A 144179-nucleotide genomic window follows, 5' to 3' on the forward strand; every position below is an offset into this window, starting at 1 on the left:
CGTTGCCGCAATGACATTTAAAAATAAAGACTTCGATTTTTTAGCATAATCCAGTTTATCCCATGGTAACAGCTGGCCGTGGATTTCACTGCCTCTGTCTACCATGGATTCTGCAGAAAATAATCTCTCTGTCAGACGCAGTTTTTTTTTCGGGGGGGGGGAGGGGGGATTCTAGGTATTTACGATAAGATGAGACCATAACTTTTTTATAGCATAGCTTATCCGGAACTAGCATATTTTGCCAAATCTAATTACTGGCTATACAAGCTACTTTCAAATAAAACATCTTACCTTCGCTGCATGATGTACAGTTTGCACACGTCACCCCATTGCAGATAACTGGGAAATAAAAATGTAGGGAATAAATTTTAATAAATCAATTTACTGACTTACGAAATCGTATGATGTTTTACACGTTTGATTTCAGTCTTCTAAAAAGCTAATCTTTGGGGTGGGTGTTCACAATTTGTCCTGACCATAGTTTTAGGGGCACAAATTTGCAAAGGGTTTCCACAAACTTGACACACGGCTGTACACAGAAATGAGGTAATTCAATTTCTTGGAGTTTATTCAAATTCGAATTACAGTTTCTCTTACATTTAATACTTCACGCTATTGTTTAATAGATTTCTCATACATAATAATATACACATGTATGTACGAATTCCTTTCTCTTGTTTAAGCCTTCGCCACCGGAGGTGAATGCGCATGCATTATGTTTTCGAGTTGTCCTGATAATAGGAGGACAATCCGATTAGATATTGAGGTAATTAATAGGTCAGAAGGTCAAAGGTCAAAATATTTCCCCCTTTTTGTGTCACTCTTTCGAAATGTTTGCAATTTTTCTAAAATTCAGGTTGAAAATTAGTCACACTTTATTTCCAGTCCCAATTTAAAGATAAAGTTGAGTTCTGGTCATGCGATTGCAAAGTGAAAGAAACGTAGTGGAATTGATCAGAAAAGGTTGATCATCTAGCATAAGTATTGGTGTGTACTGCAATGTTCTGTAATCATCATACTGATAAGGAATTTGGCCCAGTCTTGGTAAAGTTACAAGCACTGTACACAAAAAGATAACTATACACGCACACGTGGCATAAAAATCCGTCCCGATTTGTATGTTACCTGTCATATTTAGAATATTGAGGCATTTGAAGAGCCATGCTTTTCAGGGAACATTTTTTATTTGATGTTCTTCCACACTTGCATAATACAATGATAACGCTCACAACTTATTTTTCACCGCTTCCCGGAACTCAACCTTCTCTTTAAACCCGGGATTTGATGCCCACTGATCAGGCGCAGAAAGGGAGATGGTCAAGGGATATAATTTATGAAGCCATCCTGCGTCTCATTTATGTTTATCATGCATTCAGCGTGTGTATTTAATTTCTCACAATATCTCTTCATATATTGGGACAAGCTGTATCAAGATTATATGCATGTTATTAAAATGTATTTAGGGAATACCGGAGGGAATATCTACCAATGTATAAATCAAAACTTGACAGAAAATCACAATGTGATGTAAGAAATATTTTAAAGCGCGTTAGGATTATGCTGTATACCTTCTTTACCAATGCACTCTACCACATTTTGGTAGCCATGTGTGTGTTATACTCACGAGTTACACCAGAAACCGTTGTATCGTAGGGAATTCCGTTTGCGTCCAAGATTTGGATCTCAAATGCATTCAGAGTGGAACCCACGGAGCTCTCAAACACAGCAGTGAAATGAACTACCAGAGAACCATTGGAGAATCCTGTTACATTCACCATGATTTGGCAAGCAGTGCCGTTCCCTAAATCGGCTGTAGCATTGCAGTAACCGCCAGCGATCTGTGAGTGAGAAGGAAATAATTGTCAATAATAGAAATCGCCCCTACAGAAAATGTTGAGGTACATCTAGTTCACAAAACATGATGATGATGATGATGATGGTGATGGTGATTTATGATAGTTAGGCACATTGATCTGGCATTTTGACAAAAGGCATCTATATAGTGTGCTTCCATAGTACATTTACCATTGAAATGACTTGCTTCCCTAATAAGGCTGAGGCAGTCAAGTGATTTTTTGAAACTTACACTGGTTCATACAATTGGAACGTATACATCAATCTTTTCTCCAACACCTAATTTTTGTATTGTTCATATGAAACAAACGGATGAATTGATTTATGCATGTAGCAATAAATAGTTATCGCATGCACAAAAATAACTGTGAATCATGACCAGGATGAACCGTGTAAAACTTGCTTTGATTAGTGAATTTGAAATGCATGTTATTATGCGTTTTAATTGGAGGACACTATTCTTTCGGTTGTAAGGGCAATTGCAATTGTAAAAACGAGCTTGTTTTTTTTTAAATTAAAAAATCATGAGACTGTTTCACAGTTTTAGTAATTTGAAGCCCTGTAGCTTTAAAACGTTTTTTTTTCCTCCTGTGACAAGCATCTTCTGATCCAACCTAGGCAGATAACTGAAGCCTGCGTTGTAGGTTAACGCGCCCCTTCCCCGTTTCATAGACGCAGTCTATGTTACAGTGGAAAACACTCCGTTAAAGCCCCATTGTACTACTTGTAGCTACTTGCTCCCTCTATATAGAAAACAACGCATAAGCGGTACCTGTTGGTCCCCCATGATCCTCTTTTTCTTATCTTCATTGAGAGCTGAGTTGATGAGAAAACCACCTGTCAGTGACCACCCTAATTCCTCTAATCCCTCCTGGCCGAACTAGTGCATAGGAGCTTTAAATGGAAGCTCCGTGTAAAAGAGAGTCATTGCTATTCGTATTAGAGTAGGAGGAACCCCTGCGCAGTGGCAGATCCAGGGGGGGGTGGGGGACATGTAAAAACACGTAAATTTTACCTTTTTTTTTAGAAAGGCCCCTTTCCCTAGCGCTCAAGGGGGGGATGCGGTTTTTCACATTTTTGAGGCCCCCCCCCAAAAAAAAAAAAAAAAGTGCTCACTACCCCCCCCCCCTACCCCCCTACCCCCCCCCCCTACCCCCCCCCCCCCCACTGAGCGAATTATCGGCTAGCTGTTTCGCCGCTAATATTTTATCACAAATTGGGCCCCCTCCCCTGACGCCGGCTGGATCAGCCCCTGCCCCTGTGTAGTGGTCCATCTGCACACCCCCAAACAGTTATACTGGGAGGAGAGACCCGAGGGTAATAGTGACTAAGCTCACCTTTTCAACTTCCAGCTAGATGACGCTGAACACTTGATAATGATAGTAATATTAATAGATAAATAGATAAATACATAAATAAATTGGTTCATTGATATGAAAGGTGGAATAAAAAAAAATAGGTAAGCTGCTCACCCTTTCTTCCCACAGTTCAGCGTGTTCCATGAACTCAGGTGTAGAAGTGTCACCCAATGCACTTGTATATTCTACCCCACTGACTTTGATCGCGGCACTTACTGAGCTCAACTCTGTATCAAGATAATTATTAAAAAATACATGATTATGTTTCCGCTAAACAATATAGCAGTTACTAAATAAAATTAAAGATGAAATATGTTTTTCTGGTCTGATTGTTTAGTTGAAATTGTTTAAGCTTTGGAATAATGTCAGAATTTTCGTCCTTCCATAAGAATTGCAGAGAGACATAGATTAGGACATCTGAAATCATGGATTGTATACACTTAATAATCATAAACTCATAATCATTACCTATCTGTCGGATAGACTACAGCTGGACGCATAGTTCCCGGAACGCCGAAGGCGGCGCTATTCATCGAACACTCTAACGGAACACTATAAATGCTTTCATTAGGAAAGGACCTGTTGTGAATAAAGAGCTCCAGTTTTGTATGATCACGTTTACCCCTTTTCGCTTTAAATACATGGATACAACACTAAACAGTTTTAATAACATATGACTTCCTTGAAATTAAATGACTCGCAGGTAATTAGGAGAAGTTATCTGTTTTTTGTCAAGTTGTCTGATTTGATGACGTCATTGGCGATTTATAAGCCATCAATAAGCCATTGGCTAGAAAAGTCATTGGCGATTTTTTGGCGATTTATAAGCCAAATAATACTTCTCTCACGCATTATTCAATAACGATTTTCACCGTAGGAAACCACAGAACGCCATCGCATGTTTACCCGCCGGCGTATTTGTGTGTCGCTGTCGGATGTTGCCTCTATTCAAGTCGTCGAAATAACCTCTGCGACGCATTAGCGGTACGGAAGAAAAAAAATACGCTACCCGCCGGACACCAAAATTTGTCAAGCATGTCTGCAGAGTAACCTGGTGTGTTTGTAAGTGAACTGAAGTTATTTTATTTTATTGTTTTTAATCTCACGCACATACAGTACAACATGCAACATGTTCATTATATACCGGTATGAATTAAAATTAATGATGAAATAAAATTGTGTTTGTGACACTGCACCACTCGCACTGCTAAACCACCCTGTGTGTAGATCTAGTGAAACTTAGACTAGCAGCACACAACCCATACTAAAAAAAAGTCTTAAAAATATGATTATTGTAAAAATCTCATTCATAAATTATGTGTCTTTCATTATTATCTTGGCTGTTTGGTTATTTGTTATTCACAAGAGCGCTCAAATCTTCAATCCTGAGCACATTCTTGCAAGGCCCTAGTCTAAGTAACAAGTTAAACACTCCTACTCCTAGACCTAGTGCCAATGACGTGAAACACGACAGTCTTTGACCTCATACTCATAGGTGACAATAGCGCATATACGGGGTGGTGCATTTGAGGAAAGTCGGCACCCGCGGTAACACACAAATGCACACAATGATAACGACAAGGCTTGCCGGCGGTGTGAGTTGTCTTGTGATTTCATGATTTTTGTTTCCTTTTAATTAAAAACTTTTTTGAGTAAAATTAGTTATTTATTATTGCAGTTTATATATCACAAATTTATATCTCTGAGGTATAAATTTTGATTAAATTCTTGTCAATTTTGTACAATGATGCTTGAAAGTCTGACTACTCTGGCGGTTTTTCTCCACGTTATTGAGGTCCTAATTCCCCCTAGAGTGCCTTTAAATACGGAATTGTAAAAACCATGCCAATAACCTAGATGGCCTCACAAAAATATGCTCAATATTAAAGATTTGAGTGCTCTGGTGAAAAAAAAAAAACATAACAGCCGAGATTATAATGAAAGACAGATAATTACATTGTCATTCATTCATGATCTTTTTTGGTTACAATAATCATATTTTTAAGATTTTTTTTTAATATGGGTGTACATGTTGGTCAGCCAATCCCATCGCAATTTCGCAGATGTTGGCGAAACAGCTTCTATAAAACGCAGACTCCAACAACACAACAGTGGCCATGGTTCAAACTTTACAAATAACCCCCAACTGCTACCCTGGATGTGCTTGGTGCTAGTATACCGATTCCCTGGCAGTGGTCATGACGAGGCCAACATAGATGCCAGGAAACATTTTGAGAACCTCTGGCATGCCCTGAATGCAAACGACCACCTACCAGATACTCAAAAAATCTACACCAATGGAAAAATTGTCTTCAACCGGATGCGTACGAGATACCCAAGCCTTGTATGGGAAAACCTAGGTGACGCGTAGCTACGTTTACTTCGTGTAAGTACTTACAATGCTTATGTACACATTTCCAAATATCCAATAATTTCAAATTTGAAGTCACTAGGTGAGAGGATGCATTTCCTTTAGGCAATGCGTCCTCTCACCTCCAAAAAACCAGGAACATGGTCATCCCCATCCTTCCAATTTTCATATTGTCCAAAATAAACATTACCTCATTGTGGGTCCTTTTTAAGTACATCATAGCAAGTTTCACTCTACCTAAAAGTCCACTACAACATTCTTCAAAAATAGCTGACAAACTCAAGCGCAATCGGCCACAAGCCCTTGTACAAACATACCACTCATCCCTCGTCTAGTACCAAGTCCCTACTTATATCTACAACTGTGCACGACTAATGTGAAATGCTCATTCACAGCATACATTGGCATTTAACACATATCTCTGCTCCAGCTTCTTAAAAAACAAAACAGCACCTATGACCACCAAAGAAAGGGGATTTCTCATTGGCATAGGCCTATATTAAACACATTTCCCAATAGATATATTATTACCTTTAAACTTTCTATCAATATCAGGATGGACCCTCACTATAAATGCAATTCAACTGTCTTCACTTTTGGCTAAATAATCCATCTCATGAAATTTCATAGCCACTTAAATGCCCACACAAATCAGAATTACTGTGCCATAATTGAGCAACAACCTGTCCTGCAACCAAGATGCAAACTAATGCGGTATACTCAGTGGCGTACCTGGGGTACTCCGTCAGGGGGGGGGGGGGCAAGCGACCGAAACAAACAAAAAAGGCGATGCTAATTTTCACTTCTGGCGAGCGAGCGAGCAAAAAAAATCTTTAAGTGACGTTTGGTTTATAAACTGGTGTTGTTGCAAGTTGGGGGTGGGAACATTCACTTGTTAGCGACTTCAATTTCATTTTTTTGCAAACGAGTGTAGCGAGCAAGAAAAAATTCACTTCTTTTTTAATAATTGCCACTTAAACTTGGTTCATGCAGGGCGCGGGAACAATATTGTGTTTAGGGTGATTTTATACCCATTTTAAGCTAGCGAGCGAAAATACATCTTTCTCTCAATGAATTGCTATATAAAATTTGTTTCATTGTTGCAGGTAGGGGGCGGGCACAATCGTGTTTAAGGCAATGTCAATCCCATTTTGGCGGGCAGGCAACCCCCTACATTTATCTTTTTAATGATATTGTAGCAGGTTAGTGGTGGGCACATAATTCCACGAGCTAGCAAGTGTAGCGAGCGAAAATAAAAATCACTTTTCTTTTATAGGGAGAATATGGTACATAAAACTTGAGTTCATTGTTCCATGTCAGGGATGTGATTATTAAAAGCGGTGTTATTTCTATTTTGGCGAGCGAGCGTAGCGAGCGAGCAAAAAAAAATCACTTCTCTTTTATAGGGAAAATATGATATATAAACTTGGGTTCATTGTTCCATGTCAGGGACGTGATTATTAAAAGCGGTGTTATTTCTATTTGGCGAGCGAGCGTAGCGAGCGAGCACAATTTTTGTAATGATAAATGGTTCATAAATTTCAGATTTTTTTGTTGCAGGGCAGGGCTTACACAATCATGTCTAAGGTGATGTTAATTCCGTTTTGGCGAGCACGAGCACACCAAAACTTCTTTGAATAACGTTTGGTACATAATTATTAACTGGTTGTTGCAGGTTGGGGCGGGCACGTTAGCGGTGTCAATTCCATTTTGGCGAGCGAGCATAGCGAGCAAGCAAAGAAAATAAATTCCCTTTTAATAGAAATTAATAAATAAACTTGTTTTTATTGGTGCAGGTTAGGATGGACGCAATCGCGTTTAACGCGATTCAATTCCTTTTTGGCGAGAGGTCGAAAAAACTCTTCCATTTTTAATGATATTGTTGCAGGTCAAGGGTGGGCACAATTGTTTCCAAAGCAATGTCTATTCATTTTATTCGCGAGCGAGTGTAGCGAGCGAGAAAAATGAATTAGTCTCTTTTAGTAACATTTGGTACATATGTTGTGTGTTATTGTTGCCATGGTTGCAGGTCGGGGCCCGTCGGGGCAGGCCAAATTGTATTCTAGGCAATACTAATCCTTTTCTTTTTTCAGGGGGACGAGCAAGTGAAAACATTTAATAAAAAATAGGCTAGCAAGCAGTTCGCGCCAGCGAAGAGTTTCAAATTTGTTATATCACTTATATTTTCCTATTTTCATTTGTTTTAATTTTTCAGGGTCGTATGCGGAATATTTTTCTGGTGGGGGAGGGGGAAAGATGCGTTAAAAGTTTTCGAAGAATCTCAAAAGCAAAAGGAGTGAAGGGAGTTCGAGCGACCGAACTGGTCATGAGGGTACTTTTGCATTTTCAAAAGTAGAATTGAAGGATTTGGTATAGGCCTACACTACATTTTCAGGAAAAAAACTGTACGTTTTCAAAATATCTGGGGTCAACTGCCCCCCCCCCCCCCTGGTGCGTACGGCCATGGTATTTTTTTTTTAAATTTCCCCATTTTTATTCCTTTCCTTTTCTTTTCCCTTTGTCTTCCTTTTCTCTTCTTCTTCCTTTTTTCTTTCCTTTTTTTAAATTTTTTTTCTCTTTCTTTCCTTTTTTCTTCCGTTTTCCTTTTTTCTTTTTCTTTCCTTTTCCTTTCTTTTCTTTTCTTTCCCCTTTTTCCTTTTTTCCCCTGGAGCCCGTCAGGGGGGGGGGGGGCACTCTGCCCCCTGCCCCCCCCCCCATAGGTACGCCAGTGGGTATACTCAAAGCACTTCGTAGGAAACTTGAACACATATCTTCTTATCAGCCCACCAATCTACTTCTCTGCTATACCAATACCCAACCCTAGTTCCGACAGCTCTGGATTGGAAAGAAATGGAACTAAAATGACACTGTGAAACTTTGACAGGTAAAAGAATGTCACTTCCTATTGATTAATTCTCCAAGTATCCATGACAATAATAGTAATGTTGAATGTACAGTGGGCCTTCAAGTTGGAGAAAAGGTCGGTCGATTGTGAATCATAATGAATCAGTGGCATGACTGGCCTTCAACTGTTGTCGCCCTTTTCTCTCACTGGAAGACTATAAATACCATGTGATTTCAATGTTCATATGACCATTCATGAAGTCAATCAATTAGTTACAATATACATTTTGAAATATCCATATCTAATCCTATCGCAATTGTTTTTCAAAATCCACTAATAGTCGATAGTTTGGTGGTAATAATTTATACATTGCAATATGGCCTTAAAAATGTTTTCCCCCAAATTACGCAACCTGGCATAAATTGTTACCATGAAATGCAGATATGCATGGAACATCATGTTTGCAACATGAAATTTGGTCGCTGCCTCATATTTTCAAACAGTTCACATTGTTTTCTAGAGGAGTAGTGGTCTAGTGGATATATGTCAACGGATTGTGTATCACAATGGTTCACGGTTTGAGTCCACCGCGGCTGTTATGTAATTTGGCAAGACATTAGTCTGCATTTGCCACTCTGTTTTAAATGGATACCCGATAGGATGCGAACGTTAAAAGTACTATGTCCCATTTGCAGCCCAAAAAATGAAAAGGTTAAATTCCAACGGCATTTGAAAGATGATACTTATTTAGAACTTCCCTAAAAAAGGTGGGGCTTGAAAATGTCTTCAAGTGGGAAATTAACGACTATTAGTTGTCAAATCGACTTAGGAGCTATAGAGCCAATAAGTAATAATCTTAATTTTCAGACCATCGTACCGAATGATTATACGTTTTATGCTGCGCAAAGATTCAATCAGTTTAATTTTGGCCATCACAAGAAGTGGGTTATTGATGTAGACAAATGCTAATGTACCCTTTACAGCTCATTTATGTATGTTATTACCAAAGAAGAAAAAAGCCAGCCAGTCACTCAATAGTGTCTGACGGTGAAGTCTAGCAAGTAAACGGGTTTCCTTGCATAATTTGAATATAAGGACACTGCTAAAGTTTCAATTTCACAGATAGGACATACATGATATATTCATAATTCCTGCAAAGTTCTACAGAATTTGAGGTTGGCTGCAAAATGGACATAGGCATATGCACTTGGTCTTTATTCAAATGCAAAGATTATTGAGAAGAAAAAAAAACAAATCCAATTTCCAATTCTTTCATTAGAATCGACAATTTTGTTAGCAGTACCAGTAAAATCTTAATATATCTTACCCGGTGCGTCATCGCATGTAGCTCCAGTAAACCCCGCTGTGCATGTACATGTACTGTCGGCCGCACAGGTACCATCGTTCATACAGTCGCCGTCTGCAGTACAGTCTAATGAAGGAGAGAAATTACCCTTACTTTAATAACAAATCTTACATTCATCGTTATCGACCAAACCGCTCCAAAATCTTCGAATTTAAAAGTGTGTAGACTTTTTCAACTTCTTAATGAAAACTCGAAAGGGGGGGGGTGATTGATGGAACGTATGACATTACAATGATGATCGTGACATTTATATTGAAACGTCCTACTTTGTTACTCTTTAGCTTAAAAATAGACTGCAATAAAGTTATACATATTATTATTATTATCATGTGCATTGTATGTATACATTGTGATCACTAGTTGGCTACGTCGTTTAAGTTTGTTCTTTAATACACCACAGACCTATTTTGTTTGTATCCTTGTGTCATTATCTATGTATAATGTATAATAATTGTATTCACAAGTTCTGCATTGCTTTTTATTCTTTTACGTTTATTCATACTCTCATACCCCGAGAGGGGTTAAAAAAATCAATTAAATACCACGATTGTACAATTCTAAAATTAAGAGGACATTGATGTATGTTCTTTCATTCTGATGGTTATCGCATATTTTCTATCACAAATAAATACGAGTTAAAGTGACAATAGATGTCATTGCTGTATGTTTCTTTATTCTTAGGATTATTGCCTATTTTCTATCACAAGTAAATACGGTTTTATATATGGCTAGTAACAGGTGTCTTCTAAAGACATATCAGATAAAAAAACAAACAAGTGTATGTTTTATTTAAAGCAAAAAGATAACTTTCGGTAATGTTTTCAGAGCATTAATTTAAAGTAAGACGATGTGGAAATTTTAAAGTCGTTGGGAGCGAGTGTTGGTGGATTTACTCCTGAAAATGAATCCTTATTCAGATATAAGGAGAAGTGAAAAGATGAAGGAGACATAAAGTAATGAACCACACAGACATTTCAAAGAAAAATTTGCATTAATAATGTTTCCCAACTTAATTTCTCTGCGTGAATTATTAGATCCCAGCCCTAAGTTGTTGCTTTATTTGCGCATTGTTACCATATGCACTTGGTCTTTATTAAAATATAAAGATTATCGAGAAGAAAAAAACATATTCCATTTCCGTCAATTTTGTTAGCAGTACCAGTAAATTCTTAATATATCTTACCCGGTGCGCCATCGCATGTAGCTCCAGTAAACCCCGCTGTGCATGTACATGTACCGTCGGTCGCACAGGTACCATCGTTCATACAGTCGCCGTCTGCAGTACAGTCTAAAGAAGGAGAGAAATTACCCTTATTTTAATTACAAATCTCACATTCATCTTTATCGACCGAACCGCTACAAAATCTTCGAATTTAAGAATGGGGTAATTAGAATTGTAAACCTAGAAAGTTTGTAGACTTTTTCAACTTCTTAATGAAAACTCGGAAGGGGCGGGGGGGGGGGGATTGGCGGAACGTTAGTTCATTACAATGACGATTGTTACATTTATAGTGAAACATCCTACTTTGTTACTCTTTAGCTTGTAAATGGACTGCAATAAAGTTATACATTTTATTATTATCATTATGTGCATTGTATGTATACATTGATATCACTAGTTGGCTACGTCGTTGTTCTTTAATACACCACATACCTATTTTGTTTGTATCTTTGTGTCATTATCTATGTATAATGTATAAGAATTGTATTTACAAGTTCTGCATTGCTATTTATGCTCTTATGTTTGTTTATACTCTCATACCCCGAGAGGGGTTAAAAGAATCAATAAAATACCACGATTGTACAATTCTAAAATTAAGAGGTCATTGATGTATGATCTTTCATTCTAATGATTATCGCATATTTTCTATCACAAATAAATACGAGTTAAAGTGACAATAGATGTCATTGATGTATGTTCCATTTATTCTGAGAATTATCGCCTATTTTCTATCACAAATAAATACGATTTTATATATGGCTTGTAACAGGTGTCTTCTGAAGAGATATCAGATAAAAAAACAAGTGTACGTTTCATTTGAAGCAAAAAGATAACCTCCGGTAATGTTTTCAGAGCATTGATTTAAAGTAACACGATATGGAAATGTCCCAGTCGTTGTGAGCGAGTGTTGTTGGGATTACTCCTCAAAAATGAATCCTTATTCAGATATAAGGAGAAGTGGGAAGATGAATAGGACGAAAAGTAATGAACCACACAGACATTTCAAAGAATAGTTTGCATTAATAATGTTTTCCAACTTAATATCTCTGCATGAATTATTAGATCCCAGCCCTAAATTGTTGCTTTATTTGCGCCTCGAAACCATATGCACTTGGTCTTATTAAAATGCAAAGATTATTGAGAAGAAAAAACGAATTCGATTTCCAATTCTCTAATTAGAACCGACAATTTTGTTAGCAGTACCAGAAAAAACTTAATATATCTTACCCAGTGCGTCATCGCATGTAGCTCCAGTAAATCCCGCTGTGCATGTACATGTACTGTCGGCGGCACAGGTACCATCATTCATACAGTCGCCGTCTGCAGTACAGTCTAATGAAGGAGAAAAATTACCCTTACTTTAATTACAAATCTTACATTCATCGTTATCGACCGAACCGCTCCAAAATCTTCGAATTTAAGAATGGGGTAATTAGAATTGTAAATCTAGAAAGTGTGTAGACTTTTTCAACTTCTTAATGAAAACTCGGAAAGGGGGGGGATTGGTAAAACGTGAGTAAATTACCGCTCCGAAATCTTCGAATTTAACCCTTTGACTGCTGAATTATCTAATTCCCATAGGCTTAACACAGGGACCCCCAGGTTCCAGTAGGCAATGGGTTAAGAATGGGGTAATTAGAATTGTAAATCTAGAAAGTGTGTAGACTTTTTCAACTTCTTAATGAACACCTGAAAGGGGGGGGGATTGGTGGAACGTATGAAGTTACAATGACGATGGTGACATTTATAGTGAAACATCCTACTTTGTTACTCTTTAGCTTGAAAATAGACTGCAATAAGTTATACATTTTATTATTATCACTATGTGCATTGTACGTATACATTGTTATCATCAGTTGGCTACTTCGTTTAAGTTTGTTCTTTAATACACCACAGACCTATTTTGTTTGTATCCTTGTGTCATTATCTATGTATAATGTATAATAATTGTATTCACAAGTTCTGCATTGCTTTTTATTCTTTTACGTTTATTCATACTCTCATACCCCGAGAGGGGTTTAAAAAATCAATTAAATACCACGATTGTACAATTCTAAAATTAAGAGGTCATTGATGTATGTTCTTTCATTCTGATGGTTATCGCATATTTTCTATCACAAAAAAATTCGAGTTAAAGTGACAATAGATGTCATTGCTGTATGTTTCTTAATTCTTAGGATTATTGCCTATTTTCTTTCACAAGTAAATACGGTTTTATATATGGCTAGTAACAGGTGTCTTCTAAAGACATATCAGATAAAAAAACAAGTGTATGTTTTATTTAAGGCAAAAAGATAACTTCCGGTAATGTTTTCAGAGCATTAATTTAAAGTAAGACGATGTGGAAATTTTAAAGTCGTTGGGAGCGAGTGTTGGTGGATTTACTCCTGAAAATGAATCCTTATTCAGATATAAGGAGAAGTGAAAAGATGAAGGAGACATAAAGTAATGAACCACACAGACATTTCAAAGAAAAATTTGCATTAATAATGTTTCCCAACTTAATTTCTCTGCGTGAATTATTAGATCCCAGCCCTAAGTTGTTGCTTTATTTGCGCATTGTTACCATATGCACTTGGTCTTTATTAAAATATAAAGATTATCGAGAAGAAAAAAACATATTCCATTTCCGTCAATTTTGTTAGCAGTACCAGTAAATTCTTAATATATCTTACCCGGTGCGCCATCGCATGTAGCTCCAGTAAACCCCGCTGTGCATGTACATGTACCGTCGGTCGCACAGGTACCATCGTTCATACAGTCGCCGTCTGCAGTACAGTCTAAAGAAAGAGAGAAATTACCCTTATTTTAATTACAAATCTCACATTCATCTTTATCGACCGAACCGCTACAAAATCTTCGAATTTAAGAATGGGGTAATTAGAATTGTAAACCTAGAAAGTTTGTAGACTTTTTCAACTTCTTAATGAAAACTCGGAAGGGGCGGGGGGGGGATTGGCGGAACGTTAGTTCATTACAATGACGATTGTTACATTTATAGTGAAACATCCTACTTTGTTACTCATTAGCTTGTAAATGGACTGCAATAAAGTTATACATTTTATTATTATCATTATGTGCATTGTATGTATACATTGATATCACTAGTTGGCTACGTCGTTGTTCTTTAATACACCACAGACCTATTTTGTTTGTATCTTTGTGTCATTATCTATGTATAATGTATAAGAATTGTATTTACAAGTTCTGCATTGCTATTTATGCTCTTATGTTTGTTTATACTCTCATACCCCGAGAGGGGTTAAAAGAATCAATAAAATACCACGATTGTACAATTCTAAAATTAAGAGGTCATTGATGTATGATCTTTCATTCTAATGATTATCGCATATTTTCTATCACAAATAAATACGAGTTAAAGTGACAATAGTTGTCATTGATGTATGTTCCATTTATTCTGAGAATTATCGCCTATTTTCTATCACAAATAAATACGATTTTGTATATGGCTTGTAACAGGTGTCTTCTGAAGAGATATCAGATAAAAAAAAACAAGTGTATGTTTCATTTGAAGCAAAAAGATAACCTCCGGTAATGTTTTCAGAGCATTGATTTAAAGTAACACGATATGGAAATGTTCCAGTCGTTGTGAGCGAGTGTTGTTGGGATTACTCCTCAAAAATGAATCCTTATTCAGATATAAGGAGAAGTGAAAAGTTGAATAGGACGAAAAGTAATGAACCACACAGACATTTCAAAGAATAGTTTGCATAAATAATGTTTTTCAACTTAATTTCTCTGCGTGAATCATTAGATCCCAGCCCTAACTTGTTGCTTCATTTGCGCCTCGAAACCGTATGCACTTGGTCTTTATTAAAATGCAAAGATTATCGAAAAGAAAAAACGAATTCGATTTCCAATTCTCTAATTAGAATCGACAATTCTGTTAGCAGTACAAGTAAAATCTTAATATATCTAACCCGGTGCGTCATCGCATGTATCTCCAGTAAACCCCGCTGTGCATGTACATGTACCGTTGGCCGCACAGGTACCATTGTTCATACAGTCGCCGTCTGCAGTACAGTCTAATGAATTAGAGAAATTTCCCTTACTTCAATTACAAATCTTACATTCATCGTTATCGACCGAACCGCTTCAAAATCTTCGAATTCAAGAAAGGGGTAATTAGAATTGTAAACCTAGAAAGTTTGTAGACTTTTTCAACTTCTTAATGAAAACTCAAAAGGGGCGGGGGGGGATTGGCGGAACGTGAGTTCATTACAATGACGATCGTTACATTTATAGTGAAACATCCTACTTTGTTACTCTTTAGCTTGTAAATGGACTGCAATAAAGTTATACATTTTATTATTATAATTATGTGCATTGTATGTATACATTGATATCACTAGTTGGCTACGTAGTTGTTCTTTAATACACCTCAGACTTTTTTTGTTTGTATCTTTGTGTCATTATCTATGTATAATGTATAAAAATTGTATTTACAAGTTCTGCATTGCTATTTATGCTCTTATGTTTGTTTATACTCTCATACCCCGAGAGGGATTAAAGAATCAATAAAATACCACAATTGTACAATTCTAAAATTAAGAGGTCATTGATGTATTTTCTTTCATTCTAATGATTATCGCATATTTTCTATCACAAATAAATACGAGTTAAAGTGACAATAGATGTCATTGATGTATGTTCCTTTATTCTGAGGATTATCGCCTATTTTCTATCACAAATAAATACGATTTTATATATGGCTAGTAACAGGTGTCTTCTGAAGAGATATCAGATAAAAAACAAGTGTATGTTTCATTTGAAGCAAAAAGATAACTTCTGGTAATGTTTTCAGAACATTAATTTAAAGTAAGACGATGTGGATATCATTCATTTCATTTGTTCATTTATTTTCATCTTCATATAAAAACAATAGATCATTAGAATAATATACATTATATAAAAATTACATGCAATCTTACAAGTTAACAGTATCAAAAGACACCACAATTTGCTAGACGAAAAATAGAAAAGGGGAACTAGAATAAAGCCAAAGGGCCCTGTAAAAAAAGATCCGTAAAAGGATAAATTATCATTTGGTTTTTTCAACTTATTCTGTTACTTAAAGACTTGTAAACAAATTAAAAACAAACAGTGATTTAAAAAAAAAAAAAAAAAGCCAGAGGAACAGCAAAGTCTAAAATATGGGTATGTTTTATGTCAGTATTTGGACAAATAATCACAGTCGTTGTGAGCGAGTGTTGTTGGGATTACTCCTGAAAATGAATCCTTATTCAGATATAACGAGGAGTGGAAAGATGAATAGGACGAAAAGTAATGAACCACACAGACATTTCAAAGAATAGTTTGCATTAATAATGTTTTCCAACTTAATTTCTCTGCGTGAATTATGAGATCCCAGCCCTACGCTGTTGCTTCATTTGCGCCTTGTAACCATATGCACTTGGTCTTTATTAAAATGCAAAGAGTATTGAGAAGAAAAAGCATATTCCATTTTCAATTCTCGAATTAGAATCGAAATTTTTGTTAACAGTACCAGTAAAATCTTGATATATTACCCTGTGCGTCATCGCATGTAGCTCCAGTAAACCCCGCTGTGCATGTACATGTACCGTCGGTCGCACAGGTACCACCGTTCATACAGTCGCCGTCTGCAGTACAGTCTAATGAAGGAGAGAAATTACCCTTACTTTAATAACAAATCTTACATTCATCGTTATCGACCGAACCGCTTCAAAATCTTCAAATTTAAGAATGGGGTAATTAGAATTGTAAATCTAGAAAGTGTGTAGACTTTTTCAACTTCTTAATGAACACTCGAAAGGGGGGGGGGATTGGTGGAACGTATGACTTTACAATGACGATGGTGACATTTATAGTGAAACATCCTACTTTGTTACTCTTTAGCTTGAAAATAGACTGCAATAAAGTTATACATTTTTTTATTATTACTATGTGCATTGTACGTATACATTGTGATCATCAGTTGGCTACTTCGTTTAAGTTTGTTCTTTAATACACCACAGACCTATTTTGTTTGTATCCTTGTGTCATTATCTATGTATAATGTATAATAATTGTATTCACGAGTTCTGCATTGCTATTTATTCTTTTACGTTTATTCATACTCTCATACCCCGAGAGGGGTTAAAAGAATCAATAAAATACCACGATTGTACAATTCTAAAATTAAGAGGTCATTGATGTATGTTCTTTCATTCTGATGGTTATCGCATATTTTCTATCACAAATAAAAACGATTTTATATATGGCTAGTAACAGATGTCTTCTAAAGAGATATCAGATAAAAAAAAAAAACAAGTGTATGTTTTATTTGAAGCAAAAAGATAACTTCTGGTAATGTTTTCAGAACATTAATTTAAAGTAAGACGATGTGGATATCATTCATTTCATTTGTTCATTTATTTTCATCTTCATATAAAAACAATAGATTATTAGTATAATATACATTATATAAAAATTACATGCAATCTTACAAGTTAACAGAAGACACTTTCAAAAAGAAACTTAAAACCCAACTCTTTCCATCTTGAATCTATAATGTACATTTTGAGTAGCTAAAAAAAAATTCGTTCATAATATCTTAATTACTATTCCTTGTTTAATTGTTATGATTTGTATGTTTCTTTTCTGTTGTATAGCGCTCTGATCAGTTTGTCTGTAGTAGCGCTCAACAAGAATCAATTATTATTATTATTATTAGAAACCATCCTTTGATAATAACCTTCGCAGAAATAATGACGGTGTTGAAGCAAAATTAGGCATATGGGCTCAAATTAAAATGCGCGGGAATTTTCGAAACTTTTTTAAATTGACATTTCCACTCGACCATGACACATTTCCCCATTCAGGCTCTTTATGGAGGCTTTTCTGACATAACATGAAGTCATGTATGCAGACTGGATAGGAAGTCTTGTAGTTCAGTCATTGATGATATTTTAAAGGGACTCGGTAACATTCTTCAGATGAAACAAAATGGTGCTAGTGTGGTGACGTCAATACAGTGCCTTAAAATAGCTTCACACGTAGCAGTCCACTATGTCGACGTGCAAATCTAAAAGTCTCTAATGCAGAGACACCATCACAAAAGCCTTGACTGGCGAAGTCATACAAAACACACACGTCTCAGTCATTAAAGAAATAACCCAGACCCAATAAGACATAAGTTACACAGAACGACAGCAACACACAGAGCAAAACCTCCGTCGTACAAAACGTCACAACAAGATAGGTTGGACTTATGAAATCAAACAATAACAAAACAAAACAAAACAAAACAAAACGCACACTTTGTAAATAGTTCTTGTTGTGTATCATAATGTAATTGATAAGACGAAAAGATGAGATCAGAGTGATATGTTGTGATTTGATAATTATGCTCAATATTGTTTGGTAATCTGTATATTGGAAAATCGCTTCGACTGATATTTTGCTCAGTGGGGAGGAAGGACGGGGGCGGAGGGAGGGGGGGTAGTGACAACTTATTATTACATTTTTATTTGTTCCCGCATATGGGAAAATCGCGTCGACCAATATTTCGCTTGGTTGGTTGGGGGAGGGGTTAAAGGAGCATTTATTATTTTTCATGCAGCACAACCCCTCCCCAACCCTTGAGCAAAAAAAAAAATTAAAAAAGTGAGGTGGGTTTAACCCCCCTCCCCCCCCCCCCCCAACTATGTGTCCGCGACTAATGTAGAGCCCCAGACTCAGTGTTATTGGAGACTTACAGTTTTCGACATTCTTCTATTGATTGACACTGTAGCTTGATTCACACTTTTGTTATTTTGGAAGATAGAATGATTCTTAGAGCAAAGTTTGTTCGTCAGTTCCTCGCTTTGAATCAACTAATAAAGGTCAATGAACTAAAATTATCATTGTGACTTTTCATTGGTGATCGAATGGAGATGCGAAGCCTGAGTTGAAAGGTAGGAGGTTTGAAGAAATCTTACCTCCGCCACAGGTTAAATTAGCTGGACAGGTGCACGTACCCGACTCACAAGTCTTTCCGTTCTCGCAACCCGCGTCAACGGTACAGGTGACTGTAAAGAACCAATGACAATTGTGAACAAGTATGAGATGGTCTGTATTTAAGTTCTTTTATTGACAATAAAAACGACTAAAAAGAACCTGAATACGATGATGATGGTGATAATCCTAAAGATAACTGTATTGATAACGACTGTGATGATGATGAATTACGACGACTTCAATGTCATTATACTAATTTTATACTATTCAGTTCTTAGTTTCAAACCGAGTCGCTATCCCGTTTTTATTCTAGATATGAACATAACTTCAGGACAAAGTAAAAAGGGTCTACTGTCGTCATTGACATTCATTAAGCAGTTTCGGACTATTTGAGGCGATAAGTGTACCAAGTTTCAAAGGGATAGACCTTGACGTTTTTACACGTATAACCTTTTGTGTGTAAATAAATTACTAAAGGTCCAAAACATTCAAAAGCATGCGGAAACAATCCTTTGATAATTAACTTTGCAGAAAACAAAACAAAACAAAACACACAATTTGTAAATAGTTCTTGTTGTGTATCATAATGTAATTGATAAGACGAAAAGATGAGATCAGAGTAATATGTTGTGATTTGATAATTATGCTCAATATTGTTTGGTAATCTGTATATTGGAAAATCGCTTCGACTGATATTTTGCTCAGTGGGGAGGAAGGACGGGGGCGGAGGAGAGGGGGGGGGGGGTAGTGACAACTTATTATTACATTTTTGTTTGTTCCCGCATATGGGAAAATCGCGTCGACCAATATTTCGCTTGGTTGGGGGGGGGAGGGGTTAAAGGAGCTTTAATTCTTTTGTTTATGCAGCACAACCCCTCCCCAACCCTTGAGCAAAAAATAAATAAAAAGTGAGGTGGGTTTAACCCCCCCCCCCCCCCCCCAACCATGTGTTCGCGACTAATGTAGAGCCCCAGACTCAGTGTTATTGGAGACTTACAGTTTTCGACATTCTTTTATTGATTGACCCTGTAGCTTGATTCACACTTTTGTTATTTTGGAAGATAGAATGATTCTTAGAGCAAAGTTTGTTCGTCAGTTCCTCGCTTTGAATCAACTAATAAAGGTCAATGCACTAAAATTAACATTGTGACTTTTCATCGGGGATCGAATGGAAATGCGAAGCCTGAGGTGAAGGTAGGAGGTTTAAAGATATCTTACCTCCGTCACAGGTTGAACCAGCTGGACAGGTGCATGTACCCGACTCACAAGTCTCTTCGTATCGGCAACCCGCGTTATCGGTACAGTTGACTGTAAAGAACCAATGGCAATTGTCAACAAGTATGAGATGGTCTGTATTTAAGTTCTTTTAATGACAATACAAACGACTGAAAAGAACCTGAACACGATGATGATGGTGATAATCATAAAGATTACTGTATTGATAACGACTGTGATGATGATAAATTACGACGACTACAATGTCATTATACCAATTTTATACTATTCAGTTCTAAGTTTCAAACCGAGTCGCTGTCCCGTTTTTGTTTTAGATATGAACATAACTTCAGGACAAAGTAAAAACGGTCTACTATCGTCATTGACATTCATTGAGCAGTTTCGGACTATTTGAGGCGATAAGTGTACCAAGTTTCAAAGGGATAGACCTTAACGTTTTTACATGTATAACCTATTGTGTGTAATTAAATTACTAAAGGTCCAAAACATTCAAAAGCATGCGGAAACAATCCTTTGATAATTAACTTTGCAGAAAACAAAACAAAAAAAAACACACAATTTGTAAATAGTTCTTGTTGTGTATCATAATGTAATTGATATAAGACGAAAAGATGAGATCAGAGTAATATGTTGTGATTTGATAATTATGCTCAATATTGTTTGGTAATCTGTATATTGGAAAATCGCTTCGACTGATATTTTGCTCAGTGGGGAGGAAGGACGGGGGCGGAGGAGAGGGGGGGGGGTAGTGACAACTTATTATTACATTTTTTATTTGTTCCCGCATATGGGAAAATCGCGTCGACCAATATTTCGCTTGGTTGGTTGGGGGAGGGGTTAAAGGAGCATTTATTTTTTTTCATGCAGCACAACCCTCCCCAACCCTTGAGCAAAAAAATTAAAAGTGAGTGGGTGGGTTTAACCCCCCCCCCCCCCCAACCATGTGTTCGCGACTGATGTAGAGCCCTAGACTCGGTGTTATTGGAGACTTACAGTTTTCGACATTCTTTTATTGATTGACACTGTAGCTTGATTCACACTTTTGTTATTTTGGAAGATAGAATGATTCTTAGAGCAAAGTTCGTCAGTTCCTCGCTTTGAATCAACTAATAAAGGTCAATGCACTAAAATTAACATTGTGACTTTTCATCGGGGATCGAATGGAAATGCGAAGCCTGAGTTGAAAGGTAGGAGGTTTAAAGAAATCTTACCTCCGTCACAGGTTAAATTAGCTGGACAGGTGCATGTACCCGACTCACAAGTCTTTCCGTTCTCGCAACCCGCGTCAACGGTACAGGTGACTGTAAAGAACCAATGACAATTGTGAACAAGTATGATGAGATGGTCTGTATTTAAGTTCTTTTAATGACAATACAAACGACTGAAAAGAACCTGAACACGATGATGATGGTGATAATCATAAAGATTACTGTATTGATAACGACTGTGATGATGATAAATTACGACGACTACAATGTCATTATACCAATTTTATACTATTCAGTTCTAAGTTTCAAACCGAGTCGCTGTCCCGTTTTTGTTTTAGATATGAACATAACTTCAGGACAAAGTAAAAACGGTCTACTATCGTCATTGACATTCATTGAGCAGTTTCGGACTATTTGAGGCGATAAGTGTACCAAGTTTCAAAGGGATAGACCTTAACGTTTTTACATGTATAACCTATTGTGTGTAATTAAATTACTAAAGGTCCAAAACATTCAAAAGCATGCGGAAACAATCCTTTGATAATTAACTTTGCAGAAAACAAAACAAAACAAAACACACAATTTGTAAATAGTTCTTGTTGTGTATCATAATGTAATTGATATAAGACGAAAAGATGAGATCAGAGTAATATGTTGTGATTTGATAATTATGCTCAATATTGTTTGGTAATCTGTATATTGGAAAATCGCTTCGACTGATATTTTGCTCAGTGGGGAGGAAGGACGGGGGCGGAGGAGAGGGGGGGGGGGGTAGTGACAACTTATTATTACATTTTTTATTTGTTCCCGCATATGGGAAAATCGCGTCGACCAATATTTCGCTTGGTTGGTTGGGGGAGGGGTTAAAGGAGCATTTATTTTTTTTCATGCAGCACAACCCCTCCCCAACCCTTGAGCAAAAAAAAAATTAAAAAGGTGAGGTGGGTTTAACCCCCCCCCCCCCCAACCATGTGTTCGCGACTGATGTAGAGCCCTAGACTCGGTGTTATTGGAGACTTACAGTTTTCGACATTCTTTTATTGATTGACACTGTAGCTTGATTCACACTTTTGTTATTTTGGAAGATAGAATGATTCTTAGAGCAAAGTTCGTCAGTTCCTCGCTTTGAATCAACTAATAAAGGTCAATGCACTAAAATTAACATTGTGACTTTTCATCGGGGATCGAATGGAAATGCGAAGCCTGAGTTGAAAGGTAGGAGGTTTAAAGAAATCTTACCTCCGTCACAGGTTAAATTAGCTGGACAGGTGCATGTACCCGACTCACAAGTCTTTCCGTTCTCGCAACCCGCGTCAACGGTACAGGTGACTGTAAAGAACCAATGACAATTGTGAACAAGTATGATGAGATGGTCTGTATTTAAGTTCTTTTAATGACAATACAAACGACTGAAAAGAACCTGAACACGATGATGATGGTGATAATCATAAAGATTACTGTATTGATAACGACTGTGATGATGATAAATTACGACGACTACAATGTCATTATACCAATTTTATACTATTCAGTTCTAAGTTTCAAACCGAGTCGCTGTCCCGTTTTTGTTTTAGATATGAACATAACTTCAGGACAAAGTAAAAACGGTCTACTATCGTCATTGACATTCATTAAGCAGTTTCGGACTATTTGAGGCGATAAGTGTACCAAGTTTCAAAGGGATAGACCTTGACGTTTTTACATGTATAACCTTTTGTGTGTAATTAAATTACTAAAGGTCCAAAACATTCAAAAGCATGCGGAAACAATCCTTTGATAATTAACTTTGCAGAAAACAAAACAAAACAAAACACACAATTTGTAAATAGTTCTTGTTGTATATCATAATGTAATTGATAAGACGAAAAGATGAGATCAGAGTAATAAGTTGTGATTTGATAATTATGCTCAATATTGTTTGGTAATCTGTATATTGGAAAATCGCTTCGACTGATATTTTGCTCAGTGGGGAGGAAGGACGGGGGCGGAGGAGAGGGGGGGGGGGGGGTAGTGACAACTTATTATTACATTTTTATTTCTTCCCGCATATCGGAAAATCGCGTCGACCAATATTTCGCTTGGTTGGGGGGGGGGGGGGGGGTTAAAGGAGCTTTAATTCTTTTGTTTATGCAGCACAACCCCTCCCCAACCCTTGAGCAAAAAAAAAATAAAAAGTGAGGTGGGTTTAACCCCCCCCCCCCCCCCCCCCCCCAACCATGTGTTCGCGACTGATGTAGAGCCCCAGACTCGGTGTTATTGGAGACTTACAGTTTTCGACATTCTTTTATTGATTGACACTGTAGCTTGATTCACACTTTTGTTATTTAGGAAGATAGAATGATTCTTAGAGCAAAGTTTGTTCGTCAGTTCCTCGCTTTGAATCAACTAATAAAGGTCAATGCACTAAAATTAACATTGTGACTTTTCATCGGGGATCGAATGGAAATGCGAAGCCTGAGTTGAAAGGTAGGAGGTTTAAAGAAATCTTACCTCCGTCACAGGTTAAATTAGCTGGACAGGTGCATGTACCCGACTCACAAGTCTCTTCGTATCGGCAACCCGCGTTATCGGTACAGTTGACTGTAAAGAACCAATGGCAATTGTGAACAAGTATGAGATGGTCTGTATTTAAGTTCTTTTCTTGACAATAAAAACGACTAAAAGGAACCTGAATACGATGATGATGGTGATAATCCTAAAGATAACTGTATTGATAACGACTGTGATGATGATGAATTACGACGACTTCAATGTCATTATACTAATTTTATACTATTCAGTTCTTAGTTTCAAACCGAGTCGCTATCCCGTTTTTATTCTAGATATGAACATAACTTCAGGACAAAGTAAAAAGGGTCTACTGTCGTCATTGACATTCATTAAGCAGTTTCGGACTATTTGAGGCGATAAGTGTACCAAGTTTCAAAGGGATAGACCTTGACGTTTTTACACGTATAACCTTTTGTGTGTAAATGAATTACTAAAGGTCCAAAACATTCAAAAGCATGCGGAAACAATCCTTTGATAATTAACTTTGCAGAAAACAAAACAAAACAAAACACACAATTTGTAAATAGTTCTTGTTGTGTATCATAATGTAATTGATAAGACGAAAAGATGAGATCAGAGTAATATGTTGTGATTTGATAATTATGCTCAATATTGTTTGGTAATCTGTATATTGGAAAATCGCTTCGACTGATATTTTGCTCAGTGGGGAGGAAGGACGGGGGCGGAGGAGAGGGGGGGGGGGGGGTAGTGACAACTTATTATTACATTTTTATTTGTTCCCGCATATGGGAAAATCGCGTCGACCAATATTTCGCTTGGTTGGTTGGGGGAGGGGTTAAAGGAGCATTTATTATTTTTCATGCAGCACAACCCCTCCCCAACCCTTGAGCAAAAAAAAAATTAAAAAAGTGAGGTGGGTTTAACCCCCCTCCCCCCCCCCCCCCCCCCCCCCCCCCCCCCAACTATGTGTCCGCGACTAATGTAGAGCCCCAGACTCAGTGTTATTGGAGACTTACAGTTTTCGACATTCTTCTATTGATTGACACTGTAGCTTGATTCACACTTTTGTTATTTTGGAAGATAGAATGATTCTTAGAGCAAAGTTTGTTCGTCAGTTCCTCGCTTTGAATCAACTAATAAAGGTCAATGAACTAAAATTATCATTGTGACTTTTCATTGGTGATCGAATGGAGATGCGAAGCCTGAGTTGAAAGGTAGGAGGTTTGAAGAAATCTTACCTCCGCCACAGGTTAAATTAGCTGGACAGGTGCACGTACCCGACTCACAAGTCTTTCCGTTCTCGCAACCCGCGTCAACGGTACAGGTGACTGTAAAGAACCAATGACAATTGTGAACAAGTATGAGATGGTCTGTATTTAAGTTCTTTTATTGACAATAAAAACGACTAAAAAGAACCTGAATACGATGATGATGGTGATAATCCTAAAGATAACTGTATTGATAACGACTGTGATGATGATGAATTACGACGACTTCAATGTCATTATACTAATTTTATACTATTCAGTTCTTAGTTTCAAACCGAGTCGCTATCCCGTTTTTATTCTAGATATGAACATAACTTCAGGACAAAGTAAAAAGGGTCTACTGTCGTCATTGACATTCATTAAGCAGTTTCGGACTATTTGAGGCGATAAGTGTACCAAGTTTCAAAGGGATAGACCTTGACGTTTTTACACGTATAACCTTTTGTGTGTAAATAAATTACTAAAGGTCCAAAACATTCAAAAGCATGCGGAAACAATCCTTTGATAATTAACTTTGCAGAAAACAAAACAAAACAAAACACACAATTTGTAAATAGTTCTTGTTGTGTATCATAATGTAATTGATAAGACGAAAAGATGAGATCAGAGTAATATGTTGTGATTTGATAATTATGCTCAATATTGTTTGGTAATCTGTATATTGGAAAATCGCTTCGACTGATATTTTGCTCAGTGGGGAGGAAGGACGGGGCGAGGGAGAGGGGGGGGGGGGGTAGTGACAACTTATTATTACATTTTTTGTTTGTTCCCGCATATGGGAAAATCGCGTCGACCAATATTTCGCTTGGTTGGGGGGGGAGGGGTTAAAGGAGCTTTAATTCTTTTGTTTATGCAGCACAACCCTCCCCCACCCTTGAGCAAAAAATAAATAAAAAGGTGAGGTGGGTTTAACCCCCCCCCCCCCCCAACCATGTGTTCGCGACTAATGTAGAGCCCCAGACTCAGTGTTATTGGAGACTTACAGTTTTCGACATTCTTTTATTGATTGACCCTGTAGCTTGATTCACACTTTTGTTATTTTGGAAGATAGAATGATTCTTAGAGCAAAGTTTGTTCGTCAGTTCCTCGCTTTGAATCAACTAATAAAGGTCAATGCACTAAAATTAACATTGTGACTTTTCATCGGGGATCGAATGGAAATGCGAAGCCTGAGGTGAAAGGTAGGAGGTTTAAAGATATCTTACCTCCGTCACAGGTTGAACCAGCTGGACAGGTGCATGTACCCGACTCACAAGTCTCTTCGTATCGGCAACCCGCGTTATCGGTACAGTTGACTGTAAAGAACCAATGGCAATTGTCAACAAGTATGAGATGGTCTGTATTTAAGTTCTTTTAATGACAATACAAACGACTGAAAAGAACCTGAACACGATGATGATGGTGATAATCATAAAGATTACTGTATTGATAACGACTGTGATGATGATAAATTACGACGACTACAATGTCATTATACCAATTTTATACTATTCAGTTCTAAGTTTCAAACCGAGTCGCTGTCCCGTTTTTGTTTTAGATATGAACATAACTTCAGGACAAAGTAAAAACGGTCTACTATCGTCATTGACATTCATTGAGCAGTTTCGGACTATTTGAGGCGATAAGTGTACCAAGTTTCAAAGGGATAGACCTTAACGTTTTTACATGTATAACCTATTGTGTGTAATTAAATTACTAAAGGTCCAAAACATTCAAAAGCATGCGGAAACAATCCTTTGATAATTAACTTTGCAGAAAACAAAACAAAACAAAACACACAATTTGTAAATAGTTCTTGTTGTGTATCATAATGTAATTGATATAAGACGAAAAGATGAGATCAGAGTAATATGTTGTGATTTGATAATTATGCTCAATATTGTTTGGTAATCTGTATATTGGAAAATCGCTTCGACTGATATTTTGCTCAGTGGGGAGGAAGGACGGGGGCGGAGGAGAGGGGGGGGGGGGGGGTAGTGACAACTTATTATTACATTTTTATTTGTTCCCGCATATGGGAAAATCGCGTCGACCAATATTTCGCTTGGTTGGTTGGGGGAGGGGTTAAAGGAGCATTTTTTTTTTTTCATGCAGCACAACCCCTCCCCAACCCTTGAGCAAAAAAAAATTAAAAAGGTGAGGTGGGTTTAAACCCCCCCCCCCCCCCCCCCAACCATGTGTTCGCGACTGATGTAGAGCCCTAGACTCGGTGTTATTGGAGACTTACAGTTTTCGACATTCTTTTATTGATTGACACTGTAGCTTGATTCACACTTTTGTTATTTTGGAAGATAGAATGATTCTTAGAGCAAAGTTCGTCAGTCCTCCTCGCTTTGAATCAACTAATAAAGGTCAATGCACTAAAATTAACATTGTGACTTTTCATCGGGGATCGAATGGAAATGCGAAGCCTGAGTTGAAAGGTAGGAGGTTTAAAGAAATCTTACCTCCGTCACAGGTTGAACCAGCTGGACAGGTGCATGTACCCGACTCACAAGTCTCTTCGTATCGGCAACCCGCGTTATCGGTACAGTTGACTGTAAAGAACCAATGGCAATTGTCAACAAGTATGAGATGGTCTGTATTTAAGTTCTTTTAATGACAATACAAACGACTGAAAAGAACCTGAACACGATGATGATGGTGATAATCATAAAGATTACTGTATTGATAACGACTGTGATGATGATAAATTACGACGACTACAATGTCATTATACCAATTTTATACTATTCAGTTCTAAGTTTCAAACCGAGTCGCTGTCCCGTTTTTGTTTTAGATATGAACATAACTTCAGGACAAAGTAAAAACGGTCTACTATCGTCATTGACATTCATTGAGCAGTTTCGGACTATTTGAGGCGATAAGTGTACCAAGTTTCAAAGGGATTGACCTTGACGTTTTTACATGTATAACCTTTTGTGTGTAATTAAATTACTAAAGGTCCAAAACATTCAAAAGCATGCGAAAACAATCCTTTGATAATTAACTTTGCAGAAAACAAAACAAAACAAAACACACAATTTGTAAATAGTTCTTGTTGTATATCATAATGTAATTGATAAGACGAAAAGATGAGATCAGAGTAATATGTTGTGATTTGATAATTATGCTCAATATTGTTTGGTAATCTGTATATTGGAAAATCGCTTCGACTGATATTTTGCTCAGTGGGGAGGAAGGACGGGGGCGGAGGAGAGGGGGGGGGGGTAGTGACAACTTATTATTACATTTTTTATTTGTTCCCGCATATGGGAAAATCGCGTCGACCAATATTTCGCTTGGTTGGTTGGGGGAGGGGTTAAAGGAGCATTTATTTTTTTTCATGCAGCACAACCCCTCCCCAACCCTTGAGCAAAAAAAAAATTAAAAGGTGAGGTGGGTTTAACCCCCCCCCCCCCCCACCCATGTGTTCGCGACTGATGTAGAGCCCCAGACTCGGTGTTATTGGAGACTTACAGTTTTCGACATTCTTTTATTGATTGACACTGTAGCTTGATTCACACTTTTGTTATTTTGGAAGATAGAATGATTCTTAGAGCAAAGTTCGTCAGTTCCTCGCTTTGAATCAACTAATAAAGGTCAATGCACTAAAATTAACATTGTGACTTTTCATCGGGGATCGAATGGAAATGCGAAGCCTGAGTTGAAAGGTAGGAGGTTTAAAGAAATCTTACCTCCGTCACAGGTTAAATTAGCTGGACAGGTGCATGTACCCGACTCACAAGTCTTTCCGTTCTCGCAACCCGCGTCAACGGTACAGGTGACTGTAAAGAACCAATGACAATTGTGAACAAGTATGATGAGATGGTCTGTATTTAAGTTCTTTTAATGACAATACAAACGACTGAAAAGAACCTGAACACGATGATGATGGTGATAATCATAAAGATTACTGTATTGATAACGACTGTGATGATGATAAATTACGACGACTACAATGTCATTATACCAATTTTATACTATTCAGTTCTAAGTTTCAAACCGAGTCGCTGTCCCGTTTTTGTTTTAGATATGAACATAACTTCAGGACAAAGTAAAAACGGTCTACTATCGTCATTGACATTCATTAAGCAGTTTCGGACTATTTGAGGCGATAAGTGTACCAAGTTTCAAAGGGATAGACCTTGACGTTTTTACATGTATAACCTTTTGTGTGTAATTAAATTACTAAAGGTCCAAAACATTCAAAAGCATGCGGAAACAATCCTTTGATAATTAACTTTGCAGAAAACAAAACAAAACAAAACACACAATTTGTAAATAGTTCTTGTTGTATATCATAATGTAATTGATAAGACGAAAAGATGAGATCAGAGTAATAAGTTGTGATTTGATAATTATGCTCAATATTGTTTGGTAATCTGTATATTGGAAAATCGCTTCGACTGATATTTTGCTCAGTGGGGAGGAAGGACGGGGGCGGAGGAGAGGGGGGGGGGGGGGTAGTGACAACTTATTATTACATTTTTATTTCTTCCCGCATATGGGAAAATCGCGTCGACCAATATTTCGCTTGGTTGGGGGGGGGAGGGGTTAAAGGAGCTTTAATTCTTTTGTTTATGCAGCACAACCCCTCCCCAACCCTTGAGCAAAAAATAAATAAAAAGGTGAGGTGGGTTTAACCCCCCCCCCCCCCCCCAACCATGTGTTCGCGACTAATGTAGAGCCCCAGACTCAGTGTTATTGGAGACTTACAGTTTTCGACATTCTTTTATTGATTGACCCTGTAGCTTGATTCACACTTTTGTTATTTTGGAAGATAGAATGATTCTTAGAGCAAAGTTTGTTCGTCAGTTCCTCGCTTTGAATCAACTAATAAAGGTCAATGCACTAAAATTAACATTGTGACTTTTCATCGGGGATCGAATGGAAATGCGAAGCCTGAGGTGAAAGGTAGGAGGTTTAAAGATATCTTACCTCCGTCACAGGTTGAACCAGCTGGACAGGTGCATGTACCCGACTCACAAGTCTCTTCGTATCGGCAACCCGCGTTATCGGTACAGTTGACTGTAAAGAACCAATGGCAATTGTGAACAAGTATGAGATGGTCTGTATTTAAGTTCTTTTATTTACAATAAAAACGACTAAAAAGAACCTGAACACGATGATGATTGTGATAATCTTAAAGATAACTGTATTGATAACGACTGTGATGATGATGAATTACGACGACTACAATGTCATTTTTACTAATTTTATACTATTCAGTTCTAAGTTTCAAACCGAGTCGCTGTCACGTTTTTTTTCTAGATATGAACATAACTTCAGGACAAAGTAAAAACGGTCTACTATCGTCATTGACATTCATTAAGCAGTTCCGGACTATTTGAGGCGATAAGTGTACCAAGTTTCAAAGGGATAGACCTTAACGTTTTTACATGTATAACCTATTGTGTGTAATTAAATTACTAAAGGTCCAAAACATTCAAAAGCATGCGGAAACAATCCTTTGATAATTAACTTTGCAGAAAACAAAACAAAACAAACACACAATTTGTAAATAGTTCTTGTTGTGTATCATAATGTAATTGATATAAGACGAAAAGATGAGATCAGAGTAATATGTTGTGATTTGATAATTATGCTCAATATTGTTTGGTAATCTGTATATTGGAAAATCGCTTCGACTGATATTTTGCTCAGTGGGGAGGAAGGACGGGGGCGGAGGGAGGGGGGGGGGGTAGTGATAACTTATTATTACATTTTTGTTTGTTCCCGCATATGGGAAAATCGCGTCGACCAATATTTCGCTTGGTTGGTTGGGGGAGGGGTTAAAGGAGCATTTATTATTTTTCATGCAGCACAACCCCTCCCCAACCCTTGAGCAAAAAAAAAAATTAAAAAAGTGAGGTGGGTTTAACCCCCCCCCCCCCCCCCCCCCAAACCATGTGTTCGCGACTGATGTAGAGCCCCAGACTCAGTGTTATTAGAGACTTACAGTTTTCGACATTCTTCTATTGATTGACATTGTAGCTTGATTCACACTTTTGTTATTTTGGAAGATAGAATGATTCTTAGGGCAAAGTTTGTTCGTCAGTTCCTCGCTTTGAATCAACTAATAAAGGTCAATGCACTAAAATTAACATTGTGACTTTTCATTGGTGATCGAATGGAGATGCGAAGCCTGAGTTGAAAGGTAGGAGGTTTGAAGAAATCTTACCTCCGCCACAGGTTAAATTAGCTGGACAGGTGCACGTACCCGACTCACAAGTCTTTCCGTTCTCGCAACCCGCGTCAACGGTACAGGTGACTGTAAAGAACCAATGACAATTGTGAACAAGTATGAGATGGTCTGTATTTAAGTTCTTTTATTGACAATAAAAACGACTAAAAAGAACCTGAACACGATGATGATGGTGATAATCTTAAATATAACTGTATTGATAACGACTGTGATGATGATGAATTACGACAACTACAATGTCATTATACCAATTTTATACTATTCAGTTCTTAGTTTCAAACCGAGTCGCTATCCCGTTTTTATTCTAGATATGAACATAACTTCAGGACAAAGTAAAAACGGTCTACTATCGTCATTGACATTCATTAAGCAGTTTCGGACTATTTGAGGCGATAAGTGTACCAAGTTTCAAAGGGATAGACCTTAACGTTTTTACATGTATAACCTATTGTGTGTAATTAAATTACTAAAGGTCCAAAACATTCAAAAGCATGCGGAAACAATCCTTTGATAATTAACTTTGCAGAAAACAAAACAAAACAAAACACACAATTTTGTAAATAGTTCTTGTTGTGTATCATAATGTAATTGATATAAGACGAAAAGATGAGATCAGAGTAATATGTTGTGATTTGATAATTATGCTCAATATTGTTTGGTAATCTGTATATTGGAAAATCGCTTCGACTGATATTTTGCTCAGTGGGGAGGAAGGACGGGGGCGGAGGGAGGGGGGGGGGGTAGTGACAACTTATTATTACATTTTTATTTGTTCCCGCATATGGGGAAAATCGCGTCGACCAATATTTCGCTGGTTGGGGGGGGGGGGGGGGGGAGTTGTTAAAGGAGCTTTAATTCTTTTGTTTATGCAGCACAACCCCTCCCCAACCCTTGAGCAAAAAAAAATAAAAAGTGAGGTGGGTTTAACCCCCCCCCCCCCCCCCCAACCATGTGTTTGCGACTGATGTAGAGCCCCAGACTCGGTGTTATTGGAGACTTACAGTTTTCGACATTCTTTTATTGATTGACACTGTAGCTTGATTCACACTTTTGTTATTTTGGAAGAAAGAATGATTCTTAGAGCAAAGTTTGTTTGTCAGTTCCTCGCTTTGAATCAACTAATAAAGGTCAATGAACTAAAATTAACATTGTGACTTTTCATCGGGGATCGAATGGAAATGCGAAGCCTGAGTTGAAAGGTAGGAGGTTTAAAGAAATCTTACCTCCGTCACAGGTTAAATTAGCTGGACAGGTGCATGTACCCGACTCACAAGTCTCTTCGTATCGGCAACCCGCGTTATCGGTACAGTTGACTGTAAAGAACCAATGGCAATTGTGAACAAGTATGAGATGGTCTGTATTTAAGTTCTTTTATTTACAATAAAAACGACTAAAAAGAACCTGAACACGATGATGATTGTGATAATCTTAAAGATAACTGTATTGATAACGACTGTGATGATGATGAATTACGACGACTACAATGTCATTTTTACTAATTTTATACTATTCAGTTCTAAGTTTCAAACCGAGTCGCTGTCACGTTTTTTTCTAGATATGAACATAACTTCAGGACAAAGTAAAAACGGTCTACTATCGTCATTGACATTCATTAAGCAGTTTCGGACTATTTGAGGCGATAAGTGTACCAAGTTTCAAAGGGATAGACCTTAACGTTTTTACATGTATAACCTATTGTGTGTAATTAAATTACTAAAGGTCCAAAACATTCAAAAGCATGCGGAAACAATCCTTTGATAATTAACTTTGCAGAAAACAAAACAAAACAAAACACACAATTTGTAAATAGTTCTTGTTGTGTATCATAATGTAATTGATATAAGACGAAAAGATGAGATCAGAGTAATATGTTGTGATTTGATAATTATGCTCAATATTGTTTGGTAATCTGTATATTGGAAAATCGCTTCGACTGATATTTTGCTCAGTGGGGAGGAAGGACGGGGGCGGAGGGAGGGGGGGGTAGTGACAACTTATTATTACATTTTTGTTTGTTCCCGCATATGGGAAAATCGCGTCGACCAATATTTCGCTTGGTTGGTTGGGGGAGGGGTTAAAGGAGCATTTATTATTTTTCATGCAGCACAACCCCTCCCCAACCCTTGAGCAAAAAAAATAATAAAAAAGTGAGGTGGGTTTAACCCCCCCCCCCCCCCCAACCATGTGTTCGCGACTGATGTAGAGCCCCAGACTCAGTGTTATTAGAGACTTACAGTTTTCGACATTCTTCTATTGATTGACATTGTAGCTTGATTCACACTTTTGTTATTTTGGAAGATAGAATGATTCTTAGGGCAAAGTTTGTTCGTCAGTTCCTCGCTTTGAATCAACTAATAAAGGTCAATGCACTAAAATTAACATTGTGACTTTTCATTGGTGATCGAATGGAGATGCGAAGCCTGAGTTGAAAGGTAGGAGGTTTGAAGAAATCTTACCTCCGCCACAGGTTAAATTAGCTGGACAGGTGCACGTACCCGACTCACAAGTCTCTTCGTATCGGCAACCCGCGTTATCGGTACAGTTGACTGTAAAGAACCAATGACAATTGTGAACAAGTATGAGATGGTCTGTATTTAAGTTCTTTTATTGACAATAAAAACGACTAAAAAGAACCTGAACACGATGATGATGGTGATAATCTTAAATATAACTGTATTGATAACGACTGTGATGATGATGAATTACGACAACTACAATGTCATTATACCAATTTTATACTATTCAGTTCTTAGTTTCAAACCGAGTCGCTATCCCGTTTTTATTCTAGATATGAACATAACTTCAGGACAAAGTAAAAACGGTCTACTATCGTCATTGACATTCATTAAGCAGTTTCGGACTATTTGAGGCGATAAGTGTACCAAGTTTCAAAGGGATAGACCTTGACGTTTTTACATGTATAACCTTTTGTGTGTAATTAAATTACTAAAGGTCCAAAACATTCAAAAGCATGCGGAAACAATCCTTTATTAATTAACTTTGCAGAAAACAAAACAAAACAAAACACACACATTTGTAAATAGTTCTTGTTGTGTATCATAATGTAATTGATATAAGACGAAAAGATGAGATCAGAGTAATATGTTGTGATTTGATAATTATGCTCAATATTGTTTGGTAATCTGTATATTGGAAATCGCTTCGACTGATATTTTGCTCAGTGGGGAGGAAGGACGGGGGCGGAGGAGAAGGGGGGGGGGGTAGTGACAACTTATTATTACATTTTGTTTGTTCCCGCATATGGGAAAATCGCGTCGACCAATATTTCGCTTGGTTGGTTGGGGGAGGGGTTAAAGGAGCATTTATTATTTTTCATGCAGCACAACCCCTCCCCAACCCTTGAGCAAAAAAAAAATTAAAAAGTGAGGTGGGTTTAACACAATTTGTAAATAGTTCTTGTTGTATATCATAATGTAATTGATAAGACGAAAAGATGAGATCAGAGTAATATGTTGTGATTTGATAATTATGCTCAATATTGTTTGGTAATCTGTATATTGGAAAATCGCCTCGACTGATATTTTGCTCAGTGGGGAGGAAGGACGGGGGCGGAGGAGAGGGGGGGGGGGGTAGTGACAACTTATTATTACATTTTTATTTGTTCCCGCATATGGGAGAATCGCGTCGACCAATATTTCGCTTTGTTGGGGGGGGAGGGGTTAAAGGAGCTTTAATTCTTTTGTTTATGCAGCACAACCCCTCCCCAACCCATGAGCAAAAAAATAAATAAAAAGTGAGGTGAGTTTAACCCCCCCCCCCCCAACCATGTGTTCGCGACTGATGTAGAGCCCCAGACTCAGTGTTATTGGAGACTTACAGTTTTCGACATTCTTTTATTGATTGACACTGTAGCTTGATTCACACTTTTGTTATTTTGGAAAATAGAATGATTCATAGAGCAAAGTTTGTTCGTCAGTTCCTCGCTTTGAATCAACTAATAAAGGTCAATGAACTAAAATTAACATTTTGACTTTTCATCGGGGATCGAATGGAATGGAAATGCGAAGCCTGAGTTGAAAGGTAGGAGGTTTGAAGAAATCTTACCTCCGTCACAGGTTAAATTAGCTGGACAGGTGCATGTACCCGACTCACAAGTCTCTTCGTATCGGCAGCCCGCGTTATCGGTACAGTTGACTGTAAAGAACCAATGGCAATTGTGAACAAGTATGAGATGGTCTGTATTTAAGTTCTTTTATTGACAATAAAAACGACTAAAAAGAACCTGAATACGATGATGATGGTGATAATCCTAAAGATAACTGTATTGATAACGACTGTGATGATGATGAATTACGACAACTACAATGTCATTTTTACTAATTTTATACTATTCAGTTCTAAGTTTCAAACCGAGTCGCTGTCCCGTTTTTTTCTAGATATGAACATAACTTCAGGACAAAGTAAAAGCGGTCTACCTTAGTCATTGACATTCACCGAGCAGTTTCGGACTATTTGAGGCGATAAGTGTACCAAGATTCAAAGGGATAGACCGTGCCGTTTTTACATGTATAACATTTTGTGTGTAATTGAATTACTTAAAGTCCAAAATATTCAAAAGCATTTGGAAAACATCCTTTAATAATTACCTTTACAGAAATAATGACGGTTTTGAAGCAAAATAAGGCGTATGATGGCTCTAAACAAGACGCGTGTGACCACTTATTTTTTATTTTTTTGTTTACCTCCGCAAATGGAAAAATCGCTCAGATATTTTCACTTTGTAAACAGTTCTTGTTGTGTATCATAATGTTATTGATAATAGGAAAAGATTACATCAGAGTAATAAGTTGTGATTTATAATTATGATCAATATTGTTTGTTATTCTTTACTAATTGTACATTAAAAACAATGAAATGCATATGTGACTTGAAATGATTTAAGCATCAACTTTATAGGGCCTGATATCTCAGTGCTTCTATTCAGCGTGGTGCATTGCTAGAATTTCAACGTCCTTGTTCTTTGATCCTGATATATCTTTTAGTTGTTTGATCTTTTTATGATCTATAAATTACATACCTAATGGTTAAGGATTGTCTTTGCGGGATATGCCAAAAGTCTGTTCAGGTAAATCAAAAAGGTCTATTATGCACACAGTGTAGAAAATTGGTGCATAAATCATGCGCTCATGTGTCTGACGCATCATATAATGATCCCTCTGAAGTATTCATAGCGTGGATCTGCACATTCTGGCCCGATTCACAAAGGAAGTTTGACGACAGACCGAGGTTTATGTACGTCATATGACGCGTTTTGACGCATTTTTTACAAACCTAGTTTGTAAAAACGCGTCGAAACGCGTCATATGACGCACGAAAACCAAGGTTTGTCGACAAACCTCCTTTGTGAATTTGGGCCGTTGTGTTTTGAAACAGTTACCCTTTTATCACAATCATCCATCATAATTGGAGAGAAGTAAACGACCGTAGAAACGGGATAGGCATTTTAATAAAAACAAGTAATCAGTCCTGTTGAATATACTCTAAATTATGTGATAAAGGTGTCAAATTTGTTCATTTGAACATCGTTAGCTTATTGAAGCATTTTGATGAAATTGGGTCTATATTATGCAATAATGATATTCACGTTTTAGCTCTAAATGAGACCGGCTTGATAATTCATTTGCAGATAGTGAAATAAGTATACCTCATTACAATGTAATTAGAAATGATAGAGACAGAATAGGTGGAGGAGTTGGCATATACATAAATGACAATGTTACATTTGAAAAGTTAATAGTGCCTAGTTCAGTAGATCAACTTGAAGTTATTTGCATTCTGATTCGTTTAAAGCATACTTACAAAGCCTTTTATTTTTATAAATTGGTATCGACCGCCAAGTAAAACACATCTACTGGAGTCCTATGAAGAATTGTTGTTATATTTAGGAGGATTTTATACTCTTTTTTGATGAATGCTTCGAGTAATTATTATGTAAACGTACATTGTACATTGTAAAGCGCTTTGAGAGTGCCTTCGGTCCTGAAATGCGCTATAAAAGAACGAACTATTATTATTATTATTATTATATATTAATAATATTAATCGGCGATGTTAATTATAACATTGCCAAGCTCCCACTTACTTGCGATACTCGTAAATATTCACAAATTGATATATATGGTTTGTGTCAAATTAATAAATCTGTTTACACTCGAGTAACGCCTGAGTGCTCATCATTAATTGATCACATGTTAACAACTTGCCCAGACAAAGTAAGCTCTTTTGGTGTCTTACACAATGGTTTGAGTGATCATTATATGATTTACTTAGTCTGGAAAGCTCAGGTCAATCATGATGATTCTTTTGTAAATTATGTAATATTTAGACAATCTCATCAGGTAGACTTTGAAAAGTTGAATGCCGATCTTAGATCGCAGAAATGGAATGAGGTAGAAGAAGGTATTGACCTCAATAACGCTGTAAACAAATGGGAAGTAGTCTTTTTAGACACAATAGACAAATACATGCCGTTGAAGAAGAAAAGGGTACGCAAAAACACTCCCCTAGGTTGAATGAATGTATATTTAAGCTCATGAAAGATCATGATAAAATGAAAGGTAAAGCAAAGACGAAAAAACAAAACGTTTACTGGAAACAATACAAACACTTGAGAAATAAAGTAATGTTTGAAATAAGGAGAGTAAAGAAAAAATATTTCGTTGAAAAACTAGATGCTTGTACGGATAGAGCGAAATATTGGAGAGTATTAAAAACACTAATTCCCAATACGAAATCAGCTACTTATTTTTCCTTCCCTATCGATGAATGTAAAAGAGTAGCAAATGATTTAACGAACATTTTGTCGATGTTGGAAAACAATTCGATAGCAGTAAGGGTCACGTAATAAATGTATCGGTTACGAAGAGTTTGAAAGTACAGAAGCCATTGTGAGCAAAGAAAACATCTTTTCTGTTCCTGTGATTAAACAGTCAGATGTTCTGAAAGAAATCTATCGATTAAAGAATAAGATATCAGTTGGGGTTGATGAAATAGATTCTTACATGCTGAAAGCCTGTGCACTGGAAATTGTGAAACCTCTCACATATTTAATTATAGGTCATTGTCTGAAGGTAGAGTCCCTTCCAGATGGAAGGTGGCTAAGGTCATCCCCCTACATAAAAAGGGTAATAAAGCTTTAGCTAATAATTACAGACCGATATCTTTATTAACGTGTTTGTCCAAAATTTTAGAAAACATTGAACAAAAACACTCAATTCGATTTTTGGAAAAAACAACATTTTAACCAAAGATCAATCGGGATTCAGGCCGAATGGCTTCAATTAGTTGAGAAGGGTTTATAATTATACAGGAGCCCTTTATGTCGATCTGCGAAAAGCATTAGATTTGGTCGATCACAGAATTCTCTTGAGAAAATTGTCTGATTTTGGTATAAAAGGTATAATGCATAAGTGGTTTTATTAATATTTGGTTAACCGTCAAATGTTTACTTCGATTAAAATGTTTCTTCCAATGAATTGATATTAACGTATGGTGTCCCTCAAGGCTCCAAACTTGGCCCAATTTTATTTCTAATATACAACAATGATTTAGCTAATGCTTTTCATTATTACCATCTACATTTATATGCAGATGACACAGTTATTTATTTCTCAAATGTAAACCCTATTGTTGTACAGTCTGTTCTTAATAATGAATTAATTTCTCTATCTGATTGGATGTGCCATAACAAACTTTATATAAATTGTGAAAAAACAGTATCTATGTTAATGGGAACGAAGTCAATGCTTCATAAACATCAAACATTAAACTTAAAACTAGGTGGTAATGTTATTAATCAGGTTCAGAACATGAAATACCTAAGAATGAATATAGACTCTGAATTAAAATGGGACTTATATTTATGTGAAGTAATTAGCAAAGTAGTAGCCAAAGATTTTTTGGTTTTGTTTTGTGCCTCTAATGAGGTGTTTATTTACATTCAAACATCAAAATAAAGTTGTGAGAACAAAATAATACAATTGACGCATAATGTTATCAATAGAGATCACATATTTTTTATCAACTATACAATATTTTGCTACTTTTCATCTAAAGTGCTTGTAACAGTTTCTTTGACAAACTCTGATCTGGCTTTTTAAGCTCCTGATTTACAACAATTCTGTTTTTGATTTCTCTTTCAAATACGTATCTTAGTTTGAAACGGTTTTCATTAAATCAATACTTATTCCAGGTGACTAACATTTTGTATATACACCAGAATGCGATCGTTGTTACAACGTCTATCTCTCTGTCAATATTAATCTTAAGTAAACAGGAGATATCCATGACAAAATCAATATTAAAAGTGTACTTCACAACATGTTTGATATAATCAAAGAAATTCTTATTCTGTTCACAGTCGATAAACACATGCACTATGTCCTCTATGACATGACACTTGGGACAGTATCTGTCGTCTGCTAATCCCCATTTGTAAAGATTATTTCCAACAGGTAGTATGTTGTACAGCAATTTAAAATTGAACTCCCTTAAGCGATGTTCCCTTGTATATGTTAAATTCCTTTTGAACACGAAGACCAGTCAACAGTTCTTTGTACTATATTTTCCCAAAAAAGACAGCACCTGTTGTTGTTGAATATATGTTTAAAAGATATCAGGTTGTAGAAACGTTTGCTGCTTATGTCACTGATAGGTAAGGACACTCTTCCAAATTTAAAATAAGAAATTCCAAGAGGGTGAATATAATATACTGGTTCAGTTTCTTCCTTGGTAAGATCACTGAACCATATATTTGGGATAGCTTTCTTCAATTTATCAATTTAGTATAATCGAATAAACAAAGATGGTAAACTTTTTGGGAAGGCTGAGACACATTTTAAATGAATCTTTTCTCTAATGTATCAATCAATTTATTAATTAATAGTCATTCCTCATTTTGATTATGGTGACATTATATGGCAAGCCTTCCAAAAAAAAATATCTGGACCAACTTCAAAAACTTCAAAATAGGGCTGGTAGGATAATCATTAAGATAAACCCACATAATCCTACTTAAACATTTCAGATTCACGATCTCTTAAAATGGGAATCCCTAAAAACCAGATGTAAAAAGCACATGTTCATAATGCTGTATAAGATTTTCCACAATTTAAGTTTAGATTACGCCTACTTTTCATGCAACAACGTCCAGCCCGTAATACACAAAAATCCGGCTAGTATTGATTTTACACACAGGAAGGATAGGGGTGCTTTCAAAGGAAGGGAACATACATCCGCGTACCCTAAATAACACTGAGTGGGGGCCGAACTTGTAATGCAAAATTATTTAGTTACAGGAAATGAAAAACGAACCTACTTGAAAGCAATGCTTTTTAGGTGCAGATTAAGTTTCATGTTAAGTTTCATGTTCGGTTAAGTTCCATGTTTTTCCTTCTTACCCCCTCTCTCTCTCTCTCTCTCCTTTTCATTTCTCCTTCTATCTTCTTTTTCTTTTTCTTCTTTTCTCCCTTTTCTTTCTCGTTGTTTTCTTTTCGTTTTTTCCCTTTTTTGAGGCCGCCACAAAACTGGGGAAGGACCGCAGCTGATTCGCCTTTCCCCGGTCCGCCAGCATTGATTTATGCATATATATATATACATCCAATCCAAAACGTTGCCGACCTGTTACTCTTGGTAGCGATACAATTCATGTTTGCCCTTCTTCTTCTCTTTTACCTTCTTTTCTCTTTCTTACTCCTTTGTTCTTCTGTCGCTCTTCCCTTTTTTAGGCCGCCAAACGCTGTGGATTGATTGATGACGCTCTTTATAGTTGTAATAAAATTGTATACACTACAAAGAGACCAAGAAATCAAAGTATTCTTACCTGCTGCACTGGTCCCTTCGAATCCTGCTGACCAAGGTTGATAATCAAGGGAAGAATCCCCAAAATAGAAAAAGAAAGAAATAAGTGTTGGTGTGGTCAATGAATATGAATGTAAATTGCCACATTAGATCTCTTATCTCTCTTGTTACGTATTACTCCCCGACCCCCAAAAAACAACAAGTGTCTTGAAGGTCAAATCAAGTGAATAATGATATATTGTTAAAGTGACTCAGTAACATTGTTAAAGGTTGATTAACAAATTTGCGTAATTTTTGTATGAAATGTTACTTATTATCTTCCTTCTACTGCACTGACCCTCTAGCATGCGAAAAGTCCTGAAAAATTCTTAAACCACGAAGATATTAGTGGTTTTCTAGGAAGGCGTCACTGTGCAACACCCTCTTACAGTGATTTACAGTAAATTCTTCCAACCGTTTTCCATGAAAATAAGACACAAGCAAAACAAATCTTTCAACACTTAAATGTATGAAATGGTTTAATCATAGAGCCAATTCATTGCTTTGTGACGATTTACATTCACCTAAAATGTAATTAAATTGTAGTTCCATAGTTGGGAGAATTAGGGTTTTGATCAGATTAGTTTTTCCCGATTTTAATCGTTAATAATGGTCTGTTTTCACTCAAGCTTTCAGATTATCTTTAATTGTACATCTAGCATTGAAGTCACTGCCTTAGCACCATTTTCGCTCATCTTTACAATGTTACCAAGTTCCTTTAAGTTACTTAAGTTCAATTATTCCTTACTAAGACCTTTGTAAAATTCCATCATTATCAGATATGTATTTCTTATTAGATGTCTTTATTGTTGTGTTGGGATCGGTGTATTGAGTTATTGGAAAATTGAGAGGTACATAAAATAAAGAGATGCTGAGACTTTCTTTGAAGTGTAATATGCAAGAGTATATTTTATTATAACTCTAAAAACGATGAGTCACATAGTCCGGATTCACAAGTATATTTACAAGATATAGAGCAAAGTATAGGTACTAGCTTGGTGATGGTCTGAACTCTTCTCCTCCCAGAAAGCCAGAACATCTCATATTTATGCAGACGGATACAAGTAATATGAGGGTAGGTCACATTGTGTCAAAGGGACAAAGACAAGTTCATTCTTAGTCATTTAGCTAACACATGTAATCTGTTCTGGGAAAGGGTCTTATCAAACAAAGTGGGCTTTGGTTATTGGGAGAAAGACAGGAAGTCTTTTGTTTTGGAGGTTTGGGGGCTCTTTAAAGATGTATACAATTTGGTGTTTTTTTGGCTGGAATAAGTTACTAAACAAATGTCTTAGAAGGAGGTCTGGTATTTCGCAGGGTGGGTCTTATCTGTATTGGGACATACTGAGTGATATTACATATTATTACTGAGGGGTGTAAATTTGTAATACCTGTACATAACATCCCCTTTCTTTGGAAAATAAGGCTCTTCTCCCTCTTTTCAAAACCAGTAGAGGAAGAAAAAGGGGGACATCTTAAAATTATACACATATTAATTAATTAATGAAAGGTGAAAACTGATAAGCGAAACATGTGATCATTGTTCCATCCTCTCTTACTCTCCCTCTCTCTCAAACACATAAATGTACAACATAGTAAATATTTGATATCGAAACCTATTCATATTATGGCTATCATAACAAAGGTAAAATAGCTTCATGTACATACTAATAATCCTAAACGATTAAACAAGCATAGCATATAGCAAAACTTATTTGTGATTCAATACCGAATCCATCCTTACATGCTAGTGCAGACTAATCACAATAAGCAACTGTAACATTATACAATATTATTGTGCAGACTTATGCACATAAAAACAACTTCCAACTTTTAAATTATAAATTGTGCAGACTTATGCACATGAACATAAACAATCAAGTTAAATAACCATTATAAAGTTATTAAAGCCAAAACGTTTTCAAAATGTAAACGTGTGTCACTTATCACATGACTCAATCCCTAAAGGAATATACGAGTCTAATCAAACAATAAATCGTCAAATATGTACACTGTGGTATAGAAATATACGAACAATTCTGTCGATGCAAATCTAACATCTTAACAACATGATTATAAATGAGAAAGCAAACGGGTGCGCTCTAGGCATTGAAAGTAATTCTGTGTTTAAACAGACAATATAATGTACTTCGTATGAAGCATGAACACAGAATTCAAGTGACTAACATTCCTAACCCATTACAGAGTTCTTTCCATAATCATAAAACAACTTAAAGAATAATAAATGATGAACAAATAATTTCAAACTTGTTGAATATCATATAACAAGTGTACATTCAATCCTTGTTAAACCATGAAAATGATGATATAATACGTTATATAACTTCTCTCTTGAACGAGCTAGTGCGTTCAACTTGTGTAAAATTCAACAAGAATTTAACATTCAATAACAATTGTCATACTAATCTTTACTACAAAGTGCCTGTAGACTTATATAGGGAAACTTTGATTCAAATTTACAGTGATTCGTACAAACTATGATGCTTCTAGACTTATAAAAGCATACGAAACAATATATATTTTCGAGGGCATACACAATTGATATAGAGGTAACTGTCTACAAAATAAGACTTATAAAATCTTCCTGGGCTGCCTGTAATCTGTATTCTTCTGTTTGTTAGTATGTCATTAATTAAGTTTTCTGTGCCTTTATACAAATTGACATTCCACCAAAAACGCACTTGCTTGGTGGTGTTACTACCAGTGTCAAATGATGTCAATATTTGTAGATTCCCAGCTTTGAAACGGCCTCTATGAAGGGTCATGTTCTGGTCATTGGGGGCAGTCAATAAGTAGGTCAATTTGTCTTTCTAGGTCTGTTCGTGTTAAGGGTCTGCAGGCGCGGATCAAGGATTTTCCAATAGGGGGGGGGGGACCGGAAATTCAAAAGTTGCGCAGACCGTTTTTTTCAACTCACCACACACCGGGGAGGGGGGGGGGGCTATAGCCTCTTGCCCGAAAAAAATGTAATTTTCTGGCTTCAAAATGCGGCTAGTGAGCGAAGTGAGCGAGCAATTTGTATAAGTGTTATTTATTACCAAAATAAACTAGAAAAGATATCAAAAAATCTTATTCGGGCGGCTCGCTGTCCCTCTCCCCCCCCCCCCCCATTACGCGCGAAGCGCAGAAGCTTTGATGTTTCATGAAATTATTAAAGAAAGAAGAGGATTCGTTGTACCATTCTCGACACTTAATCCTTGTCTGAATTCAGTTCCTCTCCCCTCCCGCGCGAAGCGAGGAAGCTTTGACCTTCATTAATTATTAGAGAAAGAAGACGATTTGTTGTACCATTCTCGACTCGTATTCCTTGTCTAAATTCAGCTTCCCTCTCCCGCGCGTAGCGCGGAAGCTTTTACCTTTCATAGTTTGATGAAATTATTAGAGAAAGAAGATGATTCGTTGTTCCATTCCGGACTCTTAATCCTTCTTTGAATTCAGTTCTCCCCCCCCCCCCTCCCGCGCGAAGCGCGGAAGCTTTGACCTTAATAAATTATTAGAGAAAAAAGACGATTTGTTGTACCATTCTCGACTCGTATTCCTTGTCTGAATTCAGCTTCCCTCTCCCGCGCGTAGCGCGGAAGCTTTGACTTTTCATAGTTTGATGAAGTTAATAGAGAAAGAAGATGATCGTTGTTCCATGCTGGACTCTTAATCCTTCTTTGAATTTCGTTCCACCCCCCCCCCCCTCTCGCGCGAAGCGCGGAAGCTTTGACCTTTCATAGTTTAATGAAATTATTAGAGAAAGAAGATGATTCGTTGCTTCATTCTGGACTCTTAATCCTTCTCTGAATTTAATTCCCCCCCCCCCTCCCGCGCAAAGCGCGGAAGCTTTAGCCTTTCATAGTTTAATGAAATTATTAGAGAAAGAAGATGATTCGTTGTTCCATTCTCGACTCATAATCCTTGTCTGAATTCAGTGTTTCCCTCACCGAGCGAAGCGCGGAACGCGGCTTTGAAATTTCATTCAATTATGAGAGAAAGAAGACGATTCGTTGTACCGTTCTCTACTTGTCAGAATTTTCAAAAATGTTTCTTAGTCTGCTCCTTTTTCGCGTCCTCTTACTGCCCCTACCGCCCCTGGTTACGCGCCTGCTTTACAGGGAAAATGAAACAATCATGGTTGTGATAGCACACAATTTGGTTAGTAGAAATAAAAGAAAAATAAAAGATCTATTAAACCAACCATGGATAAATCATGGTCGGGAAAATTAATATCATAGTTTTGTGTTATCGGGTGAGGTGCTATGTTGAATGCTGAAATTTTGTATAGGTTAGAAAATCCCTAAGCCTAATATGTACGTTCTTTCCGCTATATTTCTTTCTAGCTATATTTAAGAATTTTCTGGGGGACGTGGCCCCCTATCAGGCCCAGGATTGCCGCCCCTGTCCATGATTACTACCAACATGAGTTCAAATACAAGCACAAGCGAGTTGGTATGAGCTGAATCCAAATAAGGGGCAAAATAATAATAAATTTTAAATTTTACTGTTGAGTATATAGCTTTTATTTAAAAACATCCAAATTAATGTGCCCTTTTCAAATTTCTCACTAAAGAGTGATGACCTTTGTAGCGCAGGGGCTGTTTTTAAAGTTTAACTTTTAATCCGCGGCTCGAGATTTTATGCGGCCAGCCCGGCCCCCTCTATTCAATAACGTTTGCCAAGCCTTCTGGAATGACCCCAAATCTTCCGATTACAGTTTTCCCTTATTCGTCGTTACTGTCATTTAGAGCCTTTCCTTGTCCTACCCCTTTCTCACCGACTTTTCTCTCCCCCCCCCCCACCCACTCAGTGTTATCTAGGGTACGCGCATGAATGTTCCCTCTCCTTGAAAGCACCCCTCTATCTCCGGTGTGTAAAGTCAGTACGGGCCGGATTTTTGTGTATTACGGGCCGGACTTTTTTGCGTGAAAAGTAACCCTTTATCAGGGATTTTGGGAACACAAAATCGGTCCCTCCGAGGGATGGAAGGGGGGGGGGTTCTTTTTTTTCTTTTCCCTTTTTTAAAATCTCTCTCTCTGTTTCTTTTCTCTTCTCCTTTTTTTCTTCTCTTCCCCTTTCTTTTTTTCTCTTCTTTTCTTCCTCTTTTTTCCTTCCTTTTTTTTTGCGCCGCCAATAGGGGGGGGGGCCGCGGCCGTTTCGCCCCCCCCCCCTGGATCCGCCACTGGGTCTGGGGGCAGCTATCCAATTGTTGTCTGTCAGTGCATGCAAAAAGTCTGAATCATGGATCGGGTCTGATAGTTGGGAACACATAACCTGCTCAACATCAATCACAGGGAGTTTCTCATCATTTTCATTGATGAAGTTTACTGATGGTTTCTCAGTGTTTTGTCTCCCCTGCTCTGTGTTTTTTCCCTAGAGCCTCTTTGAGCTTCTGTATGTGCGTTATGTGATTCCTATCATCGGACGCTTTCATGAAGCACGACTTCGATCTGTTGAAGCTAAACACACCTCGCAGAATTTCTCCCTTTAGTGTGGCCAAAATGTAATGGGTCCTATCTAGAACATCATGTATTACTAATGTGCCGACCCACTCAGCTGCAATCTTCTTAGAATTAGCTGTCAAAGAAGAAGAGGTGGGCTTATACAAATATACTAATTGGCCTCTAAAATAAATGGGTGTCTTCCCCAATTTGTTTGCAATTTCAACATTCTGCTTATCTTGCTGTTTTCTCTGTAAAGAGAGCATTGTCCTGGAAATCTGATCAAATTTCTTTTTCAAATGGTCTACATATTATTTGTATGATTGGGAAAGGCCAGACATGGGATTGAAGGACAAAGTTGTTAAATATGGGGGCTTTCTATCAAATACGAGCTGGTAGGGGCTGTGGTCACCGACGTGTTGGGAGGAAAAGGAATTGTAAGCGTAGGTTGTAGTAGATCTAACCCAATCGGTTCCAAATTGATTCAAGTTTATTTTGAGAAAACTTGAAAGGGTTCGGATGTGCCGCTCAACTTGTAGACTCCCATGATTTTCTACACTAATGACCTTGCAGTCAATGTCCAATGCTGAACACAAAGTAGTCAGTAGTTTGCCTGTCAGTGAAGATGCTGCGTCAGTCACTAGACATGATGGTGGTCCAAAAATGCAAACTACTTTTTGGATTAAAGCTTCGCAAATTGTCTCTGCATCGAGCGTCTTCAGTGGCGCGCAGATAACAAAGCGAGTTATCTCATCGCATATCACCATCAAAATATGTCTAAATCCAGTCCCAGATGTCGGCATAGTCTTCAAGTCAAGTTTAATACGGTCAAATGGTCAGTACGAGTCTGGTACTGGTGTGTGAAATGGTCTAGTCTTGTCGGGCTTACCGCGAAACTGCTGACAACGCAAACAAGCTTTAACATAATTGTTAATTCGCTCAAACATATTGGGCATATAGAAGTTGCGTCGTATTGTCAGGTAAGTTCGTTGGGTCCCTTGGTGGTTACTAAGTAGGTTGTCATGGTATTGGGAGATGATAATGTCTGTCAGTGTTTGTGGTATTGCAAGTTGAAGTCGAAAGTCGTCATTCTTGTCAAAGAAGAGCCTAAAAAGAACGCCATCACAAAGAATATATTCCTCTGCCTTCAATCGTATAGCCTTAGCTGCCTTTTTGTCACTTGGCAGAATTTCATGGGCTAGAAAATCATACACAGGCTTGAAGAATGGTGATGTTTGTTGTTCTGTTTTAAGTTCTCTCATGTCAATGGGGAGGTTGTAATCTCTGATTATTTTCCTCTTGAATATGTCCGTAATCCTATCAAGTTCATGTTGTTTGGGGATATGTCCTGCTATTATATTGTTTACCTTGGTGGTCAGTGGCTTAGGCGGTGTGTATAGATCAGGTGGTACATCTCTGTGGTGGTCATTAGTATGTCTGTCTACAAGTCCAGGCTCTTGAGGTGGCCCTGAAGGGACATCGCGAAAAGACTAAATCGTGAAAAATATGCGATAAAATTCACGATATCGTGAATTTTATCGCATATTTTTCACGAAGAAATTCACGAAATTGACGATATCGTGAACTTTATCGTGAACTTTTCACGATGAAATTGACGATATCGTGAATTTTATCGTGAAAAGTTCACGATATAAGGTTCACGATATCGTCAATTTTATCGTGTACTCTATCGTGTACTCTGTGTACTCTATCGTGCACTCTCCTGACGGGCGCTTCGTAAACAAAACCAGCCCTAGCTGGGGGAGACAGAGAGAAGGAAAAAAGGGAAAGGGAAAGAGAAGATAAAAGGAAAGAAAGAATAATAAGAAGAAAAGAGGGAAACGGGGGGGGCGAAGGGCTCTTGCCTCCTCCTCACTCCCCCCCCCCCCCCGCCAAAAAATAAATAAGGAGAGAGAGAAGGGAAAGGGAAAGGGCAAGAAAATATAAAAGGAAAGAAAGAAGAGGAAGAAGGAAAGAGGGAAACGGGGGAAGGGCGAAAGGCTCTTACCTCCCCCCCCCCCCCCCCGCCAAAAAAATAAATGAGAGAGAGAGAGAGAGAGAGAGAAGGGAAAGGGAAAGAAAGAAGAGGAATAAGAGGGAAACAGGGGAAGGGCGAAGGGCTCTTGCCTCCTCCCCCCCCCCCCGCCAAAAATAAATAAGAGAGAGAAGGGAAAGGGAAAGAAAATATAAAAGGAAAGAAAGAAGAGGAATAAGAAGGAAAGAGGGAAACGGGGGAAGGGCGAAAGGCTCTTACCTCCCCCCCCCCCCCCCCCCCCCCGCCAAAAAAATAAATAAGAGAGAGAGAGAGAGAGAGAGAGAAGGGAAAGGGAAAGAAAGAAGAAGAAAAGAGGGAAACGGGGCGAAGGGCTTGCATCCCCCCGCCCAAAAAATAAATAAGAGAGAGAGAGAGAAGGGAAAGGGAAAGAGAATAAAAAAGGAAAGGAAGAAGAATAAGAAGAAAAGAGGGGCTCTTGCCTCCTCCCCCCCCCCCCTCTCCCGCGCCAACAAATAAATAGGAGAGAGAGAGAGAGAGAGAAGGGAAAGGGAAAGGGAAAGAAAATATAAAAGGAAAGAAAGAAGAAGAAGACGGAAAGAGGGAAACGGGGGAAGGGCGAAAGGCTCTTACCTCCCCCTCCCCCCTCCCGCCATAAAGGGAAAGAGAAGGGAGAGGGAAAGAAAATATAAAAGGAAAGAAAGAAGAGGAAAAAGAATAAGAAAAGAGGGAAACAGGGGCGAAGGGCTCTTGCCTCCTTTCTTTTCTTTCTTTTCCTTTCTTTCCTATTCTCCCTCTTTTTCGTTTTTCTCTTTCTTTCTTCTCTTTCCCTTTCCTTCTCTCTCTCTCTCTTATTTATTTTTTTGGCGGGGGGCGGGGGGACGAGGCAAAAGCCCTTTGCCCCCGTTTCCCTCTTTTCTTCTTCTTCCTCTTCTTTCTTTCCTTTTATCTTCTCTTTCCCTTTCCCTTTCCCTTCTCTCTCTCTCTGATTTATTTTTTGGCGGGGGGGGGAGGGGGGGCAAGAGTCCTTCGCCCTTCCCCCGTTTTCCTCTTTTCTTCTTCTTCCTCTTCTTTCTTTCCTTTTATCTTCTCTTTCCCTTTCCCTTTCCCTTCTCTCTCTCTCTCTGATTTATTTTTTGGCGGGGAGGGGGGGGGGAGTGAGGAGGAGGCAAGAGCCCTTCGCCCCCCCCCCCGTTTCCCTCTTTTCTTCTTATTATTCTTTCTTTCCTTTTATCTTCTCTTTCCCTTTCCCTTTTTTCCTTCTCTCTGTCTCCCCCAGCTAGGGCTGGTTTTGTTTACGAAGCGCCCGTCAGGAGAGTACACGATAGAGTACACCATAGAGTACACGATAAATTTGACGATATCGTGAACTTTTCACGATATCGTCAATTTCATCGTGAAAAGTTCACGATAAAGTTCACGATATCGTCAATTTCGTGAATTTCTTCGTGAAAAATATGCGATAAAATTCACGATATCGTGAATTTTATCGCATATTTTTCACGATTTAGTCTATTCGCGATGTCCCTTCAGGGCCACCATACTTGAGGAGTGGTGGAAAAAAGGGGGTAGCATATATTGGCACCAAGATTAACGGCGATATGAATATTCATTATTCCCTACGTCACAGACGTGCGGCGTGCGTACTCTGTCATATATATACACATGTACTAGTACACGAGTACGTTCGTAAGCATTAGGACATGTACATTGCTCCGGAATGAAGAGAATCATTATAAAGGACGAATAACTCCGTGAAGCCAAGTACAAGCAGGAAATTGAGTATAGCAAACGTTCCTCGGAGCGGCTATACACTCCCTAATCTAGCTAGTTTTGTAATGATATAGTTTATCTAGAAAAATGGACATTTAGTACTGTTTAGTTGTTCAATAACATCACTCAGTTTGATTTAATTCGAGATATATATCATTAATAAAACAGTATAAAGGCTGTATGAGTCTCGAACGAACCATCGATCGCCACTAATCTTGGTGCCAACACCGTTAAACCATGCTCCAAATTTAGTAATACGTTTTGTGTGTCTACAAAGACCCGGGGTATGATTATTGTGGAGAACGGAAGATTCATATTGTTAAGTTGTTCCATAACATCACTCAGTTTGATTTAATTCGAGATATATCTCATTAATAAAACAGTATAAAGGCTGTATGAGTCTCGAACGAACCATCGCCACTAATCTTGGTGCCAACACCGTTAAACCATGCTCCAAATTTAGTAATACATTTTGTGTGTCTATAAGACCCGGGGTTGGATTATTTAGGAGAACGGAAGATTGATATTGTTAAGTTGTTCCATAACATCACTCAGTTTGATTTAATTCGAGATATATCTCATTAATAAAACAGTATAAAGGCTGTATGAGTCTCGAACGAACCATCGCCACTAATCTTGGTGCCAACACCGTTAAACCATGCTCCAAATTTAGTAATACATTTTGTGTGTCTACAAAGACCCGGGGTTGGATTATTTAGGAGAACGGAAGATTGATATTGTTAAGTTGTTCCATAACATCTCTCAATTTGATTTAATTCGAGATATATCTCATTAATAAAAAAAAGTATAAAGGCTGTATGAGTCTCGAACGAACCATCGCCACTAATCTTGGTGCCAACACCGTTAAACCATGCTCCAAATTTAGTAATACATTTTGTGTGTCTACAAAGACCCGGGTTGGATTATTTAGGAGAACGGAAGATTGATATTGTTAAGTTGTTCCATAACATCTCTCAATTTGATTTAATTCGAGATATATCTCATTAATAAAACAATAAAAAGGCTGTATGAGTCTCGAACGACCTATCGCCAATAATCTTGGTGCCAACACCGTTAAACCATGCTCCAAATTTAGTAATACATTGTGTGTGTCTACAAAGACCCGGGGTTGGATTATTTAGGAGAACGGAAGATTGATATTGTTAAGTTGTTCCATAACATCTCTCAATTTGATTTAATTCGAGATATATCTCATTAATAAAACAATATAATGGCTGTATGAGTCTCGAACGACCTATCGCCACTAATCTTGGTGCCAACACCGTTAAACCATGCTCCAAATTTAGTAATACATTTTGTGTGTCTACAAAGACCCGGGGTTGGATTATTTAGGAGAACGGAAGATTGATATTGTTAAGTTGTTCCATAACATCACTCAGTTTGATTTAATTCGAGATATATCTCATTAATAAAACAGTATAAAGGCTGTATGAGTCTCGAACGAACCATCGCCACTAATCTTGGTGCCAACACCGTTAAACCATGCTCCAAATTTAGTAATACATTTTGTGTGTCTATAAGACCCGGGGTTGGATTATTTAGGAGAACGGAAGATTGATATTGTTAAGTTGTTCCATAACATCACTCAGTTTGATTTAATTCGAGATATATCTCATTAATAAAACAGTATAAAGGCTGTATGAGTCTCGAACGAACCATCGCCACTAATCTTGGTGCCAACACCGTTAAACCATGCTCCAAATTTAGTAATACATTTTGTGTGTCTACAAAGACCCGGGGTTGGATTATTTAGGAGAACGGAAGATTGATATTGTTAAGTTGTTCCATAACATCTCTCAATTTGATTTAATTCGAGATATATCTCATTAATAAAACAGTATAAAGGCTGTATGAGTCTCGAACGAACCATCGCCACTAATCTTGGTGCCAACACCGTTAAACCATGCTCCAAATTTAGTAATACATTTTGTGTGTCTACAAAGACCCGGGGTTGGATTATTTAGGAGAACGGAAGATTGATATTGTTAAGTTGTTCCATAACATCACTAAGTTTGATTTAATTCGAGATCTATCTCATTAATAAAACAGTATAAAGGCTGTATGAGTCTCGAACGAACCATCGCCACTAATCTTGGTGCCAACACCGTTAAACCATGCTCCAAATTTAGTAATACATTTTGTGTGTCTACAAAGACCCGGGGTTGGATTATTTAGGAGAACGGAAGATTGATATTGTTAAGTTGTTCCATAACATCACTCAGTTTGATTTAATTCGAGATATATCTCATTAATAAAACAGTATAAAGGCTGTATGAGTCTCGAACGAACCATCGCCACTAATCTTGGTGCCAACACCGTTAAACCATGCTCCAAATTTAGTAATACATTTTGTGTGTCTACAAAGACCCGGGGTTGGATTATTTAGGAGAACGGAAGATTGATATTGTTAAGTTGTTCCATAACATCTCTCAATTTGATTTAATTCGAGATATATCTCATTAATAAAACAGTATAAAGGCTGTATGAGTCTCGAACGAACCATCGCCACTAATCTTGGTGCCAACACCGTTAAACCATGCTCCAAATTTAGTAATACATTTTGTGTGTCTACAAAGACCCGGGGTTGGATTATTTAGGAGAACGGAAGATTGATATTGTTAAGTTGTTCCATAACATCTCTCAATTTGATTTAATTCGAGATAATTATATCTCATTAATAAAAAAAAATATAAATGCTGTATGAGTCTCGAACGAACCATCGCCACTAATCTTGGTGCCAACACCGTTAAACCATGCTCCAAATTTAGTAATACATTTTGTGTGTCTACAAAGACCCGGGGTTGGATTATTTAGGAGAACGGAAGATTGATATTGTTAAGTTGTTCCATAACTTCTCTCAATTTGATTTAATTCGAGATATATCTCATTAATAAAACAATATAAAGGCTGTATGAGTCTCGAACGACCTATCGCCACTAATCTTGGTGCCAACACCGTTAAACCATGCTCCAAATTTAGTAATACATTTTGTGTGTCTACAAAGACCCGGGTTGGATTATTTAGGAGAACGGAAGATTGATATTGTTAAGTTGTTCCATAACATCACTCAGTTTGATTTAATTCGAGATATATCTCATTAATAAAACAGTATAAAGGCTGTATGAGTCTCGAACGAACCATCGCCACTAATCTTGGTGCCAACACCGTTAAACCATGCTCCAAATTTAGTAATACATTTTGTGTGTCTACAAAGACCCGGGGTTGGATTATTTAGGAGAACGGAAGATTGATATTGTTAAGTTGTTCCATAACATCTCTCAATTTGATTTAATTCGAGATAATTATATCTCATTAATAAAAAACAGTATAAAGGCTGTATGAGTCTCGAACGAACCATCGCCACTAATCTTGGTGCCAACACCGTTAAACCATGCTCCAAATTTAGTAATACATTTTGTGTGTCTACAAAGACCCGGGGTTGGATTATTTAGGAGAACGGAAGATTGATATTGTTAAGTTGTTCCATAACATCTCTCAATTTGATTTAATTCGAGATATATCTCATTAATAAAACAATATAATGGCTGTATGAGTCTCGAACGACCTATCGCCACTAATCTTGGTGCCAACACCGTTAAACCATGCTCCAAATTTAGTAATACATTTTGTGTGTCTACAAAGACCCGGGGTTGGATTATTTAGGAGAACGGAAGATTGATATTGTTAAGTTGTTCCATAACATCACTCAGTTTGATTTAATTCGAGATATATCTCATTAATAAAACAGTATAAAGGCTGTATGAGTCTCGAACGAACCATCGCCACTAATCTTGGTGCCAACACCGTTAAACCATGCTCCAAATTTAGTAATACATTTTGTGTGTCTATAAGACCCGGGGTTGGATTATTTAGGAGAACGGAAGATTGATATTGTTAAGTTGTTCCATAACATCACTCAGTTTGATTTAATTCGAGATATATCTCATTAATAAAACAGTATAAAGGCTGTATGAGTCTCGAACGAACCATCGCCACTAATCTTGGTGCCAACACCGTTAAACCATGCTCCAAATTTAGTAATACATTTTGTGTGTCTACAAAGACCCGGGGTTGGATTATTTAGGAGAACGGAAGATTGATATTGTTAAGTTGTTCCATAACATCTCTCAATTTGATTTAATTCGAGATATATCTCATTAATAAAAAAAAGTATAAAGGCTGTATGAGTCTCGAACGAACCATCGCCACTAATCTTGGTGCCAACACCGTTAAACCATGCTCCAAATTTAGTAATACATTTTGTGTGTCTACAAAGACCCGGGGTTGGATTATTTAGGAGAACGGAAGATTGATATTGTTAAGTTGTTCCATAACATCTCTCAATTTGATTTAATTCGAGATATATCTCATTAATAAAACAATATAAAGGCTGTATGAGTCTCGAACGACCTATCGCCAATAATCTTGGTGCCAACACCGTTAAACCATGCTCCAAATTTAGTAATACATTGTGTGTGTCTACAAAGACCCGGGGTTGGATTATTTAGGAGAACGGAAGATTGATATTGTTAAGTTGTTCCATAACATCTCTCAATTTGATTTAATTCGAGATATATCTCATTAATAAAACAATATAATGGCTGTATGAGTCTCGAACGACCTATCGCCACTAATCTTGGTGCCAACACCGTTAAACCATGCTCCAAATTTAGTAATACATTTTGTGTGTCTACAAAGACCCGGGGTTGGATTATTTAGGAGAACGGAAGATTGATATTGTTAAGTTGTTCCATAACATCACTCAGTTTGATTTAATTCGAGATATATCTCATTAATAAAACAGTATAAAGGCTGTATGAGTCTCGAACGAACCATCGCCACTAATCTTGGTGCCAACACCGTTAAACCATGCTCCAAATTTAGTAATACATTTTGTGTGTCTATAAGACCCGGGGTTGGATTATTTAGGAGAACGGAAGATTGATATTGTTAAGTTGTTCCATAACATCACTCAGTTTGATTTAATTCGAGATATATCTCATTAATAAAACAGTATAAAGGCTGTATGAGTCTCGAACGAACCATCGCCACTAATCTTGGTGCCAACACCGTTAAACCATGCTCCAAATTTAGTAATACATTTTGTGTGTCTACAAAGACCCGGGGTTGGATTATTTAGGAGAACGGAAGATTGATATTGTTAAGTTGTTCCATAACATCTCTCAATTTGATTTAATTCGAGATATATCTCATTAATAAAACAAAGTATAAAGGCTGTATGAGTCTCGAACGAACCATCGCCACTAATCTTGGTGCCAACACCGTTAAACCATGCTCCAAATTTAGTAATACATTTTGTGTGTCTACAAAGACCGGGGTTGGATTATTTAGGAGAACGGAAGATTGATATTGTTAAGTTGTTCCATAACATCTCTCAATTTGATTTAATTCGAGATATATCTCATTAATAAAACAATATAAAGGCTGTATGAGTCTCGAACGACCTATCGCCAATAATCTTGGTGCCAACACCGTTAAACCATGCTCCAAATTTAGTAATACATTGTGTGTGTCTACAAAGACCCGGGGTTGGATTATTTAGGAGAACGGAAGATTGATATTGTTAAATTGTTCCATAACATCACTCAGTTTGATTTAATTCGAGATATATCTCATTAATAAAACAGTATAAAGGCTGTATGAGTCTCGAACGAACCATCGCCACTAATCTTGGTGCCAACACCGTTAAACCATGCTCCAAATTTAGTAATACATTTTGTGTGTCTACAAAGACCCGGGGTTGGATTATTTAGGAGAACGGAAGATTGATATTGTTAAGTTGTTCCATAACATCTCTCAATTTGATTTAATTCGAGATATATCTCATTAATAAAAAAAAAATATAAAGGCTGTATGAGTCTCGAACGAACCATCGCCACTAATCTTGGTGCCAACACCGTTAAACCATGCATGCTCCAAATTAAGTAATACATTTTGTGTGTCTACAAAGACCCGGGGTTGGATTATTTAGGAGAACGGAAGATTGATATTGTTAAGTTGTTCCATAACATCTCTCAATTTGATTTAATTCGAGATATATCTCATTAATAAAACAATATAAAGGCTGTATGAGTCTCGAACGACCTATCGCCACTAATCTTGGTGCCAACACCGTTAAACCATGCTCCAAATTTAGTAATACATTTTGTGTGTCTACAAAGACCCGGGGTTGGATTATTTAGGAGAACGGAAGATTGATATTGTTAAGTTGTTCCATAACATCACTCAGTTTGATTTAATTCGAGATATATCTCATTAATAAAACAGTATAAAGGCTGTATGAGTCTCGAACGAACCATCGCCACTAATCTTGGTGCCAACACCGTTAAACCATGCTCCAAATTTAGTAATACATTTTGTGTGTCTACAAAGACCCGGGGTTGGATTATTTAGGAGAACGGAAGATTGATATTGTTAAGTTGTTCCATAACATCACTCAGTTTGATTTAATTCGAGATATATCTCATTAATAAAACAGTATAAAGGCTGTATGAGTCTCGAACGAACCATCGCCACTAATCTTGGTGCCAACACCGTTAAACCATGCTCCAAATTTAGTAATACATTTTGTGTGTCTACAAAGACCCGGGGTTGGATTATTTAGGAGAACGGAAGATTGATATTGTTAAGTTGTTCCATAACATCTCTCAATTTGATTTAATTCGAGATATATCTCATTAATAAAAAAAAGTATAAAGGCTGTATGAGTCTCGAACGAACCATCGCCACTAATCTTGGTGCCAACACCGTTAAACCATGCTCCAAATTTAGTAATACATTTTGTGTGTCTACAAAGACCCAGGGTTGGATTATTTAGGAGAACGGAAGATTGATATTGTTAAGTTGTTCCATAACATCACTCAGTTTGATAACATCGAGATATATCTCATTAATAAAACAATATAAAGGCTGTATAGTCTCAACCGAACCTACACCATTAAACTTGGTGCCAACACTGGCGTAATGATGGGGGGGGGCTGTTGCCCCCTAATAAAATTCAAATGTGGTTTATTTTTTAATATTATAAAACTAATTTACAAATGTCGTGAAATGGCATGGTATTTCCCTGAGCTTCCGGAGGCTCTGCCCCCTGGACCCCACCAAGGGCCCTAAGACGGGCCCATGGTTGCTCATCTGACCGTAAATAAATGTCTAAAAATCCTGAGCCTCCGGGGGCTCCGCCTCTTCTGGACCTCACCAAGGGCACTAAGCCAGCCCCTGGATGCTCATCTGATCGTTATTTAATGTCTAAAAACCCCTTAGATTCTGGGGCTGCACCCCCTCTACCCAATTCCAATGAGTGACGTGCATGCCAGCTTCACAAATAAGGTATCAAAATATGTTCATCCGAACGTAATTAAATGCCTAAAACCACTGAGCTTTTGGGGGCTCTGCCCCCGGACCCTACAAGGGGGCCCTAAGGCGGACCACTGGATGCTCATCTACACCCCTTGACTCCCGCCGAGTCTTTGCCCCTGGACCCTACACCAATTTACGTTCCACTTGCTTCGCTCGCTTCCCCCCAACTGATCGTTAATACATTAGACCCCCCCCCCCCCCACACTTTGAAAAACGTTCCGCGGGGCCTGCTTGTAAATGTAAGAGCAGGTTTGATGCGGATTTTTTTTCTGCACACCCCCCCCCAACGTTTTTGCTCATTACGCCACTGCTCCATCGTCCCTCGCATTTTGCCCCCCCCCCCCCCCCCGGGTCATTAAAAGAAATCGCCGCCCCTGGTGCCAACACCATTAAGCCATGCACCAAATTTAGTAATGCATTTTGTGTGTCTATAAAGACCGAGGCTTCCCAGGATCATTTAGGAGAATGGAAGATTGATATTGCTAAGTTGTTCCATAACATCACTCACTTTGATTTGATTCGAGATATATCTCATTAATAAAACAGTATGAAAGCTATATAGTCTCAAACGAACCTACACCATTAAAGCCCCACTGTCCTACTTGTAGCTACTTGCTCCCTCTATATAGTAAACTTCCCAAAACGGTGCCTGTTTGTTCCCCATAATCCTCTATTTCTCATGTTAGTTGACATCTGAGTAATGTTAATGCGATAGCCACCTGTCAGTGACTTCGCTGTGTGGTCTAATTCCTTCTGGCCCAGTAGTATTGACGGTCTTTAAACTTGGTGCCAACACCATTAAGCTATGCACCAAATTTAGTAATACCTTATGTGTATTTATAAAGACCGAGGTTTCCCAGGTTTATTTAGGAAAATGAACTTTAAATACTGGTAAGTTGTTCGATCACAAGTCATCATTCAGTTTGTTACCACTGTACATAATATATCTCATTAATAAAACAGTAGAATGGCTATACACCATTAAACTTGGTGCCAACACCATTAAACCATGCACCAAATTTAGTAATACATATTATTTGTATCTATAAAGACCGAGGTTTTCCCGGGTTTATTTAGGAGAATGGAAGATTGATTTTGTTAAGTTGTTCGATAAAATCACTCAGTTTGATTGGATTGCGCATTATATCTCTTATGAAATGGTGTAAAAGTCTCTAAAGAGAAAAAAATAAAGAGAGAAAGAGAGAGAGAGAGAGAAGGAAAAGATGGGAAAGGGAAAGAGAAAGAAAGGGAAAGAAAGAAGATGTTGCTTCCCCCTCCCCCCTCCAAGCAAAACAAAAAGAGAGAAGAAGGAAAGGGAAAGAAAAAGGGAAAAGAGGAGATAACGGAAATGAAAACAAGAGGAAGAAGAAAAGAAAAGAAGGGAAATATCAGTTACTATTTTCCCGCCAACATGTTGTGGATCGGGGGGGGGGGAAGGCCCTTGCCTCCCCCCCCCCCCCCCGCTAAAAAAAGAGAGAAAAAAGGGGGAAGGGAAAGGGAGAGCTAAAAGGGAACAAAAAAAGAGGAAGAAGAAAAGAAAAGGGTGTAAAGAAGGAGAGATCAGTTGCGATTAATCCCGCCAATAACGTGTGGATCGGGGGCCGGAAGGCCCTTGCCTACCCCACCCCCAGCAAACTTAAAAGAGAGAGAAGGAAGGGAAGGGAAAGGGAAAAAGGAGAGAAAGGGAAAGGTAAAAAGAATAATAAGTACAGGCGCGCCGGAAGCAGTTTGGGATTGGGGGGGCAAACATTCCAGGGGGCTCACTTTCCAGGGGCAGTGACGTAATGAGAAAAAAAGTTCGGAAGGGGGGGTGGGGGCAGACGAAAAATCTGCATCACCACCAGTCTTACACGTTACATGCAGGTCCCGCGGAACGTTTTTCAAAGTGGAGTATTATCGATCAGGTAGAGGGTAAATCGGGTAAATCGGTGTGGGGTCCAGGGCATGAGCCTCGGCAGGGGGTCAAGGGGCTGAGCCCCCGGAAGCTCAGGGGTTTTAGGTATTTAATTACGGTTAGATGAGCATCCAGGGGCCCTCTGTAAGGCAATTGACGTGTTCCAAGGGGGGGAGGGGGAGAGCCCCCAGAAGCTCAGAGGTTTTAGGTATTTAATAACGGTCAGATGAGCATCCAGGGGCCCGCCTTAGGGCCCTTGGTGGGGTCCAGGGGGCAGAGCCCCCGGAAGCTCAGGTGTTTAAGGTATTTAATTATGGTCAGATGAGCATCCAGGGGCCCGCCTTAGGGCCCTTGGTGGGGTCCAGGGGGCAGAGCCCCCGGAAGCACAGGGGTTTTAGGTATTTAATAACGGTCAAATGAGCATCCAGGGGCCCGCCTTAGGGCCCTTGGTGGGGTCCAGAGGGCAGAGCCCCCGAAAGCTCAGGGGTTTTAGGTATTTAATTAGGGTCAGATGAGCATCCAGGGGCCCGCCTTAGGGCCCTTGGTGGGGTCCAGGGGGCAAAGCCCCGGAAGCTCAGGGGTTTGAGGTATTATTTTTTTTCTCCGTCTTTCTTTCTTTTTTTCTTTAACATATTTTTTTTTAAAGGAGGGGGGGGGGGGTCGAGCCCAGCCACTTTGCAGACCATGACCTAAAGGCTTCTAAATAAGCGTATTTCGCCCGACTGTAATGTGGGAATTTCTTAATTTCCAACAAACGCATAAAAAGGTATGACTTACCAAAAAAATGGAGAAAAAATGCCAGAAAATCATGTCACAACATCAACATTTGTAAATCACTCGTTTCGAATAAGAAATACATTACCCCCCCCCCCCCCCCATCAGTACGCCAGCGTTCAGGGGCTCATGTCTTCTCACCCCTATAACAAAAAAACGGACACGCTTTCCCATTCTCGCACAATATGTCCACGATATGCGCGTATCGCTATTATAGAGACCTCCATTTAAAATACCGTATAGGTGGCATGCGCAATGTTTATGAAATTTAATTCCTGTGAACTTTCCTTTTTCTTTGATTGGAATTGTATATGTGATTTAATTCAGGTTTTTTATTATTGTTACGTTCTTTCGGATTAAAAATACAAACCATGTTTACTCCTTTACTGTTATTTATTTTTTTTTTTTTGGAGGGGGGGGGCGTTTTTGGGGGCAAAAATGCGTTTTGCCCCCCCCCCCCCACTTTTTTGATTGGGGGGGGCAACTGCCCCCCCTACCCCCCCCCCCCCCCACTTCCGGCGCCTATGAGAAGAAAGGTAGGGACATCAGTTGCGATTTTTTCCGCCAACGAGGTGTGGATCAGGAGAACGAAAGGCCCTTGCACCCCCCCCCCCCCCACCCGAACAAACAGAGAGAGAGGAGGAAAGGGAAAGAGGAGAGAAAGGGAAATAAATTAAAGAGGAAGAAGAAAAGAAAATGGGGAAAAGAAGGTAAGATTAGTTGCGATATTTATCGCTTCTTCTATCATCATTAGGAAGTTTTGGCAACCGGCGACGGGGGCCTTCTACAACGCTTCTACATCTCAGAGCGAAAATTTCCGCGTAGCGTCCAAACCTACGACGGTATTCAGCCTGATTAGCGTCGTTTGTCAAGCTATTACGGAGTGGCGAGCTCATTTAAATACCCCGTAGTCAGCATTTGGGTGGGGGTGTGGTTCCACCCCCCCCCCCCCTCATACCGGTGATTTACAAATGTTGCTGAATTGACATAATTTTCCGAGATTTTTCTCACTTTTTAGTAAATTGTACTTTTTTATGCGTTTCTTGGAAAATGACAAATTCCTAAAATTAGCGTCAGGCGAGAAATCTGCTTATTTAGAGGCTTACATGTCAGGGCCCGCGGAACCGCGGGGCTCGGGGGCCTCAAGCTTCCCCTCCCACTTTTTTTGAAAAGTATATCAAAGAGAAATAGAAAGAAAGAGAGAAAGAAAGAAAGAATAGTGACCTGCCAGTGTCACAAAATATTTGATCCTGGGGCCTCACAGTTACATTCATAGTTCAGTGGCAAAGCAATGGCCTCGTATCTGTGAGGCCCCAGGATCAAAACCGTGTCGATGTGCTATATTAGTGCCCTTTTGTTGTGGGGCATTAATCTTCTTTACTGTCATTTATGACTTAAGGGCGTAGGTCCCCTAGTTGATAAGCATAGTAGCATACACATGCTTTAGCAGTCCCGCAAAACAAACACTGGCAAATTATTGTTCAATAAAATCTGAGAATGTATACTATTATCTAGATAATAGATAGAATAAATCATTGTCAAAATAATTCCATAAATTGGGGTAAAAAAAAAATATTCCAACTATATGAGCGACAGTGTATCAAAATATGCTCATCTGACCGTAATTAAATGCCTAAAACCCCTAAGCTTTCGGAGGCTCCCCCCCCCCTTGACCCCACCTAGGGCTCAAAGACGGGCCCCTAGATGCTCATCTGACGGTAATTTAATGCCTAATACGCCTGAGCTTCTGGCCCGGTCCCCCGGAGGGACCGCATGCGTGTTCCCAAAATCACCGGCTCGTAACAAAGAAAAAGATCTACCCGTATTGACTTTACACACCGGACTTATGCTGGCTGGGGGGGGGGGTGCTGGGAACACGCATATGCGTACCCTAAAAAACACTGACTGGGGGCCGGGGCTTCTGGTGGCTCCGCCCCCTGGACCCCACGCCAATTAATATCATGCCTGTGTCACAAATAAGCTATCAAAATATCTTCATTTGACCTTATTTAAATGCCTAAAACCAGGGGCAGATCTACGGGGGGGGGGGGGTTAGGGGGTTTAACCCCCCCCCCCCCCCCCTCCTTAGAATGCCAAGTGAAAATGTGAGTATGCATAGAAAAACGCCACATTTTGAGAAGATACTCATCTGGTAACTTAACCAATCACAAGTCATGATAACGTTATCATGCACTGTATTTTATGGTCTCCATTGTGTGAGTATATAGAGGCCAGAAAAACATCACTAATGCTATGGTCACATTACCCAAAAGTAGCCTGCTCGGCGGCCGAGCGGCGAGTTTTTAACCAATTCTGCCGGCGGCTGCCCGGCCACCGAGCGGCGGCCGCCCAGGCACCGCTCGTTTTTAGGGCATCGCTCGGTCGCCGCTGAAGTTTTAGCGCGGAGTTAAAATTTGGGCGGCGCCTGCTCACTTTTCACTCGCCGCCCAAAATACGCTCGGTGCCTGGGCGGTCGCCGCCCGGGCACCTACCTAATCGCTGGGCGATGCCTAATTCCAGCAGCGACCGAGCAGGCTACTGATCGGTCGGTCGCTGTTCTGATTTGTGACCATAGCTTTACGGGGGTAAAAAATAGCACCAAAAAATAATCGCGTCACCGTCATTGGGTCAACAAAAAAATTGCCTCGCCGCTACGCGGCTCTATGACGACGCTCTGTATTGTCATTGGGTCAACAACAAAAAAACAAAAAAAATCGCCGCTTCTCGGCTCGTGGACGATGCTCAGCATCGTCATTTGGTCAACCCCCTCCCCTTAGCAAAACGCTAGATTCGACCCTGAAAACCCCCGAGCTTCCGGAGGCTCCGCCCCCCCCCCCAACCACAACAGGGGGCCTAAGGCGGGCCACTGAATGCTTATCTGACCGTTATAATATGCCTAAAATCCCTGAGTTTCGGGGGCTCAGCCCCCCTGGACCCCACGCCAATTAGTGACCTGCCAGTGTCATGAGTAAGGTATCAAAATATGCTCATCTGACCATAATTAAATGCCGAAACCCCCTGAGCTTTCGGGGGCTCCGCCCCTTGACTCCCCCCCCCCCCCCCGCCGGGCCTTTTCACCTAGACCACACACCAACTTACGCTACGCTCTATCTCATCATGAATACTTCAGCCTCCCCCATCCACTTTGAAAAACGTTCAGCGGGGCCTGCATGTAAGAATGGGGTGATGCGGATTTGTTGTCTGTCCCAAACGTTTTCGCTCATTACGCCAATGCTGGTCACCATTACGTACCAGTATTTGGTACGCATAATTTCAAATGTGCCCCCCCCCCCCGCCCCTAAGAAATCCTGGATCCGCGCCTGCATGCACGCACGGTCAGGCACTAGTGTAGGAAAACTTCAAATGTAAATCAGTTATACGGTATGATAAAATAACTTTTCTGTGGCCTTACGAAAAAGTATTTATTTAGTCAGGCCTAAATTGAGTTGCAAAACAATTATTGTGTTAAAAGGAAAAAACAAATTTGATGACATTCTAAATTCTCCAATTACCAATACAATTGGAGAGTGAGTACTCGTTTTTGTTTTTGTTCAAAACTTACTCAATAAAAACAGTGGCCCGGATACTTCAGCCTCTCGCCAAACGTTACTTTGTATGAGAGGGTGGAGTATCTGCCTTTACAACTTTAACATGCTTGTTCCAAAGAACCTGCTATTTGTAAAAGTGACATAGTAAACAACTTTTCATTCTGGTTCTGAAGAGTATAAAACACAACTTGTAATCATAATTATTACAGGTCAATAAAGTCTACTTTTTGAAACTTGATACGGAGCCCGACATCTTTATCATATCACGTGCGACAATGACTTGTTTTCACACATAAAATATTTAGGCTGATCCTATAAAAAAAAATGGTTATTAATTGTATTATAAATGAATATTGATTGTATTGAAAATGATTATTGATTTACATTTTCTGGCCATCTCAGGTACATAACTATTTGATATGATCGCGGAGTATTAATGAACTCTTGCAGCTCCTGCAAGAGCCGACGTATGTTGATAACGATTCACAAAACTCAGTCTTTAGGGCGAGTTTCGAGGAGGTTAGCGTACATGACCATGATGACACCCACAACAATTAACCTTATTCATTACCCAACAAAACACGAAGAAAGAGCTCCTCGACACCATTGGTGTAAACATCCATTTTCTTTCGGAATTTAGAGACTTTAACCATTATAATACTCTGTATGGACTTTAAAATCTCTTAATGTTCTTCCGGCGGAAGAGGGATATGAATTTGCACCCCTCCCTCCCCCCCCCCCCCCCACGAGACCAAGCACCAGATATGCCACTGATGAACAAGGCGTACTGATGGGGGGGGCAATATTGATACCAGTGAATGTTGCTGAAATGACATAATTTTCCGGGATATTTCCTCGCTTTTTAGTAACTTATACTTTTTTATGGGTTTGTTGGAAAATTACAAATTCCCAAATTTTACAGTCAAACAAGAAATATGCTTTTCTTAAGGCCAACATGGAGGGGGCCGTGGAACGGTGTTATCAAGACCCCCCCCCCCGCCCCCACATGCTTTTTTGAAAGAGTATATAAAAAGAGGTATGGAAAGAAAGGGAGAAAGAAAAAAATAGTGACCTACCAATGCCACAAATTAATGAGGTATCAAAATATGCTCATCTAAACCGTGATTAAATACCTAAAACCCCCTGAGCTTCCGGCGGCTCTGCCCCCTGGGCCCCACCTAGGGCCTTAAGGCAGGCCCCTATATGCTCATCTGACCGTAATTAAATGCCTAAAACCCCTGAGTCTACGGGAGCTCCGCCCCCTCGGCCCAACCAGGGGCCCTACGCTGCCCTGTGGATGCTCATCTGACAATAATTTAATGCCTCAAACCCCTGAGCTTCTGGGGGGCTCCGCCCGCTCTACCCTACGCCAAATAGTGTGATGTCAGTGTCACAAAATAAGGTGTCAAAAGGTATAGCCTTTATATATTGTTTTATTGATGAGATATATCTCGAATCAAATCAAACTGAGTGATGTAATGGGACAACTTAACAATATCAATCTTCCGTTCTCCTAAATAATCCAAACCCGGGTCTTTGTACACTCAAAAAAAAAAAGTGCTAAATTTAGCACTTAAAGATTCAATTTTAGCACTTTTTAGGAGCTCGCATAGTGACTGCACTCGAAGTGCTGAGTTAGCACTTGCACCCGGGCTACTTTGCTAGCACCCAAAGGAGCTGACTGTTGTGCACTTAAAGTGCCAAGTTTTGCTCTCTTTTGGGTGCTAGCAGAATAGCCCTTGTGCAAGTGCTAACTCATGCGTTGTTTGACATGCCCCATCTACATTTGGTATGTGGTCAAGGTGGATGTCCTTCGTCATTTACCACTTTCAACTCTTACAGGAAACATTTATTAAACCAACATCCACAAGAAGAACCTGAACCTGAAGTTGTACAGGGTATGGAGGGTCTAGTTGATGCTGATTTTGGTGTTGCTGTTGGTGAAGTGCATAATCCTGCAGCAGATGATGCATTTGATGATGATGATGATAGGATAGGCCTACTACAAGAACAAGATGGAGCAATGCATAATGACAGTACAAGACACTATGAATATGACAGACAATGAAAGCGGACAAAATATACAGTTCCTTAGGTAGACAAAGGAACGTCCCTTCACTGCTATTATGTAAAAATGTGTAGAACAGGTGTCACATGCATATTCACCTGTTCTACACATTTTACATAATAGCAGTCAAGGGATGTTCCTTTGTCTACCTGAGGAACTGTATATTTTGTCCGCTTTCATTGTCTGTCATGTTCATAGTGAGACCAGCTGCATTTTTCATTGGTTCTCTTTTATCAAACACCAACATGACCCATGCTATGACAAACAGAGTGTTATCTGCTGCAACAGCTTTGAATACTGATGTTGTTGACAGTTTAAGGAGCAAAGTTATTCAGACTTTTGAGGCCTTGGGTATTGACCTGGAGAATGAAGAATGTAAGAATCTCTTAGCTGAATTTGATTCAAAAACAAATATTCACAAGGTAACAGCTATTATACTAACCGACCAATCAGATCAGGTTATGCAGTCAGCACTCGATGTTAAGTGCTGCATATTGTTATAGCACTCGTTTTCTGCACTCAAATATTCAGCACGTTTCGGTTTCCTTGTTAAAGTTAACCCGTCAAGTGCTGATTTTGGCACTTCAAGTGCAGAATCTCACTCAGCACCCAACATTTAGCACCTCAGTTTTTTGCGTGTAGACACACAAAATGTATTACTAAATTTGGAGCATGGTTTAACGGTGTTGGCACCAAGATTAGTGGCGATGGTTCGTTCGAGACTCATACAGCCTTTATACTGTTTTATTAATGAGATATATCTCGAATTAAATCAAATTGAGAGATGTTATGGAACAACTTAACAATATCAATCTTCCGTTCTCCAAAATAATCCTACCCCGGGTCTTTGTAGACACACAAAATGTATTACTAAATTTGGAGCATGGTTTAACGGTGTTGGCACCAAGATTAGTGGCGATGGTTCGTTCGAGACTCATACAGCCTTTATACTGTTTTATTAATGAGATATATCTCGAATTAAATCAAACTGAGTGATGTTATGGAACAACTTAACAATATCAATCTTCCGTTCTCCTAAATAATCCAACCCCGGGTCTTTGTAGACACACAAAATGTATTACTAAATTTGGAGCATGGTTTAACGGTGTTGGCACCAAGATTAGTGGCGATGGTTCGTTCGAGACTCATACAGCCTTTATACTGTTTTATTAATGAGATATATCTCGAATTAAATCAAACTGAGTGATGTTATGGAACAACTTAACAATATGAATCTTCCGTTCTCCAAAATAATCCTACCCCGGGTCTTTGTAGACACACAAAACGTATTACTAAATTTGGAGCATGGTTTAACGGTGTTGGCACCAAGATTAGTGGCGATGGTTCGTTCGAGACTCATACAGCCTTTATACTGTTTTATTAATGAGATATATCTCGAATTAAATCAAATTGAGAGATGTTATGGAACAACTTAACAATATCAATCTTCCGTTCTCCTAAATAATCCAACCCCGGGTCTTTGTAGACACACAAAATGTATTACTAAATTTGGAGCATGGTTTAACGGTGTTGGCACCAAGATTAGTGGCGATGGTTCGTTCGAGACTCATACAGCCTTTATACTGTTTTATTAATGAGATATATCTCGAATTAAATCAAACTGAGTGATGTTATGGAACAACTTAACAATATGAATCTTCCGTTCTCCAAAATAATCCTACCCCGGGTCTTTGTAGACACACAAAACGTATTACTAAATTTGGAGCATGGTTTAACGGTGTTGGCACCAAGATTAGTGGCGATGGTTCGTTCGAGACTCATACAGCCTTTATACTGTTTTATTAATGAGATATATCTCGAATTAAATCAAATTGAGAGATGTTATGGAACAACTTAACAATATCAATCTTCCGTTCTCCTAAATAATCCAACCCCGGGTCTTTGTAGACACACAAAATGTATTACTAAATTTGGAGCATGGTTTAACGGTGTTGGCACCAAGATTAGTGGCGATGGTTCGTTCGAGACTCATACAGCCTTTATACTGTTTTATTAATGAGATATATCTCGAATTAAATCAAACTGAGTGATGTTATGGAACAACTTAACAATATGAATCTTCCGTTCTCCAAAATAATCCTACCCCGGGTCTTTGTAGACACACAAAACGTATTACTAAATTTGGAGCATGGTTTAACGGTGTTGGCACCAAGATTAGTGGCGATCGATGGTTCGTTCGAGACTCATACAGCCTTTATACTGTTTTATTAATGAGATATATCTCGAATTAAATCAAACTGAGTGATGTTATGGAACAACTTAACAATATCAATCTTCCGTTCTCCTAAATAATCCAACCCCGGGTCTTTGTAGACACACAAAATGTATTACTAAATTTGGAGCATGGTTTAACGGTGTTGGCACCAAGATTAGTGGCGATGGTTCGTTCGAGACTCATACAGCCTTTATACTGTTTTATTAATGAGATATATCTCGAATTAAATCAAACTGAGTGATGTTATGGAACAACTTAACAATATGAATCTTCCGTTCTCCAAAATAATCCTACCCCGGGTCTTTGTAGACACACAAAACGTATTACTAAATTTGGAGCATGGTTTAACGGTGTTGGCACCAAGATTAGTGGCGATGGTTCGTTCGAGACTCATACAGCCTTTATACTGTTTTATTAATGAGATATATCTCGAATTAAATCAAATTGAGAGATGTTATGGAACAACTTAACAATATCAATCTTCCGTTCTCCTAAATAATCAAACCCCGGGTCTTTGTAGACACACAAAATGTATTACTAAATTTGGAGCATGGTTTAACGGTGTTGGCACCAAGATTAGTGGCGATGGTTCGTTCGAGACTCATACAGCCTTTATACTGTTTTATTAATGAGATATATCTCGAATTAAATCAAACTGAGTGATGTTATGGAACAACTTAACAATATGAATCTTCCGTTCTCCAAAATAATCCTACCCCGGGTCTTTGTAGACACACAAAACGTATTACTAAATTTGGAGCATGGTTTAACGGTGTTGGCACCAAGATTAGTGGCGATCGATGGTTCGTTCGAGACTCATACAGCCTTTATACTGTTTTATTAATGATATATATCTCGAATTAAATCAAACTGAGTGATGTTATTGAACAACTAAACAGTACTAAATGTCCATTTTTCTAGATAAACTATCATTACAAAACTAGCTAGATTAGGGAGTGTATAGCCGCTCCGAGGAACGTTTGCTATTCTCAATTTCCTGCTTGTACTTGGCTTCACGGAGTAATTCGTCCTTTATAATGATTCTCTTCATTCCGGAGCAATGTACATGTAAATGCTTACGAACGTACTCGTGTACTAGTACATGTGTATATGACAGAGTACGCACGCCGCACGTCTGTGACGTAGGGAATAATGAATATTCATATCGCCGTTAATCTTGGTGCCAATATATGCTACCAGGGGGCATAATTCTAGAATGAGTACATGTACTGTCTTGGTCACGCGCTGGTGCCTGCCTGAGGGGCGTGGCAAGTCGTGATGTCTGTCCAACTGGTTGGTCGTGGGGGGGGGGGGGTGTAGTAGGTCTGTCAGGGGGTGTTGGGCTAGCTGGCCTGTGTGTTTACACTAGTTTCTGTTGTAATGGGGCTCTGAGATTTGTTGGGGAAATTTCAGGAACAGTTATTCCCATCTTTTTGGCATAGGCCCGTGTTATTCTCCTATCCATGGGTTGGACTGGGTTAAGGGTGTACATAATTATGAACAAATTCACTCTCGTCAAATAAGCAGCATGAAATGGGGACAACCCTATCAATCTCATCATGGTCGACAGAAGGGGCTCGAGAAAGAAAATCTGCCAGAACGAGTTCAGTACCCTTTTTGTATCCAATTTGAAAGGAGTATTCAGATAATTTCAAAATCAATTTTTGCAGTCGTGTTGTGCACGGTGCATCTTTTGACTTCAAAATCTGAACAATTGAACTATGATCAACGAATGCATTAATTAAACTCACATCCTTTATAAAAGCAAATGCTGAAAGTAACTTGGCGAAGAAATTTCACATAATCACTCAAAATGGGCAAATTATACATGTCCGGATAGCGTAGACCAATATGAAGACACACATTCTGCTCTAAAGTCTTGTAAATATAAATGAAACGCGGTAAGAAGCTTTTTCCAAGAACCTTCTCAGAACTACAATTCCTGGCTTGAACATTTTGTTCGCGCAGTAGGCCGATTGTGACGTCCCTGGTTGGGCACGATCGCAATTCTAGGCCTAAAGCTCGCCTCTCGCACAGCTCGCGTGCGGTATTTTGCATAGCTATACGTATACATTATCCAGACTTTTCATGCTTCTTATACCAGGCGCGGATCCAGGATTTCTTAGGGGAGGGGGCCCAACTTTTTTTTTTTTTTTGCTCCCGAAAATTTGAAATTCGCGCCGGCCGAAAAGTCGCTCAGTGGGGGGGGGGGGGGGGGGGGGGGTACAGAGCACAATTTTTTTTTTTTTTTTTTTTTTTTTTGCTCCCGAAAATTTGAAAAACGCGCCGGCCAAAAATTCGCTCAGTGGGGGGGGGGGGGGGGGGGGGGGGGGGGGGGGGGGGGGGGGGGGGTAGTGAGCACATTTTTTTTTTTTGGATCCTCAAAAAAATTTCAATTTGCACCCCCCCCTTGAGCGCCAGGGGGGGGCCCAACCCCCAAAAATCGTAAAAATCACGTGATTTTACATGATTTTTTTCTCAAGGGGGGGGCCCGGGCCCCCCGGGCCCCCCCCCCCCCCTGGATCCGCCACTGTCTTATACTGACCAGGAAGTGGAATAACAATCTCTAGAAATCATGTAATTACATATAATATTAAGCAAATGTATGAAATATAATACGAGGGGTGAATCGTGCAATTCGATTTGTCCAAATACCCTTCCGTTCTGTGTAATTTGCTGAGATGTTTTGTATTTGTTCGGTCATCATGCCTTGGCGTGATAGTGATTGCTGTTGATCATATAAGGAGACCATGATGAGTGAATCGCGAGCGTCCTTTTGCATTTGTATGATGTCCTGCAGCAGCAGTTCTATTTATGAATGGTGCATATTTGTAATTGATTTTCGCCAAATATAATCTCACATCTAATCATTTTTGTTTTATTATCCGTGAAATTTGCCAAAAAGCCCCACACATCCCGAAAAATTAGAAAGTGTCTCGCCCAGTCATGACAGATCGATCGCCAGTTGAGCGGGGCCGGGGGAGCTGAGCGGCAGCTGGCAGCTCAGCCAGCTCGCGCTAATATGCTATCACTTGACCTGCACCAGCATCGACGCAGTCTTCTCCGAATTGTTCTCTTTCTTCCATCTCTCCTATATCCCCATCATCATCATCATCATCACTATCATTACCAGTACCACTGTTGTGGAGCTGCAGTGCTCATCAACTTCGAATTCTAAATCGAGTAAACCCTCTTCTTCGAGTTCGGACATTTTGATCAGATATTGAGCGTTCGAGTGGCGTTTGTATACGTATCATGCATGCAGGCGAGAGATGTGTGAGAGCATGTGCCCAACCTCCTACGTCACAAATCGTACGTCACGATAGCGGGCCGATCAAGGGCGGAATAATCGGGTAGTAATTTTACCACTTTTAAAAGCAGATAAGTCAAATCTGTAACAATTTTTGAAAACTAAATATGAACCATTAGAAAGATTGTAACATTAACTTTGCAATGATACCAACATTATTAAGGTCACACTGTATCTCTGACATGCATCGGACAATACTTTCGAGTAATAATCCATAATACGTTCCTGTCCATTAATAAGTTGAGTCAAGTAAGAGCCGGTAGCAGTCCGAGAAGTGTCACTGTATAATGAGAATCGTCCTGTACTTTGGGGCATGTGTAAGACTGGAGGGTTGGTCATTAGCTCTTTAACTTTGTTACAGGCAGTCTCGTGTTTGTCAACCCAGACGAATTTGTTTTTCTTTCTAGTCAGTTGGTGTAGTGGTTTGAGACCAGATTGTATGTCGGGGAAAAATCCTGCAACATAGTTCACTGCTTCCACTAGTCTCCTAACTTGTCTGGGGGTCTTCGGTTTGGGCATGCCATGGATAGCAGCACACCTGTCACGGAGGGGTTGAAAACATGCATTTCCCTCCTTATTGACAGTGATTCGGTGGCCCATATAATCGACATCAGTGCGGAAGAGCTTGCACTTTTTCGGGCTGACTTTAAGTCCATTGTCAGAGAGGGCCTTTAATACATCTATCAAGTGGGATCGATGGGATGTCTTGTCTTGGCTGAATAGTTATAATGTCGTCATGGTGAGCTATGCAAAATTGCCTAGAATTGGGGATCGAACCCAAAATGTCATCAATTTTCGCTTGAAAGATAGCGGGTGAAACGTTTAAGCCTTGTGCCAAACGTTTATAAAAGTTATGTTTCCCACCATGGTATAATGCAATGCCTGTATACTTTTGAGCTGACTTGGATAGGGGGATGCAATGAAAAGCTGATTTCAAATCAATCACACTAAGGACCTTAGTGTTTGCATTTCCAATTCGTTTAAGGGTTTTCGAAAGTAGGGGGACAGGATGATTAATTCGTTTAACTCTAGAATTGAGATACCGAAAATCAGTAACAACTCTCTGTTCGGAGGTGTTCTTTTTGGAAAGAAGGAAGACAGGTGAGGTGTATGATTGATGTCCTACTTCTAAAATTCCCAATTTGACGAGTTTGGTTAGTTCGTATTCTATCCTAGCCTTGTCAGTCTCAGTTGCAGTGCAAAGTAAGATCGAATGAAAAATGGTGCGTCGTTAGTCAGTTCAATGTCTACTTCGAAATTCGGGCAACTAGATAGTTCGCCATATAGAGAAAATGCATCTCTATTTTCCATCAGAACACGAACGATTTCCTGTTTTTCATTTTGAGACAGAATACTCCCATTTAAGTCAATATGTTTCCGTATTATCTCGTCTTCTGTCATATCAACGATGGGGTCTCTAGAGTCAAGGTGGGGGTATTTCCTTAAGTTATCAAGTCTAGTTCTGTTGCCATGGGGGCTGTCTACTTGAGTTTGAGATACATTCAAATTACTTGTAGAGTTCAATGTCATGTGAATGTCGCTTACTGGTAAGTCATGGGCCACATTTATGAGAGTACTAGTGTCCAGAAAGGCGATTGGTCTACCTTTTGTCAAATGGACTGGCTTGTCTGTAGAATTGGTCACTAGTAGTTGGGTCCTCCCTTTAATCAACTATCATGGTAGATGGGCAGTGTCGGGCTAAGTAATTATTCGCAGTCAATACAACATCAGATTTGCGTAGGTGGGGCGGGGTCTTGCCGTGTATGGTCACAAATCTGGAAGTACCTGGGTCAATAATCACTTTGTTAGAGGGAGCAAATGAAATCTTTGTTGTATTCATGTTCGTGTGTACCTTGACTGTATATTCAACAATGATGTGTAATCGTTTATGACCTAGCATCGTTTTTCCATTCATGAATGAACCTGCATTCAATCAGCAGATGTATGAGATTTATTGTATTATTACCAACGCTCCTCCTCCTCCTCCTCCTCCTCCTTCTCTCCCCTTTCCTTTTCTTTTCTGCAAGTCACTCTTTTTTATTTTTATTTTTATTGTTGTATCTAAGTTGAGGGCTGCCGGCACGTCAAGCTACTTTGCTTATTTCTGTAGCCCTCCTACATCTAATGTATGTTAATTATGCATTCAATGTATATGTTTAAATTCAATATATTTGTTTAATATCGTTTATTATCTGTATAAAATTATATACACTTAAAATATTGTATCAAGCCATATTATGTTCATGAAAATATATGATGAAAAAAAAGAAAAAAGATGCAGAAACCAATAAATCAAATCAAATCAAATCAATTAATCCTAAATATATTATCTCTAAAGTGGAGGGCACCATTCAAATCAGAAAGTGTATTGCTACCTAAAAGCATATCAATTCCCACCAGATTTTCAGACATTCCCGCCAAACATGTCCTGGAAAGTAGCAGTAGTTGCATATCATTCGTGGTCGTGGTCGTTGGTTATATGTTTTTTCACGGCGGTATGGGCTCTTACCGCGTCGGTCTGAATTTAAATCACGATTTCGATCATGACTCCGGTCCTGTCGGTTTTGTTGGTAGTGGTCGCGGTGGGTTTGATCGGCACTCGCGCTACGGCTTGTGCGAGCAGGTGTGGATGGTCGTCGATGTGGAGTTCGTCCACGGTCAGTTTCATTGTCCGTTGCCTTGGACGTTTTAAGGGCATTAAGTTGTTGCCTAAGGTCATCAATGTAAGTTTGGGTAGAAAAGGTCAATTCTTTTGTCTGTCGGGTAGTGTCTTGGCGCAAATCAAGAAATAGCTGCGCTTTGGCTGCTATGTCGTCCGCAGAAAGGTCAGGGGCTGAGGCAGACATTAAAATCGCAGCTCGGCAGTCGTCTGGTATAGAATCAAGTAGTCGATGTTTTATTTGGGTTTCCCCGTAGTCAATGTATGTGGCTGTAAGTCTGAGTCATTGGAGGTATGCTTCTGCGCTTTCTCCGTCGGTCATCGTCATCGTGTTAAAATCACGGACGTGGCTGTACGAGGATTTAGCAGGGCTAAATCTCCTCACAAAAGCGTCCTTTAGGTCAGTATAGGTAGAAAAAGTCAGGCCGTCGATCCAGAGTCAGGCCTGTCCTTGTAAAGTTCGTCGGAATTTCCTAAGAATTGTCGGGAATTGGTCTGGGTCAGTAGAGTCGACGTCGTGTGCGTCGAGGTAGTCATCAAAGGTTAAAAAGTGTGCGGCCGAGTCATCCCTATTTAGCCGGTCACCGGTAAACCGGGACGGGAGAAAGTCAGTCGATCGGAGGGTTGTATGTCGTGGCATGGTTGTGCCATTATTGGGTGGAGTCGATGTCGTGGTAGTTTGATCGTTAGTTAAAGGCATGGTCAGTTGGTATAGTATTACGATTAAGTTAGGTGTAGCAAAAACAAATTCAATACAAATACTATCTATGAAGCTATTTCTCAAAGATAGAATTAATAATAGCACAATTTCATAACAATCGTCAAATTGTATACTGGTAGCAAAAGCATAAATTAATGGAGCATTAAATCAAGTCACTATTATTTCAATCTCTCAATCTCACTCATAGTCTGGAACAATGAAAAAGTGTTTCACTTACCCAACTATAGTAATCTGTCTGGTGTGTTAAACATTTAAAACAGCGGTGCATGCATTAATTAAGTATGAAGAAGAAGGAAGAAGAAAAAAAACAGGATAAGTCGAAAGTTCAGGTTCCAAAGTTAGAGTTATTGATCAAAAATTTCTGGGTGTAGTGAAGTCACAGTGAGGCGTCGATGTCCTCATCATAGTGCTTGGCGTTGTTCTTGTTCGTCGATGTCGTTCCTGGTTCGTCTAACGTTGTGCTGTAGCTATTGGTGCATTTGAGTAGTCATCTATTGTCGGCAAGAGTCCAATTCGTCGTCGATGTCATCAGTACTTTGTGTTGCTGGTTGAGCTTCATAAGGGCTAATAGCGATCTGGTTGAAGTCATCTTCATCGTAAGTTTGTTGTCCTTGTCGTAGTCATGTACTTTAATTCCGATGTCGATCGTTGTCGTTGGTCGAGTTCGTAATTTGTCTGTGTTTGATGTCGTTTTCCAAGAGATGTGGATTAAAAAACTCTGCCAGTTTGTGTGTAAAAAAACTGTAAATGTTCAGTCGCTGGTTCTCCTCGATCTCATAGTGTATCGAAGAAAAAATTTAAATTAAAGCCGGGTTCTCCACCATGTTGTGTTGGGATCGGTGTATTGAGTTATTGGAATATTGAGAGGTACATAAAATAAAGAGATGCTGAGACTTTCTTTGAAGTGTAATATGCAAGAGTATATTTCATTATAACTCTAAAAACGATGAGTCACATAGTCCGGATTCACAAGTATATTTACAAGATATAAAGCAGACAAAGTATAGGTACTAGCTTGGTGATGGTCTAAACTCTTCTCCTCCCAGAAAGCCAGAACATCTCATATTTATCCAGAAGGATACAAGTAATATGAGGGTTACATTGTGTCAAAGGGACAAAGACAAGTTCATTCTCACAGTCATTTAGCTAACACATGTAATCTGTTCTGGGAAAGGGTCTTAGGCCATTAAAAAATATATACAGTTTTAGCGTCCCCGCCCGCTTCCTTTTTGGGGGCCGCCTCCTATTTTTTTTTTTTTTTTTTGATTTTTGATTTTTCTCTTCTTTTTTTAAAGAAAAAAACCTGAAAAACACTGCTAAAATGGATCTATTTCTGATTTGAAAAAAAAAAAAAAAATGTTGGTCGCCATCTTGAAAAATAGCCCGAATGTCAGGGAAAATGTACCGAGCGACCATTTTGAGCATCCATTTTGAAAGAAAGAAAAAAAAAAAGGGCCTCCTCCTTCCTATTTTTCATAAAACAGGACGCTAAACATTTTTCTTTTTAATTTGGCCTTATCAAACAAAGGAGGCTTTGGTTATTGGGAGAAAGACAGGAAGTCTTTTGTTTTGGAGGTTTTGGGGCACTTTAAAGATGTATACAATTTGGGGTTTATTTGGCTGGAATAAGTTATTAAACAAATGTCTTGGAAGGAGGTCTGGTATTTCGCAGGGTGGGTCTTATCTGTATTGGGCTATACTGAGTGATATTACATATTATTACTGAGGGGGTATAGATTTGTAATACCTTTACATAACATTATGTTAAGCACTGTATAAAAATAGTAAATAAATGAACTTAAACTTCTTCTTTTTTTCCCTTCTTTTTAAAACTTTTTATGGCCTGCGAATCTACCTCACACCCCTCCAGTTGAATTTCTACGCTACAGCATTTTGCTCTGTTTCCTTCAAGTAATAATAATAATATTCCGTTTTATATAGCGCCCAATACATCGATACAACGATGTGCCTAAAGCGCTTTACAGATATATTATTACCCCGGTCATCGGATTCAAGCTTACCCGCACACAATGTATGCTCATTTTCCACTCCCTGGGTAGCTTTCCAGCCAGTCGCCATTTTACAAGCGCACACTTGCTCATCCAACCAAATGAACTTTCGCATCCTACCGGGTACCCATTTAACACCTGAGGTGGAAAGTAGCAAGAGCAGGTCAATATCTTGCCAAAGTGCCGTGTCGGGATTCGAACCTTCGACCTTCGCATCTGCAGTCAAGCGCCTTAAACCACTCGACCACGAAACTTAAAAGTATAAAATTTGAAGTTATTTAAGAGACAGACCTTGCTCTATTAAAAAAAATCATGATTTAGAAATGGATAGGTTCATCAACTATTCTACAACTTATGTTCAACCATTCGGCGTATTTGGAAACTATTCTGTTCTAATTCCTCAACTACTCTTTCCGTTACATGCCGTACATGATTGTTATTTTCTTCATGCCACAAAGTTCAACATACATGCAATCATTCTACAAGATATTATGCTTGATGAATGAACTTGAATTATGTTATGTTATTTTACCATTACATGCCGTACATGATTGTTATTTTCTTCATGCCACAAAGTTCAACATATACATGCAATCATTCTATTAGTTATTATGCCTGATGGATGAACTTGAATTATGTTTTGTTATTTTACCGTTACTTCTTAAATCTATTCACATGTAACACCAGTGGACGTGGAGAACCTCATGACAGAATGGAAATTCTTTTATGTAATCATCAGGCGTCCGCTGGTGGCATTTTCACTGTGTTGTAACTCGTAATGTTATATGCTCTGTGTTGTCACTTCTATTTTGTTTATACATGTACCTGGAAATCAAATAAATAAAACAATACTCTTCTTACTATTCTGAAAGGAACGAATGTCTGAAAATGCCTGTCTGTCCTATTCGCAATCTATTTGCAACTAAAGTGGGATATATCTCAGTTACACCCGTGAGACCGATCCTAGACCGAACCAACGACAAACCAAAATTACTTGACTCCGAATGACTAAGAACCAGTTGGTTCGCACTCTCTTTGGCGGTGTGACCGAGATATAAGAGTGCGGTCAGATTTCTTCTTAAAACTTCTAACCGTTTGTGCTATGTAGGGCCCTGTTTTCGAAGATGTTGGGCCCTTTTTACAATTGTTTACTGTTTCAACTAAATTGTCATTATACGGCGCTACAGCGTGAGTCAAAAAAAGTTTACACCTAGAAAATAGCTTTATTATTTTAAAAATCCATCTATGAACAGTGAATTATTATACATCTAATGAAATAGTGTTTTAACCCATATAGTATGGTATGGGTACACGCTTGAAAGACCAGGATACATTGTTTAAGAGAGTGCAAAAATCAACTTGCGCTAAACGGCTCATGTGATGTTTGAATAAAACAATTTGGATTCTTTGGCCGGGTATTTGCAGATCCAAATAACATCCCTAACAAAATTAATCATGCCACACATATCAAATATCAAAGAACATGTGTGCGCGTGTGTGTGTATGTGTGACTTTGCTTCTGCGAAAAGCATGTGCAATGTATCTCATTTGATACATTCAATTCATTCTCTCACTTTAATACTTTGCGCAAGTCGATTTTTGCACTCTCGCAAACAATGCCTCCTGTTCATCCAAGCGTGAACACATACCACACAAAAATGATACCAGATGATTCGGGATATAACACTCTTTCGAAACATGTATGATAACCTTTCGTTAAAAGCTGACTTTTAATATAAATTACAATTTTCTGAGTGTAACATTAATAGACTCACACGGTATACAAGTTCTCATATTTGAAATTGAGTTGGTCGATAACTGTTTTTGATTTGTGGTTGTGAAACGGGAACCAATCTTATTATCTCAATTGAATTCAATTCAAGGTTTTTTTTAAATATCTTCGCAGCCGTAAAAGGCTGAATTGCGATACAATTCACAGATAAAAACATGCAAAATTACGAAAATATACATATCAATTGCAATGAACATAGTTTGACATAAATTAAAAATCAAATATAAATTTTATAAAAAAAACTATCTCTATGGAACAAGGAAGCTCTCAAAAACGCAACATGCCTAGTACCCTCAGTAAATCGAATTGCAAGGTGTGTCCATTGGACTTACAACACGTAGTAAATATATACAACTGAAATGCATCATCTGTGATCATACATAGAGCTAATATATTTAACAATGAATATGTATCATTATAATAACACTCAGTCTCAATACACTATTTAAGATTTAAATCATTTTAATTATGCTTTATGTACAAGGGTTTTGTATTTATCAAAAATTATCTAGAGTTGTTACATAGGTCAAAAACGGCTTCCTTACTGAATTTATATTTGGTTATTGCATTTTATTATTGGTTTTATAAACATAAACATTTTAAACAATTTTTTTTACTACCACCCACGTTTCCTCCTTTCTTTTTTACTTTTCTTTTTCTCCTATTTTTCTTTTCCTTCTTTTTTTTTGTTTTATCATATCAAGTTCATTACTGTATGTCTTAATTATGTATTTGCCTATTTTACATCGTACCATTTGCATGTATTTTATATGATGCAGTTTTATTTGTAAATTCAAGATATATCACCTTTTAGCTATAACTTTGAATTTTTATCAATACACCTTGTCAATTCACATAAATATGTCACGTCACAACACGACGTAAATATTTTAGACACATTTTAATTCGAATTGCAACACGACCTTATAGGTAAACAGTTTCATGGAGACAGATTAAGAGTCATGTGGAAATTCGAATTTTATATGCGTGTCTTAAATATTTTAGTCGTGTTGTTTACAACAGTACAAGATTGACGATCAACAAAGTGGCTCATTGCACCAACTAGCCTTGCCCTTTTCCGTTCGTAGAAACGAAGCATTGCCAGTAATAATTACCAAAATACATTTAAAGATATCTAAACGAAAAATAACAAAATAGGGCAAATAGTTTTTTTTTAAACGTTCCCCTAAATAATGAGATGGCAAATAATTACTTACCTATAATGATTAACATTAGGACCAAGCCAATTGTCTTGAAATCCCCCATTCTTGTTAATTGCTTGAAACCCTGAAATAGAATAGATACACCTTAAACATGTCAATACAAAAACATCCTCCTCTCTCGTTTGTTTTGTTCTTGTCTATAATTTGGTGCTCCAATGTTTCTATTTCTAAAGAATTACTCAGACACTTCGATGTAAATTCTCGTCAAAATATTGATAAATGATTCAGTGGTTACCGTTTGATTTGCAAGTACGAATTTTATAGAATGTACACTGGTCCCCTAGTGATTAGCAAAGTAGCACACAATTTAGCCAGAGTGACATTCTTTTTGGTCTTACGGGCTGTCTGTCTGCTGAGCAAAAAAAAACACTCGCAACTTATTATTCAATAAAAATTGAGAATGTATACTATTATTTAGATCTATTAAGAATAAATCATTGTCAAAATCATTCCATAAATTGGGGTAAAAATGATTATTCCACCTTTATGACCAACAGTGTATATACTTTGGTTTTACGCTGTAAGTCTATGACAACTTCGAACAGATAAATACATTACGTTACAGTACAATTGTCTCAGGGAATTAGAAAGTACACAAACAAAGATTACACTAATATTTACCGAGATTTTGAAAAACGTAAACTAGGACTTGATTTGATTTAATTTGATTTAATTTGATTTGATTTGAATTTATCAATTTCCCACTCACCACTCACCTATAAACTGTTTTTCAAAGGGGTCCAAGCCAAAAGATTAAAAGAAGGAAAATATGAACAAAATATATTTACAACTATTAAACAAGCAATCATGGACTATAAGTAATGTGCGTAAGTAATAAGTAAGTAACAGAGTAACGGTCATATTACATGGGGAAATGATACATTTAACCGGTTGAATACTGAATTCTTGCATTCCCATTGGCTTTGCACAGGGACCACCCGGTTCCCGTAGGCAATGGGATAATATATGCCTGACTGTGAGATGAATTTTCTTCATATTGAAGTAAAGGCCCTTTACGTTCATTAAAATTATGAGCATATTTTTCGTAACAGAAGTATTGACTAAATATGATATTAGAGTAGATTGCAAAGTCTTTTATATACCTATGCACCTGAATTATTGGAAGAATTAGGACGGAAGCATGACGTAAACTCTTAGAAAGGCCAAGTACCTACCATAGCGCCTAAAATTATTTACTTAACCAAAGTATTTTTTGAAAAAAAATAATATTTTGATAATTGAATGATTAGATTTAAGAACAAGTATTTTGACCAGGGCTGAACGCAACTAAGAATAAGAAAAAAATTCGTACAACGCCGTCTGTTGTCGATACGGTCAATAAGTCCATTTTCATATTTCAGCCAGTTGTTATTAGATTTTCCTCTCTGCACAGAGAGTAAAAAGACAAAAGTAATCACAGTTGCTACCGGCATGGGAACAACCCTGTTTACCTATTTTTTTCTTTAAATCAGTGTTTAAGAAATCTCGCTCCAAATGGATAAATTTAATTTGAGCAGCTTTAACTCTACAGATATAAGAAATGTTACAATTTCGAGATGAATCGGGGAACTTATTTCTGTTTAAAACGTCAACATCTTGAAACATATATATATATATAATGAAATACTTTTTTTTCAGTTTGCAAATAACTTCGAAGAGAACTGTCAAACCGGTAATATAATTATTACATGACAAATACTTACACTTGTAAATGAGAAACTAATACAAATGGTAATGGTAATAATACTGAAATTGCACTTACCTCTATTTGACTCAGATAATGAATATAATCCCAATAGAATCCGTCCTGATAACTCCCTTACAGATTGAAATACGTGATTATGAGCAAAGATAGGATTCTGCACAATTTATATATCGCATTTACAGAAGAAACGCCCCCCTTTTTGATTGCCATGACTACAATGTCGGCAACCCATCGATTGCCAATCAGAGGCGCACTTTCTTGCCTGAAACGAACGAAATATCGGCCAATTGACGAATGGGGTTACAGTTCGTTAAAACAGTGTTTTATTCCTTCGGGTTTCATGATAATCATGTGCGTTTGCAGGGATGGTGTATGGTGCGATTCGGTGGCCTTATTAATTAATTCGCACAAAATGCACGGAGAAAGATATAGGTTTTTTTGTTTGCCTGTGCCAAATAAAAAAAATGAACACAATACTGCTCATGTATATAGACATTGCTAAGGGATCAAAACAGGAACACGAGTAGCCTACATGTATATAGATGTACATACATATATGTATATGTATATATATATTGTTAACGTTCTGCATCTCATGTGATACATATCACATGAGAAACAGAATGTGAACAATAATATCACCAAACATCTTACAATTACAAAATGTGCTGAAACAGCAGATTGTCACTCAGAACTTTGGTGGGCCAATCGAGCAAGGGATCCACTGCATCTCAGAATGATTATAATTATGATTACAAAACAAGCAATACGAAGGCACAAACTAATAACAACACGAAACAATACATATACATATATATATAACATAAACACCATGGGTGTCGATCCCGGGGGGGGTGGGGGGATATATCCCCCCCCCCCCCCAAATATTTCAGGTGGGGGGATGGCCTGTACAATCATCCCCCCAATAATTCACCATCAAAAAAAAAAAGAAGAGAAAATTAATGATGAGAGCCCGATGAGAGTAGTTAATGGTTATTACTCGCAAGATAACCATCAATATACACATTTTGCTATCTCATTTTCATAATACATATATATGTATATATATATATATACGAAGTAAATGAGATAACCGTATATGAGACAAGAATAAATTGAATTCTCGCTTATACGGCTTCATCAGGAATTTATGAATTTATTCAATCAATAGCATCATAGAAATGCAGAGCGCCAAATGCAAAGACGCAGCGTTAAACAGCAACGAGCAATGAGCTAAATATTATGCTACCCACCACTCGGGCTGTGCAAGCAAAGGTTTGCGAACGAACGTTCCAAACGTACTTCATGTGGAAACTGAATTCAGACAAGGATTAATATACAGAACAGTACAACGAGTCGTCTTTCTCTAATAATTAAGTGAAACGGCTAAGCTTCCGCGCATTGCGCGGGAGGGGGGGGGGCAACTGAATTCAGACTAGGATTAAGAGTTATAATTAAATGAAACGTCAAAGTACATGATACAACGAATCGTCTTCTTTTTCTAATAATTTAATGAAACGTGAAAGCTTCCGCGCTATCCGCGGGATGGTTGAAAGTGATTTCAGACGTGGATTAAGAGTAATAATCAAATGAAACGTCGAAGCTTCCGCGCTTCGCGCGGGATGGGGGAAACTGAATTCAGATAAGGACACGATACACAAAATTGTCTTCCTTCTCTACTAATTTAATGAAAATATAAAGCTTCCGCGCTTCGCGCGGGATGGGCAAAAGTGAATACAGATAAGGATTAAGACTAATAATTTATTGAACCGTCGAAGCTTTCGCGCTTTTCGCGGTAGAGGGGAAACTGAATTCTATATCATCATCTTCTTTCTCTAATAATGTAATGAAATGTGGAAGCTTGCACGCTTCGCGCAGGAATGGGCGAAAAGGAATTCAGACAAGGATCAAGAGTAGTAATTTATTGAAACGTCAAAGCTTCCACGCTTCGCGCGGGAGGGGGGAACTGAATTCAGACAAGGATTAAGAGTCGAGAATGGTACATCGAATCGTCTTCTTTCTTTAATAACCTAATGAAACGTCAGAGTTTCCGCGCTATGCGCGGAAGAAGGAGAACTTTATTCAAACTTTAAGGATTCAGAGTCGAGAACGGTACATCGAATCGTCTTCTTTCTTTAATAATCTAATGAAACGTCAGAGCTTCCGCGCTATGCGCGGGGGTAGGGAACTTGATTCAAACAAGGAATAAGAGTTGATAACGGTACATCGAATCGTCTTCTTTCTTTAATAATCTAATGAAACGTCAGAGCTTCCGCGCTATGCGCGGGGGTAGGGAACTTGATTCAAACAAGGAATAAGAGTTGATAACGGTCCAACAAATCGTCTTTTTTTTCTCTAATAATTTAATGAAACGTCAAAGGCTCGCGCTTCGCGGGGGAGGGGGAAAACTCCTCTCTCCCTGCACCCAACGCCTATAGGGAGCGCGCTTCGCTAGGTCACTACCGACCCCCTAAAATGAAATCCTGGCTACGCGCTTAGGGAGGGGGGTACAACTGGCCACATGCTTCTACCCCTTGGTTGCTTTGATCCATTGCCGAAAAAATGTTGGCACCTGTCATCCCCCCCCCCCCCCCAACCACGGATACAAATCGACACCCTTGATAAACACAATAAATAATGATTATCTGTACACGAAATAAGTATTTCCAGAAATTGTCATATTATATGTGTAGGTGGCGCGCGCGTGTGTGTGTGTACGTGTGTGGCGTGTATGTGTGTAAAGAAATAAATTACTCAAATATATATGATATACAATCATGTAGAGGTGTCAATCGTTTCAGTCCAATGGAAGCGACTACTGCATGATAATCTCATCAGGTTTAGTCACATGCACAGTATCATGATGTACATGTACATGATATACCGGGCTTTTATTTTGTTTTGTCTATTTTTCCTCTGTTTCGACCACTATACATCTTTTAGTTTTGACAGTATCTGCAGCTGAATGTTCTACGCTACTGCTACGAACTTATCATTAAGATAATTAATAATTTGTTACGCTTTTTACATGTTCATAGTCACATTTGATTCTATGCTTTAGTATACAACATGTAAAAGTCCGTAAATTCCATGACAAGCAAAATGTTGTTTTGGGTTATTGGTGTGTGGGGGGTGTACAAAATTGTGCCCCCTCCCCAACCCGGATCCACCACGGGTGCAAAATGTCTTGCTTTCGCAGTATATTGTGAGTGAAACCGTGTGGTATACTGAAAAAGAAAACTTTAAACGGTTTGTAAATTAAAAGTTAGACCATTTTTTCACAAATTTTCATATCATATTATACCTTTTCGATACTAAACATTTTTTTTGTCAAACCTATCAAATTGGTCAAATTGCATTGCAATCTAACTGGAAGCTAATTTTAGATGCTTACATTCGTTATATGTTGTGCAATTACAAATAATTATGTGGTATTCATGAAATAACATCTTTCTTGATGTGTAGCTGATTATCAACCATGGTATTGCCAATGGTGGTCACATCCACCACCAACTTTGAGACAAACGAGCAGGTTATCATGGCTGAGGGCACTAGACAACAGATAACAAATGTATATTATTTTATATGGCTCATATTATGCTTGTTTTTTATTTTGTGTTCATCAGTAACATTTGCTTTTTGGTTCACAGAAACTGATGTCAACTTCTTTAGTATTCAATTTCCATGGCAGCGGCTATTTCTTTTTGCTTAGGTAAGATCATCAGGCTAGCTGTTCTTGACATGCTTGATGAGCTCTTGACGTTTCCTTTAAGACTATAATTGAACAGGAGGCCCACGATATGCCGGCTCGATTGGACGTCTTTACTGCATCTTCAAGTCGAGAAACACGATCATAGGTCACTGATCGGTTGTCTACAATGCATCTTCAAGATGAAAAGACGTTCATCCTGTGATTGATCGGACGTCTTAAGGAACCATCATTTTGGTCAAACAAAATTTTCATAGGCATCAATCTCTACTTGATAATATGTTGGTCTCATTCGCTTTTAGCTTCATGACCTATCGGTGTGTTTGGCCATATTGGGGCTCAGCAGAAAGACAGCCCATAAGACCAAAAAGAATGTCACTCTGGTGAACAATCGAATAGTTGTCAGGACGTTCACGAGACTGACATTATCGGTCTAGTGGTCTGTTGGTTTAGTGAGCCCTTATAAAAGATGTCAAAAGGCCTATGTTACCGATGTTGTTGGTATTGTGGGCTGTCATCACTAAGACCAATTATACTCTAGGGTCACGTACATTAGTGGATAATCTCAGCAATTTGGTTTCACTATTGTAAATAAATAAGTCCACATTAACTATGATTAATGACACCTCAATCCAAACTTTATTTAGAACATTAAAGGAGAATGAATTGACAATACAAATTTTACGTTACAATTTATTGTATATTTGAGATTATGTACATCCATTGCAAAGAACACAATGAAAAACCTCTAGTAATTTCAGCATGATGACATATTAGTAAATAAATGTACAACCAGAATATTAAATACACTCTTCCCCCACAGTTAAACTTATATACAATTATTAAGAAATACCTCTGCATCAATAACATCAAAACATCATACTTTTTTGTACAGATAACCAGCTTTTTAACAGAGAACAAAGTCAAAGTTGAGACAAAACAATCAAGGTGATAGAGCATACCATAGAAAATGCTAGTAAAATATATAACAATTTTTACATTGAGTCATGTGAGTCTTTTGTTAACACTAAACGTTGTGCCATTTTCTTAACGTGCATCCAAATAGAATCCGTAACTATACAATATGAGACAAAACAAAAACTTTCTAGTATATGGTATAGTAAGTTAGTTTGTAGGCACAATTAATATTTCACTTCCTAGAGAAACCAATGAGCTCAATTAACTACCAGTATGTGTTCCATTAACCTCGCATATTTGGACAAATAATTGCTCTTATTTTTATATAGTTTAATAGTACAATTATTCTTACTAACGTTGAATGGAGAAAACAAAATGGAAAATCTGTTTGTTTCATATTGTCAATGTCTTCCTTTATGTGTTTATAACCATTACAGATGTAAAGTGCTTTAATAACACAGTTTAATTACCATAGCGCTGAACACAGTCAGCACATAAGGTGTGCTACATCTCACCTCACCCACCCCCCCCCCCCCCCCAATAAGTTTGTGTAAGGCAATATGAGTAGACAATCACATCAATTTTGTATAATATCTAACCATGTTCCTCATTCAAATATCATGTATGGAGCTTCCTCACCATTCGAAGACTACAAAATACATTTCCATTCCCTGGGTAAGACTATGTCTGCTCGTGAGTAGTTTACATACCTTTCAGGTCTACATCAACGTACTGACAATCATTAACTGATTGATATATACACTACATTTTTATTATAGAAAACACATCATGGAAACAAGCTTTAGAAGCCTGATACCCAGTACCGGCCGCACAGAAACGCTGTTAGTAGCAGGTTTGTTAGCGCTAACAAGTCACTAACAAATCAGCCACTAACACGGGTAAAATGACCGTACAGGAAGCGCTGTTAGCGCGCTGTTAGACACGCACGCTGTTACATCGCTGTTAGTGAACTTGAGCCATAGAGTTAGGTAAAAATCTATGATTTGTGCGTAGATGTGACGTCATTTCGGCGATTTGCGTATGCGTCGGGTCGTCTGGCGTCGTCAGGCCAAATTTGCGAACCCGTTCATCGATGATTTGGGGTTCGTCAGAAAACTAGTGACCCGTTGTCATAATGACGTCATCTTGCTACATCGCAGCGTAAATCAGAAAGTAAAAACAGAAAGAGAAAGTGATAGAATGATAAAAACAAATAATAACATAAGAGAAGATGATGGAAGGAAGAAACAAAGGATAAAATAAGGAAAGACGGAAAGAGAAAGTGATAGAATAATTAAAAAAAACTAAGAATAACATAAGAGAAGGTGAAAGAAGGAAAAAAACAAATAATAACATGAGAGAAGATGATGGAAGGAAGAAACAAAGGATAAAATAAGGAAAGACGGAAAGAGAAAGTGATAGAATGATTTTTAAAAAAATAACATAAGAGAAGATGATGGAAGGAAGAAACAAAGGATAAAATAAGGAAAGACAGAAAGAGAAAGTGATAGAATGATTAAAAAAAACTAAGAATAACATAAGAGAAGGTGAAAGAAGGAAAAAACAAATAATAACCTAAGAGAAGATGATGGAAGGAAGAAACAAAGGATAAAATAAGGAAAGACGGAAAGAGAAAGTGATAGAATGATTACAAAAAACAAAGAATAACATAAGAGAAGGTGAAAGAAGGAAAAAAACTAAGAATAACATTAGAAAAGACAGAAAGAGAAAGTGATAGAAAGATAAAAACAAAGAATAACATAAGAGAAGATGATGGAAGGAAGAAACAAAGGATAACATAAGGAAAGACAGAAAGAGAAAGTGATAGAATGATAAAAAAGGGAGAAAGTTATAACGCACGCAAGAAATTATTCACTAACATTGTCACTATTGGTGCCCCTGGCACTGTTAGTGAGTTGTTAAAACATGCGGCCTTGAAATGTAAGCCTAATTCGACTAACGTTACGCTCATGTGCGGCCAAAACAGCGCTATCGGTACTGTTAGTGCGCTGTTTGCGTTAACAACGTTTCTGTGCGGCCGCCACAGGTCATTTTTGTCATTCAAATGAATATCAAACAGTGTTCTATCAGATTTGTTGAAACTCACATAAGAACAATGTCACATTGCTTTTCCTATTCTCTTACAATCAAAGAGTTAATTTATCACATACTTTCAACACATTATATATATTGCATTTCATAAGGGCACAACATTTACGGAAAAGTTGAAAACTTCAAGGTACTATTTATCATTTTTAATGTCTTTATTCTGAATTTTAACTTTCGATAAAGAGGTGTGAATACGCAATGAGAACACTTGATATGTCGCGTATCAAGTGTTTTGTCCGCTTGACATATATCTTTATTTTCCATCTGTTTGACAGATATAACTTGTCCAAATAAATCAACAAATGTAAGTTTTCCAGAAAAAGGCTAATCTCGCTTTGTAAATTTAGGAATATTTCCACGAAGAATATTCAGGACGGATTTTAAGACAAATTTTTAATGTAAATAGTACATTAAAACAATTCTAAATTTTTCTAATGATAAATATGTACAAAAGAGGAAATCTTACCAAAACTAAAATTGATAACATTTATTTTAATTTCAATTCAATGTTTTATTCAGTCAATACCTATTTGTAAAACATAAGTCTGTTACTTACTTTTGCAAACATTGATGGTGAGGTTGAAAGAATTAGTTGAAACATTGTTCCATTTTACTTTATAAATTTTTATTTGATTTGTTAAATAATGATAATAATAATAGCTCACATTTATAATGCGCCTAATACTTTGTTTCTAGGCGCGGAACATATTATAAAATTGCTAATTTGTCTTACTTTCTAACATGCTTAGTGGCCAATAAATAATAACCATGAAAAAAATATGGTTTTGCATTTATCTGATAAGACTATCCTGGTTAAACAAAACAAATTATTATTATTATTATTATTATTTGTGTTATTATCATTCTACTTATCACTATAATTCTTATTATTATTGTTAGTATTGTTCTTATCAGTAGTGTTATTATAAATATAATTATTAATATCAGTACTATTATCTTTAGAAACAAGTTATGAGAAATAAGTGCTTGCCGTATTTGAATTTAAAAAATCATATTTAAAAACCTTCCAAACTGCTATTAAAAAATGTGTGTATTATTGTCTGTATGATATAATCAAAATGTCCTAGTTCAACCATTAGTCTTTCATCAATTATAAAAGTCAATAAACAATATGTTTGCAATTTGATTGTGAATGGAGTAGGAATAGTTTTGCCTGTTATAATAAAGGGTAATATGGGAACAGCTTTTGACATTTGAATTCATTTAGTCTATATAAGTTATCAGCATGATGACCAGTGAGAAAAGAGATGTCAGCCATGTCACACAGCTAGAAGTGAGACCCTCAGAGCTGGATTTGTTGTCGTTGCATTTTGATTCAGTACAACAGGATGTGCAACTGGTAACACCATTCGCCGAAATGCAGTAAGGTCCATCTCCATGCAAGGTAGCAATGCATGGGTTATCTGTGCATCCACGCGACACAACCGTGTGTGATGAGTTCTCATAATGATCAGTCTGCAAGAAAAGAAGAAGTTTTATTATTTTATGTGGTTATCTAACTTCATCTTTCGTACTTTGTTGAGTTTGTGACAGTATTCATTTTGTAAACGTTATTGTAGAATTTTCATTTCATCATTTGATTTTTTCAAAATACAAATCGCACGGCTCTTTCCCCTTTCCAGTTAACCTGGTGATTTTTGTTTGTTTTTGATAGACGTACCCCTGTGTTTGGTCTCTTGCTCTGTAATGTATTTGAATATCTGTTTCCTTTTATTAACCAAAAAGAGAAATAGGAGAAAAATCAAACGAAACAAGAAATAAACTAAAACAGACGGACGAACTATCACTTACCCCAAGTATACGAAAACGGAATAAATATACAATTAAGACAAAATATAACATCAGGTGAAAATTCTAGATTAATGTTTACTTTGTATAAATTCATGTTTTGTGTTTCCCAACATCAATTTAGAGACACATCCTCTTTGTATTTTTATTTATCAACCCAAACTATATACACATGCCAGATCAATCCTGTGAAGAAATGTAAATGTCAAAGTTTTTAAATACCCAACAACGCTGTCCTTCATAGCATGTAGGAGTTAGTACTCCGGAACCGCTTGCAAGTTCATCAGCAGTAGAGCAAACATCCGTTATGGAGTTAGTCGAACAAGAATAACATTGAAGAGTCTGCAAGGAAAGTTAAGATGCACATGGAATTATTTTCAAAGGTACTAAAAGAATATATTATCTAATTATCTGATTCTAGGATATGTGGACAGCATTTAACACTAAAACTGCACAAATAACATCCCCTTCCATGTTCCCCATCAAAGGTAAACCAAAACCATATTAAAACTAAATTATGTTTAGTGACAAATAAAATGTAAACAGCAGAATTGAAAAATATTTTCTAAACAATTAATTTATGTTTTTTGTTCAGAATATCAATTAGATGTATTCTATAGGCAACAAGTCATTAACTTAAGCAAGGAGAAGAAGGTTCTTTCTCAAGAAATCTCTCTCATAGATCTTCCTGACAAAGAAATATACATTTTTAGCTCATTATAATTGGTAAAGACATTATACATAGCCACAAAAACGTGTACAATATTGAAGAAGCCTCTCCCCATCAAGCATTAGAAGATTTCACTTCACTTACCCCTTGCATTCTTGTGGCCGGGGTAGTAGCTGTAGTGACGGAAGTTGGATAAGGTATCATTATTGATATGATCTACAGACATGAAATGTTAGCAATACATAATTATGTTCCATACCTTGCTAAGTCATTCAGAAGGAGGTAGGGGTGGAGCTGCTGAACGTTTCCAATATCCTTTGGAAAGTAGGGGCAGTGTTTTGAAGGGTTAGTGAGATCTCAAATTTGCGAGGGAATGTTTTAAAAGTATCCCAGAAATATTATTATAAAATGTATATTGTTATTAAATAAATATGTTAAACTTGTTCTGATCTTTGGAATGTTTTGTTTTCCTTTAATCCATTTTCATCCTTTTTTAAGTGTTATCCTTTTATTTGTACTGACAATTCTAGATATTTTGTGCTTTAAAATAAAACTCTCACTTTCGATGTAATTTATTAGCATTCTTAAATAATGTATAGGTTATGGTCACAGCTGGCCGTGGACTTCCCTGCTTCCCTTTATGATGGATTCCACAGAAAAATCGCTCCTTCAGACGCAGTGTTCCGCACGTTTTTTTTGTTTTTTTTTGTTTTTGTTTGGGGGGGGTTCTAGGCAGTTACGTGCACACAAGGTGGCAGCGAGAGGCTGGTACGATGGGCATGTATGTCCAACACGTACTTTGACAATCACATGTATATGTGCAAAAAAGCGTTAAACGTTAAACTTGTTCTGATCTTTGGAATGTTTAGTTTTCCTTTAATCCATTTTCATCCTTTTTTAAGTGTTATCCTTTTATTTGTACTGACAATTCTAGATATTTTGTGCTTTAAAATAAAACTCTTACTTTCGGTGTAATTTATTAGCATTCTTAAATAATGTATAGTTTATGGTCACAGCTGGCCGTGGACTTCCCTGCTTCCCTTTATGATGGATTCCACAGAAAAATCGCTCCTTCAGACGCAGTGTTCCGCACGTTTTTGTTTTTGTTTTTTTTTTTGGGGGGGGGGGGGAGGGGTTCTAGGCAGTTACTTGCACACAAGGTGGCAGCGAGAGGCTGGTATGATGGGCATGGATGTCCAACACGTACTTTGACAATCACATGTATATGTGCAAAAAAGCGCACGGCAAGATGAGACCATAGCATAACTTATCCAGAACGAGCATAATTACTGGCTATAATACAAGCTACTTTCAAATAGAACATCTTACCTTCGCTGCATACTGTACAGTCTACACACGTAACCCCATCACAGATAACTGGGAAATCAAAATGCAGGGGATAATTGTTTAATAAATCAATTTACTGACCAACGAAATCGTATCATGTTTTACACGTTTGATTTAGTCTTCTAAAACGTCAATTTTGAACATACTTTTAGGGGCACAGATTTGCTAAAGGTTTCCACACACTTGAAACAAGCAGTACACAGAAGTGATTATCATTCAATTTCTTGGGAGTTTATTCAAATTCGAAGTAAGTCGAATTGCATTTTTACTTGCATTCTATAATACACGCTATTGTTAGATTTCCCATAAATAATAATATCCATATGTATGCACGTATTCTGTATCTCTTGTTTATGCCTTCGGCACCGGAGATGAAGGCGGGTGCATTATGTTTTCTAGTTGTCCTTTGAGTTGAACTTCGAACTTGATGATAATATGTATCATCATATAAGAGGACAACCTGATTATATTTATTATGGTAAGAAAGTCAAAAGTTCATGGGTAAAAATATCCCCCCTTTCCCCCCCCCCCCCTTTTTGTGTCACATTTCCACAGGAGCAACCGTTTGAAATGTTGAGAACTATTTTTTTTTCATTCAGGTTGAAAATAACCGGTCTCAATTTAAACGTGAGGTTTGCTGCCCACATATCAGGCGCAGCAAGGAAGATGGTCAAGGGATACGTGCATGAAGCCTTCCTGCGTCTCATTTATGTTTATCATGCATTCAATTCAATTAAGTTTATTCATTTCCATAAAAAATCACATTACAAGAACACACACATTTGCAAAAGGTACTGTAAATAAAATGCAAAATATTTCACTAAAATATACGTAAGTACATTAAAATATTTAACGATAATGGAAAAGAGGAAATTATAGAAACCCAAATAAATTAGTTTTTTTCGAGATATCTCCCCCAAAATAATTAAATAAAATGTGATGAACATAATAAAGATTTGAAATTACATAAACTTATTTTGCCCCAGAGAAAAACTGGTATAACAGAAACAATCAAAAACCGTACAAGCCCTACAAATACACACATACACACACATATATAAAAAGTGGAACAGTATTCTACTCAAAATCACATGTATGTGATTAGATGCTGCTTTACACTTCTTTTCACTTCATTCAGCGTGTGTATTTAATTTCTCACAATTATCTCTTCATATATTGGGACAAGCTGCATCAAAATAATATGTTTAGTATGTGAACTTATACATTGCCTCCATACAAGATACAAGATACACACACACATAGATAATGTACACTGTTGTGTGGTACTCTGTTATACCCAATACAACCAGGCTGGCTGGATTGAAACCCAACTCTAATCAAGCTCTATGTGTCATAATTTCAGTACTAATCACACAGCTTAAAGGTACTATGTCCCATTTGCAGGCCAAAAAATGAAAAGGTTAAATTCCAATGGCATTTGAAAAATAATACTAATTTAGAACTCCCCTTAAAAAGGGGGAGCTTGAAAATGTCTTAAAGTGGGAAAATAACTACTATTTGTCGTCAAATCGACTTAGGAGCTATAGAGCCAATAAGTAATAGTCTTCATTTTCAGACCATTGTACCGCATGGTCGTACGTTTTATGCTGCGCAAATACTCGATCTGTTTAATGTTGGCCACTACAAGAAGTGGGTTATTGATGTAGACAAATCCTTTACAGCTCATTTTATGTATGTTATTACCAAAGAAGAAAAAAAACATTCAATACTGACAATAGTGTCTGACAGTGAGGTCTAGCAAGTAAACGGGTTTCCTTGCATAATTGGAATATTAGGACACTGCTAACGTTTAAATTTCACAGATAGGACATACATGACATATTTATAATTCCTGCAAAGTTCTACAGAATTTGAGGTTGGCTGCAAAAGGGACATAGTATCTTTAAACAACCCCACATTATAAAGTTCATGTTATGAAATTGTGCGTAGGGAATATAGGAATATCAACAAATAAAATTAATTAATCAAAAGGTGACAGGAAAATCTTAATGTTTTGTAGGAAATATATATATAGCGCGCTAGGATTATGCTGTAAATCTTTGTTATCGCCTTGCGTAGTTTAAATTGTCTGGCCTATGCTTTTATTGAGATCTTCTTTACCAATGCACTCCACCACATTGTGGTAGCTTATATCTATAGTGTCGAGCGCATTGCTTTAATATAAAAAACACCATGTGTGTGTTATTACTCACGAGTTACGCCAGAAACTGTTGTACCGTAGGCAATTCCATTTTCGTTCAAGATTTGGATATTCGATGCATTCAGAGTGGAACCCACGGAGCTGTCAAACACAGCAGTGAAATCAACTACTAGAGAACCACTGGAGAATCCTGTTACAGTCACCATGATTTGACAAGCAGTGCCGTTCCTTGACTCGGCAGTAGCATTGCAGTAACCGCCGGTGATCTGTGAGTAAGCAGGAAATAATTAAATAATAGAAATCCCCCCCCCCCCCCCTCAGCAAATTTTGAGGTACATGTAGTTCATGTAAAATGATGATGATGATTTATTATTATTTGGCACATAGATCTGGCATTTTGATAGAAGGCATCTATATAGTGTGCGTCTATGATACATTTACTATTTAAATGACTTGCTTCCCTTATAAGGCTCAGACTGCCCCCGGAGAGAGCCACGTGATGTTTAACTTACGCCGCACAGTGGGCCAGGGAGGAACCAAAGTGCGCCAAAACTCATTTTTGGTGATTTATTTTTTGAATTTTTTTTCGTGCCCAGTTGAAAGACAATACATTGAAGAATACTTCAGTAAAATATTAAATTTCAGTATGCACAATAAGGGTATGAATCATGGGTGTCGATCCCGGGGGGGGGGGTGGGGGGATATATCCCCCCCCCCCAATATTTCAGGTGGGGGGGGGATAGCCTGTACAATCATCCCCCCCCCCCCAATAATTCACCATCAAAAAAAAATGATGAGAGCCCGATGAGAGTAGTTAATGGTTATTACTCGCAAGATGACCATCAATATACACATTTTGCTATCTCATTTTCATAATACATACATAATTTATTTACGAAGTAAATGAGACAACCGTATATGAGACAAAAATAAATTGAATTCTCGCTCATACGGCTTCATCAGGAATTGATGAATTTATTCAATTTGTTCAATCAACAGCATCATAGAAATGCAGTGCGCCAAATACAAAGACGCAGCGTTAAAAAGCAACGAGCTAAATGTTAAGCGCGAAGCGCAAAAGTACCAATCTGCGATGCACATGCAACTCTGTGACAAATTTGTGATGAGATCGGAGACAAGGAGAAAGCTTCCGCGCTTTGCGTGGGAGCGGGGAAACTGAATTCAGACAAAGATTTAGAGTCGAGAACGGTACAGCGAATCGTCTTCTTTCTCTGATAATTTAATGAAACGTCAAAGCTTTCGCGCTTCGCGCGGGAGGAGTGAACTGAATTCAGACCAGGATTTAGAGTCGAGAATGATATATCGAATCGTCTTCTTTCTTTAATAATTTAATGAAATGTCAGAGCTTCCGCGCTACGCGCGGAGTAAGGGGAACTGAATTCAGACAAGGATTTAAAGTCGAGAATGATATATCGAACCGTCTTCTTTCTTTAATAATTTAATGAAACGTCAGAGCTTCCGCGCTACGCGCGGAGGAAGGGGAACTGAATTCAGACAAGGATTTAAAGTCGAGAATGATATATCCAATCGTCTTCTTTCTTTAATAATTTAATGAAACGTCAGATCTTCCGCGCTATGCGCGGAGGAAGGGGAACTGAATTCAGACAAGGATTTAGAGTCGATAATGGTACAACGAATCGTCTTCTTTCTCTAATAATTTAATAAAACGTCAAAGCTTCTGCGCTTCGCGCGGGAGGGCGAGGGGGGTGACTGAATTCAGACAAGAATTAAGAGTCTAGAATGGTACATCGAATCGTCTTCTTTCTTTAATAATCTAATCAAACGTCAGAGCTTTCGCGCTACGCGCGGAGGAAGGGGAACTTAATTGATTCAAACATTAAGGATTAAGACAAGAGTCGAGAATGGTACATCGAATCGTCTTCTTTCTTTAATAATCTAATGAAACGTCAGAGCTTTCGCGCTACGCGCGGAGGAAGGGGAACTTAATTGATTCAAACATTAAGGATTAAGTCAAGAGTCGAGAATGGTACATCGAATCGTCTTCTTTCTCTAATAATTTAACGAAACGTCAAAGCTTCTGCGCTTCGCGGGGGGGAACTCCCCCTCCCTGCACCCAACCCCCTAGGGAGCGCGCTCTGTAAGTGATTCGCACGCTTCGCGTGATCACTACCGCCCCCCTAAAATGAAATCCTGGCTACGCGCTTGGGGAGGGGGTGCAACCTGCCACACGCTTCTACCTCTTGGTTGCTTTGATTCATTGCCGAAAATATTTTGGCACCTATCATCCCCCCCAACCACGGATACAAATCGACACCCTTGGTATGAATTCACTCCTTCAAACAACAAAATCTTACATATTCACTGTTTTAGTGCAAAAGTGACTTATTTTATATATTTTAATCATGAAGGATTCGCGGTCATAAATTATGGCGAGTGGGGGCGCGTGACACTTGTTCTGACACCGCGGACCAAAATAAACACATTTTTCGGGGCAATGTTGCAAGGAAAATCGGCTCTAACATAATAACGGGCAGAATCGGGCAGCCAAATCTGGTATCAACTTAAAGCTTAGACATTAGAAAAATGTTGGTAATAAAATTAAAGCGGAAATTCCCTGGAAATCCAAATGCTTCCTCTGGATTTATAAAAAACATGGATAGTTAGTCCACTTTTCAGTAAATTACCCTATATTATATTATGAAGATTGTGTTTCTATTCATTTTTAACCCATCCATGCAGTGACATGAACTATCACGAATATGTGAGAGAAATTTCATATCTATTACTTAAAAACTTCATGTTTAATTGAAAGATTTATAAAAATGAGTCACTTTTGCACTTAAACTCTGAATATGTAAGATTTTGTTGTTTGAAGGAGTAAATTTATACCCGTATTGTGCATACCGGAATTAATATTTTACGGAAGTATTCTTCAATGTATTATCTTTCAACTGGGCAAGACACAAATTCAAAAAAATATATCACCAAAAAATGAGTTTGGGCGCACTTTGGTTCCTTCCTGGCCCACTGTGCGCCGGTTCAATTGGGACTTATTACATCGATTTTTTCTCAAACACCTAAATTTGTATTGTTCATATGAAACCAACAGATCAATTGATTTCTGTAGCAATAAAAGGTTATCGCATGTAAATCACGACCAGGATGAACCGTCATCATCATTTGTTGTAACAGTTTAAATCATTTGACGCCTAAGTACAGTTTCAAAACGGTTTTACCAATTGTGAATTAACTGTTTTTGTTAACAGTAAACGAGGGGGCAAGTTTGCTCAGTCGGTAAAGCGTCTTCGAATCCAACCACTGCGGATAACTGAAGCCTACTTGCGTGTTAACGTGCCCCTCCCCAGTTTCAAAGACGCAGTCTATGTATACAGTGGAAAACACTCATTTAAATCATTGCCTGCTATAGGTCCATGGTTAAATAGAGGCTATGTGTAAAATAGAGGCTATGTGTAAAAGAGAGTCATAACTTTTGCCCGTTAAGTCCACTCTAAAGATAATTTACTTTCAATAGAAGCAGAAAATTTTGACAAACCAATCAAAAAAGGTTTGAGCAAAATTGGATAACTAATACAAAAGTTATGAATTTTTAATGACATGAAAAACATTGAAAATCACAAGACAAATTGGCAACTCACTCATGAGTCTGTGACGTCATTGTCTCACTATCCACTATTTTTTTTCTTCTTTATATTGATAATATATATTTCCAATTTTCCCCCTGAAAGTCTTATTTCCCCACACCAGCATTCAAGTTACATTGAATTTTGTGTTTTAGTAATGTGTTTTATTTAAATTATTCCAAATTTGAATTTTGATAAACTATTTATATACAAAATCAACGATTTCGAATATACAATATTAAGAAATTGTGTCAATTCTTCAAAGGTCAAAAGATTTTGTGAAATGTCATACAAGCAATATTATGCAAGTCATATAATCTGGGCAATGGCATGGGGAAATCAAGTTTCTGGGGATAAAAGAGGGAAATTAATGGAATAAAATTATAAAAAGCAATGACGTCACAAACTGATAACCAAATTGGCAATTTTTGTAGGGATTTTTGAAGGTCCATAGTTTTTCATACTTTAAAAAAAAATCATAACTTCTTAATAGTAATCCGATTTTTCTCAAATTTGTGTTGGTCTGTTTCTTTTGTTTTTCTGCATCTGTTACAGGCAAATTATCATGTTTACAAGAACCCGCTGTACTTTTAGAATAAGAATAGGGAGAAACCTTGGTGTAGTGGTCCACCTGCACACCCAATCAATTGTACTGGGAGGAGAGACCCGAGGGCTACAAGCTGATTCAGTGTCCCTTTTCACCTTCCAGGTGACCCCGAATACTTGATAGTGATAGTAATAATAATATATAAATAAACTGGTTCATTGACAGGAAAGGTGGACAAATTAGAATGGAATAAGTAAGCTGCTCACCCTTTCTTCCCACAGTTCAGCGGCTTCCATGAATTCAGATGAAGAAGTGTTACCCAATGCAGTTGTATATTCTACCCCACTGACTGTGATCTCAGCACTTAGTAAGTTCAACTCTGTATCAAGTATAATTTTTGTTTAAATACATGATTAAGTTTCCGCTTAACAATACCGTGTGAGTCAAAAAAAAAGTTAACACCTAGAAAATTGCTTATTATTTTAACAATCATCTATGAACAGTAAACTATTATACATCTTATGAAATAGTGTTTTATCCCAAATCATTTGGTATCATTTTTGTGTGGTATGGGTTCACGCTTGGATGAACAGGAGGCATTGTTTGCTAGAATGCAAAAAATCGACTTGCGCCAAAGTGATGCCTACAGTATGTATTATGTTGGGATTAGCGGAGTGAGAGAATGAAATGAATGTATCAAATGAAATGCATTGCTTATGCTTTTTGCAGAAGCAAAGCCACACACACACGCACACACGTGCACAAGAGTTCGTTGATATTTGATATTCGATATTTGATATGTGTGGCATAATCAATTTTGTTAGGGATATTTTTGGATCTGCAAAGACCGAATTAATACCCAAATCCCATTTGTTTTATTCAAGCATCACATAAGCAATTTTGGCGCAAGTCGGCCTATGCACTCTCGCAAACAATGCTTCCTGTTTATCCAAGCGTGAACACATACCACACAAACATGATACCAAATGATTTGGGATAAAACACTCTTTCGTGAGATGTATAATAATTTACTGGTCATAGATGATTTTTAAAAAAATTAGCAATTTTCTAGGTGTAAACTTTTTTTTGACTCGCACTGTATAGCAGTTAATAAATGAAATTCAAAGATGAAATTCTCTGGTTTAATAATTTTGGCAGCAATTCAACTTAATACTTATTATTCATATGTACATTGTTATGAAAGATTTCCATACCTGTACTACTACATAAAGCTCCATTAAATCCCGAAGCACACGTACAGGCAATGCTCTCACAGCTACCTCCGTTCAGACATGGGTTGGCCCCAGAACAGTCAACTACAGAGAGGAGAGAACATTTCCTATAATCAATGCCAAATCTTTACATCTTTATATTTGTCCTTAACGTGAATATCGATAAATGATGAAAGGTTTTACAAATCTTGGCATATGTCACGGATATCAATGCACCATATAATACAAGCGGAAATACACAATGAATATCTATTTTAATGAACAGTAGCGAATCTCGGGATTGTGGAGACCGAGCAAACAACAAACTTGCGCCTTTACCTAACTTGTTGACAAATACAAACCAGAATTCCTCACCTTTTCATTACATGAAAATTACATGTGATATCCTTAACTCGAGATTGGTAACCATAATTTTAATTTCTATGCAATTTATCGTTGAAGCAAATTAGGCGACCGAGCGAGGGATTTCATTTCCAGCCTCACCCCTAATAAATTCGAATACCTTGTATTTTACCAATGATCTTTTAAGGTGGCACAACTGAATATCGAAGAATACACTATTTTAATTGTTTTCCGATATCCAGGATGCAAATTAAACGCATTACATTCGAATGATTTAGTTATGACTTAGCTAGACCATGAAAAAAATTCTTCTTCAAACTATGAACCTTTGGAAATGCTAGTTTGTACGCATTATCCTGGGGAAGGAGAGCAAAATTTAACAAGAACACTGCACGTTGAGTTAGAAGTTAAACCCTTCAAAGGCTAATGTTAGGTACTAACTCCCATATTATGGGCGCATTACCAGATCCCGAAGGAACACATGCCTATTATATGCGAGAGGGCCAAGCGACTGAGCCTTTGGAGATGTTCCTATTTTATGCAAACGCTGTTTCTGACGCACATTACCCATGATTGGGGGCATATATACCTTTAATACCACAATTTCTCTTAATTATCTTATTTTCTTCCCTTTCTCCTTTCTTTTGCATTTGTGCGCTCCCGCAAATGAGGCCCAGGACACGTGCCCTTTCCTTTGCACCCCCTAGAAACGATTCAGATAATGAGAATGCTGTATTTAAATTTGTCCAACTGCCGTAGTTTTATCATTTTTTTACTTGTGTATATAGGCCTTTTTACTTTAACACGATCGCGAAGACTTTTTAAAGGCGATTCCAGTAGCTTTGTCGATAGCCAAAATTATAATAAACTGTTACGTTGTTATAAAATAATCTCCATCGGATATACGACAAGATACTTTAAGTACCGTTGAGTTGAGTTCCGAATAGACTTTGCAGTAATGTTCTCTCTATGTTCTTCTCGTTTTGATGGGGTACGAGCTAGAAGCATATTCTTGATATATCAAGCATAGTCAAGGTCCCAGAGCACCATGACAATGAGTTATCAATTCCCTACCCTTGAAAACTCAAATCCTATTTAACCAATACGATGAATCCTAACAAAAAAATATGTTGATCAACTATCAACAACTATTGGAAAAGGGCTCAATTCAAGAGACCACGACATCGATGAATTACTTATGAATCTACTTATTTGTGTAATCTGCCGGACTTACGATGTAGTCTGTTTCAGGCGCGGATCAAGGATTTCTTAGGGGTGGAGGCCCAAATTTGAAATCAATTTGAAATTTAGTGTGCTGAAATATAAAAATCGTGGCGGTCAGTAGGGAGAGGGGGGGGGGGGGGTAGTGAGCACTATTTTTTTTTTTTTTGCTCCCAAAAATGTGAAAATCGCGCTGGCCGAAAATTCGCTCAGTGGTGGGGATGGGGGGGGGGTAGTGGGCACTAATTTTTTGTTTGGGTCCTCGAAAATTTTGAAAAATTGCACCCCCCCCCCCCCCCTTGAGCGCCAGGGGGGGCCCATCTCCAAGAAAGGAAAATTAACGTTAACAAATGTAAAAATACACGGGGTTTTTTTTTCTCCAGGGGAGGGGGCCCGGGCCCCCCGGGCCACCCCCTCCCCCCCCCCTGGATCCGCTAATGGTCTGTTTACATTGGCGGTAGTCTTGTTACTGTATACACTTTAATACTCATTGTATTTTTTATTTACAATAATTTGTCCAGTCAGCTCCATGAAATCTAGCCACTCTCAAATTACTTAAATTCAAATGTGTTCCTAAGATCCCTTTTCTTTTAAACTCAGTCAGCTCCATAGTATCTGCTATATCTGACAACCTTCAATAGACCCGTTTCCTAATGTTTAAAAAATAATAATATGCATGTTTCTCTCCAAAATACCTTGTTCCTATTTGATTCCCATTTTGACAATGGCATCTCCATATGATTCCACTTTGCATAGGGTTTAAATATATAAACTTTAGTGTATGATCACTGTTTTCTAAACCTTTAAACTATACTTGCAATTCATTATCTTTGTACCTCATTATTCTATACCAATACATAAAAGACTATCGGGTTACGGTTATTTATGTGGTTTTTTCACGGCATCCGTTCAGCTCTCTCCATAAGATCTACTGTTGATGCTAAGTTATCTTGATTACGTCTTTGCTGAAAAATAATATTATATATACACTACGATAAATGTCCATACCTGTACTACATAAAACTCCATCAAACTCCGCAGTACATGTACATCCATTGTTCTCACAGGTACCTCCATTCATGCATGGGTTTTCACCAGAACAGTCAACTAAAGAGAGGGGGGAAAATATCCTCAAATTGAATGACGAATCTTTCACTTTACCGTTCACGTGCATATCGATAAATCAGGAATTGGTGACCTTTCTTACCTTGAAAAAAGCAGTCACTGATATCAAATTGACAAGAATATCTTACAAATTACTTTCGAAACATAATTGTCCTGTCTTATTCTTCCTTTCTTTTCTTTTTGATAAAAAGGCGTATAGCCCTAAAGTTAAAATAATGCTGTCCATATATTAAAAGGTTAAAAGCTTGATACAACAGCATCGTGACTTAACTATTTTTAACTAATAAATAAGTAAATGCTTGTCCCTTGAACAGCAAAGTTTTATTTATTAGTATGACGAATACGATGAATCCCAATAGCATTTAATTTACGTTACATTATATTTCCATACCTGTACTACACAAAGCTCCATTAAATCCCGCAGCGCATGTACATCCATTGTTCTCACATGTACCTCCGTTCTGACACGGGTTGCCACCAGTACAGTCAACTAAAAAGGGTAGAGAAATCATTCCAAACAAAACTTGCACATTTAGAGTAAAAAAATAACAAGTGACTATTTGTGAGAACAGTCAGGCTTGGTAAAAAAAATTATATTAAGAATAGAAGATTGGAATTTGTATTGTGAATTTATCAAACTGCAGAGGTGTATCCATGGCCTGCTTTACTTCGTTTTTTGTTAGCAGAGGCAGGAGTGATGGGAATGGGATCGGTTATTAAAACGTTAAACAGAATATGTGTCAAGAGATGACTTTGAATATTTGTAGGTATCATGTGATAGGACTGATTATATACTCAGCAAAGGCATTACCATCATTGAAACCACGTTTTAAATCAAAGTAAGATGATGTCATTTGTTTGTATTCAGGTTTATGATTATTACGGTGACACTTTCTTCCTGATTGGGACATGGAGGAGGGGGAGGGGTGATTGTTCAAACAAGATTGCATTATTTAATTTACTTGCAAACCTTTCATTGATTTTGTTTTGCTCCTCTGCCAAAAGGTTTTGCTTCTCTGCAACGTAAATTAATTCTGTCTTTTTGCATCTTGCTTTTATCATATTAATTTAGTAAACTTGACTTTTGTCATACGTGCTTCAAGGAAAATGAAATGAAATGAATATTATGTCATAAACATCGATGTATCTTCTTTGTTAGTTGGATTATCGCATATTTTTTATCACAAATATTTATGATTTCATGTATGGCTTGTAACAGGTGTCTTCTTTAAGAGATATGATATTTCAAAACAATGACAACTTTCATTGGAGGGAAGAAGCAAACTTTTTGTAATGATTTTCAGAGTATTAATGTAAAGTGAGACGCTGGTCAAACGTCACAGGCGTAGTGACTCAGAGTTCCTGGAATTACCCGTGAAAAGAAAGAATTATTCACATATAAGGTGAAGGGAAAAGATGAATAGGAAGAAAAGTAAACAGCCACCGGTCAGGCATTATTAATTACCTTTTAACCAAATGTATCTGCGGGAATTGATATCCCAAAGGTCTCGCTCGATTTCCGCCTTGTAACAGTGTGCACTTAGTTTTCTTTAGTGATCAAAGATTATTGATTCTCTTTTAAATTTGCAATACTCTAATACGTATAGACGAAAATTCTAAGTAGTACAAGTAAAAGCTTAAAATATCTTACTCGTGTCACCGCATAAAGCCCCTGTATACCCCGAAGCACATGTACATGCATCCGTATCACAACTCCCTCCATTCAGACACGGGTTGTTCCCAAGACAGTCGACTACAGACATAAGAGAAAGTATCCGTTAATTCAGGAAGAAATTTTACATTCACCGTTCACGTGGAAATGCGTAGATGACGAGAATAAAACACAAAATAGTATGCGATTATTTACACATAATTTAATATTGATGTATTAAATATTGTCAAATAACAAAGTAGGTAGGCTTTCTTCCCATCTTTGTACCACTCGTTGTTTCGGGGTCGGCAGTCGAAATTAGAATGTTTGCTTCAAAATATAAAGAGACGTTCAATGCATGATATGAGCGTTTCATGGCTTCAATCATCTTGATCATTGAGTAACCATTAACTTCCTTTAACGCTAAATATTATTCGTCGTTTACGATGAATCCCAATAGAATTATCGCACATTACAATATATTTCAATACCTGTGCTACACAAAGCTCCATTAAATCCCGCAGCACATGTACATGCATCGGTATCACAGGTACCTCCGTTCAGACACGGGTTGTCACCAGAACAGTCAACTACAGAGAGGAGAGAAAATATCCCTCAATTGAATATTTCACTCATTTGCATATTTATGGTAATTTATGCACATAAGGTCATAACATTCACATTTTTACCCATGAATCATATATTCTTCGTATTTGAGCATTTTTATTTTCTTCATATATTCGTTAGAACATTTGGAATAATAATAAGACAACAAAAATGGAAGAGCCAGGTTATTCCTTATGTTATATCTCGTTTTGATAATTTCTTATGTATTTCATTGTTTTGTAACATATGTATTTTATTGTTTATGTTTTTTTATTTCATTTTAACTACAATTCAACTATTTAAACCCCAAAACAAACACCTAAGCTCTTAAACGAGACCAAATAACCAATGTTTTATCTCTTTTTAGGAAAAATGATATTTCCATATGTTTTGTACACAAATCACAAAAATGAGCGAATTTCGGGCCGACATGCAAAGACAAAAGGTCACGTGACTTTGTTACTATACGTCCGATTTTCAAAAAAAAATATTTAGAAAGATGCGTAAGACTCGAAAGAAATAATTCATGAAAGGAAAATTGTTATATCTGCCGCGGTTCTGGAGTAGTCGCTAAATTACTACAGGCGGGGGGACCCCCTGGTCAAAATGGGGTTAAACCAAAATCTTATTTGATGAATTAGATGAATCTCTAGCATTTAATTTATGTTACAACAATTTGTATACCTGTACCACACAAAGCTCCATTATATCCCGCAGCACATGTACAGGCATTTTCTTCACAGCTACCTCCGTTCTGACATGGGTTGTCACCAGAACAGTCAACTACAAAGAGAGAAAATATCCTACAATTGATGACGAATATTTACATTCATCGTTCACGTGGAAATGCATGAATGACGAGAATACAATATTCGTATCAGTCAGGGTACACACAATCATTGAGATCTCTAAAATATCTAAAAGAATCACTTGTGCCCTTAAGACCACTAAGTCGAATCCCCCACCCCACCCCCCCCCCACACACACACACACACACACGCACACACCTAAACAAAATTGGCTGACTTAAAAGAATATAATCACGTCAGGAGATTATGAGAACATTCAGTATATTTTATTAAGTGAGATAAATGTCATATTTTTGGGGACGAAATGCGTGTTATACCTAACCCTGTATCATTGAACGTACAAATTTTGATATATGTTTATACCTCTGTCACACACAGATCCAGTAAATCCCTGAGCACATGAACATACGTTGGTCGGAGTCTCACAGGTACCTCCGTTCACACATGGGTCGCTAGAAGTACAGACAACTACAAAGTGAAGATAAAATAATACCAAACGAAACATTCACATTTAGAATATCTATTTTACAGTCACGCTTGGTTAACAATCTTATATTAAAAATAATTTATTTTTATTTTTATTGTAGATTTATCAAACTGCAGGGGGTATCAATGACCTGCTTATCCTCGGTTTTAAAAGCATTGTGTATTAATTTTTCCAGTTTTAAGATCTGAGATGCATGGCCCTATGTGCTTTTAGTGTCTGTGATCATCCATGCTGTGATATGGTGTAGTATTGAAGCCCTAAAAAAAGCGCTTCAAAATGATCGTGAAGTGCTTCACTAAAGTACAAATCTTTGAGTGACCGGTTTTACCCTACTCATTTTCCCCAGTGGACTGCAGTGTAAAAAAAATTGTTGGGAAAACGTTTTTGAAATTTCGATTTCCAATCATAAATATCTTGATAATCAGACAGGGGATCGGCTTGTAAGATTCATGGTATTCCTGACTGACCTAATGGTTTATAAGTATGATTGCAGCATGAGCTAAATCCAGGATTTTCTTTTAGAATCTAAGGCAAAGATACACAATCCCTTTCAGCGGCGCAGGAATGATGGGAATGGGATCGGTTATCAAACCATTAAACAGAATATGTTGTAGAGATGACTTTGAATATGTGTGTTTATCATGTAAGAAGACTATTTGTATGCTGTGCAAAGGCGTGAGTATTATTGTAACAACATTTAACATAGAGAGAGATGATGCAATGAGTCGGAGGTTTTGGATTACCCCTGAAAAGGAAGCCTTATTCACATATAAGATGAAGGGAAAGGTTGAATAGGAAGAAAAGTAAACCACCGTCAGACATTTCGAAAGAAACACAGTTTTAATATCTGGTCCTGGTAGGAAGAGAAATTTTCAACTAATCAGGTGCAAGTTACAAAATGAAGGACCACGCACGAGCCAATAACGTTTGTTCGGGGCATAGACTTAAAACTAATTCTAAGAATATTAGTCACCCGAAATTTTGACCAAAGGGTCAAAGGTGGAAAATTATTATAAAATAACTGCAAATCCGATTCCCATTCGAAAGCTTTTGCGATTTGAAGTAGGTATACTACACAGAGTAATACAAGTTATTAACCAGAATACATGTACTATATTCAGTACTCTAGGTGAGTACAACAAAGGTGTTCTCGAAAACAATCTGATAGTCCAGGTGTTATTCTCTTTGGACAAATTGAATCAGTGTAAATCTTTCAAACCAACGGGAAGTTGTGAGTACACATTGTGTATCTTACATATGGCTATAAGTTATGTATTTTGATTGCGTTATGACATATGTACACTGAATTGTTATGTGCTCAATATAGGTGTAATATTATATTTTAACTGAAATTGCTTTAGTGTGTTTGAGGTGATACCATTTTTACGATTATTAATCATGATTATTGGTATAAATCATTATATGCTCTAGAAACATAATAAAGGGATATTCGAGAAAGTAACTGATTTTTGTATTAATAGTAATCAATTACAAATACTCAGTACATCAGAAGTTCAGAGATTCTCATATTATATTTATATGATGTTGGAAATCAAAATACAATCATAGAGTGAACAAATCACTAGAAATGAACTGTCAACCGAACTAAGAGACAGGATGAAACCATTGGTCTCGGTCCATCTATCCATCCGCAGGGGCTAACGTCAGACGGACAAGTCTTTGTTAGGATACTCCGAAAGCAAGAGACACCTAAACCAGGAAGCTGTAATGAATGGAGATACCGTCTCGAAAGAATTTTCCGAGGGAAAATATTCAAGATTAACCTGGCTTAACAAAAAGAAATGTAATCCTCTCCAACCATCATTTCCATCAACAGCTGTCCATATCAATGCACAGTCCCTCTCTGGAATTCCAAATAGTACGAAATGTTACGCAACGCCATCTGCTTCCCTAATTTCTCTATTCACTCTTTTGCAAATATATGCAAGCATCGAGCTTTGAAGCCATGCGTGGCACCGAAAAATTAAGTCATGTTCAGTGAAGATGTATTTAGCTATAACATATAAAATACAGAATTAACAACATAAGACCAATGCAACTTTATATTGGTCATCAAATGCTTTTTCCGTTCTCGGATAGCTCTACTAAAGACATGGCCATTTCAGCCAGCGAAATCGACCAAGGAAATCGTGAGTTAGAGCGAATGAAAGGTTTTCATCATCATGATTTTCTCATCTAATTATTGACATTTTCCGAAAATTTCCGAAATTTGTACATAGCTCGGAAGGTAGTCTAAAGGTTTATCTTCCTAAAGAACTAAATGAAATTGTGTTATATGTTTGCGCATTTATTGATTGAGGGCTAGAAGTTGTCAAGTTATCACCACTATTTACCCCAAATACGGGCCCACAAAGCAAAAGCCGCCGTGCTCGCTGGGCTGGGCTGTGTGTGGAAAGGGAGGACCTAGTGCTACTAGGGAGCTGTACGGTTTCGGAGGGGGATTAAGGGGATTACGGTAGGGGAAACAAAAGACGCGCGGTGCCACGGATGGCTTCAAAGGGGCCTCTTGGACGGGATCTCCATTCATTACAGCTTCCTGCCTAAACTAAAGACCTAACTGATGACTACCTTAGTCACCGAATCATGTTAATCTTATATTTAAGTATTATATGGTTGTAAGTTATTTATATATTCTTTTGTAAACTTTGCCTACAACTTTTGCATTAGTGAAGTTGAACTTTATGTAAATGTCTGTGTGCATTAATTAGATCACAGACCCAGACAATTTATTTTCATTTACAATACTCTAATACAACAATACATTTCAAAAGGTGTCAATGTATTTATAAACAAAAATGAGAAATCCTAACTAGATCTTACTGGCGTCACTGCACAGAGATCCACTAAAACCCTCTGCACATGTACATGCATCGTTCTCACAGGTACCTCCGTTCCCACATGGGTTGATACCAGAACAGTCAACTACAAAGAGAGAACATATCTTAAAGTTTATTGACGAATCTTTCAATTCACCGTTCACGTGGAAATGCTGAATGCATGAATATAAAATATAAAAAATATTCAATTACTGTCGTATCAGCCAGTCATAGTAGCGTACAAAAATATCAATGCGATGAATCAAAGTTTGGAATTTGAGAAAGAGGCATTTCAAATCGTCAAAGTAGAGGGGGGTATTTAAGTAAGAATGGTGATGTCGAAATACATAGTGGTGATGTCGATATGCAAAGAGGTTAAAGTTAAGATATGACGCATTATGGCTTAAATCTTACAATCTTCATGGTAAATATTATGTTTAAAGCAAAATATTAGATTGACAAATTTGAGGAATCCCGCAGGCACTTAACGTATGCAACAATATATTTCCATACCTGTACTACACAGAGCTCCATTAAATCCCGCTGCACATGTACATGCATTGTTCTCACAGGTACCTCCGTTCATACATGTGTTGCCGCCAGATGCAGAACAGTCAACTAAAGAGAAGAAACAAAATATCCCTCAATTAATAACGAATCTTATCATTCACTGTAAATGTGGAAATTCGAAAAACATGTATAACAAGGATACACAAATTAATTCTTGTTATATCTAGCCAAAGTACACAGAGTCAATATAATATAAAAAAGCTTGAAATTTAAAAACGAAGCGTAAAATGTTGTCAAAGTAGACTGTGTGTAGAATGATAATCTCGAAATAAATTAAGAGGTTTTAGTCAAAATATGACCGGATGTTTCAAACGGTATTCTTACCTGTACTACACAGAGCTCCATTGAATTCCACAGCACATGTACATGCATTGTTTTCACAGGTACCTCCGTTCATACATGGGTTGCCGCCAGAAGCTGAACAGTCAACTACAAGGAGGAAACAAAATATCCTTAAATAATAACGAATCTTTACAATAATAACGAGGATACAAAATACAATTCTTGTTTTATCTAGCTAGTGTACACACAATCAAAATAAAATTTTAGAGCTTGGAATCAAGAACGAAGCGTAACAGACTGTCATAGTAAACCCGTAAGTATAATGAGAATCTCGAAACAAATTAAGAAATGAAAACCACAATGTGAACGGATGTAACAATAGATTTTCTCACCTGTACTACACAGAGCTCCATTAAATTCCGCAGCACATGTACATGCATTGTTCTCACAAGTACCTCCGTTCATACATGGGTTGCCGCCAGATGCAGAACAGTCAACTACAGAAAGGAAACAAAATATCCTTAAATTAATAACGGATCTTTATATGAATGAAAAGTATAGCAAATTAAATTTTTGTTTCATTTAGCCGGAGTACACACAATCAATATGATACATACAACCTTGGAATTTAAAAACGAAGAGTAAAAGATTGTCGAAGTAGACTGTGGGTAGAATGATTATCTCTAAATTAATTAAGAGGTTGAAGTCAAAATAGAAAGGATGTCAAAATAGATTTTCTTACCTGTACTACAAAGTGCTCCATTAAATTCTGCAGCACATGTACATGCATTGTTCCCACAGGTACCTCCGTTCATACATGGGTTGCCGCCGGAAGCAGAACAGTCAACTACACAAAGGAAACAAAATATCCTCAAATTACGGTAACGGATATTTACATTCACTGTTCATGTGAAAATGTGAAAATGAGACACACATATGAATGAGGAGGGTACAATTTTATTTTTTTTTATTCAGAAAGTGTAGACACAATAAATACAATATCTAAAACCTTGGAATTTAAGAACAAATCTTAAAAGATTGTCAAAATAAACTGTGAGTTGAATGATAATCTTGAAATAAATTAAGAGGGTAAATCCACGATATGAATAGATGTCACAATAGATTTCTCACCTGTACTACAAAGAGCTCCATTAAATTCCGCAGCACATGTACATTCATTGTTCTCACAGGTACCTCCATTCTGACAGGGGTTGTCACCAGAACAGCCGGCTACAGAGAGGAGAGAAATTATCCTTTAACAAGTAATGATTTTTTACATTCACCGTCCTCAAAAGCAACGTTCCAAAGCTTGAATTTAAACAAAAATGAATAAGTTTCAAATTAAAAAGTAACAAGACTTTTTCCCCTTTATCCATACAATAACCTTTTTTTAGGGGGATGTAATTTAGAATGAAAATCTCGAAATTATTCAGAGGGTTAAGTCACGTTAAATGCCCGTGACAGGGCAACAATCTTTTTTTAAAGTAAACAAACTCGATTAATCCCGATAGCAATTATCATATGTCACTAGACTATAGATTTCCATACCTGTACTACACAAGGCTCCAATAAATGTCCCAGCACATGTACATGCATTGTTCTCACATGTACCTGCGTTCATACATGGGTTGCCGCCAGAAGCAGAACAGTCAACTACAGAGTGGAAAGAAAAATTAATATCCTGAAATTAATGACGAATGTTTACCTATATCGTTCATATAAAAAATACGTGAAAAAACGAGGTTCAGTTATTACAATGATACCAGGCAGGGTACACAATTCAAGAATGATGTATTAAACATTTACAAAGTAGGTAGGCTTTCCCCTTATTTACACTATTGTCTTTCCAGAGTATTTAGTTTGAATGTTGTATCAATTAATTTTAAGAGGTTAAAGTCACAATATAAACGGATGTTATAATAGATTCTCTCACCTGTACTACACAGAGCTCCATTAAATTCTGCAGCACATGTACATGCATTGTTCTCACAGGTACCTTCGTTCATACATGGGCTGCCGCCGGAAGCAGAACAGTCAACTACACAGAGGAAACAAAATATTCCTAAATTAATAACGAATCTTAACATTCACTGTTCATGTGGGAATGCAAAATACGTGAATGACGAGGATACACAATCAAATCAAATTCGTGTTATATTTAGCTAGTGGACAGAAAATTAATCTATTATCAAAAAGATTGGAATTTAAGAACGAAGAATTTAAAAAAAATGGATAAGTCCACTGTGAGACCAAAACTATAAAAAGAAGGTAAAAGACGGATTTGACGGATTTGATACTTACAAATATCCAATTGATATAGGAATAATTCAAAAAAAAAAAAATTCTGCTCCAAACAAAGATCTAAAAGGTCATACAAAAAAGATTTTTCCAAAGACGTACTCGCACAAAATTAGCTGGCCACTTTTTCTCCAATCGAGTGGTCCAATCCTGGAACAGCTTACCTCATAACAAAGTATCTGCACCCACTGTGGCTACTTCTAAGAGAAACTGAGAGCCCTTCCCATAGGACAAGAGGGCTAATCAACCAAGTATAACAAGTAAACCACGTAAGTAAGAGTAGAATGATAATCTCGAATTTAAATAAGATCCTGCGAAAGGCGACAGACGTGAAAGTCACAATATTACAGCGGCAAAGTAATGGCAAAAGGGGGAACCAAGATTCGCTGACGGTTGGGAACGACCTTCAGCGACAACACGACGGCAAGGGACGAATGGCTGCGGCAGGGAACGGAGTCTAGCGACAAAAATCGGACGTTGTCTGGGCGGTGAGTGATGATGTCTCGACGGAGCCCGGCAACAAGGAACGAGATCAGACGGCTGGCAGTGGATTGGCTGGCAGCAAGGAACAGCGGCTGACGGCGGGTTGCGGCGAGGCATATTGCAGCCTGACCCTAGCTCCGTCCCCCATGATGACGAAACAGCTTTGACAAAGAACAGGGGACATTTTCTTTTTATATGAACTTCAAAATCGCATCGTGCCGGACATCCTATTGAAATCAAACTGAAGCAAAAAAAAGTTTAAAATTGTGGACCATCGTTGCAAAATTGTGACCGTTCGCAGACCACCATTGCAAGTACACGCGAACGACCCGCCATCAACATTCATCACCCGTCACCCTCCCGCCAAGATTCGCAATCTATCGTCGCACCAAGGTCGTTAATAGAATTTCGTTACTTACCGCAATGTGTCGTCAGAGTTCCAGATTTGCCGCCAATAGGGACTTTTAGATTTACAAGACGAGAACGTGTGACATCCTTTTAAGGTAATGTGACGTCCTTTAAAGGCACTGCTGGGCACGTCCCAGTGCCTTAACACAATGTCACACTCGGCAGTCCACGCTCTCGTCGTGTAAATCTAAAAGTCCCTAATGATCGTTGGCGAAGACTACCATCAAAATTGTGACGACCTCAAAACGACTAGAGACGGAATCGCACAGGGTGGAAACGTCAAGGAAATAAGGGTTGCGGTCTCTAACGAAATCTGAACGGAATCACAACGAATTTTGTTTGCCGCCTCAAAATTTTCAACATGCTGAAAATTTGCCGACGGACGCGACTGATAATTTCGGCCGTCGGCGGTCGCAAGCAGATCGTCAACGACAATTGAAGGCAACACACGATAATTGGCAGGAAATTCAAAATTGTAATTCGGAGTTGGTCACTTTTTTCTCAAATCGTGTGGTCCAACCCTGGAACAACTTACCTCATAACATAGTGGCTGTACCAACTGTGGCTACTTTAAAGAGGAAACTGAGAGCACGACAAGAGGGCTAATCAACCAAGTATACCAAGTATATAAGAATAGAATGATGATCTCGAAATATAAATTAGAGGTTAAAGTCACAATATGAACGGGTGTTACTGTAGATTTTCTCACCTGTACTGCAAAGAGCTCCATTAAATTCCGCTGCACATGTACATGCATTGTTTTCACAGGTACCTCCGTTCATACATGGGTTGCCGCCAGAGGCAGAACAGTCAACTACAGAAAGGACAGAGATATCCTTAAATAAGTAACGAATCTTTACATTCACTGTCCATGTGGAATTGGGGAATACATGAATGACGAGGATACATATTAAATTCTTGCTTTATTAGGCTAGTGTACACACAATCAATGTGATATCTAAAATCTACGATTTTAAGAACGAAGCGTTAAAGCTTGTCTAAGTAGACTGTGAGTTCAATGATAAACTCGAAATAAATTAAGAAGTCACAATATATGAAGGGTTGTTATAATGATTTTCTCACCTGTACTACACAGAGCTCCATTGAATCCCGCAGCACATGTACATGCATTGTTTTCACAGGTACCTCCGTTCATACATGGGTTGCCGCCAGATGCAGAACAGTCAACTACAGAGAGGAAACAAAATATCCCTCAATTGATAACGAATCTTTCATTCACTGTTCATGTGAAAATGTGAAATACATTAATGAAAAGGATAAAAAAAAAATTCTTGTTATGTTCAGCCAGTGTACACAAAATCTATAAAATATATAAAAGCTCGGAATTTAAGATCGAACGAAGCTTAAAAGATTGTCGGACCAGACTGGGAGTAAAATGATAATCTCAAAATGAATAAAAAGGTAAAAGTCACAAAAGAAACGGATGTTACAATGTATTTTTTCACCTGTACTACACAGGGCTCCATTAAATTCCGCAGCACATATACATGCGTTGTTCTCACAGGTTCCTCCGTTTATACATGGGTTGCCGCCAGACGCAGAACAGTCAACTACAGAGAGGAAACAAAATATCTTTGAATAAATAACGAATCTTTAAATGAATAACGAGGATACAGAATGAAATTATTGTTATATTTAGGCAGTTTAAACACAATAAAAATAATATCTGAGAGCTTTTAATTTAAGAACGAAGTGCAAAAGATTATCATAGTAGACCCGTGAGTAGAATGATAGTCTCAAAATAAATTAAGAGGTTTAAGTCACAGTTTGAACGGATGTTACAAAAGATTATCTCACCTGAACTACACAGAGCTCCATTAAATCCCACTGCACATGTACATGCATTGTTCTCACAGGTACCTCCGTTCATACATGGGTTGCCGCCAGAAGCAGAACAGTCAACTAAAGAGAGGAAACAAAATATCCCTTAACTGAAAACGGATCTTTACATTCACTGTTCATGTGGAAATGTAAACTACAGGAATAAGAAGGATAACTTCTTGTTATATTCAGCCAGTGTACACACAATATATATAATATATAACAGCTCGGAATTTAAGTTCGAACGAAGTTAAATGATTGCCTGAGCAGACTGGAAGTAAAATGACAATCTCAAAATGAATTGAGAGGTTTAAGTCACAAGAAAAACGAAAGTTACAATAGATTCTCTCACCTAAACTACACAGAGCTCCATTAAATTCTGCAGCACATGTACATGCATTGTTCTCACAGGTACCTCCGTTCATACATGGGTTGCCGCCAGATGCAGAACAGTCAACTACAGAGAAGAAATAAAATATACTTAAATAAAATCCGAATCTTTACATTCACTGTTCGTGTGAAAATGCGACACATTTAAATGACGAGAATACACACACAAATTATATTCAGAAGGTGTACGCACAATCAATACAATATCTAAAACCTTGGAATTCATGAACAAATCGTTAAAGATTGTCAAAGTAGACTGTGAATAAAATGATAATCTTGAAATAAATTAAGAGGGTAATGTTACAATATGAATGGATGTCAAAATAGAATTCTCACCTGTACTACACAGAGCTCCATTAAATTCTGCCTCACATGTACATTCATTGTTCTCACATGTACCTCCATTCTGACAGGGGTTGTCATCAGAACAGCCGGCTACAGAGAGGAGAGAAATTATCTTTTAACAAGTGACGAATTTTTACATTCACCGTTCTCGAAAGCAACGTTCCAAAGCTTGGAATTAAACAAAAATACACTAGAGAGTGTCAAATTAGAAATTAAGAAGACTTTTTCCCTTTTATCAATACAGTAACTTTTTTAGGGGGGTGTAATTTAGAATGAATATCTCGAAATAGTGTAAAGTCATGATAGATGCGCGTGACATGGCACAATCTTGTCTTTTTAAAGTAACCAATGATATCCTGAAAAGCAAAATATTGTTTAACAAACACTTTTAATCCCGATAGCAATTATCGTATGTCACTATGGATTTCCATACCTGTACTACACAAGGCTCCAATAAATGTCCCGGCACATGTACATGCATTGTTCTCACAGGTGCCTGCGTTCATACATGGGTTGCCGCCAGAAGCAGAACAGTCAACTACAGAGAGGAAACAAAAATTAATATCCTCAAATGAATGATGAATGTTTACCTATATTGTTCATATGAATATACGTGAAAGACGAGGATCAGTTATTACAATGATACCAGGCATTGTACACAATTTACGAATGATGTATTAAACATTGTCAAACTACAAAGTAGGTAGGCTTCCCCCTTATTTACACTACTGGTTTTCAGAGGTTTTTAGTGAGAATTTTGTATCGATATTGAGAGGTTAAAGTCACAATATAAACGGATGTTACTCTAGATTTTTCTCACCTGTACTACAAAGAGCTCCATCAAATTCTGCAGCACATGTACATGCATTGTTCTCACAGGTACCTCCGTTCATACATGGGTTGCCGCCAGAAGCAGAGCAGTCAACTACAGAGAAGAAACAAAATATATTCAAACTAAGGTAACGGATATTTTCATTCACTGTTTAAGGGAAAAGGCGAAATACATTGACACACAATCAATATACAATCTAAAAGCCTTGAATTAAAGGGATCCGGTAACTTTGTCTCAGATTCTGAAACAAAATTCTGGATTTAGCTCATGCTGCAATGATAATTATAAACCTTTAGGTCAGTCAGGAACCCCATGGCTTTTACAAGCCAATCGTCTGTCTGATTATCAAGATATTTATGATTGGAATTACAAATTTTGAAAACCGTTTGCCAAACGGTTTTCATAACACTATAGTCTTTTCGGGAAACGAGTATGGTAAAACCGGTCACTCAAAAATTTTACTTTTTTGAGGCACTTCTTGATCATTTAGAAGCGCATTTTTTTCAGGGCTTCCATATTACACCATATCACAGACACTGATATCACGTAGAGCCGTGTATCTCAGATTTAGCATTGTTAAACGATCCCTTTAAAGGAAGAAGCCTAATCGATTGTAAAGTTAGACCGTGAGTAGAATGATAATTCCCGAAAGTTAACTATCAAAACACGATATTAACGAATGTTACTTTAGATTGTATCACCTGTACTACACAGAGCTCCATTAAATTCTGCAGCACATGTACATGCATTGTTCTCACAGGTACCTCCGTTCATACAAGGGTTGCCGCCAGATGCAGAACAGTCAACTACAGAGAGGAACAACATATCCTTAATTATTTAACGAATCTTATCATTCACTGTTAATGTTGAAATGCAAAATACATGAATAACGAAGATACATAATTAGATTCTTGTTATATTAAGCTAGTGTACAGACATTCAATATGAAACAAAAAAAATTAAATTTAAGAAAGAAGCGTAAAAGATTGTCAAAATCGATTTTGAGTAAATGATATAATCTCGAAATAAATTAAGAGGTTCAAGTCACAATAAAAACGGATGTTACAGACGATATTCTTACCTGTACTACACAGAGCTCCATCGAATTCTGCAGCACATGTACATGCATTGTTCTCACAGGTACCTCCGTTCACACATGGGTTGCCGCCGGAAGCAGAACAGTCAACTACACAGAGGAAACAAAATATCCTTAAATTAATAACGATTCTTTATATTCGCTGTTCATGTGGAATTGCGAAAACACATGAATGACGAGGATACAAAATTAAATTCTTGTTACATCCGGCCAATGTACACACAATCAATATAAAACATAGAGGCTTTAAATTTAGGAATGCAGCGTAAAAGATTGTCAAAGTAGACTATGAGTGGAATTAAAATCTCGAAAGGATAAAGAAGTTAAATTCATAATATGAACAAATGTTACAATAGATTTTCTCACCGGCACTACAAAGAACTCCATTAAATTCTGCAGCACATGTACATGCATTGTTCTCACAAGTACCTCCGTTCATACATGGGTTGCCGCCAGAAGAAGAACAGTCAACTACAGAGAGGGAAAAATTATCGTTAAATAAATGACGAATCTTTAAATGATTGACGAGGATACACAATTAATTTATTTGTATATATCAATATAATGTCTGAGAGATTGGATTTAAAAAACGAGGTGTAACAGATTGTCATAGTCGATCTCGAAATAAATTAGGAGGTAAAAGTCAATATATGAAGGAATGTTACAATAGATTTTCTCACCTATACTACACAGCGCTCCATTGAATTCTGCAGCACATGTACATGCATTGTTCTCACAGGTACCTCCGTTCATACATGGGTTGCCACCAGATGTGGAACAGTCAACTACATAGAGGAAACAAAATACCCTTCAATTAATAACGAATCTTTATATGAGTAACGAAAATACACAATTAATTTATTCGTATATCTAGTCAGTGTACACAATATTAATATGATATCTAAGAGATTGGATTTTGAGAACAAAGCTTAAAAGAATGTCAACATAGACTGAGTAGAATTATAATCTCGAAATAGATTAGGAGGTAAAAGTTACAATATGAACGGATGTTACAATAGACGCTATTACCTGCACTACACAGAGCTCCATTAAATTCCGCAGCACATGTACATGCATTGTTCTCACAGGTACCTCCGTTCATACATGGGTTGCCGCCAGAAGCAGAACAGTCAACTACAGAGAGGAAACAAAATATTCCTAAATTAATAACGAATTTTAACATTCACTGTTCATGTTGAAATGCAAAATACGTGAATGACGAGGACACACAATCAAATCAAATTCGTGTTATATTTAGCTAGTGGACACACAATTAATCTATTATCAAAACGTTTAGAATTTAAGAACGAAGTATAAAAAGTAGAAAAGTAGACTGTGACACCAAGACTAAGATAGAATCTTTACAGGATAGGAGACAGAAGATGGATTTGATCGATACTTACAAATATCTCAATGACATATATAGGAATAATTCAGAAAATTTCTTCTTTGCTTCAAATAAAGATCTATGAGTCATACAAAAAAAGCTTTTCCAAAGACGTACTCGCAAAAAATTAACTGTCCACTTGTTCTCAAATCGAGTGGTGCAACCCTGGAACAGCTTACCTCATAGTGTCTGTACCCACTGTTGCTACTTTTAAGAGGAAACTGAGAGCCCGACAAGAGGGTTAACCAACCAAGTATACCAAGAAGGTAAGAGTAGAATGATAATCTCGAAATTCAAATAAGAGGTTAAAGTCACAATATAAATGGATGTTACAAAAGACGTTCTCACCTGTACTACATAGAGCTCCATCAAATTCCGCAGCACATGTACATGCATCGTTCTCACAAGTACCTCCGTTCATACATGGGTTACCGCCAGATGCAGAACAGTCAACTACAGAAAGAAAACAAAATATTATTAGATTAATAACGAATCTTTACACACCCAAAATATCATTGAATAAGTAACGAATCTTTACATGAATAACGAGGATGCAGAATTAAATGTTTGCTTTATTTGGCTAATGTACACACAATCAATATAATATATAAAAGCTTGGAATTTAAGAACGATGCGTTAAAGATTATCTAAGTAGACTGTGAGTAGAATGATCAACTCGAAATGAATTAAGAGGTTTAAGTCACAATATGAACGGTTGTTACAATGATTTTCTCACCTGTACTACAAAGAGCTCCATCAAATTCCGCAGCACATGTACATGCATTGTTCTCACAGGTACCTCCGTTCATACATGGGTTGCCGCCTGATGCAGAACAGTCAACTACGGAAAGAAAACAAAGTATTCTTAGATTAAATGTCTAAAAACTAGGAATTTAAGATCGCAGACTAAAAGATTGTAAAAGTAAGATGTGAATAGAATTATCATCTCAAAAAATTAAGAGGTTAAAGTCACAATATGAACGGATGTTAAATTATATTTTCTCACCAGTACTACACAGAGCTCCATCAAATTCCACGGCACATGTACATGCATTGTTTTCACAGGTACCTCCGTTCAAACATGGGTTGCCGCCAGACGCAGAACAGTCAACTACAGAGAGGAAACAAAATATCCTTGAATAAATAACGAATCTTTACATTAATAACGAGGATGCAGAATTAAATTAATGTTATATTAAAGCAGTGAACACACAATCAAAATTATATATGAGAGTGTGGAATTTAAGAACGAAGCGCAAAAGATTGTCATAGCAGACCCGTGAGTAGAATGATGATCTCGAAATAATTTAAGAGGTAAAAGTCACAATCCTTCTCGCTTTGGACGTGGTCTCCTCAAGTCTGAACGGCACCGTGACATGCTACCTGCTACTCGTCAATGTGTCTCTCACCGCAGTTCAACACTTTTAAGTGCTCATCTACTAGACCTACAGCGTTGTAAAACCCAACGATATAGGAACTCTGCAATCCCGTTTTTAACACGAATGCTCAATTCTTCCATGTAGTTTTAGCTTTTTACCCCGTGAATGCCTATTATAGGTCTACATGTTTTTATTTAATTACGTGATAGATATACATGTGCCCTGAATATACACGTGGCTTAAATTTCTTAAATATATTTATTTTTTGATACTCATGTTCCTATATATATTAATGAAACAACTTTATTCCGTTTACATGGTTAATGCACCCAATTCAATCTTTTAATTCATAGTATATATATATATATATATATATATTTATAGTACAACAATGCCAGAATGAGACACTGCGTTTAATGTTGTTATTTGTTTACACTTTTTTACACATTATTTACACACGCTTGTTTCTTTAGATCTTCTGCAGGTGCCCATCTCATTTCTTAATTTCCAACTTTCTTCATCTTTGCTAGTAGAATTGTTTATTTTTAAAACATGTAAATCCCATATTATCACCATTACGTTTTATCTATCAATTTATGTTAATTGTGTTTAAAATGTAAATGTTCAAAATCTAAATGTTACGAGAAAAGGAAATTAAATACTTTATCCATTCTCACTTTGTTATCTTCTTTTTTCCCAAATCATCCATGTATGTAAATTCGATTTATTTTATGTCTGATGTGCAATATATTGAAGTTTCCATTACTATTATTGTTAATTTATTCCTTGAACTAATTTGTAATCGTTTCTCTATTGATGTACATGTATTTTTAATTTCTCCGTATTTCTTTGAGCTTTGTAATCTTTGTTGTATCAGTCTCCTGACTGTTTTAACATGGAATTTTGACACAATAAAACCGAAATGAATGAATGAATGAAAAAATATGAACGGATATTACAACAGATTCTCTCACCTGAACTACACAGAGCTCCATTAAATTCCGCAGCACATGTGCATGCATTGTCCTCACAGGTGCCTGCGTTCATACATGGGTTGCCGCCAGAAGCAGAACAGTCAACTACAGAAAGGAAACAAAATATCCTTGAATAAATAACGAATCTTTACATGCATAACGAGGATGCAGAATTAAAGTTTTGTTATATTCAGCCGGTGTACATACAATTAATATAATATATAAAAGCTTGAAATTCATGATCGTACGAAGCTTAAACGATTGTTAAAGTAGACTGCGAGTAGAAGGATAATCTCGAAATGAATTAAGAGGGTAAAGTCACAATATGGATTGATGTCACAATAGATATACTCACCTGTACTACACAGAGCTCCATTGAATTCTGCAGCACATGTACATGCATTGTTCTCACAGGTACCTCCGTTCATACATGGGTTGCCGCCAGATGCAGAACAATCAACTACAGAGAGGAAACAAAACATCCATAAATCAATAACGAATCTTTAAATTCACTGCTAATGTGGAAATACGAATTACACGAATGACGAGAATACAAAATAATTTTCTTTTTGTTAGCCAGTGTACACACAATCAATATAATATCTAAAACCTTGGAATTTAGGAACAAATCGTACAATATTTCAAAAGTAGCCTGTGAGTAGAATGATAACCTTGAAATAAATAAAGAGGTTAAAGTCTCTTAATATGAATGGATGTCACAATAGATTTTCTCACCTGTACTACAAAGAGCTCCATTAAATTCCGCAGCACATGTACATTCATTGTTCTCACAGGTACCTCCATTCTGACAGGGGTTGTCGACAGAACAGCCGGCTACAGAGAGGAGAGAAATTATTCTTTTAACAAGTGACAATCTTTACATTCATCGTTCTCAAAAGCCACGTTCCAAAGATTTGAATTAAGCAAAAAATGAATGAGAGAGTGTCAAATTAGAAAGTAAGAAGACCCTTTCCCCTTTTTCCGTACAGAAACCTTTTTTTTACGGGTATGTTAATTAGAATGAAGTTATCGAAATTATTTCAGAGTATAAATTCACGATAGATGCGCGTGACAGGGCAACAATCTTGTCTTTTTTGAGTAACCAACGATACCTTTAAAAGCAAAATATTGTTTAACAAACACGTTTAATCTCGATAGCAATTATCGTATGTCACTATGGATTTCCATACCTGTACTACACAAGGCTCCAATAAATGTCCCAGCACATGTACATGCATTGTTCTCACAGGTACCTGCGTTCATACATGGGTTGCCGCCAGAAGCAGAACAGTCAACTACAGAGAGGAAACAAAAATTAATATCCTCAAATGAATGATGAATGTTTACCTATATCGTTGATATAAAAATACGTGAAAGACAAGGATCAGTTATAACAATGATACCAGGCATTGTACACAATTTACGAATGATGTATTAAACATTTACAAAGTAGCTAGGCTTCCCCCTTATTTACACTACTGGTTTTCAGAGGTTTTAGTGAGAATTTTGTATCGATATTAAGAGGTTAAAGTCACAATATAAACAGATGTTACTCTAGATTTTTCTCACCTGTACTACAAAGAGCTCCATCAAATTCTGCAGCACATGTACATGCATTGTTCTCACAGGTACCTCCGTTCAAACATGGGTTGCCGCCAGAAGCAGAACAGTCAACTACAGAGAAGAAACAAAATATATTCAAACTAAGGTAACGGATATTTTCATTCACTGTTTAAGGGAAAAGGCGAAATACATTGACACACAATCAATATACAATCTAAAAGCCTTGAATTAAAGGGATCCGGTAACTTTGTCTCAGATTCTGAAACAAAATTCTGGATTTAGCTCAAGCTGCAATGATAATTATAAACCTTTAGGTCAGTCAGGAACCCCATGACTTTTACAAGCCAATCGTCTGTCTGATTATCAAGATATTTATGATTGGAATTACAAATTCTGAAAACCGTTTGCCAAACGGTTTTCATAACACTACAGTCTATTGGGGAAAACGAGTATGGTAAATCCGGTCACTCAAATTTTTTACTTTTTTGAGGCGCTTCTTGATCATTTAGAAGCGCAATTTTTTAGGGCTTCCATATTACACCATATCACAGACACTGATATCACGTAGGGCCGTGTATCTCAGATTTAGCATTGTTAAACGATCCCTTTAAAGAAAGAAGCCTAGTCGATTGTAAAGGTAGACCGTGAGTAGAATGTTTGTTTGTTTGTTTTTATTTCCGTATAAAATCATCACAACATACAAATACATACATAAATGAGATATATGGCGGATAGCCCATTTCAGGCGTATTAACAAAATACGCCTGTTCTTCCATGGGGTCCGGATAAAAAAGCTGTTACATCAAAATCAGATATTTTATACAATGATGGGGAAATTAGATTTATATAAATTCAATGTAAACATTACATTAAACAAAACATAAACGATATAACTGAACATGTATAATATATTTTCGAGTCTAATAGATTCAATTTACATTTATAATTCAAATTCAGTGGATTTTATAAGGGATACAGAACCGCACGAACCCTGAACAAATAAAGTAAAAGGAAAGGAAAGAAAAAGGAAAGAGAGGTAAACAGATTATTGAGCACATTTCTAAGATATTGTGAAAAAAATTGTCAGATTGGATTTGAAATTTTGAATCGTACAAGCACTACGGGTATTAGCTGGTAATTTGTTGTACAATGAAGTTCCTCTGTAATAAAATGTTCTTTTACAATTATTGGTTTTCGGTCTAGGGAGACTTAGATTACCTATAGAACGGAAAAAATACCTGTCTGTTTTGATTGGTATGGGACGTTTGATATATTCAGGAATAAGATTATTTAAAATTGTGTACATCATAATATATATATGTTCTTCTTGGCGGACACTTAGTAATTTCCAATTTAAAACTTCATGGATATGAGAAGTGGAAATATGAGAGTATGGATTGATTTTCAATATGATTCTTCCTGCCCTGTTCTGAAGTTTTTGCAACATATCTAGATATTTTTGGGGGCAGACTGCCAGATTATATCGGTGTAATCAAAATGGGGAAGAATAATTGAGGAATAAACAATTTTTAAAATAGATTCATTTACAGAATGTCTCAGTCTGCCAAGAAAACCTATCATTTTACCAATTTTAGAGCACATTTGTTCAATATGAAAATTCCACTTAAGCTCTTTATCAATAATAATTCCAAGGTATTTTACTGTTTCTACATTTTTAATATACGTATTTTGAATTCTTAAGTTTAAAACATCGTGCCTTGCTAGCATTTGTCTTGTTCCAAAAGACATGCATACAGTTTTAGTACAATTTATTTTCAACTTATTTCTATTCATCCATTTACTCACTTTGGTAAGTTCGGAATTCAAAGTTGTCTCAACAACTTTTGGATCTTTATCAGAGAAATATAAAACAGTATCATCTGCATAAAAGTGAAAAGCACATTTGTCAAATACAGAAGAATGATAATTCCCGAAAGTTAACTATCAAAACACAATATTAACGAATGTTACTTTAGATGTTATCACCTGTACTACACAGAGCTCCATTGAATTCTGCAGCACATGTACATGCATTGTTCTCACAGGTACCTCCGTTCATACATGGGTTACCGCCAGATGCAGAACAGTCAACTACAGAGAGGAAACAACATATCCTTAATTATTTAACGAATCTTATCATTCACTGTTAATGTTGAAATGCAAAATACATAAATAACGAAGACACACAATTAAAATCATTAAATTTATCACAGTAAGTATCATCATCATCATCACATCATCATCATCATCATCATCATCATCACATCATCACAGTAAGTAATACGCTAAGACCCCGCGGGAGGGCATGACGTCTCCGCGAGCCTTTGTATTCTATTGTTTTTTAATGAGATCGCCGACCGAAGTTGGTGCAGCTATCTCCTCCTGAACCCTCCCCTCGGGGTACCGTTGCCCGGTGCCATCGTCCGCGGGAGAGTCTAATCTGTTCGATTGGCTATACTCCGCCCGAGGTCCTCCTCCGTGTCGACGTCCAGGGCGAAAACAGACGCGATATGCATAATGCATGATATGCGTGACGACAGAGATACCTCATGCATATTCAACATTACATCCGTATCAAAGAGACACACGACAGATGACCATCAACTCGCCTAATATGGCGTAGCAAATTTACGATGCAACGGGTCGGGATTACCCCTGAGTAAACCATCTTGCTATAGGATATGCTTTGTAGTAGCTGCACAAGCCATAGAGATACACGGGGCTTCCCGTCCACGTCCAACAAACTTAGAGACCTATTTCCACCATTATTGCTGCGAATTTTATATAGTTTTCGTGAATGGAGGTATGAAATCAAAGCCTTTTTTTGTGATTGTTCTGGCCATGTTTACTGAATTTTGATTATCATTTTTTCACAAGAAAATCATTGGACTGACAGTTCAGTCGCAAGCTGCCTTCAGTCAACACACGTACAGTACACACAGTGCTGCCGCTGTCGGCCGGGAATTTGCCTGAGTGAGCTAGAGTCGAAGAGTATGGGGGCCAAGCAGGCCAATATTCGTACAACTATACAACTAAACATACGTCTATCCATCCATCGAAGAACCCCGTCAACACAACAGCGTGCGGGCGGAAGTGCCATAATTTTGTACACTTATATAGCTATTAAACTATTTGGCCTTTACGTCTACTCAGCCATTGGAGACTAATATTGTCTTATATATCCAGTAATTTACAAGAAAGCATTAAATAAGGTTATGAATTGTATATTTACATTAATAACTCAATATCAACCAGACAGAAGTATGTGACTTTATGCATTGCAAAAAAGTCAGTTGCGTAATGAGTAAAATCGTTTGGGGGGGGGAGGTGCAGAAAAAAATCTGCATCACCATTCACCATTCTTACATGTTACATACAGCCTCCAAGAAACGTTTTTCAAAGTGGGGGGGGGGGGAGAGATCAGTTAGATCGCAGCGAGTTGAGTTGAGGTCACTTATTGGCGTGGGGTCCATACGTAGAGCTGCGTAGTCTTGCGTACCAACTACGCTGGCCTACGTTACTAATTATGCTGAGGGACACAAAGGGGTAAGCAAGATGGACGCCAACAATTCAACATGTTTAATTTTTTTCGCGTACTTCCGGCGTAGAAACTTGACGCAGAAAGTATGCCTTTTTACGCAACACTACGCTACTGTACGCCATGCCTACGCAACAGTACGCTACCCTACGCCAGATCGACAAAGCAGTAAAAGGTTTCCACACAGTAAGCAAACGTAAGCAACCGTAAGCAACCATAATCAAACCTGTACGCCAGCCTACGCATAACCTACGCAGGGACTACAGTGAAGCAACATTTCGCCATTAATACGCAGCCTAATTTCTGCGTAATCTGGACGCCACACTACGCAACTCTACGCAGTTCCACGCAGTTCCATTGTGAAAAAGGCTTAAAGAATAACTACCGGAAGAGTTGGATCGTTTTTTTTTTTTTTATAAATGGCAAATAAAGTTCTTGGTGGTTTTAATTTAGAGAGTCTCTATTTATCTATTTACACCCCCGCCCCCCTCTAGAATCCGCGGAGGTCCGCGGGTCCTGCTAGTCGTGTAATATTAAGCTAGTGTACAGACATTCAATATGAAACAAAAACTTTGAAATTTAAAAAAGGAGCGTAAAAGAATGTCAAAATCGATTGTGAGTAAATGATATAATCTCGAAATAAATTAAGAGGTTCAAGTCACAATAAGAACGGATGTTACAGACGATATTCTTACCTGTACTACACAGAGCTCCATCAAATTCTGCAGCACATGTACATGCATTGTTCTCACAGGTACCTCCGTTCATACATGGGTTGCCGCCGGAAGCAGAACAGTCAACTACACAGAGGAAACAAAATATCCTTAAATTAATAACGATTCTTTATATAACTCAAGAAGTTTGGTGTCAAACCGGAAGATCTCGTGTTCATATACTCTGTGTACATACGACCTATACTTGAGTATGCAGTACCTGTTTGGGGATCAAGTTTAACCCTGCGCCAGTCAGCTGAAATTGAACGAGTACAGAAGAGAGCTCTTCGCATGATTTGTTACCCGACTGACTCTCACTATGATGACCTTCTTCACCAATTTGACATTTCATCTCTTGTTAGCCGACGTGTTGAGATCCTCACGCGATTTGCGAAAGCACTTCTGGGTTCTGTAAGACACCGCGACCTCTTGCCACAACCGCGACATGTGATTACTTGCCGCAGCTTGAGAAACTCCGATCATTTGTCCCTACCACGATGCAGAACCCAGCGCTACAAACAATCGACAGTTCCCTCTCTTGTTCGTTTGCTAAATTTAATTAACTGAAATCTTGTTAACATTGCATTGTCTTTTTTCGAACTCTCTCCCTCTCTCCGTCTCTCTCTCTCTGTCCCTTTCTTTAGCTTTTTCTCTCTTTTTCTCCTTTCCCTCCTCACCTCTCCCACCTTTTCTCTATTTCTGTCTTGTATTTCCTCTTCTCGATTTTCTGACAATGTGATACTTACTCATCAATAATTTTCACCAAGTAATTGACATTCACCAATGTTAAACAGTATAATAACTATTCCATAATGGCATTCGTATTAATGTATCATTTGACATTTCTGTATTATGTGCATTTTACTTTTACAATGCTTCATTAAGCTGAATCAACTCTTTTTTTGTCATGAATTGAACTCTCTTTTCTTTTTTCTCTTTATCTTTTCCCTCTCCCTCTCTTCCACTTTTCACTCTTTCTTTCTTCTGTCTTCTAAACTCACTGACAAACTGATTATCACCATTTTATAATTTACAATCATTTTTTCCTCTTTTTTTTTCTTCCTTTTTCTTCATACTCTGAGTTATTACTGAATTTTTAAATCAACTGTTTTTAATGCATTTTTATATGATACAATGTGAGCAATGTATCTCAAGTTATTACTGAATTTTTAAATCTACTGTTTTTTAATGAAATTCACCAATATTAAACAGTGTAATAACTATTCGATAATGGCATTCACATAATGTATCATTTGACATTTCCGTATTATGTGCATTTTACTTTTACAATGCTTCATTAAGCTGAATCAACTCAATTCTCGTTCATTTGCTGACAAATTTTTTGGTCAAAAATTGAACTCTCTTTTCTTTTTTTCTCTTTATCCTTTCCCTCTCCCTCTCTTCCACTTTTCAATCTTTCTTTCTTCTTTCTTCTCAATTCACTGACAAACTGATTATCACCATTTTGTAATTTACTATCATTTTTTTTTCTCTTCTTTTTTTCTTTTCTTCATACTTTAAATTATTACTGAATTTTTAAATCTACTGTTTTTAATGCATTTGTATATGATACAATGTGAACAATGTACTTCAACCTATTACTGAATGTTTAAATCTACTGTTGTTAATGCTTTTTTATATGATACATTGTGAGCCAATTATTGTTAGTCTTTGGACTTTTTATTTGGTATATTTGTAATAAAACCGAAAAATTGAATTGAATTTATATTCGCTGTTCATGTGGAATTGCGAAAACACATGAATGACGAGGATACAAAATTTAATTCTTGTTACATCCGGCTAATGTACACACAATCAATATAATACATAAAGGCTTTAAATTTAGGAACGCAGCGTAAAATATTGTCAAAGTAGACTATGAGTGGAATTAAAAACTTGAAAGGATAAAGAAGTTAAATTCATAATATGAACAAATGTTACAATAGATTTTCTCACCTGCACTACAAAGAACTCCATTAAATTCCGCAGCACATGTACATGCATCGTTCTCACAAGTACCTCCGTTCATACATGGGTTGCCGCCAGAAGAAGAACAGTCAACTACAGAGAGGGAAACAATTATCGTTAAATAAATTAATCTTTAAATGATTGACGAGGATACACAATTAATTTATTTGTATATATCTAGTCAGTGTACACAATATCAATATAATGTCTGAGAGATTGGATTTAAAAAACGAAGCGTAACAGATTGTCATAGTCGATCTCGAAATAAATTAGGAGGTAAAATTCAATATATGAAGGGATGTTACAATAGATTTTCCCACCTGTACTACACAGCGCTCCATTGAATTCTGCAGCACATGTACATGCATTGTTCTCACAGGTACCTCCGTTCATACATGGGTTGCCGCCAGACGCGGAACAGTCAACTACATAGAGGAAACAAAATACCCTTCAATTAATAACGAATCTTTATATGAGTAACGAAAATACACAATTAATTTATTTGTATATCTAGTCAGTGTACACAATATTAATATGATATCTAAGAGATTGGATTTTGAGAACAAAGCTTTAAAAAATGTCAAAATAGACTGAGTAGAATTATAATTTCGAAATAGGTTAGGACGTAAAAGTTACAATATGAACGGATGTTACAATATACGCTACTACCTGCACTACACAGAGCTCCATTAAATTCTGCAGCACATGTACATGCATTGTTCTCACAGGTACCTCCGTTCATACATGGGTTACCGCCAGAAGCAGAACAGTCAACTACAGAGAGGAAACAAAATATTCCTAAATTAATAACGAATTTTAACATTCACTGTTCATGTTGAAATGCAAAATACGTGAATGACGAGGACACACAATCAAATAAAATTCGTGTTATATTTAGCTAGTGGACACACAATTAATCTATTATCAAAACGCTTAGAATTTAAGAACGAAGTATAAAAAGTGGAAAAGTAGACTGTGACACCAAGACTAAGATAGAATCTTTACAGGATAGGAGGCAGAAGATGGATTTGATCGATACTTAAAAATATCTCAATGACATAAATAGGAATAATTCAGAAAATTTCTTCTTTGCTTCAAACAAAAATCTATGAGTCATACAAAAAAAGCTTTTCCAAAGACGTACTCGCAAAAAATTAACTGGCCACTTGTTCTCAAATCGAGTGGTCCAACCCTGGAACAGCTTACCTCATAATGTCTGTACCCACTGTTGCTACTTTTAAGAGGAAACTGAGAGCCCGACAAGAGGGTTAATCAACCAAGAATACCAAGAAGGTAAGAGTAGAATGATAATCTCGAAATTCAAATAAGAGGTTAAAGTCACAATATAAACGGATGTTACAAAAGATGTTCTCACCTGTACTACAAAGAGCTCCATCAAATTCCGCAGCACATGTACATGCATCGTTCTCACAAGTACCTCCGTTCATACATGGGTTGCCACCAGATGCAGAACAGTCAACTACAGAAAGAAAACAAAATATTATTAGATTAATAACGAATCTTTACACACCCAAAATATCATTGAATAAAGTAACGAATCTTTACATGAATAACGAGGATGCAGAATTAAATGTTTGCTTTATTTGGCTAATGTACACACATTCAACATAATATATAAAAGCTTGGAATTTAAGAACGATGCGTTAAAGATTATCTAAGTAGACTGTGAGTATATAGAATGATCAACTCAAAATGAATTAAAAGGTTTAAGTCACAATATGAACGGTTGTTACAATGATTTTCTCACCTGTACTACACAGAGCTCCGTTAAATTCCGCAGCACATGTACATGCATTGTTCTCACAAGTACCTCCGTTCATACATGGGTTGCCGCCAGATGCAGAACAGTCAACTACAGAAAGAAAACAAAATATTCTTGGATTAAATGTCTAAAAACTAGGAATTTAAGATCGCAGATTAAAAAATTGTCAAAGTAAGATGTGAATAGAATTATAATCTCAAAAAATTAAGAGGTTAAAGTCACAATATGAACGGATGTTAAAATATATTTTCTCACCAGTACTACACAGAGCTCCATCAAATTCTACGGCACATGTACATGCATTGTTTTCACAGGTACCTCCGTTCAAACATGGGTTGCCGCCAGACGCAGAACAGTCAACTACAGAGAGGAAACAAAATATCCTTGAATAAATAACGAATCTTTACATTAATAACGAGGATGCAGAATTAAATTAATGTTATATTTAGGCAGGGAACACACAATCAAAATTATATATGAGAGTGTGGAATTTAAGAACGAAGCGCAAAAGATTGTCATAGCAGACCCGTGAGTAGAATGATAATCTCGAAATAATTTAAGAAGTAAAAGTCACAATCCTTCTACGCTTTGGACGTGGTCTCCTCAAGTCTGAACGGCATCGTGACATGCTACCTGCTACTCATCAATGTGTCTCTCACCGCAGTTCAACACTTAGAAGTGCTCATCTACTAGACCTACAGCGTTGTAAAACCCAACGATATAGGAACTCTGCAATCCCGTTTTTAACACGAATGCTCAATTCTTCCATGTAGTTTTAGCTTATTACCCCGTGAATGCCTATTATAGGTCTACATGTTTTTATTTATTCACGTGATAGATATACATGTGCCCTGAATATACACGTGGCTTAAATTTCTTAAATATATTTATTTTTTGATACTCATGTTCCTATATATATTAATGAAACAACTTTATTCCGTTTACATGGTTAATGCACCCAATTCAATCTTTTAATTCATAGTATATATATATATATTTATAGTACAACAATGCCAGAATGAGACACTGCGTTTAATGTTGTTATTTGTTTACACTTTTTTACACATTATTTACACACGCTTGTTTCTTTAGATCTTCTGCAGGTGCCCATCTCATTTCTTAATTTCCAACTTTCTTCATATTTGCTAGTAGAATTGTTTATTTTTAAAACATGTAAATCCCATATTATCACCATTACGTTTTATCTATCAATTTATGTTAATTGTGTTTAAAATGTAAATGTTCAAAATCTAAATGTTACGAGAAAAGGAAATGAAATACTTTGTCCATTCTCTCTTTGTTATCTTCTTTTTTCCCAAATCATCCATGTATGTAAATTCGATTTATTTTATGTCTGATGTGCAATATATTGAAGTTTTCATTACTATTATTGTTAATTTATTCCTTGAACTAATTTGTGATCGTTTCTCTATTGATGTACATGTATTTTTAATTTCTCCGTATTTCTTTGAGCTTTATAATCTTTGTTTGTATCAGTCTCCTGACTGTTTTAACATGGAATTTTGACACAATAAAACCGAAATGAATGAATGAATGAAAAAATATGAACGGATATTACAACAGATTTTCTCACCTGAACTACACAGAGCTCCATTAAATTCCGCAGCACATGTGCATGCATTGTTTTCGCAGGTACCTCCGTTCATACATGGGTTGCCGCCAGAAGCAGAACAGTCAACTACAGAAAGGAAACAAAATATCCTTGAATAAATAACGGATCTTTACATGCATAACGAGGATGCAGAATTAAAGTTTTGTTATATTCAGCCGGTGTACATACAATTAATATAATATATAAAAGCTTGAAATTCATGATCGTACCAGGAAGCTGTGATGAATGGAGATACCGTCTCGAAAGAATTTTCCGAGGGAAAAATATTCAAGATTAACCTGGCTTAACAAAAAGAAATTTAACCCTCTCCAGCCATCATTTCCATCAACAGCTGTCCATATCAATGCACAGTCCCTCTCTGGCATTCCAAATTGTACGAAATGTTACGCAACGCCATCTGCTTCCCTAAGTTCTCTATGCACTCTTTTGCAAAAATATGCAAGCATCGGGCTTTGATGCCATGCGTGGCACCGACAAATTAAGTTATGTTCAGGGAAGATGTATTTAGCTATAACATATAAAATGCAGAATTCACAGCATATGACCAATGCAACTTTCTATTGGTCATCATATGCGTTTTCCGTTCTCGGATAGCTCTACTGAAGACATGGCTATTTCAACCAGCGAAATCGACCAAGGAAATCATGAGTTAGAGCGAATGAAACATTTTCATCATCATGATTTTCTAATCTCATTATTGACATTTTCCGAAAATTTCCGAAATTTGTACATAGCTAGGAAGGTAGTTCAAAGGTTTATCTTCCTAAAGAACTAAATGAAATTGTGTTATATGTTTGCGCATTTATTGATTTAGGGCTAGAAGTTGTCAAGTTATTACCACTCTTCACTCAAAGTACGGGCCGGCAAAGCAAAAGCCGCCGTGCTCGCTGGGCTGGGCTGTGTGTGGAATAGGAGGACTTAGTGCTACTAGGGAGCTGTTCGGTTTCGGAGGGGGAATAAGGGGATTACGGTAGGGGAAACAAAAGACGCGCGGTGCCACGGATGACTTCAAAGACGCCTTTTGGACGGGATCTCCATTCGTTACAGCCTCCTAATCGTACGAAGCTTAAACGATTGTTAAAGTAGACTGCGAGTAGAAGGATAATCTCGAAATGAATTAAGAGGGTAAAGTCACAATATGGATTGATGTCACAATAGATATTCTCACCTGTACTACACAGAGCTCCATTGAATTCTGCAGCACATGTACATGCATTGTTCTCACAGGTACCTCCGTTCATACATGGGTTGCCGCCAGATGCAGAACAGTCAACTACAGAGAGGAAACAAAACATCCTTAAATCAATAACGAATCTTTAAATTCACTGCTAATGTGGAAATACGAATTACACGAATGACGAGAATACAAAATCATTTTCTTTTTGTTAGCCAGTGTACACACAATCAATATAATATCTAAAACCTTGGAATTTAGGAACAAAAATTACAATATTTTAAAAGTAGCCTGTGAGTAGAATGATAACCTTGAAATAAATAAAGAGGTTAAAGTCTCTTAATATGAATGGATGTCACAATAGATTTTCTCACCTGTACTACAAAGAGCTCCATTAAATTCCGCAGCACATGTACATTCATTGTTCTCACAGGTACCTCCATTCTGACAGGGGTTGTCGACAGAACAGCCGGCTACAGCGAGGAGAGAAATTATACTTTTAACAAGTGACAATCGTTACATTCATCGTTCTCAAAAGATACATTCCAAAGATTTGAATTAAGCAAAAATGAATGAGAGAGTGTCAAATTAGAAAGTAAGAAGACCCTTTGCCCTTTATCCGTACAGAAACCATTTTTTTAGGGGTATGTTAATTAGAATGAAGTTATCGAAAATATTTCAGAGTATAAAGTCACGATAGATGCGCGTGACAGGGCAACAATCTTGTCTTTTTTGAGTAGCCAATGATATCTTGAAAAGCAAAATATTGTTTAACAAACACGCTTAATCCCGATAGCAATTATCGTATGTCACTATGGATTTCCATACCTGTACTACACAAGGCTCCAATAAATGTCCCAGCACATGTACATGCATTGTTCTCACAGGTACCTGCGTTCATACATGGGTTGCCGCCAGAAGCAGAACAGTCAACTACAGAGAGGAAACAAAAATTAATATCCTCAAATGAATGATGAATGTTTACCTATATCGTTGATATAAAAAAACGTGAAAGACGAGGATCAGTTATAACAATGATACCAGGCATTATACACAATTTACGAATGATGTATTAAACATTGTCAAACTACAAAGTAGCTAGGCTTCCCCCTTATATACACTACTCAGAGGTTTTTTCAGAGGTTTTAGTGAGAATTTTGTATCGATATTAAGAGGTTAAAGTCACAATATAAACGGATGTTACTCTAGATTTTTCTCACCTGTACTACAAAGAGCTCCATCAAATTCTGCAGCACATGTACATGCATTGTTCTCACAGGTACCTCCGTTCATACATGGGTTGCCGCCAGAAGCAGAACAGTCAACTACAGAGAAGAAACAAAATATATTCAAACTAAGGTAACGGATATTTTCATTCACTGTTTAAGGGAAAAGGCGAAATACATTGACACACAATCAATATACAAGCCTTGAATTAAAGGGATCCGGTAACTTTGTCTCAAATTCTGAAACAAAATTCTGGATTTAGCTCATGCTGCAATGATAATTATAAATCTTTAGGTCAGTCAGGAACCCCATGACTTTTACAAGCCAATCGTCTGTCTGATTATCAAGATATTTATTATTGGAATTACAAATTTTGAAAACCGTTTGCCAAACGGTTTTCATAACACTACAGTCTATTCGGGAAAACGAGTATGGTAAAACCGGTCACTCAAATTTTTTACTTTTTTGAGGCGCTTCTTAATCATTTAGAAGCGCAATTTTTTAGGGCTTCCATATAACACCATATCACAGACACTGATATCACGTAGGGCCGTGTATCTCAGATTTAGCATTGTTATACGATCCCTTTAAAGAAAGAAGCCTAATCGATTGTAAAGGTAGACCGTGAGTAGAATAATTCCCGAAAGTTAACTATCAAAACACAATATTAACGAATGTTACTTTAGATGTTATCACCTGTACTACACAGAGCTCCATTGAATTCTGCAGCACATGTACATGCATTGTTCTCACAGGTACCTCCGTTCATACATGGGTTGCCGCCAGATGCAGAACAGTCAACTACAGAGAGGAAACAAAATATCCTTAATTATTTAACGAATCTTATCATTCACTGTTAATGTTGAAATGCAAAATACATGAATAACGAAGACACACAATTAAAATCATTAAATTCATCACTGTAAGTATCATCATCACATCATCATCATCACAGTAAGTAATACGCTAAGACCCCGCGGGGGGGGGGGGGCATGACGTCTCCGCGAGCCTTTGTATTCTATTGTTTTTTAATGAGATCGCCGACCGAAGTTGGTGCAGCTATCTCCTCCTAAACCCTCCTCTCGAAGTACCGTTGCCCAGTGCCATCGTCCGCGGGAGAGTCTAATCTGTTCGATTGGCTATACTCCGCCCGAGGTCCTCCTCCGTGTCGACGTCCAGGGCGAAAACAGACGCGATATGCATAATGCATAATATGCGTGACGACAGAGATACCTCATGCATATTCAACATTACATCCGTATCAAAGAGACACACGACAGATGACCATTAACTCGCCTAATATGGCGTAGCAAATTTACGATGCAACGGGTCGGGATTACCCCTGAGTAAACCATCTTGCTATAGGATATGCTTTGTAGTAGCTGCACAAGCCATAGAGATACACGGGGCTTCCCGTCCACGTCCAACAAACTTAGAGACCTATTTCCATCATTATTGCTGCGAATTTTATATAGTTTTCGTGAATGGAGGAATGAAATCAAAGCCTTTTTAGTGATTGTTCTGGCCATGTTTACTGAATTTTGATTATCATTTTTTCACAAGAAAATCATTGGACTGACAGTTCAGTCGCAAGCTACCTTCAGTCAACACACGTACAGTACACACGGTGCTGCCGCTGTCGGCCGGGAATTTGACTGAGTGAGCTAGAGTCGAAGAGTATGGGGGCCAAGCAGGCCAATATTCGTACAACTATACAACTAAACATACGTCTATCCATCCATCGAAGAACCCGTCAACACAACAGCGTGCGGGCGGAAGTGCCATAATTTTGTACACTTATATAGCAATAAAACTATATTGCCTTTACGTCTACTCAGCCATTGGAGACCAATATTGTCTTATATCTACAGTAATTTACAAGAAAGCATTAAATAAGGTTATGAATTGTACATTTACATTAATAATTCAATATCAACCAGACAGAAGTATGTGACTTTATGCATTGCAAAAAAGTCAGTTGCGTGATGAGTAAAATCGTTTGGGGGGGGGGGGGGAGGTGCAGAAAAAAATCTGCATCACCATTCACCATTCTTACATGTTACATGCAGGCTCCAAGAAACGTTTTTCAAAGTGGGGGGGGGGGGAGAGATCATTTAGATCGCAGCGAGTTGAGTGTATATAGGTGTGGGGTCCACGTGTTTCAAGGGGCCATAAACCTCGAAAGCTCAGGGATTTTAGGCATTCAATTAGGGTTAGATGACCATATTTTAATACTTTATTTGTGACACTGGGAGGTCACTAATTGGCGTGAGGTCCATACGTAGAGTTGCGTAGTCTTGCGTACCAACTACGCTGGCCTACGTTACTAATTATGCTGAGGGACACAAAGGGGTAAGCAAGATGGACGCCAACAATTCAACATGTTTAATTTTTTTCGCGTTCTTTCGGCGTAGAAACTTGACGCAGAAAGTATGCCTTTTTACGCAACACTACGCTACTGTACGCCATGCCTACGCAACAGTACGCTACCCTACGCCAGATCGACAAAACAGTTAAAGCTTTCCACACAGTAAGCAACCGTAAGCAACTATAATCAAACCTGTACGCCAGCCTACGCATAACCTACGCAGGTACTACAGTGAAGCAACATTTCGCCATTAATACGCAGCCTAATTTCTGCGTAATCTGGACGCCACACTACGCAACTCTACGCAGTTCCACGCAGTTCCATTGTAAAAAAGGCTTAAAGAATAACTACCGGAAGAGTTGGATATTTTTTTTTGTTTTTATAAATGGCGAATAAAGTTCTTGGTGGTTTTAATTTAGAGAGTCTCTATTTATCTATTTAAACCCCCGCCCCCCTCTAGAGTCCCGCGGATTTCCGCGGGTCCTGCTAGTCGTCGTGTTATATTAAGCTAGTGTACAGACATTCTATATGAAACAAAAACTTAGAAATTTAAGAAACAAGCGTAAAAGATTGTCAAAATCGATTGTGAGTAAATGATATAATCTTGAAATAAATTAAGAGGTTCAAGTCACAATAAACACGGATGTTACAGACGATATTCTTACCTGTACTACACAGAGCTCCATCAAATTCTGCAGCACATGTACATGCATTGTTCTCACAGGTACCTCCGTTCATACATGGGTTGCCGCCGGAAGCAGAACAGTCAACTACACAGAGGAAACAAAATATCCTTAAATTAATAACGATTCTTTATATTCGCTGTTCATGTGGAATTGCGAACACACATGAATGACGAGGATACAAAATTAAATTCTTGTTACATCCGGCCAATGTACACACAATCAATATAATACATAAAGGCTTTAAATTTAGGAACGCAGCGTAAAAGATTGTCAAAGTAGACTATGAGTAGAATTAAAAACTTGAAAGGATAAAGAAGTTAAATTCATAATATAAACAAATGTTACAATAGATTTTCTCACCGGCACTACAAAGAACTCCATTAAATTCCGCAGCACATGTACATGCACTGTTCTCACAAGTACCTCCGTTCATACATGGGTTGCCGCCAGATGCAGAACAGTCAACTACAGAGAGGGAAACAATTATCGTTAAATAAATGAATCTTTAAATGATTGACGAGGATACACAATTAATTTATTTGTATATATCTAGTCAGTGTACACAATATCAATATAATGTCTGAGATATTGGATTTAAAAAACGAGGCGTAAAAGATTGTCGTAGTCGATCTCGAAATAAATTAGCAGGGAAAATTCAATATATGAAGGGATGTTATAATAGATTTTCTCACCTGTACTACACAGCGCGCCATTGAATTCTGCAGCACATGTACATGCATTGTTCTCACAGGTACCTCCGTTCATACATGGGTTGCCGCCAGATGCGGAACAGTCAACTACATAGAGGAAACAAAATACCCTTCAATTATTAACGAATCTTTATATGAGTAACGAGGATACACAATTAATTTATTTGTATATCTAGTCAGTGTACACAATATTAATATGATATCTAAGAGATTGGATTTTGAGAACAAAGCTTTAAAAAATGTCAAAATAGACCGAGTAGAATTATAATCTCGAAATAGATTAGGAGGTAAAAGTTACAATATGAACGGATGTTACAATAGACGCTATTACCTGCACTACACAGAGCTCCATTAAATTCCGCAGCACATGTACATGCATTGTTCTCACAGGTACCTCCGTTCATACATGGGTTGCCGCCAGAAGCAGAACAGTCAACTACAGAGAGGTAACAAAATATTCCTAAATTAATAACGAATTTTAACATTCACTGTTCATGTTGAAATGCAAAATACGTGAATGACGAGGACACACAATCAAATCAAATTCGTGTTATATTTAGCTAGTGGACCCACAATTAATCTATTATCAAAACGCTTAGAATTTAAGAACGAAGTATAAAAAGTGGAAAAGTAGACTGTGACACCAAGACTAAGATAGAATCTTTACAGGATAGGAGACAGAAGACGGATTTGATCAATACTTACAAATATCTCAATGATATATATAGGAATAATTCAGAAAATCTCTTATTTGCTCCAAACAAAGATCTAAGAAGTCATACAAAAAAAGCTTTTCCAAAGACGTACTCGCAAAAAATTAGCTGGCCACTTGTTCTCAAATCGAGTGGTCCAACCCCGGCCCCCCACTCAGGTTTCAAAATGACCGCATGCGTGTTGCCAAAATGTCCTTTTCGTAACAAAAGAAAAAGGTCGAGCCGTATTGACTTTACACACCGGACTTTTGCTGAAAAGGGGGGGTGCGGAAAAAGGCTCGTATACAAAAGAAAAAGGTCGAGCCGTATTGACTTTACACACCGGACTTTTGCTGAAAAGGGGGGGTCGGTTGGAACACGCATATGCGTACCCTAAATAACACTTAGTGGGGGGCCGGGGGTCCAACCCTGGAACAGCTTACCTCATAGTGTCTGTACCCACTGTGGCTACTTTCAAGAGGAAACTGAGAGCCCGACAAGAGGGCTAATCAACCAAGTATACCAAGAAGGTAAGAGTAGAATGATAATCTCGAAATTCAAATAAGAGGTTAAAGTCACAATATAAACGGATGTTACAATAGATGTTCTCACCTGTACTACAAAGAGCTCCATCAAATTCCGCAGCACATGTACATGCATTGTTCTCACAAGTACCTCCGTTCATACATGGGTTACCGCCAGATGCAGAACAGTCAACTACAGAAAAAATATATATTATTAGATTAATAACGAATCTTTATACACCCAAAATATCATTGAATAAATCTTTACATGAATAACGAGGATGCAGAATTAAATGTTTGCTTTATTAGGCTAGTGTACACACAATCAACATAATATATAAAAGCTTGGAATTTAAGAACGATGCGTTAAAGATTATCTAAGTAGACTGTGAGTAGAATGATCAAGTCGAAATGAATTAAGAGGTTAAGTCACAATGTGAACGGTTGTTACAATAGATTTTCTCACCTGTACTACACAGAGCTCCGTTAAATTCCACAGCACATGTACATGCATTGTTCTCACAGGTACCTCCGTTCATACATGGGTTGCCGCCAGATGCAGAACAGTCAACTACAGAAAGAAAACAAAAAATTCTTAGATTAAATGTCTAAAAACTAGGAATTTAAGATCGCAAACTAAAAGATTGTCAAAGTAAGATGTGAATAGAATTATAATCTCAAAAAATTAAGAGGTTAAAGTCACAATATGAACGGATGTTAAATTATATTTTCTCACCAGTACTACACAGAGCTCCATTAAATTCCGCAGCACATGTACATGCATTGTTTTCACAGGTACCTCCGTTCAAACATGGGTTGCCGCCAGACGCAGAACAGTCAACTACAGAGAGGAAACAAAATATTCTTGAATAAATAACGAATCTTTACATTAATAACGAGGATGCAAAATGAAATTAATGTTATATTTGGGCCGTGTACACACAATCAAAATTATATATAAGAGTTCGGAATTTAAGAACGAAGCGCAAAAGATTGACACAGCAGACCCGTGAGTAGAATGATAATCTCGAAATAATTTAAGAGGTAAAAGTCACAATATAAACGGATATTACAACAGATTTTCTCACCTAAACTACACAGAGCTCCATTAAATTCCGCAGCACATGTGCATGCATTGTTTTCGCAGGTACCTCCGTTCAAACATGGGTTGCCGCCAGAAGCAGAACAGTCAACTACAGAGAAGAAACAAAATATCCTTGAATAAATAACGAATCTTTACATGCATAACGAGGATGCAGATATAAAGTTTTGTTATATTCAGCCGGTGTACATACAATTAATATAATATATAAAAGCTTGGAATTCATGATCGTACGAAGCTTAAATGATTGTTAAAGTAGACTGCGAGTAAAAGGATAATCTCGAAATGAATTGAGAGGTTAAAGTCACAATATGGATTGATGTCACAATAGATTTTCTCACCTGTACTACACAGAGCTCCATCGAATTCTGCAGCACATGTACATGCATTGTTCTCACAGGTACCTCCGTTCATACATGGGTTGCCGCCAGATGCAGAACAGTCAACTACAGAGAGGAAACAAAACATCCTTAAACCAATAACGAATCTTTAAATTCACTGCTCATGTGGAAATACGAATAACACGAATGAGGAGAATACAAAATCATTTTCTTTTTGTTAGCCAGTGTACACACAATCAATATAATATCTAAAACCTTGGAATTTAGGAACAAATCGTACTATATTTTAAAAGTAGCCTGTGAGTAGAATGATAACTTTGAAATAAATAAAGAGGTCAAAGTCTTTTAATATGAATGGATGTCACAATAGACTTTCTCACCTGTACTACAAAGAGCTCCATTAAATTCCGCAGCACATGTACATTCATTGTTCTCACAGGTACCTCCATTCTGACAGGGGTTGTCGACAGAACAGCCGGCTACAGAGAGGAGAAAAATTATACTTTTAACAAGTGACAATCTTTACATTCATCGTTCTCAAAAGCAACGTTCCGAAGCTTGGAATTAAGCAAAATTGAATGAGAGAGTGTCAAATTAGAAGTAAGAAGACCCTTTCCCCTTTATTCGTACAGAAACCTTTTTTTAGGGGTATGTTAATTAGAATGGAGTTATCGAAATTATTTCAGAGTATAAAGTCACGATAGATGCTCGTGACAGGGCAACAATCTTGTCTTTTTTGAGTAACCAATGATATCTTGAAAAGCAAAGTATTGTTTAACAAACACGTTTAATCCCGATATCAATTATCGTATGTCACTATGGATTTCCATACCTGTACTACACAAGGCTCCAATAAATGTCCCAGCACATGTACATGCATTGTTCTCACAGGTACCTGCGTTCTCACATGGGTTGCCGCCAGAAGCAGAACAGTCAACTACAGAGAGGAAACAAAAATTAATATCCTCAAATGAATGATGAATGTTTACCTATATCGTTCATATGAATATACGTGAAAGACGAGGATCAGTTATAACAATGATACCAGGGATTGTACACAATGTACGAATGATGTATTAAACATTGTCAAACTACAAAGTAGCTAGGCTTCCCCCTTATTTACACTACTGGTTTTATCATACCTTGGAAGTAGGCATAAAGTTATACAAAACTTATTTGCCCCTCGGTGTCCGTTTACTTAGTGGGTTACTGTTGAATTTGGCGTTGTGCAGTTACGGATGAACATGGACAGTTGAATAGTTCATCAGGATTAAACTTGTCCTTCTTCAGTGACCAGTACTTGTCAAGATTTGATTTGAAAGAATTGAGTGATGGACTTTCTGCTACATATGATGGGAGACCATTCCATTCGTTTACTACTCTCTGTGAAAAAGAGCTCTGCCTCAATTTAGATTTTACATGTTTCTTTTGTAGTTTGAACTGGTGACCTCTTGTTACTGTGACAGTGGTACGATGAAAGAAATTAGTTGACTGGAGGTCGTCGATTCCATGCATTATCTTATAGACCTGTAGCATGTCGCTTCTATGACGTCTGTATGATAATGAAGGCAAATTTAGTTGTTCTAGCCGTAAATTGTACTGCAGACTTCTGAGAGGTTGAAGGAGTTTAGTTGCACGACGTTGAACTTTTTCCACTTTGAGAATATGTTTCTTCTTATAAGGGTGCCACACGGGAGAGCAATATTCTAGTGCCGGTCTCACAATTGACTTGTATAACTGTGTGAGTCCCTTGTTGTCCATTGTTGAAAAAGTACGCTTGATGATTCCTAGTTTCCGGTTTGCAGCATTGCAAGCTGTGTCAATGTGATTTGAAAAGGACATTTTAGCATCAAATATTACTCCCAGATCTTTTTCATGTTGAACTGCAGGTAATGGCTCGTTCACATCGTTCATAGTGTAGTCACACAAGGGATTTCTTCTTCCATAGTGGATGACTTTGCATTTCTCAATGTTGAAAGGGAGTTGCCATGTTCTAGACCATACAAGAAGGTTGTTTAGTTCTGATTGAAGAGTCTTTCCGTCGTCGATGTTAGCAATTGAAGAGTACAGCTTGGTATCATCTGCAAAGAGCTTAACTTTACATTCATTAGACTGAATAACGTCAGGCAGGTCATTCACGTAGATTAGGAAGAGGGTGGGCCCTAACACACTCCCCTGCGGTACGCCACTCAGAACGTTGGATTCTGCAGATGTCTTTCTGTTAACCATCACTTGTTGAGATCTTCCACTTAAAAGGACTCGATCCAGTTCAACAGATTACCTGAGATACCGTACGACTCAATTTTCTGTAGCAATCTTTGGTGTGGGACAGTGTCGAATGCTTTACTGTAGTCAAGATATATACAATCAATACTTCTTCCACTATCAAGCTCCTTGTACCAAGCTTCAGATACATCGAGTAGTTGTGTGACGCAAGATCTGCCTTTCCTAAAACCAAATTGATTGTCTGTGTACAGTTCTTGTCTATCCATATGGTCAACTATCACATCTCTGATGAAGGATTCCATCATCTTGCACAAAGTACTGGTTAAGCTCACAGGACGGTAATTACTTGGTTTCCTCTTATCACCCTTTTTGTATATAGGTGTAACATAGGCTTCCTTCCAACGTGCTGAGACTTGACCTTTCGACATCGACAAATTGAACAATTCAGTGAGAGGTTTAGCAATATATTCCCCAAGTTCCTTCAGAATACGGTTATGTACATTGTCAGGTCCAGGGGATTTGGTTTGATTGAGCTTCTTGATTGCTTCTCTGACAGCAGATTCTGTAAATTCAACGTTGTCCAGGGTTGTAATATTTATTCTCTATTTATTCTCGGATCACATCTAGG

At 37.6% G+C, this 144179-nt stretch overlaps 2 protein-coding genes across 2 annotated transcripts in view; both read right to left on the reverse strand.

The window, feature by feature from the left end:
* Nucleotides 1-1586: 1586 nt before the first annotated feature.
* LOC105437572 (platelet endothelial aggregation receptor 1-like) lies at nucleotides 1587-71481 on the reverse strand. Its single transcript, XM_030999211.1, has 17 exons — nucleotides 71433-71481; nucleotides 35472-35561; nucleotides 33863-33952; nucleotides 32630-32719; nucleotides 31383-31472; nucleotides 30140-30229; nucleotides 28897-28986; nucleotides 27667-27756; nucleotides 26425-26514; nucleotides 25190-25279; nucleotides 23931-24020; nucleotides 22680-22769; nucleotides 21444-21533; nucleotides 20215-20304; nucleotides 18978-19067; nucleotides 3327-3439; nucleotides 1587-1838 (listed from the first exon to the last, which is right to left on the reverse strand). Exons 1-17 carry the CDS (start codon nucleotides 71479-71481, stop codon nucleotides 1587-1589), a joined length of 1674 nt encoding a protein of 557 aa, XP_030855071.1.
* A 16741-nt stretch (nucleotides 71482-88222) lies between these two features.
* Nucleotides 88223-144179, reverse strand: part of LOC594451 (neurogenic locus notch homolog protein 1-like) — a 64952-nt gene continuing 8995 nt past the window's right edge. The window contains exons 8-74 of the mRNA XM_030999212.1: nucleotides 142158-142262; nucleotides 141706-141804; nucleotides 141326-141430; nucleotides 140971-141075; nucleotides 140619-140723; nucleotides 140349-140453; nucleotides 139971-140075; nucleotides 138998-139102; nucleotides 138649-138753; nucleotides 138317-138421; nucleotides 137936-138040; nucleotides 135599-135703; nucleotides 134896-135000; nucleotides 134504-134608; nucleotides 134050-134148; nucleotides 133670-133774; nucleotides 132463-132567; nucleotides 131124-131228; nucleotides 130854-130958; nucleotides 130461-130565; nucleotides 129755-129859; nucleotides 129406-129510; nucleotides 129074-129178; nucleotides 127100-127204; nucleotides 124853-124957; nucleotides 122873-122977; nucleotides 122494-122598; nucleotides 122039-122137; nucleotides 121659-121763; nucleotides 121304-121408; nucleotides 119957-120061; nucleotides 119687-119791; nucleotides 119299-119403; nucleotides 118593-118697; nucleotides 118244-118348; nucleotides 117930-118034; nucleotides 117549-117653; nucleotides 117169-117273; nucleotides 116456-116560; nucleotides 116069-116173; nucleotides 115627-115725; nucleotides 115253-115357; nucleotides 114877-114981; nucleotides 114525-114629; nucleotides 114142-114246; nucleotides 113768-113872; nucleotides 111803-111907; nucleotides 111418-111522; nucleotides 111001-111099; nucleotides 110612-110716; nucleotides 110262-110366; nucleotides 109912-110016; nucleotides 109531-109635; nucleotides 109022-109123; nucleotides 106057-106161; nucleotides 105569-105667; nucleotides 104770-104868; nucleotides 104279-104380; nucleotides 103019-103117; nucleotides 102511-102609; nucleotides 99922-100023; nucleotides 98974-99086; nucleotides 94590-94803; nucleotides 92359-92406; nucleotides 91174-91202; nucleotides 90582-90701; nucleotides 88223-90026 (exon numbers count right to left, since the gene is read on the reverse strand). Coding sequence (XP_030855072.1) covers nucleotides 89775-90026; nucleotides 90582-90701; nucleotides 91174-91202; nucleotides 92359-92406; nucleotides 94590-94803; nucleotides 98974-99086; nucleotides 99922-100023; nucleotides 102511-102609; nucleotides 103019-103117; nucleotides 104279-104380; nucleotides 104770-104868; nucleotides 105569-105667; nucleotides 106057-106161; nucleotides 109022-109123; nucleotides 109531-109635; nucleotides 109912-110016; nucleotides 110262-110366; nucleotides 110612-110716; nucleotides 111001-111099; nucleotides 111418-111522; nucleotides 111803-111907; nucleotides 113768-113872; nucleotides 114142-114246; nucleotides 114525-114629; nucleotides 114877-114981; nucleotides 115253-115357; nucleotides 115627-115725; nucleotides 116069-116173; nucleotides 116456-116560; nucleotides 117169-117273; nucleotides 117549-117653; nucleotides 117930-118034; nucleotides 118244-118348; nucleotides 118593-118697; nucleotides 119299-119403; nucleotides 119687-119791; nucleotides 119957-120061; nucleotides 121304-121408; nucleotides 121659-121763; nucleotides 122039-122137; nucleotides 122494-122598; nucleotides 122873-122977; nucleotides 124853-124957; nucleotides 127100-127204; nucleotides 129074-129178; nucleotides 129406-129510; nucleotides 129755-129859; nucleotides 130461-130565; nucleotides 130854-130958; nucleotides 131124-131228; nucleotides 132463-132567; nucleotides 133670-133774; nucleotides 134050-134148; nucleotides 134504-134608; nucleotides 134896-135000; nucleotides 135599-135703; nucleotides 137936-138040; nucleotides 138317-138421; nucleotides 138649-138753; nucleotides 138998-139102; nucleotides 139971-140075; nucleotides 140349-140453; nucleotides 140619-140723; nucleotides 140971-141075; nucleotides 141326-141430; nucleotides 141706-141804; nucleotides 142158-142262 — 7118 coding nt within the window. The 3' untranslated portion in view covers nucleotides 88223-89774. The remainder of the gene's footprint in view (nucleotides 90027-90581; nucleotides 90702-91173; nucleotides 91203-92358; nucleotides 92407-94589; nucleotides 94804-98973; nucleotides 99087-99921; nucleotides 100024-102510; nucleotides 102610-103018; nucleotides 103118-104278; nucleotides 104381-104769; nucleotides 104869-105568; nucleotides 105668-106056; nucleotides 106162-109021; nucleotides 109124-109530; nucleotides 109636-109911; nucleotides 110017-110261; nucleotides 110367-110611; nucleotides 110717-111000; nucleotides 111100-111417; nucleotides 111523-111802; nucleotides 111908-113767; nucleotides 113873-114141; nucleotides 114247-114524; nucleotides 114630-114876; nucleotides 114982-115252; nucleotides 115358-115626; nucleotides 115726-116068; nucleotides 116174-116455; nucleotides 116561-117168; nucleotides 117274-117548; nucleotides 117654-117929; nucleotides 118035-118243; nucleotides 118349-118592; nucleotides 118698-119298; nucleotides 119404-119686; nucleotides 119792-119956; nucleotides 120062-121303; nucleotides 121409-121658; nucleotides 121764-122038; nucleotides 122138-122493; nucleotides 122599-122872; nucleotides 122978-124852; nucleotides 124958-127099; nucleotides 127205-129073; nucleotides 129179-129405; nucleotides 129511-129754; nucleotides 129860-130460; nucleotides 130566-130853; nucleotides 130959-131123; nucleotides 131229-132462; nucleotides 132568-133669; nucleotides 133775-134049; nucleotides 134149-134503; nucleotides 134609-134895; nucleotides 135001-135598; nucleotides 135704-137935; nucleotides 138041-138316; nucleotides 138422-138648; nucleotides 138754-138997; nucleotides 139103-139970; nucleotides 140076-140348; nucleotides 140454-140618; nucleotides 140724-140970; nucleotides 141076-141325; nucleotides 141431-141705; nucleotides 141805-142157; nucleotides 142263-144179) is intronic.

The sequence above is a fragment of the Strongylocentrotus purpuratus genome, unplaced genomic scaffold (genome assembly GCF_000002235.5).
Source record: "Strongylocentrotus purpuratus isolate Spur 01 unplaced genomic scaffold, Spur_5.0 spur5_scaffold_5, whole genome shotgun sequence".
Taxonomy (NCBI): Eukaryota; Metazoa; Echinodermata; class Echinoidea; order Camarodonta; family Strongylocentrotidae; genus Strongylocentrotus; species Strongylocentrotus purpuratus.

Excerpts from the sequence above, each read along its gene's own strand:
- LOC105437572 (XM_030999211.1), bottom strand. The coding sequence starts at position 71,481 with ATGGAAGAAAGAGAACAATTCGGAGAAGACTGCGTCGATGCTGGTGCA. Across the intron at positions 28,987-30,139 it reads TGGTTCAACCTGTGACGGAG|TCACCTGTACCGTTGACGCG; the intron begins GTAAGATATCTT and ends GGTTCTTTACAG. Across the intron at positions 19,068-20,214 it reads TGGTTCAACCTGTGACGGAG|TCACCTGTACCGTTGACGCG; the intron begins GTAAGATATCTT and ends GGTTCTTTACAG.